Here is a 132,500-nt window from a genome sequence, read left to right on the forward strand (position 1 = left end):
AGTAACAATTCTTTTATTTCTTTTTCTCCCCCCACTTTTTTTTTCTTCTTCTTCTTTAACTTTTTCCTTGTTCTCTCTCTCTCTCTCTCTCTCTCTTTTTTGTTTTTTTTTCCTTTCTTTGTTTTAACTTCGAAGGACTTTTAAAAGAATATAATATGTACGTGCAAACGCGTAGTATACTTTAATCGCTCATCCAACCGGTACGATTTGTTAAATGTCGGCTCGCTCATGCTCGGAGATAACGATTTGAATGAACTTCGTGACAAGTACGACGGAGAAGTAAACGAATTGTATTAATGACCAAGATTTTATTGCTCGACGTTTTAAAAGGAAATGAAGAGAGAGAGCGAGAGAGAGAGAAAGAGAGAGAAAGAGATAGAAAAATTTAATTGCTTTTTCGTTAGATCAGAGCACCGTTCTTGTCTCTCATTTTTAATAAAGTCAGCTTATCCTATCTCCTTTTTTTTTTTATTCTCACTATATGAACGTAAAGTCGTTACGTTTTTGATTTACAAGACGATATAACGGAGAAGTATAAGGGGCTTTAATAATCGATTCTTTTTAAGTGTACGTCGTTTTTATATTCCGTAACAGATCGTCGTAAAAGTACATATGATAATACGGATGTAATTTACGATACGTCGTCGCCGAGCATTGACCAATAACGTCTCGCTACGTTACGGCTTTATTATTTAGCATTTTCAACGAGCGAACTCGTAAAGATCGCACGAAAAGAGAAAGAGAAAGAGAAAGAGAAAAAGAAAGAGAAAGAGAAAAAGAGAAAGAGAGAGAGAGAGAGAGAGAGAGAGAGAAAGAAACAGAGTCATAAAAATATAATCCCTTCCATTTTAGTCGATTCATAATCACGATGTGTTTAATTAAGAACAACTTGAATATCTTCGTGGAAATTCATTCATAAAATGTTAATTACCATTGGTTTACGTCTAAATCAATAATTAATTCTACTGAGCCATCTTCGATCACAATTAACCATCATCTATCATGGACGAGCATAATCGCTTTGCATATGTATAATTAACATAAGATCATCCATCAACCGTCCTCGTTGTCGATAAAAGCGGACGCGATACTACGTACGCGCTATTTCGCTCGATCAGCTCGTTCGGCTAATTGTAAATTCAATGAAGAGATTAGATACGCTCGATAAGCTTAGGCTGTCGTAGAATTTTAAACATTACCACTTCATATACATATATACATATATATAATATATATATATATATATCTATATATAAATTTTCTCTCACGGTTGTTTCCTTATCGACAAAAGAACAAATTACAATTCTATTGGTCAAAGAAATGACACTATATAATCTTTAATAGTTATCATAAGATAACATTTCATTCTAATGAGAATGCTGTTTTAATATCATTAAAAAGTTATATTTTTGTCAGATTAATCAGCCAGACAAAGTTATCGCAAAATTGATCAATTTTATCACGTATTTTTCTATCGGCATAACAAAGTTAGCTTAGTGTGATATATTTGATGATAGTTATTAATAGAAAATATCGCGCAAAGTATCATATAAATATAATACACAGAAAGACAGATAAAGAGAGAGAAGAGAGAAAGAGAGAGAGAGAGAGAGAGAGAGAGAGAGATGGAAGTTATAAGTGTCATACAGAGAGAAGAAGACTTTTTAAGAGTGGATATGCACGCGAAGAAGCTTGCTCGAAGAAAGAGACAGAGAGAGAGAGAAAGAGAGAGAAAGAGAGAGAGAGAAAGAGAATAACACTTAATCTCTTATCATCAAATTAAAAAAAAGAAAAATAATAACGACAACAAAATCGACGAAAGTTTTCTCTGTAATTTAATTATTGTTAAAAAAAAATTATTATTTTACCTTTATCATGAAAGAAAATATATATATATATATATATATATATATATATATATATATATATATATATACATATGTACATACTTTCAGATATTCCATTTTAAATTCCAACGTACATGTAAACGTACATATACGGACGTACATATATCTCTAGTATTCGCAAAAAACCAAGGCGTAAAAGGCCGATAATAAAATCGTAAAGGTGTCTCGAAGTTCGAAAGAGGAAAACGAGAAGGAAAGGTATGGACCGGTGTTGCTGTTCGTTCGATTCAAAAAGCCCGCGCGCGGTTTATTCGACTCGTAGTTGTTCACTAATGGTGCGGCGGCGGCTTTTACGCGATCGAGTCGTTAAGCGTATACCTTTCTCTTCTTTTCTCTCTTTCTCCTTCTCCTTTTCTTCATCCTCTTCTTCTTCTTTTTCTTCTTCTTCTTCTTCTTCTTCTTCTTCTTCTTCTTTTCCTTCTTCTTCTTCTTCTTCTTCTTCTTCGAACATATACTCGCGACCTCGGCCGCTCCAATTCGCCGTTAATTGGGCGACATTTTCGCCGTGCGCACCATTTTTACGCTCCTGGCCTATCTCAACGAGCCTATATCCGAAGGTAGCCGGGTATAAATTACGGCGATTACTGCGCGCGCGCTCGCGTTCTCGCTCGTTCATTCGCTCGGCCGCGGTATCCTCCACCCCGACAACCCGATTCGGCTCGCTAATTATCAGCTCTGCGTAAATTTCCTTCCATCCTTTCTGCCGGCTCTTCGAACGGATGCCGCCGATAGAGAAATAAATGTGCGGCGTTATGCGCCCGACGACGTTAATATCCCGAGTCCGATCGTTACAACTTTTACCTTTACCTCTATCGGTCGTATCACGTGACCAAAAAAAGTCATCAAGGGGAAGAAAAATCGGTGAATATAGCGCTTAGAAAATTTTCTTATTCTTTATGACGGGTGCTCATTTGTATGCGCAGAAAGAAAAAGAGTATTCCCTCTTTTTAGTCTCTTTTCTCTCTCTCTCTCTCTCTCTCTCTCTCTCTCTCTCTCTCTTTCTTTCTCTCACTCTTTCTCTTTCTCTCTTCCAACGGTAGCTAAAACATAAAACTTTTTAATACGCGAACCACCTGACGATCGCTTAAAGTCCGCTGAACCGTAAGCGTAAAAAGTTTATGTTCTGGGATGCCTCGCGTAACGCTACCAAAGATTTACGAGCTTTTATCGAAAAGGGAGCAACGCACCAGTAGCGAGCCGTTATTTATCGCTTTTCGGACGAAACTTTCCGGTGCTCTTTTTTCTTTTTCTTTTTCTTTTTTCTTCCTCCGTGACACACGCTCGTAGCGATCGTTAATAGCCATCAACGGTATGGGATTTACAACGACCTCGTGCATTCTATACCGATCCAAAATCGACGTTTCAATGGTGTTTTTGTCGATCGCAAAACGTGTCCCGTGTTAATTCCAAGTCGTTTCGTGATTCTCGAAGTTGAATGTCGCGCGATTAACGTGCCACGAACGCTCCAAGCGAATGTAACGAACGTTGAATAAAAATTCTCTCAACGTCCTTGTTTCTCTCTCTCTCTCTCTCTCTCTCTCTCTCTCTCTCTCTTTCTCTATGTCTCTTTTTCAAAGGGACTTTCTTAGGTTTGCGGTGAATAAGAAAAAGAAAAAAGACTCGAAACTGTTGGTACTTAGGGAGACAACGTTTTCTCGATTTGCACCGACGACATGTACGAACCATTGGAAATTCCTCTAGTAACGTCGATACGACCTAATGGATTTTCTGTCGGCTACCATTAGCGATACTGTCGTGCGAGTATCCAAGAACGAGCAAAAACATTCGTGACACTACGTGGCCGGTCGCGGAATCGAAACAGAACTCGAAGGATTCTGGCATAACAACGCCGTTTTTACCGATTACTTGCTATGCCACCCAACGTATGTATATAACTCGTACATACATTGTCTTTATATACACATGCATCTATATATATATATATATATATATATATATATATATACATAATTCAAATATATATATTATAAAAATAAATTTATTAGTTGATTAATCATGACGATTAGTTTCACGATATAAATCAGGATTTTATTGCTCTTTCTTTTAATTTATTTATTTTGTTTTTTTCTTTTCAAGATACACATTTTATTTAATCTTATCGAAAATATTTCAATGATATTCTTTTGTTTGAAATTGGTTAATGCTTTTAAATTGCATTAATTTTAAGCGAAGAGGTAGATACAAGACTGCACATGGATTCTCCGTCTTCGATGCACTTCCGAGGACGGTAAAAGCCCGGAGGTTGGCGAGAACAGGGGAGCAATTTGCGTAATTGCGATACCTCGCGAATTTTACCTCAGGCGTGACTCTTCGCGACTCTCTTAGCTTCTTGGCTGGGCTTTCAAAAAACATTACGGGCGAAAATATCACTTTGATCAATGGGGATCTAAACGATCTCTGCATTCCACAATCCAAGATCCTCTTTACTCTTTCGTAAGTGCAATCTTGAACATGGTAAGTAATACGAAAAATAATGTTTTTTTTCTTTTTTTTTTTTTCTAAGAGTAGTAATACGCAATAGTATAACGCAAGAGTAATGGTAATAATAATAAAATATAAAATGCTCGTATTTTACCAAATGCTTTCCGAGTACGAACATTCATTTAATTCTTTGCTCCTAACGTTTTATCTTAGGTATGCAACTATTTGTAGGATAACTAAGTCTTACATTTCAATGGATAGTCGTCTTTCTCGACAAACCAGCAACGATGGATGCACTGAATAAGGGGCACTTAAATGCGTTTCATACGTTATACGCGATTCGCCATGGATAGATATTTGCATCGTTTGATTTCCCTTGAAGAAATTTAATAGATCGATCCTCCCGTCTGTCTAGTATCTTTTATCGCTTCACGCTTGGGTGATTATAAAATCATAATAAATTCTCGTAAAACATCTTCAACTATTCGTGGACATTATCGATATGTCTTATCCTATAGTAAATTACTCCATTGGTAGCCACGATAAATTATGAAATTTATTTGGCTTGCGATCATTCATCAATCAACTAAGGAGGAGATGTACTTATAAAAGAGAAAGAAAAAAGAGAAGAAAAAAAAAAAACAAAAACGATAAGATTACGAGAGGCATCCAAAATAATCGCGTACGCAGGATTCTTCGGTGAAGCATCGAAGAAGGATAGAAGTCGAGTACACGCGCCAGGTACTTACACGTATTTGCGTATAAACGAAGAAGAGAAAAAGACGATGACACGATGGAGAAGAAGAAGAAGAAGAAGAAGAAGAAGAAGAAGAAGAAGAAGATGAATAAGACGAAGAAGAAGAAGAAGAAGAAGAAGATGAGGATGCGTCGCGGGCGCGGCTCTTCGCGTGGCGCGTCGCTCTCGTCGTTATATGCACATGTATGCGTTCGCTGAGATACGTGTGTATGTGCGTATCCATACGTGAACCCGAGATATGCGAGATCAGCAAATCTAAGATCGTGCAACTGGTGTCCAGTGGCGTGTCCAAGGCATACGTTGGCCAACGTTCGCTACTAAGAGAGAAAGAGAGAGAGAGAGAGAGAGAGAGAGAGAGAGAGAGAGAGAGAGAGAGAGAGAGAGAGAGAGAGACACTTATGTGGATGGGAACGAAGAGTGAAGGATGAAGGGGCCGAAGAAGAAGAAGAAGAAAAAGAAGAAGAAGCTGAGCCAGAGGCGAAGGAGAAGGGAGGTGGAATGCGCGGGTTCTCGAAGGAGGAGCTGTCGGCGGTGAAAAATCACGCACCCCGCTACCACTGCCATGGCCACAGCATCTGCTCTACATACCCTGGCTCTCAACCTACCTCTTCTTCTTCTTCTCCTTCTTCTTCTTCTTCTTCTTCTCCTTCTTCTTCTTCTTCTTCTTCTTCTTCTTCTTCTGCTTTTTCTTAAACTTTTATTTGAAGCATACCGTGAGAAGAGACACGACATCGTCAGTGGTACCCGCATCTCGACTATAACTCTCTCTCTCTCTCTCTCTTTCTCTCTCTTTCTTTTTCTCTTTCTCTCCCTTCCTCTCTCCCTCTCTACTTCTTTTTCTCCCACCGAGTATTACCGATATTACCTCTCCTGCTATAAGAAGGGAAAACGACGAAACGAGAACGAACGCTCTTTCAGATAGCTTCCATGATCCTTCAACGATCACCCTAGCCTCTCGTAAGCCCGTTAATGGATGTGACCATGATAAAAATGCGATATTCCCTGACAGGTTCCTTTAATTGGACGTTATCCTCTTATCTTTTATCCCCGTTTACCGCTTCCACTAACTCGATGACCAATGTACTTTGCGACACAGGGTATAAAAATATTTTTTTTGTTTTGTTTTTTTTTTTTTTGTTTTTTTTCCGTTAGAAGAACGATATAACAATGAGGTAAAACCATCAATGAGAACCTCGAAGAATCAGAGTGCGGTGTAGCAGAGCAAGATATACGTGTGCTGGCTGAGCTACCGGTCGGTCGGGTCGGGTCGCTGTTCTCCTGTGTTTCATCTCTCCCTTTTGCTCTCTTTTCCTGTCCCTTCCCTTCCCCCCTCTCGTCTTCTTCTTTTCTCTCTCCTCTTCCCTCTCCCCCTCTCCCCATCTCTCCATCTCCCCATCTACTCCCCACCCCTCTCCTTCTATCTTTCGACGGCCGCTACTACTCCCAAGAGTCGTCGTTGGACCGTTTTATTACTTTTATAAATGCCGCCGAGGCGTACCGCTGCCACCATCGCGGGCGTTTCCTTTGTTGCTGTATTACGGTCCATTGTTGACCAGCGAAAAGATGCGAACTTTCATTTGATATTGTCTAATATTATTTATATATGCATGCGGCCACGCGGGAGATCGTTCGCGAAAGCGTTGTTCCACCTTCTTACCGTACGTCTGAATAAGAAATCTGACGATAAGAGAGCCGACGACTTAACTCGGATCTCGAAACATCCTTACTTGCCATCTCCTTAAAGTCCAACTTATGATTTTGCTGAATGCGATATCATCGTAGTCGATAATATCGCTATCTGTTTTATCTAATCGATTATTTCTTCTTTTCTTCTTTTTTTTTTTTATCTGCTATTGCTTGTACAATTTGATTAAATCTAAATCTTAGTGTTTTAAGTGAAACCAATTATAAGTTTTAGATAATAATATCTAGGAGTTTCTCTCTTTCTCTCTTTTTCTTTCTTTCTGTCTCTTTATCTCTCTCTCTCTCTCTCTCTCTCTCTCTCTCTCTCTCTCTCTTTCTCTCTCTCTCTCTCTTTCTCTCTCTTTTTCTATCTTTCAAGAGACGATCATAGAGATGATCTCGTTCTTCATCGTCCTTGAACGTGTTCATTGCACCGTGTAGATGCAACCTTTTGTCGTGCATAAGCACAAAACGGTTTACAGGAGTTGCGTACTTAGGTACATAGTACATTTCTCCCCCCTTCGTTGTCGAGGACTTGCGCTCTAGTAGCTCAGCCTACCTGGAAATCAATATCAGCCGACATCCAGGTCCGCTTCTAACTGCAGCGACAACATAATGCGCAACAGTTGCGTCTCAATAAGGAAAGAAGGAGAGATGGTTGAGGTAGAAATCCATTGAGCCGTCGTACATTTGACCGATAACGACTAAAAAGTATAGTCCAGTGTTATTCTTTCTCTTTCTTTTTCTCTCTCTCTCTCTCTCTCTCCCTCTTTCTCTTTCTGTCTTTCTTTCTCGCTTTCTCTCTCTCTCTCTCTCTCTCTCTCTCTCTCTCTCTCTCTCTCTCTCTCTTTCTCTGTTGTGTATTTACGAACGATCGACAATGTGATCAAAAAATGAAAAAAAAATTCGAAGAGAAATGATCATTGACAAATTCATTAACCTCGAGTGATCAAACGCAAACGGATATCATTATGAAATGGTGCAAATTATGTCGCATATTGTACCGTTTTGAATAATGTAAAATGGAATTGTTTATTAATGGTGGAACGATATATCCGTCGAAGATAAATTTTTAACATTTCGTCAGGATGACGGAGAAACGTTTATCATTGGGCATCAATGTTAGTATCCTTCTGATTCTCACGATATTCGGTATTTTATTGTCTCTACCGTTAAAATTACTCTTGAATACGAATTACGATGCTCAAAATCATCAAAACGAGAGTGAAAACGATACCGGTATATTGTCGGCTGAGGCGAAGAACAAGGAGATATTAGAATCATTGATCGATTATCGAAAATTAAAACGGTGCAGAAGACATCGTTACGAGAATCAGATAAGATCGATCTTTTACAGCGATTACGATCAGAATTGTACGTACGTAAAAGTTCTAACGAAAGTGGAAGAAGAAGAAACGACGAATGATTCGTTTGAGCCGATCAACGAGGTGTTATTAAAGGTGAATAAGAAAGTGGAAGAGAAGGAGAAGGAAGATAAGATTGTGGAGAAAGAACAGGTGGAGAACGGTGAAGAAGAAGAGTTACAGGAATCGAAGGAAATCGTCGGTGAGAATATGAATAAAAATATAATAAAATAATTAATTTCAAAATAGATCTCGTCGAATGAAATCGATTCCAGTTGCAGGGCATATACTCGTGACGATGCTTCTCGTTTCAGCGATCGCAGCTTTGGTCGAAGTACTTCGGATTAGATTCTCTAAAGACAAGGTATTATCTTTCTCTTTATCAATCTTCATCATCTTCTTCTCTATCTACTTTTAAACATATATAACATATTACTTTTAATAATCATTAAAATCTAGCTCGTCTCACAATGTTGAAAAAAAACTTTATCTTCTTTCTTCCTCGATGTTAAAATCAGAGTAAACGTCTAAAAGGTCGCATATCTTTAACAAAAGAATAAGGATACTTCGTCGAGAGGTAACGTCGTATCAAGAAAAAGCTCCACCATTGATCTTCCGATTCAAAGGCGCTTCTTTCCAAGAGAACCAATGAAGAGTCAAAGATCGTTCGAATTGTTAGGAATGCATCGATCTTCTTTGCGTCTCTTGGGTATGAAAATATTCATTTAAATAATTAAAATCATTTTAGTTAACTGTAAAATAAAATGCGATTACCGATTCGTTTTATAGGTGAGCGACCGGCCCCGCTTATTCGACGTTCTTCCTTTCCAACGCAACAGGCTAACAATAAACGATCGGTTCCATCGGCCACTGGCACGCCAAATATACGAATGTCACGACGTCAATCGGCTGAGTCCGAGGAAGAAATCGGAGTACTTATCACCGCTCTTCATCATCGTACACGTTTGATCCGTCGCCATTAAGGTAAAGTGCATTCAAAGGAGCTACGGAATCCATGTCCATCTTATCTCGACGTATATCGATTGATGAACGTTCTTGCAAAGAGTCATCGTTTTAAAAGTTGATGCCTGATTCCATCCTAACGGAGCTTATCTTTTCGATTTATTTTAATTTCCGATACTTTAACAGGTCTTTTATGCACGACGCACAACGATCATATCCAGGACCGTTTATCAAATCCAAACTGTATACATAAATATATATATGTATATACAATATATATATATGTGTATATATATATATATATATATATATATATATATATATACGTTTTGAACATTATTAAGGCCCATCCATGGAGACGAACTTTTACGAGAAAAATATCATTGGGAAGAATCTGACTGCCGTTTGCATCTGAAACTATGTAAAATATACGTATAAAAGGAATTACTTATTTACGTCCGTACTTACTCCGAATGAAATTTTTAATTATTTTAATCTACTGATTGCGTAAGATAATTTATTATTGTGTCTATGTTAAAAAGAAAACACTTTATATTCCCTTTTCCTTTCATTCTATTTCATAGTTAATTATGGCGTTACATTTTTAGCAGATAAATTACGTATATTGCTAAAACTATTATAAACTATACTAAAACTATATTGCTAAAACATTTCGATGAAGTTTAACGCCAAGAAACGAATTGTTTACAGTTCAATTTGAAATAATGTAATCTTACTTGACGAAAGGATATAAATATGTATGTGTAAGAGGGAGCACTGAGATATAAAAAAAAAAAAAGATATATTTTCGAGAACTAACGAATTAGGAAATATTTTGGTAATATTAAGAAAAAGAAAGAGAAAGAACAATCGTTATATCCCTCCGTTAGGAGATACTTGGACCGTCTAATCCTGTGATCTTCGTTGTTCTTCATGTGATATATAAAATGTTAATTATAGTTTACGAAATATATATATATATATATATATATATATATATATATATATAATATATATATACATACACACATGAACATAAGTGTTCTATGAAAATTTTTGTTTACGCCGTACGCTTCACTGATTTTTCTGATATTTTATTTTCAGTCTTTAAGTATATCAAAGACTGATCTTAATAGTGTAAAAAGGAAAAAAAAAATTTCCAATATATCGGATAATAATAAGTCAATAATCTTATCTTAATCCCCCCTTCCGTTCCGATACACGGGATTAAGAGCACATACGATAAAAAGAAGTTAAACAACGTATATTGTGTTATCTTGAGATAATATAGAAAGGTGTAAAGTAAATATAAAAAAAAAAAAAAAGTCATGAGTTCGTTAGTGAAAACTATTTTCGCGCGTTAGATTTCAAAAGTCCCTTCTATCGGTAACTTCACATCGGTAAGAGAAAACGCGTACGTGCGTTTTTGAGCGATGACAGATGGCGCCGGTTTCAAGGCCATTTCACGTCGTCGCCGTCGTTGAGTCCGTCGTCGTCGTTGTCGTTGCCGTCGTCAGACGAAGAGAAGAAACGTAGAAAAGCGGAATCATGAATTAAAGGTATCGCGGCAAAAGATTATCGTTCGGATTATCGTGCATTGTGGTAAATAAGAGGGGAAAAAAAAAGAAGAGTAGAATGCGAAGAACGTTTAAGAACAAGACTTCGTGTTCCTCGATTATAAAATAAAAAAATAAGATTTTTTATTAGTGAGGTAAAAAGTTTCGCTTGTTGCACGCAGTTGCTTAGGCGATTAAAGGAAGGGTACCATTTACATGCGTACGTGCGTGTTATAAAAAGTGTGCTATGAGAGTGGACCGACGTCGATCGTCGAGACGTAGATTTTCCAGTCTCTTCGATGATGATTCAATGTTCCTAAATCGATCGACCTGAAGAGAAAAAAGAAAGAAAAAGAGGTGGAGCAAGGGGGGGGAGAGAGAGATCATGGACTATCCGGTTTTAAGTCACTACGACCCGTCCGTAACGGATGAGACAGCCGGTAGTGGCGGAGACGAGCAAGAACTACTTTGTGAGTTTTCTAACATCTTAAATTCTATCTGCGATTCTTTTTTATTTTTATTCGGTGTCAAGGTTAATTGAGAAAACGTTAAGAAAAAACAAAGAAAAAAAAAAGAAAAAAAAACGCGCGAAAACTGTACCGTGACAGCGAAGCTTATATACGTTATATGACCTATGTATGTATATGCGTATATATCGCTCAATATGTGAAAGCTTAGAAAAGGCGCCAAATTTTTAGCTCCATGTGACGAGATCGTTCATTTGTTCCTATCAATCCCGCCAAATATAACTTTATTTTCGTAGACTCTACGTACGACTAATTTTTTTTGTATTTTTCTTTTTTTTTTTTACAATCGTTTTTCACGTCATCAATGACACATTCGTGTATATCATGTTTGTAGTGTTTATTTAGGTTAATAGCTTACGCATAGAGTTGTGTAAAACATGGACTTTGAAGTGTATTTATTTCATATTTTTTTTTTCTTTGTAAAATTACATACAATAAGATTTCCCGTACGGTAAAATTGAAAAGATTCAATATTTCTTTCTTTTCTTTTCTTTTCTTTTCTTTTTTTTTCTTTTTTTTTTTTTTTTTTTCTTTTTAGTTTGTTTATGACTTTTAGTTTTACTTTTTAGGGGGAGATTCTAATTATGTTTTACCTGGCGATGAGTATGTACCTGCTTCGGAACAATTTGGAGATGAGTTTATAGGAGCTGAATTTCATGAAACTCGAACATTGCTCGCAGATGGTGGAGATAGGTTTGGTGTTTCTACTGCCACTTTCGATACCATCGAAGAACTTATGTGGATGGGAAATCAAGGGGTATTCAAATTTTAAATAACTTCTTAACGTTAATCAATAACAATGTTTTCAAATATATTTTAAACTTTATTTATTTTCTATTGATATGATTATATATTTTATAGGGTCACGTAACATCTTATTATGGATCTGGTGTACAAAAATATACATCCTTTCAAGTACATGCAACACAGGAGGTGCGCCAAATCCATCCTTTAGATGAGGGCATTCTGGTGCTTACTCAAAGCATATTGCGATATCAATTAAGACGTGGCATACCAATATTTACACATACGTATGTAGACATATATTTATATATAAGATAACTTTATACTTTTATGTTATAAAGATTATAAAATTATAGATCATCAAACATGGTAGATATGCAGTGTATGCTTCAAATTTCTCCAACTAGAATGTTAATGGGTGGACATCAAGAAAAATTAATTGATTTTAATCTTACTAGAGGGAAGGAAACTGGATTAGTAAGATGTTCTGATTTATTTATAAATCAAGTTTATACTGACAATTATAAATGTTTCTTATTTTTAGGTTCACGTCGGAGAAAACGGTTGTGCAATATTAAGGCAGCATAATAGACTTATATGTGCTGGTAATCCAGCAGGAAGAATTGATCTCAGGGATCCAAATACATTGTCTATAGAACATACTTTTGATACTCATAGTGGTTCCCTTAGCGATTTTGATGTTCAGGGAAATTATCTTGTTACATGTGGTTTCAGTAATAGGTAAAAATAGTAATCATTAATTGATAAATTTGTATTTTTATAAGGGATTATTTAAATGTTTTTAATTTATTTATATTTTGTAATATCTATAGTCGTCAAGGTCTAACGGTAGATCGATTTTTGATGGCGTATGACTTAAGACAAATGCGAGCTTTAAGTCCTGTTACAACGCTGGTGTATCCTCTTCTATTAAAATTTCTCCCAAGCTATTCCAGCCGACTTGCCGTTGTTTCTCCTTTAGGACAAATGCAATTGCTTGATACAATCTATGCCAATGTACAACCACCTTTGACATGTTTATATCAGGTGAATGATTATATAATTTACTTTAGATTATTATTTTATATAATTTTATATATAAAGCTTACACATGTTCATGCATGTAATTTATAGGTTGCTACTAATGGAGCGATGATACTATCATTTGACGTATCATCTACATCTCAATGTCTTTGTTTTGGAGATTCAGCAGGATCTATACATTTAATGTCTACAAATACTTCTGAACCTCAGTTTAATACATTTTCTAGGTTAGTAATTATGACATATATATATTTTATTAATTGAAATAATGAAAATATAAATAAAACATTTCTTTGATCAGACCTACAGAATTTGCTGATCCTGTTGAGTCTCTTCAACCTATTGCATTTGATGATGATCTTACACCATTCAGTACAATACCTGTGATGTATACTGAACATCCACTATTAAGTGATTGGCCAGAAGAATTGTTAAAGAAGATTTACAGGTATAGTCATATTGCTTCTAGAAAATGCTTGTTTTTATTAAATCTATTTTAAATTATGAAAATGTTAAGATTTTAGATGACAATATAATATTTAATTTAATAAACAATCCGTACTGCTTATTAATCTGCAGGAAAACTCCTTCAATTGATCCTGAAATTCTACGCACAATCAAGATGCAAGGAACAATAGGTTATGCGCCAAATCCTCAGGCTTTTCGACGCAATCAAGTGAGGAAACAATATTCTCCAAAATTTCTACAATATTCTCCTCCGTCTCTTTTTAAACTTCCTTAAAACATATATTTTTCTCTTTGCATCCTCTAAAAGATCTCTTATTTATATTCTGAATTGAATTCAGGAGTTAACAAATGTTATCTCATTTATAAGGTTTGATATGATTATACATATATATGTACATATATATATATGTATATATATATATATATATATATATATATATATATATATATATATATATTATTTACTGCCATAGATAAAATAATAATACAAACAGAATTATTTTTTTGATGCTTTTAAGTGAACTTCAATATTTACTACGTGATTGATTTTTGAAACGGTAACGTAAGTCCTTCATATGAAAGCAATATTATTCTGAATAAATATAATCAGAGTAATATATAATCTAATGATACTTTTTTCGTGTATTGCTATCCATGATATACAGCTAACTTAATTAGCTGTAAGGACAATATCGCGAAATTATGTAACTATCAAATGCCTTAAAGATTTTACTTTAATAACAATATCAGTATAGTCTTGCCATTTTAAAGCAATGTAAGGGCAATATCTCTGTGCTGTATTTGCAATGTAGAAATTGAAGCTCAATATAATTAAAATATTAATTTTTTAGAAAGAAAAAAGATATATTATTAAGACTGATAATATTTCGTGATAACTGTAGAATGTAATACTGTTAAGAAAACGTGATATTATATTTTCATAAGCTAGTCTATTATATTCTAGTAATTTCGTGTGATAATTAGTAAATTAGTGTGATAATGCATAAAATAAAGAGGTGTATTGTATACATTAAGAACATACTGTCCAAATGATGATATGGAATTGCTATTTCATTTTTGAAATAATGTTTTATTCGGTTTAAAAAGATTTATATAAATTTACGAACTACAGAATAACTAAAAAATATACTGAACACTTAATTGATCTCGTTAATGCAGATTATTATATGTTTAATTACATTTAATAATTAAAAGTAATAAACTACAATATTAAATGCCTATTACCACAGTAAAAAGAAATTATTAAATAACAAAATTGGGTTTTTTTTCAATTACTATTAAAAACAAAATTAAAAGCACAAAATAATAAGTAAATTTTTACTTATATTATAATTTCAATATAGTGCCAATTAATAATAATTGTAAATTTGTCCTAAATCAAGCAACTGAAACAGTGAAGACAAGACCGTACCAAGGGTTTTGATGAAATTGCAGGGTTATATGTAATGAAAAAAAGTATTTTAGGAGAAACTCTATAAATTAAAAAAAAAAAAAAAGGAAAGAAAAGAAATTTGATTAAGTAATTTGGAGATGGAGGATGCAAAAGAGATTCCCTAGCATGCTACAATATGCACTTTAGAAGCTGTAGATCATGATATATATCCTAAAGTTAGATTATAATCTTACGTGTCCTCAAAAAACATTCTAAATTATAAAAGATAGAGTTAAAAGAATTTAAAACATACAAGAGTTGATGAATAGTATTTCTTTATTATAACATTAACCCTTAAATTTCATCAATTAATATGACAATCCTCTATGTCTTCAAGTTAGCATAACAATACTATGTTTATAATCAAAGCGTTTACACACACTGCTTATTTTTTTGATATTTTGCGCTTAATTATAAATACTACATTTATGCATAGACTGTGCTATCTTGATATATGTATAATTGAAGTTGTATTTGAATGAAATAAAAAGTTGTAATAATATATTTATAAGCCTTGCATTAATATCGCGCTGCTTACTTGAGTCGCGCCCAAAGAATTCCGAATAGGTATTATTTATTTTTTAACAAAGTTCTGATTAATTTATGTAGAGCTTATAACAAAATTATACAACTTTTACTATAAAAAAAGAATTATCCATATATTCATTATTAGAATAAAAATAAATAATACCTCTTTTACAGATACCTTACAATTTGGAAAAACGACGTGGTGTAGTCACGAAACTTTTCGCGGCAGATTCACGAGCTAAAACAGACGACGGAACTTTTGTGGCAATACCAAAGCGTTACCGTAAAATTGAGGTGAAATATTCACGAATCGGTTATGATGAATTTGATTTCGATCAGTACAATCGGACAAATTTTTGTGGTCTTGAAGCTACACTTCCAAATAGTTATTGTAATGCGATGTTACAGGTAAGTGTGAAAAATAATTTCAAATATTTTTATTATAAGTTATATATATATATAATTTATATATATAATGTATATATATAATGTATATATATAATGTATATATATATATCCATTATATAATAATACGTCATTATAATTACAGTTACTTTATTATTGTGAACCTGTAAGAACTGCATTACTTTCACATTCATGCCAAAGAGAATTTTGCTTGTCATGCGAACTGGGATTCTTGTTTCACATGTTGGATACATCTCGTGGACTACCTTGTCAAGCAGCCAACTTCCTCAGGGCTTTTAGAACTGTCCCAGAGGCAGCAGCTTTGGGCCTTATTTTAAGTGACTTACATCCAGAAGCCAAAAGGAAAACAAGTTTAGTCAGATTAATACAGGTATTTAATCAGTATCAATATATATATATATATGTGTATATATATACATGTATATTGTACATATATATTTATCTATAATTAATTGTAATGAAAAGATTTTTACAATTTTTTAAAATCTTGTCTTAGAGTTGGAATCGATTCATTCTTCATCAAATACACTACGAAATTCTAGAAACTAGAAAACGCCAGCAAGAAGAAGAAGAAGCTGCACGTTTGAAGTCGGGACCTAAATGTGCACCGTTTGTCTATAATGAGCAAGACTTTCCTAGCATTTTACAGGATCTTGGTTCCCGGTATAAAAGTCATGATAAAGAAAGGAAGAAAAGGAGAAAGCAAGAGGAGGATGGTAAATATATGTGGATAACATCGAAAGGTAAACACAATTCATGTGTATCCTTAGCACTGGGCACTTTTTGTGTTTATTTTTCAGCCTGTATGTAATCATGTTTTATATTCTGCTTAAAATATTCAATAGAATTTTATATATAGCCATAAAATACAAAAAAAAGATATGTTAGAACTTGTGTTAGCATACAATATCAAATGAATAATTGAGAAAGAAACTTATTAAGAAATTTATAATTCATTAATAAAGAAAAAAAAAAAAAAAAAAAAGAAAATTTATCTGAAAATGAATAAATTATTTATTATAGAGTTCTAACCTGACTTTTGCTCATATTTTATGATATTCCTTCAAACTCTATTAAATATTTTAAACAGGCTTGTTCGAAGGCTGCAGGGCTATATCCGAAAGATGACAAGAGGCAACTGGAAACATACGGTATTCTACTATATTTTGTTTTATGATGTACTACTACCACAGTGGCACAAAAATTTTTATTATTTTATAGTTTCCATCTTGATAGAATTTTTAGGATCTTTTTGTACTCTTGCATTTTTTGGATATTGCATCTGAAGCTTTTTAATTAAACATATTTCAATAATATGTCTGACCCGCAATCTTATCTTAACATTGCTCTAGATGTTCAGCAATGCATTGCATTGTTTGTTCGAGTGCTTTTTATATAATTTATTTTTAATAGATCGCAATGTTACAAAAATGCACGTTTATGCCTTTTGCACAAATGTAAATGAGTAAGTTTGTAGTTTAATAAATAATATATTTATACTCTAATGATTTGTATTATTTTAAATTACAAGTTGATCAAGGTAATAAAAAATCTCCTGAGGAAAATGAAGTACGAGAGGAGGAAACGGAAATCAGTCGACTATTTGGTTCTGAACAAATGCATATACATCGTTGTCTGAAATGTGGACAAGAAGCTACTAAACATTCTATCATGTTATTATGTAATTTAGTATACCCTGAGATAGTTAATCCATGTAAGATGTTATCCTGTAATTATGTTAATTCATACATTAAGATGATATATTATATACAACTAAATTTTTGTTTCTTGTAGCAGAAGAGATTCCATTTACAAATATACTTGGACGAAGTTTAAGACCAGAAAAAATTACACCTGCGTGGTGCGACGAATGTCAGAAATTCACGCCTACTCTACAATCACGACAATTGACCAAGCTACCTCAAATATTAGCCTTAAATTGTGGCTTAGATACACAACAGGTAAAACATTATATTAACGTAACAAGATTACATAAACCATAGATTTTATTATATTATAGAATTTGGTGTAAGAATTAAATGATTTTAGGATAAAGCTTTTTGGCAAAATCAAATGGATATCGTTGTCCGCAAGGTTTTGAGCGGTAAAGAAGCTAGTCCTTCATCCAGTCCTGTTCCAATTACTGTGAAACCATGCAGATACGGTAGTAATTGTACCAGACTTGGTTGTAGATTTAGACATATTGGCCGAGATTCAGGTAGAATAAAAAGTCTAATAACGTCTAATAAAATCTATTATAATTTTATGAAAATATATTCTAATTTATTTTAATCATATTTTAAATAGAAACGTCGACATTATCACCTGTTACACCTCCCATAGCTACAACTAATTCGTCTATTTCAACGCCTCCGAGTCATTTGTACTATTCTCATTCATGGATTCCTCATAATATTGAAATTTCTATAAGTGAAAGCGGCGAAATGTCGGTTGAAAAAATTGCTTCTCCAAAGATCGACGATACTACTGCATCTAATCTATTAGAAAATGGACAAGGTAATAACAATACCCAAAGGACATCAAGTACTATAGAAATAATTCAAAATAAAAATGAAAGTGGAAGTGCAGAGATAGAAAACAAAGGGACAGTAAATATTGAAGAACAAATATCTAGTTCGACGAGTAAAGTTCAATATAGCCTTAGTGCGGTTGTGTGTTATGTGGATGATAAAAATAATGAAGAAAGAAGAAACCTTGTCGCCTTATTACGTGTTGGTCCGAGTTACCACAAACGATCAACAGGAAGTGCGGTTTCTCAATGGTATATCTTTAACGACTTTTGGTAAGTAATATTATAAATAATAAATTTGCTGTTAACATGTAAAGAAATATTTCAGAAACATATTTTTTATTACAGTATATCTCCAGTTACACCACAGGAGGCAGTTTGGTTTAATCTTGATTGGAAAGTTCCATGTGTTCTTCATTATACAGTAATTCCAGCTCCTGAACCATCGACATTCGTAAGTCCACTTACGTATGATGTCTTCGGGGAAGACAAATGCATTGCACGTAGTGGAGGAACAACTGGTATCACGTTTACACCTCTTTCATCGGATGAAATGCCCAAGAAAGGTACGTATAAATAAAATAATTAATGTTCGAACGACTTGACAAGACATTTTTTTTTTTTTTTTTTTTTTTTTTTTCTTTTAGGAGAATTAGTTGGAATTGACGCTGAATTTGTTACTTTGAATCAAGAGGAATCAGAACTTCGAAGCGATGGAAAAATGTCTACGATCAAACCGAGTCATATGTCTGTTGCGAGGATTACTTGTATACGAGGGTATATAATTAATTAAATTGAATAACAAAATGATTTATATGTTATGTATAAATGTTTTGTAGCTGTATAAGTTAAAATTTTTAGACAAGGTCCACTCGAAGGTACACCGTTTATAGATGATTACATTAGCACACAAGAACAAGTGGTTGATTATCTTACGAAATTCAGTGGAATTCAACCTGGAGATTTAGATGCCAATTTCAGTAGTAAACATCTTACAACGCTCAAATCGACATATCAAAAATTAAGATTTTTAGTGGATAATGGTATTATATTTGTTGGTCATGGATTAAAGAATGATTTTAGGTATATACGACGATATCAGTCACAACATATATCTAAATATATTTATTATCTTATTATAATTAATTATAAATTCTAATCTGTTTATCTTTCGACTTTCTTTTTTTTTCCTTTTATTATTATAATAGGGTAATTAATTTGGTCGTGCCTCCAGAGCAAATAGTAGATACAGTATGGCTGTTTCATCTACCTCATCATCGTATGGTATCGTTACGCTTTCTAACGTGGCATTTCTTAGGTAAAACCATACAATCTGAAACTCACGATTCTACGGAAGATGCACGATCAGCTCTGGAGTTATATCGTAAGTACAAAGAACTGGAAAGTTCAGGCAAATTAGCAGAGAACCTCAAAGAACTTTATACCGTTGGGACCCAATTACAATGGAAAGTTAGTATCTTATTTGTAATAATATTTAAAATTTATTACCTTCATAATTAATTCAAACCTTATTCATCATTCCAGGTACCGGATAGCTGATATGAGGTTAGTGAGTGTAATTATGAAACTGAGAACATTGAATCAGAAAACGATAATGAGGTCCAAGTGATAAATGCATTTGAGTGTATAATAGGCCAAGTAAATAGTTCAAAAATTAATTCGCCTGACAAAGTTTAAATTTAAATGATAACCCAATTTTGTTATTCTTCTTTTTATCTTTTTTTTTTGTTTTTTTTTTTGCTTTTGTTTCTTTCCTTTCTTTTCACATCTAAATCGATTATCCATCTGTCATCGATATAAAAAATTAACTTTACAGAAACGAATATGCGAGCGAATATGAACAATTTTTTAAAGATGATAAAATTAAAATTACGGGTATATAAAGTTGATATTCGTTTAAAAAAAAAAAAAAAAAAAAAATAGGTGCAAGAAAACGATCTTTGTTTAATTGTATTAAACAAAGATTAAGATTGAAAAAAATCTTTGTTTAATTTGCACCAATAAAAGGAATTTGTCATTTATCATGATTCGTTATCAATAAGGTTACGAATTCTTGTTACATCGAAATTGATTATAAAAGATCATTTTATAAATCCTTTAGATAATTAAAAATTATGAAATTTCCAGTTGATTAGAATTCAAAAAGACTGTGTCTAAATTGTTAATAATCAATAGTTAATTGTATATAATGTTCCATACCATATTAGCATATCGAAGATCAGAAATTTGTTCACGTTAATTCATATGTTCGACGTTTCTTTTAAATTGTCATTGTACTAATGTCGACAATATCGTTATCCCTGTTGATTCGGAACGAACTTTTAATGTGTATACAGAAATAGTAAATCAGTATCAGATAATACTATATCTGTGACAGAATAATATTTACACGATCGTAATTATTTCCTTTTAAATGTACCGAAAATGTACATAATACTTTTGTATCATCTTAGGGTACAATGATTAATGTATTTTTTTATAGTCTTTACTTCTTCCGATGAATTTTAGTTCTCGTAACGATCTTGGCGTCTTTATTTATTCCAGGCGATCGAAACATCGTCGGCTAATGACTCTATCTTTTTATATGAAACTTTCGAAACACAAACACATTCAGGAGATAGTGATATATTTTACAAAAATAAAAACAATTGTACTCATTATAGATTATTTTTGTATACATTTTATCAATGGAAAATATTGAAAATAAAGTCAAAATCTATTGCAATATTGTGTCCCGTTTTAACGTTAATGACATATTATAAACAAATAAATAAATAAATTTTATAACTTACATAAAATTAAATCATAATGTTTGATATGACATTGTTCTCAAGTCTTTTGTTTACAAATTAGGATAATTGAACAGAATAAATATTGACAAAATAAATGATCAAATCTAGATACTAGATCATTACAATGAAATCATTACAATGACCTAGTGTACTTCATTGCGTATACACATCTCAAATCTTTTAAATCATGTTTACATGTTCAAACTAATATTTTCTTTTAGCATAATATATTTAATTAGTCTATCTCTAATATATATATATATATTTTTTTTTTATATATTGTAGACTTTCTTTTATAAGGTAACACAAGACTTTTAATTAGATAATTAATTTGGTACAATCAGTGAATAAAGAAGAAAAGCATTTAAAATTAATATCATTATATATATATTTCTTTAACGTTACGTCTTAATTTTGTATGTACAAGTTAATTTCTGTATTTTATCGGTCGCTGATTATTTATCTCACGATCAGACACGCAGTCTGTTGCGGTAGATTATTCTGAGTACGTAAGTATAATAACATAATTAATAATTTACAAAATTATACACACATACATCTGGGACATGGCTGCAGTCCTTATATGTTCCGACGCTCTAGTATATGTTACGTGGTATACATACATACATACATACATACATACATATATATATATATGTTATATATATGTTCATATATATATATATATATATATATATATATATACATATATATATATATATATATATATATATATATATAAATTTAATAAATAATTAAAAATTTGCATACTGTCAAACCTACTTCCCAGATGTAACGAGGAACCCCCATAGGTGTCGATCACAGAAGCGAATAAGATCCGTCAGAAAGCAAATTCATCCTTTCATAAAACATTCAATGTTAATTCGACGATCGTCTAAAATACTTGATATTTATTTCTTTTTTTTTCCCTCGTTCTTTTTGTATTTTGATCATATTTGTATAATACTATTTTACAATAGAAATAAAAAAATAGAGTCAGTTGGAAATCGAACAATGAAAAAAAAAAGAAAAGTACTTTGTATTTCTTTCGCTTTTGATGACCCATGAGGTATGGCTTCAAAGTAAGTTACACGTAAAAAGAAAACATCTCCTGACTAGAAACTTGCGTGATCGAGCTGCTGCAGGAGCTGGAAGGAGTATTAAGTGGCAGTATTGCTGTATGAACAACAACGAATCTCGCATTATCATCGTTCGATGTATCAAACAGTGTATACATTTCTCGCGAGACAATCAAATCCACTAGATTCATTTTTTCCTCCTTTTAGCTGGACATCAAGACCGTTAAGGCACTTCTTCCGCCGTTTTCCAATACACGATCGAAACATGAATAGATTCGATCGGAGAGAGCAAAAAAAGTCTAATAACTCGGTACGAGTGGCAGTCCTTTTTATAAGTGTTCGTCACCTTGTTGGAAATGACCATTCCTGTTCAAGGGTTGTCTTTCCGGAGCATCGGAAGGTCTATTTCTCTTGAAGAATCCACACTGTTAACAGAGAAAATATATATTAAAGATCATAACTCATTTTATGATTATAAGGATTAACTTCTTAACCTTTTTGCCATTAGTTTGACTTACCTTATGAAGTAAATAAATGAGTAATAATAAGATTATCGCTCCGGCACAAGCCGACAAAACTACTATCCAAAGTGGAATGTCATCTGGAGAGGACGGAGCAACAGTCGGTTCGATATTCGTATAAATTTCATGGCTTTTCACTACTTGCTCAACCGGCGTACCGATGAAGGGTTGCTTGGTAACGCGTGCTATTAATTGACTTGAGACCTTAACTTTCTCCTTAAACGCAACTTTCTTCAAGGTCCTGATGTTAACGAGATATCTCGCAGCGATTGTTATCTCTTGGTCCTTCTTCAGAGGTCCAAGAACGCAACGCAATGTAACACATTTCGTGGTATTGCAAGGATTTTGACGATCAATAGTAGGATTATTTTCATCTAAAGGAAGAAAACTGCTGTCGATTTCTCGACGATGTCTATTGTGTTCTTCGAATTTTCGAAACTCTTTTACAGTCAATGCATCATTTTCTCGTCTAAATCTTGAATTTAAATGATTTGGATCTGTTTCACCAACTAAATCGAAATGATTTCTTCCATATACTTTGGTATCGACTTGTCTATCCTCCGTTCGTTTATGCTCGTCAACATGCGAACTGTATCTTGTCTCGTAATCTTTCTCCGAATTTGATCCTTCTTGTCGGGATCTGCTATAAGATTTTATACCTGGACCACCATTTAAAGTATAAGTACGTTCTTCTGTATAAGTGTAAGAACCTTGTAAAGGAAATCTGCGACCATCTTTCAACACTATATATCCTTTACCATCCTGCCCAATCAAAAGCTGACCTTCTATTCTCAAGAAACGACTATCTTGTGGCTCGGTAGATACGGAAACATAACTTTGTACTCCTCTATGATCCTGCAGCGGAAACATAGAACCATCCTGAAATTCTATATACTCCTTTCTGTCGGAGGATGTTCTAAATCGTCCCATAAATTGAACATATTGTTTTCCTTGTCTATTATATGACTGATAACCGGTCGCTTCTTTCGACAAGGATCCAAGGACTTTTTCTAATTCTTGATTAGAGCTAATATTTCGTAAACGGAATTCTATTTCGCTGCTACCAACAACATGCTCTCTATCGCCAGTTATAAATCCCGATTGTTTCTCTGTATCATGATTTTCCAAAGTATCGTCGTAAACTTTCTCGTCATCATAATCATAATCTTCTTCATTTTCTTTTTGTTGTTTCAATCGTGCTTCCTCCTCTCTACGTTCTTCCTCCTGTCGTCTTTGCGCAAGCAAACGTTCATACTCCTGTTGTTTTCTCTCACGTAACAAACGTTCTTCTTCCGCAACTCTTTCCAACGCTTCTAAACGTCTCTGTTCTTGTACCCTTCTCAAACGTGCCTCTTCTTCGATTCTTAAAGTTTCCAGTTCCTGTTGACGACGTTCTTGCTCTTGTTGTTTCAAACTTTCCTTATACTGCCTTACGTATTCGCTTTCGTCGACATGTACCACTGGAATACCCGTTGAAGAAAAGGAACCTTCTTGATTTCCATAGGCAATCCTACCAGATTCTCTCCAATGATTTTCAATATTTCTACTGTAATTTAAATTTCTATTACGTGATCCATCCAAGTTGGATAAATTCGAGTCGAAATTATTTCCTTGAACGGTCGTTTGTAATCCACTTCCTATATTCGTCGAACTACCGCTATAACCATCGGAGTCAGAGTGAAAAATAATTGCCCTGTTAACACCGGATATTCCGTCGGGTTTATTATTACTATTACTCGTCATACCGGAACTATTCTGTGTATACGTGGTGGTTAGTACACCTGGTTGTTCTCCGTTAGAAGTAAGTTGTATCCTTCTGGTTTCGCTACTAACAACATTTGTAGAAGACGATGAGGAGTGTCGTGATTTTTGAATGTCCGAACTATCGCCACTATTTACATCGCTCTCTTCCTTGTGATTCGATTTATTAATTTGTAATGTTTCAAAACCTCTTTGTACATTGATTGTTTTGCCTGAATGAGATTCGTCCAAGATTACGCCAGATGGATCTGGATAGCCTTGATGTAATGGTCTTCTTCGTTGATCAAGCTAACAAATATAAATTGAAACAAAATGAATATAATATTTGATTTAAATGAATATAATTTTAAATGATCAAACATAATTTATCAATGTTATCACCTACCTGGAGACTCAGATAATTAGCATTTGCCGTTTCACAAGCAATCGGTCCGGTCATTTCCGGTTGCTCAATCAAGTACAATAATTCTTCACCAGCAAGAGTTTGAGCAGGCCATATCAGAAGTGCTTCTGCTTCAAGTATATCCGATGGTCCTTGATTATATATAATATAATTGTGAATGACTGCTGGACCAAACTCTGATTCAGTCGTAACGTTCGTTCCAGTGTAATTGGAAGGATTGTAATAGATTTCTTTGGGTCGACTTTCACCTTCCACGAGTAATTCCGTTTCGATCCAAATCGGTAAGGACAAGTGCCAACTATTGTCATTGGTCGTTGTACCGTTTTCGGGATTGGTCGTGTTTACTTCCATATAGAATTCGTAAGACGGTGCCATACTATTAGATGTTACAGGTTGCAGGAGTACTTTGAAATTGACCAATTGTCTTTGAGGAAGAGGATTGCCGATATCGCAACGCAAAGTATTGTTGTTCGATTGTTTAGGCGCTGAACATTGTACAGGTACCTCGGTCTTGTCGATTCTCTCGATTTTGATGTAATCGATACCAGCTGGCAATTGGATATTGTAAGTCGCTTCGAACGCGTCTTCGCCATTGTTTATCACCAAAATCTCGAGTTCTAATTTCTTTCCGGATCCTAAAAGATATCGTTCGACGTTTGGTTTCACACTGAGCTGTAGATCCGGTATGCAAACGTTGTCAGGACCACAATTCTTTCTTATCGATAATGAATCCTTTTTGGACATGGTAGCACCGATAACAGGTCTTAGAGATATTCTAGGATCACGTGGACGATTATCGGGTAACTGATCGTCTTTCAAACTTATACGTAATTCTGCTTCCAACGATGTCAATTTGTCACGGATATTTGGTGTCACGTAAACCTAAACGATAATATTTTAAATAAAAATAGAACATATACGGATGATGATAAGAAAGTTAAATAGGATTAGACCAGTTTACCTGCACTGTACGACAAAGTTGTTGATTTTGTTCGAGTGTAATCGTCTTGTTTATCATGTTTTTATTCTCATGTTCAATGAAAAACAATCGTGGAGCCTTTGTTTTCTTAACGTCGACGACGTATTGAACATTGAACACGTATCTTGATGCGACACCATCGCCGTTGTATCTGAAGCATCCTCTTAATGGTAGAGAAGTAACTCTGGTACCATCCGAGAGAGTATAATTCTTATCATCTAAAGAGATCAATTTCGATTCGGTTTCAAAAGTCACGAAAGAATCCATTTTAATGACTGGACGCGCTCTGAAGAAGAATGCTGAGTTGGATTCGTAAGCACCAACGACCAAATCAGGATAATGATTCCCATCGAGATCTAAGCTACCAGCTACGGAAAATCCGAAGGTCTGAATTGGTACGTTCAATTCATCCGCATGAATAGCTTGGGAATATTTTTCTAAAACACCGTTTTTCGATCCGTGATAAATGTAAACGGCGCCGCGACCGTTTATTCCACCATAAGGAGCACCAACGACGAAATCACCATAACCATCATGATCGATATCCCCTAAAAAGGCCAGTGACAAACCGAAACGTCCGCGATTACTCTCTCCGTCTCTGAGAAAACAAGATAAAAACCTTATCGAGAAAGTTCAGCGGACACTAATTTGAAAATTTTTCGAAATTTCCGTTTTTCTTGTTGTTCTTTTGTTGTTCTTTTTTTCAAATAAAGAAATTAATCGTTTCTCCTTTAAAAATGATACTATATAATTTAATCTAATATTAGATTAATTAGATCATTAATTAGATCATATTTTCTTAAAATTCGAGACATTAGATATTATTTTATTATTTACCTGCTGTCAACCTTTCGGAACTTTTCGTGAGCTCCTCCTTGATATACAACATAGATCCTTCCGGTTTCGATATTCATTTCTGGATTGTCCGGAATAGTATACATCGGTGCACCGACTATAAGATCGTCTAAACTGTCACCATCAATGTCACCAGCTGCAACGGAATAGCCGAAGTAAGCACCCATTTGTTCACCTGTGACGTTTTGATGATTGGTCATGCTGGAGGTAAAGAGTACGACCTAGAACAACGAAGATAATAATATATATACCAGGTATTCTATTTAAAGTCAATTATCTAGATATTTCCGTCGGATTGAATGATATGAAAGTATGTTACATGACAAATAAAATACAATGATATGGACATTTCTTTTTCAAGATCATTCTTTTTAAGATAACATAGTCATCGGTACAATATAAGAAAGGTATGCTTATGTTACAACTATAATATGATAGCTCGTAAAAAAGAAAATTAACTGAAGGGGCTATCAGTTTCTTTTTATCTTGAACGAAAAAAAAGATCACGTTCGAATAGTTAAATTTCTTTTTTGTAAAGAAGAAATCGGTGAATAAGAAAAAGTTATAAAAAAGAAATTACGATTAGGCTAGGTAGCTATTTATCGTTGGTTAACAGTAAGGTCAGAGTATATCTTACCTTGCCACGAAGACCAGATCCCCTGGGTACACCAACAGCCGTGCCACTGTCTCCGTTTCCAACGAAGTCTCCCGCGGCGACAGAGTAGCCCATGTAACTGTCGTCTTCGTTCGCCGGAGCTTCCTTTGTAGACATCATTTTGGCGCGACTATTCAACGGCTGCGAAAATGCTTGCCCTGTAAAGCGAATTGTATGGTATCTTTAAGGACGAAAAATTTCAGACGATGATTAACGATCTCGTTCGAGTGGGTGGCATGTCCATGTACGTATTTCTTTCAAGATTGCATATTTAATCTAAATGACTATATTTCTCTTTCTTTAGTTAACGACAAAAGATTTTTTATTTATTTTGTAGAATATCATTGACGATTATGAAGAATCGCAATCGTGAAATATCACAAACAACGGACATGTTTGCGGGTTTACAAGCGATACACTATTATTCATATTAATATTTAGCTTTTAAGCGTAAATCGTCGGTATCGACATTATTTATAGTGTCATTATTTATACGCAGCGACATTCCAACTGTCTTGATATCTTTTAAAAGATACGACGATAGAGAAAAACTGGAGCGACGATTAGAACGATTACGAGTAGCAGGGTAGATGGATCCAATGTTACGTTGAACGGCTCTGCTTTGAGATGTGAAGCTGGAAAAAGCGGCCTGCACCTGTTAGACGTGTCCATCCTAAACTGACCTGGCAGTAATTAACGAATTAATGAGCGTTCACGAAGCTCATTTTATCGATTTTAGATTAATTATTCGTTAATGTTTTCGATTGTTGTTTGTTTTTTTTCTTTTTTTTTTTCTTATTTATTTTTCTTTTGTTATTGACAAAATAGGCACAAACAAGCGTCGTAATTAAAAAATTCAAACGAATCGTTATTATGATTAATAGATTTGAATTAGGATCCACTGCCAAGCGAGTATTAAAAGGGTAGAAGATTTTTCTTTTTCTTTTTCTTTCTTTTTTTTTGTTTTTTTTTTTTTTTGTGTATTACTCGACACATTCCTACGAAGATTTTCCTTAATGAATTTTCAGAAATAACAGCGTAGGAATCAAGCAACACGTGTTAATTTGGCATTTTTTAAAGTGGTTTGCAACAAATAGAGTCAAGAGAAAATGGGTAGCTGATTAAAAACCGATTATCACTTAGACATGTATATTGTTTTATTTATTAGAAAAAAGGGGGGAGAGAAATTTAGGCAGCTGCAAATACGCGGTACCTGCAACTTCTTCCTGAAGGAAGGACGTAGTTGCCACGAATTGGAATCTCATCGAGGTGCTGATAGAATATAGCTGACCTGAAACGTTTTATCCTTTCTAAATCACTTAAAGATATTAATTCAAATTAATAATAATCCGTCTCGTTTCTGCCGCTTCTGAATCGTCCTGTAGTAGCAGATAGCGTGAATAAATAAATTCAATCCATTTTTACATAAAACAATAATAAAAAAAAAAAAATCTATACCTACGTATTTCTAATAAAGACAACGATGAAGCACAAATTTCGTCATCCTCGTCATTGAGCAACTTAAATCGCTTAAATCTTCTTTATTTCTTTTCTTTTCTTTTTTTTTTCGTCAAAATTCAATATTTTAATTCGATAATTAATTAAAATGATAGAAAATAAATTATGCCAGATATTGTTGAAATTTTTCATATTCCTTTTAAAAATATCTTATTCGAGAAGAAAACGAAATGATGCTTCATCGATTCGTTGAACCTCAAAGATTTCTCGAATTATTTCAAAGATCGAAAAAAGAAAAAGCGAGCGTTTACCTTGCCAGTACCAACTTCCTGGTGCACCGATAAAGAGTCTTTCGCCATTCTGAAATCAATAAGAGAATTAAAATTTGTTGTTTCGATGTAATTGAAAAAGGAGAAGTGGAATTACAAAAATAAAAAAAAAAGACAAACAAGAAATAAAAAAAAATTAAAAAAAAAGAAAATAAATTAAAAAAAAAGAAAAGTGTAAGAAAAGCTCGATTCATTGACATTATGTATTGCTATTTGGTAAATACAATAGTATGTGAGACAAACAGGAAACCGAGTGCACCCACGAAACACGAATTTTTCTTTTCAATTAACAAGATAACTTCGAAGATAGTCACGTACATGTACATACTCATGTACTTACTCTGTATACGAGTCTCACAAATACGCGATAAATCGGTCGTTCACGGAACGTGTGTACGCTTTTATTCGAATGCAAGGGGGAAAAAGAGAGGAGACACGGTTATGCATGCACGCTCATATTAAATTTGTCGAGCGGAACGTACGCGAGAAATCGCAGATAAAAATGATCTTTTAACGATACTTCTTTTTATCATCAGCGTTAATTAATTTTAACCATTAATCCTTTTCATTAGCATATACGCGAAGATTAAAAAGAGAACTTTTTTAATTAAACATTGTTAAAATAAATTAAAACGTTGTTCTACATGTGTCGAATCGTAAAGTTCAATTAATTATCGACAGATAACTTTTTTTTGAAATTGAACATCAGTTACAAATTTTTTTTTCTTTTTTTTTTGGTAATAAGACGATTGGACGGAATTTTAATAAAGAAAATCGAAAAATAATTAAAACATTATCTAAAGTTTCTGATACCATGTGATTTATTAAAATGAAGATAAGGTACTTAAAAACTCACGATGGTAATGCCACTTAATCTCTCTCTCTCTCTCTCTTTCTCTCTCTCTCTCTCTCTCTCTCTCTCTCTCTCTCTCTCTCTCTCTCTCGAGTGCCACTCGAAATCGTCGACATACCTAAACCCCCGTTAATTCGTTCACGACTCGCATTTCCCATGGCGTTTAACGTACGACGACGACATACTATTTTCAAAACCGATTCTAAAAAAATAATCTATCTCGAGTTTTCGTAACTTGAACCGTTGTTAACTCGAAGTGATCCTTTAATGCTTATCACTATAATATTCAATTGATTTCGTTTGGAAATTCACATTTCTAATATATATATATATATATATATATATATATTACATTTACAATTTCATAGCGTTCAGTCGGAGTTCGTGTTCGTATGGAACCGGTTAAAGTGTATCTCTTTGTCCGTTAGCGAGATACGCGCGTTTATAGTAGCCTATAAATTATCTTACTAACACGCACGCTTCCGTGACGTTTGCGTTCACGTTGTGTAACGGTAAGAACCACGACGGAGACATCTAACGACTGTAATAAAGATTACGCATCGCATACATATTAATTAATAGCCTGCAGAGCATGAATGATCTCGTAAGAGACCAGAAACGCGTGGAAAATAGATGAGGCAGTTCCTTTTCATTCTTTTTCCCGCAAAATTACGCAATCGAAATAGTACGCATGTAGTAAGTATATAATGCAAATGCATGATCAGGCGCATGAAAACGTATGTATATGATAGAAATAGAGAAATAGAGAAGAGAATGAATAGTACGACGAATCAGTGGAGAATAATAATTATCATTTATCATTAGAGCAAATCGAAATTACGTAATGCAATTGTTTATAAATTTTTGCCTTCTTTTCTTTTCATTTGTTTTGTTTTCTTTTTCCTCGTTCAAGGATCAAAAGAGATTGTCAAAAGGGAATAAAATTCATTCGACGATCGATGAAAGATCCACTTCATCGTTATATCGAGAATAAAGATCCGGAGTCAAGGTCTTGTCTTAAATATCATTGGGATCAAAGTGTTAATCGCGGAACAATGCCGATGCACTTTCTCGGAGTGCACCTACGCTCGACACATGTAACCGGTCGCCTACTCACGAGGAGATGCGTACGAGTTTTGTAAGTTGAATGGGGGACCTATGATAGTCGTGGGTAATGGTGCCGGTAAAGATAGAAGAGAAGAAATCATTTGAAAAGGACAGTCAGAAGGATGAAAAGGAGGAATAAGTATAAACGCTTATGATCTTCTGAAAGATTATAAGTTCGATAGATAATTTAAAGAAAATGCAAAGTCACGTGCTTTGAGCATCGAATTAATTACACCTAAGTTTGATATATATAATTATTTCTTGATAGGTAATCATAGAGAATCCGTTAGAGATGAAGAATGTTAACAGAAAAGAAAAGAATATATTGTAATATATATATATATATTAGGTGGACGGGAAAGTAATGTCGCTTTCTTAAATTAAATTCAAACGAATAAATTTTTAACAATTTTTAACAATCAAATATTGATATGCGCAGAAACGACATTACTTTCCGGTCCACCTAATATAATTATAAAAATTTATATATATATATATAATTTATATAATATAATATTATATATATATATGATTATAAAAAGAGAAATTATAGAGAGGATAAACGTATCGATTTTTTTAAATAAACGCTTACAATACACAATTGCGTATTGTATAGAGAATAGAACGAATAGAAACGCGATTAACGATTGGAAAGCAATTCAAGGGAAGATAAAAGATAGGAGGACAAAAGAGGGCGCGATACTTTTAGTTTTTATTTTATTAGGAGAAAGGGTCGGGAGAGGTTGAAGAGACTCGCCTAATCCGGTCGCGGGAAATATCGTATCGGAGATAAAAGAAAAGCTTATAGGTAGACACACATACACACACACATATGTACCTATATGTAAGTAGGTATATAGTAGCGAGAAAGTGAGTGTGAGAGAGAGAGAAAGAGAGAGAGAAAGAAATAGGATAAGAAGTACCGCGTACCTGCAAGGAATCGCGAAAAGAAAACTAGCGTCTAACTTCGTTTTACTCTCCTTATCATGAGAAATGGCGGCCGTTTATAAAACAATGCAAGCAGGACCACCGGCGCGCGTAGGTGGCCTCCTTGCAAACAGTCGACGGTGAACACGGAACGCGGTGACAGAACGAAATGTCCAAGCCTTAAATGGCCACCTGAAACTCTTTTCCCTTTCCCCATCCCTTGCCCCGCCATCCTTTGCTTGCATATATCCTCTCCTTTTTCTCTACTCTATTTCTTTCTCTCTCTCTCTCTCTCTCTTTCTCTCTCCTTTCTCTTTTTGTCTCCTTTCTCTCTTTTCTCTCTTCTCTTATTCTTTCAACTTTTTTCCCTCATCCTTTTATATCCTGACTCTCAGAGCTCTCTTGGTAGGGATTTACGCGTAGACTCTAAAGGCGCACTTTAAACGTAAAGGAGACACGTTTGTCGACGCGACAAAGAGTCTTCTCTTTCAACTCGAACTCATTTTAATCGCCGTTTACCTTACGATTTAATGCTCAGATTCCCATTAATTTTCAACTTGGCTTTAACTCGATTTCGAACGAGTTGGAACGTTGTAAAAAAAAAAAAAAAAAAAAAAAAAAAAGAATAAATAAAAATAAAAAGAACTAAAACTGGAAGAGAATGAAGGAAGAAGAGGAAAAGTATCGGATACGATACGTCTCGGTGGTCGGTCAGTAAAAGACGGTCAAAGTACGAGTTAAAGTGGCGCCAGTTCGGTAGGCATTTCGGCTCCGGGACTTTATTTATCGTTCGTGTCCACAAATGTTATTATTTGTGAGACGGCGCACCGGCCGCAACGCCGGCGATTCGCACGCTCGCCAAACAATGGGAGCCTCCTCAAACTCCTCCTCGTAGAGAGGATACACAACGATGTCAAACGTGCGACCGAGTCACGTGAACGCCCAATGTCTCGATGGGCGAACACACTAAACACACATACACACACACATACATACATATATACACAATCTACACATAAACACAAATACACACCTACAATCACATAATCACACATACATATGCGTACTTACACCGATATACCTACCAACCGTGACTTCTGTACGTCTCTGCAATTTTTGTTTTGTTCCTTTGCAACAATGAAGAAAAATAAAAAAAAAAAAAGAAAAAAAAAATGAACGAAACGAAACAGTAGAAAGGTAGAAATTTCGAACAGAAAAAGGTAGAAGAATTTTCAGGGTAAACATATACATCTGTGTTGTATGAAAAATTCGAAAAATTATTCGTCATACTTCATTGAAAAAATGTTGCGAATTTTCTCTCTTTTCTTCTCCTTTTTTTATTTTATTTATTTATTTATTTATTTTTATTTATTTATTTATTTATTTATTTATTTTTTTTTTCTTCTTCTTCTTTTTTAATATAACGTATCGATATCGAGAGATTTAAATTTGGCGTTTCCTCAATCGTGGAAATAAATTAATTGTTTACATCAAATGAATTCTCTTAATGCTACGGTCGCATAAGAATTTCATTGTGGAGAAGCGCGTTCGAAGCATTAGTCGTGCAACGGTAAGCAAATACGTGCATTTGTCGCTCGGTCTCGTAAGGACACGAGAAGACACGAGAGGAAAAAGAGAATGGGAAATGAAAGAAAGAATGAGAGAAAAAGAAAGAGAGAGAGAAAGAGAGAGAGAGAGAGAGAGAGAGAGAGAGACGATGCATACGTGTACCCCCTATGGAGTAGCGTCGACTCGATGCTTATACACGGGAAAAATTTGCAACCGAGACAATGGCGGTCGGAGGCACCGGTCTGTCTACACGAAACACGACCGACACGAGTTGTATTCTGGCGCCGATCGGAAGAAGAAGGAAAGAGAGAGAAAGAGAAAGAGAGAGAAAGAGAGAGAGAGAGAGAGAGAAAGAGTGAGCATTCGAGATTGAAATATAACCGAGCGACCGAATGTGTACTCGGGAGTACTGAGTGAAATTTATGCCGACATCCCAGGCCTCGTGCTCTCTTTCTTTCTTTCTTTCTTTCTTCCTTTCTCTCTCTCTCTCTCTCTCTCTCTCTCTTTCTCTTTCTTTATTTCTTTCTTAGTAAAGCTCGAGATCACCCTCTTGGCATGCCAGTCGAGATTGAAAGTACTTAACCCTTTGCCTGAAGAATTTCTTACATTTCTTTCCCTCGGTCCTTACGCGTTTTACTATTGATACGTTTATCGTGTTAGAATCACAATGATTACCAATGCATATCGACGATCTTTTCTATATTACCAAGGTACTCTTGTAAAAACAAACAAATAAAAGGGAAAAGGAAAACAGAAGAAGAAGAAGAAGAAGAAGAAGAAGAAGAAGAGAAGGAGGAAGAAGAAATAAAAGAAGAAAAAAATAAAAAAATTAATGACATAATGAAACGATTAGGACGTAGACATAAACGTTTAACGTTTCGCAAAAGAGAAATTCCACGAGTGTTAAATCGTCGTGAGATTTACGAGCATATGCTTCTTCTTTTTCTTCCTTTTTATTTATTTATTTGTTTTCTATTTTTCCTTTTTCTTTTTTTTTTTTTAGCGGATATTTCGTGCACTTCAAACTATCGTTTGAGAAATTATCTTTCGCAGCATCTCCGCTAACAGAACACAGAAGAAAGAAAAAACGCAGACGCATGCACGCACTCACACAGGCATGCACGAAGCCTAGATATTACAAGCCTTAAACGTGCATCGCTTGAAATATACCATATCGAATGCAAGCAAAGAAAGAGAGAGAGAGAAAGAAAGAAAGAGAGATTGTACTCTCTCGAGGGCAAGAAACGTATGGCTGGACGACTTTGGCGAGCAAGAAACGATGTAAGAGTTACATCGAAGCGATCGATCGAAAAGATACACAGGCATCGATCGGTTTCTATGCATAAATGATCATTGAGATCTCGAATGATCGGATGGACGAGCGTGCAAACGACATTCGATGAATTGGTAGGACCGAGACAGAAATTCAATCGATCGAAACGTTTAACGTCGTATTAATTTTCATCGATTTTCTTTTTTAAACGAATAATTTGAGGACAGAGGAATCTGTTATACACAATTTTTCTTTTCTCTTTTCTTTTTTCTTTTTTCTTGTTTCTTTCTTCTTTTTTTGCCAAATCCAAATGATTCTGCATGGCATCGAACAGAACGATCGAACTCGAGAAAACGATCGAGATAAAGTGGACGGATCGTATCGAAGAATCGGCATCGATCGTTATCGAGCCGGTTATCGATCGATCGATCTCGAACAGATCCACTGCAAAGATAACGCGTGTAAGTTGCTTCGAGGAAAGGGGACGCGATTCCAGAAGCGAGCAGTTTAACGCGAAGATCGATGGTCGATCGTACGATCGTTGGCATCGAAAGGCCCTCTAAATCACCGCCAGTGAGATTTAGTAGTCGAGTGAGACTCGGCTCCGTCCTTTGAAACAATAGCAATTTTTCTTGCAATGTCCATTCTTCTCTTCTCTTTGCCATTTCGTCTTCGAAAGATGGAAATATATATATATATATATATATAGAGAGAGAGAGAGAGAGAGAAAGAGAGAGAGAGAGAGAGAGAGACAGAACTGTCAGAATTCCTATTCGTATTCATTTGGAACTGATCAATATATGTTCAAATATCCTAATATTTTCTTAAAAAAATTGACGTTTTATTCGTTCCTCTAAAAAAAAAAGAAAATAAATAAATAAAACAAAGAAAAAAAATAAAAAAAGAAAAAAAGGAATAACGTCACGTTTGATTGTTATTATTAATTTTTTTTTTTTTTTTCATAATAGAATCAATCTGCTTATATCATTTGTTCGTCACGCTTCTATTATTTGACTTAAATGAAATCGGCAATAAATGTCCGACCTGAAAGAAAAAAAAAGAAAACGAAAAAGGAAGATAAAAAACGAAAAAAGAAAATAAAAAATCCAAGAAGAAATAGATACTATTTCAAAAGATAGTATTTCGAAATTGAATTAGGCCTAAGATACTGGCTAAGGCACACTTGTTGCTTAAGGATGGGGATGAAGCGAGAGAGAACGTGGAATGAAGAGGGTCGATTTTCAAAGCGTGGGTAAAAGCACGGGGATTGAGCCGAAGCGAGGGCGGGGTATTAACATTGAATGCCGTTTCGCGAGAGGAGTAAAGTCGGCTACGATCTGCACGGGGGAACATGCATTAAACATCTGCCATATAGCCGGACAATTCTGAATTATACATCCGAGGAAGATAGCCGAGCAACTGAGTGCTCGCGGAATTGTCCCACTATTTCTTTGGCGGCAATCGAAGCTGTCCCGCTGCGCGAAAGCACTGTCTCTCTCTTTCTCTCTTTCTCTCATTCCCATATATATATATATATATCTTTTTCTCTTTTACTCTCTTTTCCGCGTCTCAGTTTATACGAAGCTCCGACGTCGTGTCGAGGAACTTCTTACGCGCAGAGAGATTAGATCGAAGTCGGTAGGTCACACGATCGAGAGAAAAAAAGAAAATAAACCAAATCAAAATAAAACAGAACAAAACAAAAAGAAAAAGGCAAAGAAAAGAGATAGAGATATAGATAGAGAGAAAGAAAGAGAGAGAGAGAGAGAGAGAGAGAGAGAAAGAGAAAAAGAAAGAAAGAAAGAAAAGAAGGAGAAGAATAAAGAGGAACGAAGACGAATAGTGAGGTATACAACGTAACATGGGTACAAGTGTCATGAGGATAAATCTCTCTCTCTCTCTTTTCCATAGTGTAAGTACATAGGTAACCCATTTTATTCCCGTAAAATTTAAGGAATGTATGGAATTAAAAGAAATCGAAGAAAAATTTCTTCGTAAATGTCTTTTCGATCCTGACCCGATTGGAGGGACCAAATCGAAAAGATGGGGGTTCCAGAAAAGCGAGCTTTCGACAAGACAATCGACCGTGTGTAAGAAAAAGAAAAAAAAAGAGAGAGAGAGAGAGAGCGAGAATCCTACCGATTGCTCTTTGGACCGTGGGTAAGCCACCGTACAAATAAGAATACGAATACATCGCGATGTTGCGTAGAGTAGGAATTCGCATTCCTCGCCATATTCGGTTCTAACCGACCCCCCTCGCGTCGTCCCTTAACTTTTTCCTGACGTGTTGCCCAGCATCGGGACACACCAGCATTATATTTATATACATACCCTCTTTCCAACCCTCTTTTGGGATTTATACCGTTAAAGGTTCTTTAGAGATCCGCCTCACCGATTCTCTTACCATTCTTTTCTTTTTCGTATGTTAAAAAAAAAGAAAAGAAAAGATGCGATAAAAAAAATGCAACTATTATATACCGCGTCATTGTCTTTTAATTTTCGCGGTTATACGAATATAAAATAATGAGAAGAATGAAAGAGTATTGTTCTAAAATTGTTACTTAAATTTCTTTCTTACCTTGGCCATTGCGGCACCCAAACCGGCCTGACATGAGCCTTGTCTGTGGTATCCCCAAAACCCTGAAACGGAAATGGACAATTATATAGTGAATGACCTTCTTTTTCTTCTTTCTTTTTTTGTTGTTCTTGAAACTCTTCATACTTCGTCAATTTCATAATATTCTTGGTATTTGTCATGATTCAATGGTTTCTTTTTTTTTTTTTTTTTTTTTTTTTAAAAAAAAAGATAAAAAAAGAACAGTAAATGTTTTTTTTTTTTTTTATAGACAAACAGGTTCGCTCGATCGTTATCTAGATGATCGATAAAATAATCGGGATTTCGATTGAAATACATTCAGGAAATTCTCGAAAGTTTTGAAATTCGTATTACTTATAACGGAAGTAGTACTCTGGCGCATTTCGACGGCATTTGAACACGCCGGAGGTCGAACCTCGAGTATTACGAGTTATTGACTAGGAAGTTGAACGGCATACGTTTCAAAGGCATCGTGTGCATACGCCTAAATGGGTAGGTGCACGCATCATTAACCTCGGATCGATCTTCGCTCGGCTAGTCTACGACTCATTTTCTCTATATCTTCTAGTTCGCCATGCCCACGAGAGAATTCCTTCTTCTTTGATTTAGTTCCATAGAAAAATTCCGGGCGCCAAGCAGGAAACTTCGATAACTTATCGATAGATAAGGATAAAAGATTTTAATTAATTAACCTTTTCGTTAACATTCGTTTTACGTTACATATTATTTCCGGTATACCGATATTGAAAATTTTTACATTGAAAAGAATGCGATTTCTTTGCCAATTTAATTATTGATTATTTACGAAGGTTAAAATATCTATATATATATATATATTTCCTTTACGTAACATGTTAATTATAATTCGAATGAACTATCTGGCTTTAAATTGAGAAAGAAAAAGAGAGAGAGGAAGAAAGAGAGGAAGAGAGAGAGAGAGAGAGAGAGAGAGAGAATGAAGCTTCCAGTTTCACGTGCTATCTGTCTTATCTCTCAGTCACCGACCGTACGGGAAAGCTTCCGAACTTTCAGTCGACGGTCACTACTGTTTGTCAGCGGCTATCGGAACGGCCACATAGATAAGAAGGTAAAAATACGAGAGAAGAAAAAAAAAGAAAAAAGAAAAGAAAAAGGATGAAAGTAGTAAGGAAAGTCGCCCAGGGTGGTCTTAAATTTTCTCCAAGTCACGATTACCATAACGGTTATCGCATGAAACTGAGACAATGTCAACGATAAAGTGGAAAGTTACGAGTTCGATAAGGAGGGAAAAAGATTACAAGTGGATCGTTTCTCGAATATCAAACGACAGATTTTTAACTTTGGAAGCTAAAAGAAAGAAAGAAAAAAAGAAAGAGAGAGACAAAGAGAGAGAGAGAGAGAGAGAGAGAGAGAGAGAGAAAATAAGAAAGTAAAAGAAAATAAAAAGAAAGGCATCGAATTCGCGCAGAAATAAGATGGAGCTTCTTGATACCTACATTGAGAATCTCTCGACGTAAGCGGACGTGAGAAATCTGCCTTTTGAGATCAGATCTCCCTGTTTGGATCCCTGACCTCAGCAAAGCCAAACCCCGTCGTCCACGAATACGCTTACGTCACGCACGCCACGCATGAAACGCGTACGATGCGTGTTAGGTACCTACAACGTACATCTTTTGCCGTAACCTCATTCGTAATCTTTCTCACACTTTCAAACGAAGGAACGTCGGAATCGTCTATTAATATTATGAAAAGAAATAAACGAAATCGTTAGAGAAACTCGAACGGTCAAGCTTTTCATATCTCTCGTATAACCTTATGATTTATTTTACGATATACTTATTAAGAGAAAAATAAATTTATCGATCTATTCATAAGAAAAAAGGAAGAGAAAAAATAAAAAAAAAGGAAGAGAGAGAGAGAGAGAGAGAAAGAAATATCGATTTTCAATTAAATTAAAACATTAACTTTTTAAGAGGTTCAAATAATTAACCTCATTCCATTCTCAATGATCTTTCAATTAAATATTTTAACACGAGAAATATCTACAATTATTCAAACACTTTTTTTCTATCGACATACAAGAAGATCAAACAAGATGCGATGACGAATCAGATTCGACGTAGGGCCACGTTTAATTAATTAATTAATTAATTAATTAATTAATTAATTAATTAATTAAGAAGACCGAATCTCGATAGAGCGATAGAAGTGACGATGCGTTTATTGCGGAACAGGGACGGAACTAGATATGTCGACGTTTATGAATAAAACGATACGAAGATTTACAGGGTGTCTACGAAATAATTAGTCGTATTAGTTTCAATTATTTAAAAAATAATCCTGTTGAAAGACATGCAAATCATTTCAATTTTGATCATTATCAATGGACTTAAAAGATTTTTCAAATTAATAACAAATGAGAAAAAAAACGATAAAAAAAATATATATATATAAAACATTAATTTCGCAAAGAGAATTTAATTCGATTAACGAGTAAATATCTAATAAAATTTATATTATTTACGAGTGTCTCAACATTGATTTAAATAATTTCATTTTTAATTCTGATTGATAATGAAATATTTCAATTGGAATGGTCAATCGTCAATTGAATTAAATATTGTCCAAGACCGTCGACGCAGGGTCATAGCAGTGTACACGGACTGTAAGAAATGTAGGCTCGAATGGGGGAGAATATCCGGTCTGCTCTCCGGTCGGAGGATCTCGGCCGTGCCTTTCTTCCATAGACACACACATAGACACACACACAAATGTATTTGTGTGTTTTACCACCACGCATGAACTTTTACATACGTTATGAGAGAAAGACGAAGAGAGAGAGAGAGAGAAAGAGAGAGAGAGACCGACGAACGATTGGTCACTTTGGACGAGAGCTGCCACTCACGCAATTACATCGATCGTTTCTCGTGATCCGTGATCCGACTCTGATCATTGACGCACTGGAGAAACGTGATAAAAAGTCAAGATCGATCGGTATTTTCCGGACTTTTACTCGTCACGGATAAGAAGACAGAAAGAAAGAGAAAGAGAGAGAGAGAGAAAGAGAGAGAAAAGAAAGTCCTTCCATTGCATTCGAGTTAATCGCGAATATTTGTCGACTTCTCAACTTCTTTGTTCAATAAATATTTATAAGAAATATTTAACATTTCTGTTCGAGATACTTTCCAAAATTTGATTTTGCCGACTTGATCACTTTCTTATATTTTTAAATTTTATTTAAAAATATAGAAAATGTAATAACGAATATCGAAATATTTAATATATCGATAATTAAAAAAAAGTGAATCGTAAAAGATTGTTTAGACGAAAGAATCGAAATCACAAAGTCGAGTGGTTCGGGAATCACGTTGTTCGGCGCGTCTCTTAATCGAATTACATGCGATGAATGGAGTCACTGTGATACTCTCGGATGCTGCGAACGTGTGAGAAGTCCACGCATTTGTGCATTATTATACGTACAGTTGAACGCGTATTTTATCGTATCATTTTTCTATAGAAATTCGAAGGCCATTGCTACTGTCGCTCCCATATATTTCTTTATTCTTTTATATCGGTTATCGACCTTCGTTCCTTATCTGTTTCTCTCTTTAATTGTAGAATTATTTATATCCACGTCGGTAATATAGAAACCTTTTATATGATATATATATATATATATATATATATATATATATATATATATATATATATATAACACGATCAAGAACACGTTGACATTTATTATTATGCCATTTTTTTCTTCTCTCCGTGAAATTCCTAATCTATTCATGGTAATCGTTCATTGTACATTTTATATACAAGCGTATATATATATATATATATATATACATACATGGTGTCCGAAAAGCATATATATATATATCATAGTTTCCGACAAAAAAAATGATTATGATGTGAATTTAACGTCGAAACACAGCGATAAATTGCGTTGGTGTCGCTCAACAATTTGTTTTAATGAATCGGCAAGCCGGAAAAAGAAACAACGTATAGCAACATAACCGGCAGGCAGAAATCGCCAGCTTGATCGTAATTCAAGTAGGATCAAGTGCTAATTGGCCTCGTTAGAACGGCGCTGACTTAGTACCGTTTGCGCTCTATGGCGCCTTCTAATTATCATTTTTTTCAACGTATCTATATAACACCAGCGAACGAGTGGGTGCCTTTCGTCGTGGAATGTGCTCCTCGCGTTTTGTCCTTGCTTTCTCTAATCTAACGGATACCGCGACCGACAATCTTTAAATCGACGATCTAGAAAGCATGTATACGTATGAACCTTATCGAGTTAACAAAAATAAATTAATAGTCCATTTATATACGACCGTGCGATAATTGTTCCATGTTTGACACATTTATACATGATCAAATATGATAGTCAGATTGAAATCAAACGTTGTACAAGTCTATACAACAAAATCCCATTTTTAATTGAAGACTTAGCTATAATAAATGAATCCTTAATCCGTCCTAATGGATCAATTGCTCATAAAGATTTCACTTTTCTTCTGATAAAAGAAGAATTAATAAATCATTTCTCTTTTAATACTATTAATATTAGATTCATGTAATCCGTCAATTTGACCTTATACTTAAATTTACTCAAATCATTATTTATTATTTTGTAACAAATTATCTTAACTTTGATCGATACAACGATACGAGCTTGAATTTCATAATGAAAAACATAGCATTTTAATGTATATGTCTCAACATGAGAGATACCAGTGAAAATAAGTATGAAGAGAAGGTGATAATATAGGAAGTTTTTTTTTTATCAGACTCTGAATCAAGCAAATTGATCGTAATAACTTATGTAACGTCGTTAGTCATTTATGTAACCATACTTGTCTTTATGTTTTCAAAATATCAAAATGAAAAATTAAACTGGTCAAAATATATAACAAAAACAAAATCAGAAGTATTGGAAAATTTAGATTTGATAAAATTGATTGATTGTATGGGATAAGCATTAAATATTTTAAAAAACAATACGTAATATATAAATCATAAAAATAAACAATCTAAATGCATAGAAAAATATGAAAAACATATTCAAATAAAAATAAATCTTAATGCATTACACCTTGTATATAAATAATATACAATATCTAACCAATCAGGGCGCATAAATATATATATCAATAAAATCAATTTCCATAAATCCAATGGTAATAAATTGATTATAAAATAGATCATATATATATACGATAGAAAAAAAAAATCATAATATATTTGCTTTGAGAAAACATGCGATAAAATTAAAAATAAAAATTTCTATAAAAACGATTAAAATCAGTCCATTTAATTGAATGGTATAATTTATTTCTAAGAAAGAATTATTCGTTTCAATTCTTTCGTCGATCGTTTTTATTAAAAAAAAAAAAATCAATCAATGTTCATCGATCAATCAAATCATTGTTTCTTCATTCGTATCATTTCATTTTTAATAAAAATAAATTTAATAAATTCAGCTGATAAAATTAATAACGATTCTGAGTATAGGTATCTCGATTAACGTAACTTTCGTTAATTTCAACGAATGGGTCACACGTCAGAAGTTTCACGAACAAGTGTCAAGTAAGTGAGTACCTGTATGCTGGTAAGAGTATCTGTCTATTGGTGACAGTGCTTGAAAGATAAACCGTTGAAAGGCATACGGGCGAAAGGATGTGGCTTTTCTTTCACAATAAAAACGAACAATGCTCGCGACGATGTTACGACTTTTCATTCGTAAAATAAAACGCGAAGAAAGATGCGTTATAAATTACAAAGTGTCTCCTCCATCAAGCAGATAGAACCTTTCGCTAAAATACAATTCCAAGGAAAATGTTAAAATGCTTACGGTTTCTCGTTTCTCTTCTAATCGTTCTTTCTCTTTCTCTTTCTCTTTCTCTTCCTCTATCTCTCTTTTTCTCTTTAACTTTCGGATCCAACAAATTGTTTAATTACGCGATTCACGAGCTTGGAATTTCTCGGCGATGAGATCACGCCACGAGAGCTCGCTTCAATGATCGAAATTTCGAGGTAATGCGTTTCCCCTTGTCTCCTCGTCGCAAATAAGATATTGCCTTTATGAGATAACACGGAACAGCTACTTTACTCTGCCGATAAAGAAAATCGATAACGCAAAGAAGCTATATTAGCACGATTGTTATCTCTTATTGTTAGGTTGGATCGTTGGAGTCAAGTGTTTTTCGACTCTTAAAAAAAAAAAAAAAAAAAAAAAAAAACACGGATAAATTTTGAGCCGGAAGATGACTTTTCCTTGCTCGATAATACATGAATCGTGAGATTTCGATCGGAAATGTTTAACTCGAAGAGAATAGACAGAGTTATCGACATTTTTCCTCGGCTAATTGAATTTTGTTGTACTTGAAATTATCTCGGAACAACGAGACTCGGATCTCGTAGGGTCTCACACAACGAAAGTCGATATGTCTTTTGTCATTAAAACGCGAAAGGCGGGGAGGTAAGTAAGTAAGTACCTACGGGTTGGCAGGAAGTATCCTGTTACGAGACGTATTTATGGTTGCTATAGTTTCAGAACATGACCATATGTCGCCTTGATCCTTGTGATTCTCGAAACTTTCTCCCCTTCCGTCAAGGATTTACCTTTCTTCGGATAAATTCGAGACTCCTCAAATTCCTCTTAACAGGGAAAGAGAAAAAAAAAAAAGAAAAATGAATTGGAAAAAAAGAACAGGAAAAAGAGAAAGAGCAGAACTAATAAAAAGAAGGAACAGTAGCAAAGATATGTCTGTTTCAAACAAAGACTCGCCACTTTACGACTGTTTATAACACTTGAATTTGAGTCTAAACAGACGTCATTCTTCAACATTTTTCCCTAAATCCAAGAGTTAAATCCAGGAAGGAATGGTCAGCACATGTACGATAGATCATTGAAGTATTTCGAACTAGCGTGTTGAAATACTCGAATGATTTTAATTGATTTTTGGTAATCGATATGAGGAATGGGGAGAAAAAAAGAAAACAGAAAAAAAAGAAAATAAGAAAATACTCACTCGTTCGACATGGGGAAAATTCTTGAGATTCGTTGAAATTTTTGTCGACTACCCAACAGGTACCGACTGGATCTCTTCGATTACCAGCAATGGTTTCTTTAATCGATCTCGATTCGTCAGGATCGTATCTTGGCTGTGATAGAGAAAACCATATGTATCTCGGAGCACATGCCTGTAACAAAGGAAAAACTTAATTGAATAAAGTTAAAAACCATTCATAATATCTTTCTTCATTCTTTCCTTATCCTTGAGTGTGTTTGCATTGTTAACGATGCGTTGCTCGCAATAAGACGAGCATTTTAACGAGTCCGTGTTATTTACTTCACAGTTTCGTTCATTTAATGCTAACAGCATTGAAAGTTTCACAATGAATGTTAGTAAGTATTTATTTGAACGTTAGATGCAGAAGAAAGTATACTTTAATAGATGATATCATTTAATTATGTACTTGTTGAAGGCCTTCAAGTTCGAGGATATATCTGTATACGTTACCAGTATATATTGCGTAATGTGTATAGATCATAGTCGTATTTAGAACTTATCATTACCCATACGATCAGCTACTGCATGGACGTTATTGAACCGTATCTCGCATTAAGTTTTTATCTTGAATGAAATCACGAAACGCAAGAACGCTTCTTAGCATCGTGATTAAAGAATCATGAAATAAAGAAATCGTTATATATATTAGAATGATTATAAATATATATATCGATTTCTTCATCTATATATATATATATATATATATATATATATATATACATATATATTGAATTCTTTAACTGTCCAAGCAACGTTCAAAAAATTGACCACTTTTCTCCCTCGTTACCTATTAATAACATCGATGATCATCGTGACGAATTCATCCTGTTCGACTACCATCCCTCTCGTTGTTTCTCGCTTGATAATAATCCAATCGAGTTACGTCGATCTTCTGTAGTTGACCGGCCAACAGAAGCAGCCATTGACCTCGAGAGAATAAGTAGCAGGTGAAGAGGATTGAATTATTTCCCGCTCGTGTTTCTAACGATACAACGTATAAATCGTTATAAACGAAAATAAGAAGAATAAGAAGAAAATGATGAAGAAGAGGATAATGAAAAGAAGAGATAGTAGTTCTTCGGAATCTTTCGAACGATATAGCCTTGAGCGAACACACATAACTCTCATTGTTTGCGCTTGCAACACGTTAATATTTTAATCGTTTTTCAAGGTTGGCCCGTGTAAACGAGCCTTAACGAGGCTCGAACGTCGATTTCACATGCACACACCAGGAGCAAAAGCACGCACGTGTTGCTAACTCTCTTTCTCTTTCTCTCTCTCTCTCTCTCTCTCTATCTCTCTCTCTCTCTCTCTCTCGATCTCTCTCTTTCTTCCTTTTTCTCTCATGTTCATCCTTTTGAGGAAGAATTATACGAATGCGCACCGGTTTCGTTCGATGCACGCAACACGGCCAATATTAATTGCGAGCCAATTAAGGGGCGTTACAACGAGCTTCGTCGTTATACGCACGCGATTCTCTTGTATCTGGAACACGTTGTTGCTCGTAACCGGTGAGGTCTACACCCACTACATCCCATCCATCTGCTTCTTCTTTTAATCAAGAATTACGAGGAAAGGGAATTCGATTCCATCGATTAACTTGTTTCACGCGCGAACGTTATTCGATTCTACGAACGTTACTCGATTCTACGAATGTGATCATGATAGATCCTATATGAATAAACCGGATAAGAATTAATTGAAAAGAAAAAGAGAAGAAAAAATAAATAAATAAATGAATGAAAACAAAATAGTGTAAATATTTTAAAGGATTAATCGTATTAACTCATGTGATAACAAATGACGTGTATTATGTATGAAAGTAAAAAAAAAAACCAAAGAGAGAGAGAGAAAGAGAAAGAGAGAGAAAGAGAGAAAGAGAGAAAGAGAGAGAGAAAAAGAGAGAGAGAGAGAGAAAGGGGGAAAGAGAAAGGGAATGAAAAAGAAAGGAAGAGGGAGAGAAAGATAAATAATAGAGAGAAGACTATGCGCCAAAGTAGCGTAATTTATCCATTACGCCAGTTTAGCTCAATCGTTGAAGGATTACCGCTATGATAACGTACGAAGAACCACTATGACTTGTCTCAATGCCAACTGACGGAGAGCAACAACGACCGTTAAGTACGCTCTCGCACATTTCTGCTTTCGGTTCGGCGCGACATCGAAAAGAATAATGGCGGTTGACGAAGAGCTCGCGACTATGTCGTCGAAGCCGTAAGCGGAAAGAAACGGTTATCGGTCGTTCCAAATAAAGAAACCTTTGGCGATTCCTTTCACCGGTGCCGCGACGAACGAAGGAATTCGGCCGAAGAATCGAAGAAGAAGAAGAAGAAGAAGAGGAAAAAGAAGAAACAAGGAAGGAAGGAAGGAAGGAAAAACAGACGGAAGGAAGGAAGGAAGGAAGGAAGGAAGGAAGGAAGGAGAGGAAGTCATCGAGATGAAATAGAATCCAAGAGAAGAAAGAACTCGACCGAGCGAGTCGTAGGAATTCGATTGCGAGGTTCTTATAAACACGATTCCTTCTAGTTTTCTTCGTTCGTTCGAGTATCATTCGATTTAAAAGAGAACGACGATAAGCTAGTTAGGTAGTAAATAATATCTTTAATGTGACATTATTAAATTTGTGAGAAAATAAAAATGCATATTGAATATATATTGGATATCGAAAAAGCATAGTACTTAATTTATATTACGTATTACTCAATCATCAAATGGATGAAAGAATTTGTATAAACTTATGTTCGAAAATGATATATGCTTTCATTGAAAAGATTTTATTGAAAAGATATATGCTTTTAATGCTTTTAATGATTTTTATGATTTATTATGACAGTCATAAGAAATGTTCGAAAATTTCTCCTGCAAGAATGCATTCGTCAAATTAATGATTGCCGAATTCTTAATATTCTGATATTCCAATTGTATTGGAAATAAAAGTAAATGCATTTTAAATACATTCAACAAAGTTCATCTTCTGGTTTTTATCATATTTTTATAAATCAATTCTTTTGCATGACTCCATAAATAGAAGTTCAGAGGCGTTAAGTCAAGTAATCTAGAAGACCAACAGTCAATTGGTCAATTATTAATTCGTAAAATGGAAATAAATCGTACATAACTTTAAAAGTATATTTCTTTTCAATAAAGCATTTTTGGACATAAGTTTATATGAATTTTTTTCCATTCTTTTGGACCTCAGTAATACATAGTATAAGTTTGGTCCCATGCTTTTTGGACATCCTGTATATATATATATATATATATATATATATATATGGTATGTTTAATTCATCTTGATTTTTCCTTTCACGATTGCAAAAAGTCTCTTGACAAAACGGAATTTCTCTACTGTTTTATTGATAGAAGATTTAAAATCGAATTTAGATAGAGATTAATGGAATTAAGAAAATAATGGAAAAACTTTGTCTTTTTTTTTTACGAATACGTTATTTAAACTTTTATACTGATAGAAATTTTAATTATGTCTCATTGATTAAAATTCGTATACATTATTATAAAACATGGATAAATATATGAACCATATTTTTTATGGGAGAAAATTGTACAACTGCTTTTATTATAAACAAAAATTATTTATAAAAAAAAAAAACATGTTTTACAAAAAAATGTTACACTATGTTACATTTGGAAATAAAAAAAAAAAAAAATCAGACGGCATTTGAAAAATATAGGATATGAAATTTTTCTCTATTATTTTTTTACGATTGCAAGCGCTTCTTACGAGAATGTTTCATCTTTTACTTTTCTTTTATATTAAAGAGAACGATAAACATTTATTTGCCATCCGATAATATAATAATTAAAGCGCGTTTAAATCTACGAAAGAAATATAGAAATAATGGATGGAATACGACATATCCTATTTTGTTCATTTTCTTTTTTTTTTTTTTTTTTCTTTTACGATCACTCGAGTACGATCTGTATAAACTCGAGGACCACTTGAGGTAGCTTAAAACACGGCTAATAACATGGTTCCTTTAATGTCTTCCTCGGTGGGCCACTTCACGAGCTTTCAACAGGCATCTCAATGAACGGGGATGGAGAAAAGTGTGAAGTCGTTCGTGAATTTAACGAATAAAGTGTTCCTTCTATGTATCATATGTATAGATATATACAAACATACATATAACAATTACCTATACATACAAATATATATACATATATACGTATAGAACGATTTATATAATTAAATAAATTTGAAATAATCAAATACTATGAAGATTATGCATCATGAATATATATATATATATATATATATATATAGCTATATCTCTTATCGAAAAAATAATTTTTGCAATCGCAACGTACGTTGAAAAGGAAGAACACGCACGTAGTTTGTTCACGCCATTTACGATTCTTCGTCGAACTTTACGATCGACCGATTGGACGCGGGCCAAGAAGAGAGAAAACTAAACGGCAGCTGGTCTCACATCGTCGTAAAGCTTTTCATGCTTTTGCGCCTTTATTGTTCGTTCGAACGTGTAACGCACGTGCGCGCACGCGCAGGCCTCAAAGATCCTTCAAAGTCACGGAGTATCGCGTTTAGAATAAATGACAAGACTCACTAAACACATGAGGGATCATTATGCAACTTAAAAGTTTCGAATGATTAAATAGAAACGATACGTTGAAAAATCTTTTGAAAAGATCTCATCCGTACAAGTGATAAGACAGATGTAAAAAAAAAAAAAAAAAGAAAAAAAAGGATAAAAAAAAAAAGGAAAGAAAAAAATTAAAAAATATCGGAGGAGGAGGAGGAGGAGGACGATCGTTAAAAGTTTGTAAACTTAAACGAAGTAAAGTTTTACTTCAGCGAAAAACTTAAAGTAAAACTTAAGCGAAAGTTATTTTCGGGATACGAATGAGGTCATCTCTGGTTAGTTGCACTCAACTTTGATCGTTTCGAATAGATCTCGCCTTCATGTTTTAAAGCAATTGACAGTCTTATTAAATTTGAAAGAGAAGGAAGGCCGATCTTTTCCTACATCAAAATATAAATACATGCGGATTCATACACACATCGTATATAGCTTCGACGATACGACTACCTATAATGCCGAAGGCGTCGAATCGGGTTACTTCCGTAGGACGGAAGTCATTAGAGAGTACAATGTTCGTCTCTTACAAAGCCGATGACGTTATATTCCGAAAGAGCTTTCTCTCTCTCTCTCTCTCTCTCTCTCTCTCTCTCTCTCTCACTCTTTCTCTCTCTCTCTCTCATCTTCCGTTTATACGGATTAAGAAACTTTATCTCTTGGAGTACAATGAATGTCTCGCAAAGGCTTTCTAGAAGATTAAACTAAATCCTTTTATTCAAACGTCGTGAATCATAATCCCAGTGATAACTACTTCGAGTAAGTACTTATATATATGTATCTCTCTCTCTCTTTCTCTCTCTTTCTCTCTTTCTCTGTCTCTTTCCTTTTTCCGTTAAGAGATAACTGACGGTTATAAAAATATGATGAATGATCAACACCTGGAAAGACGGTGTCCGAAAATGACCAAAAGAAATGGAACAAAAAGAAAAGAAAAGAAAAGAAAAGAAAAGAAAAGGAAAGGAAAGAAAAGAAAAGAAAGGAAAGGAAAGGAGACCCTTCTTCGTAGTAGACTCTGTCTCTCTCTCTCTCTCTCTCTCTCTCTTTCTCTCTCTCTCTCTCTCTCTCTTTCTTTTTGCCACAAAAAAATGGCCCGTAATAGTTCGCTCGTAAAACGTCCATCTCCCTTTCGTCTGTGTCTTCGAACACCTTGACATTTTATTTGCCACGAATGAAATTAATGACGCAAACGAAAATCAACGGTGAATGGGTTCCACTTCCTCGCGAGTTAATCGACGAATTACGACGTTGATAGTCGATCGGTGTGCTTGATTATTTCGTAGAAAAGTCGCTTGCATTTATCGCACGGCGAACAGTATCAAAATTTTACGACGTTGATTTTTTATGACTCCAGACTTTCGTGTGTGTGCCTGTGTATGTATCTACGTACATATCATTCTTAATTTTTTATTCCGTATTACTAATGCGAAAAAGGAGAAAAAAGAAGCAAAAAATAAGAAAGAAAAAAATGGAGATATAAAAAAGAATAAGAATAAGAATAACAATAAGAATAAGAATAAGAATAAGAATAAAAATGAGAAAGGAGTAAGTACTCTCGAGTGACAGAATAACAGAGTAGTCACAGAGTGGGATATTTACGTCATAAAGGTGGAGCCTAAGGAGTTGCTTTAGTTTCGAGGTTGACTCACCTCGTATATACTGAGTCACAACATTATTTATACATCGTACAAATACGAGCATATGATTCTTGTGGTTGTGAACACATAGAATAATAAGAGACAGTAAAAGAGAGAGAGAGAGAGAGAGAGAGAGAGTGTGTGTGTGTTTGTGTATGTGTATGAGAGAGGAAGGTTAGGAGCTCACAACTGTCAGAGAAAACAACTCGGACGATTTGTCATCCTTGAATCCTACAATTTGTTATCGGTAGATTTCATACGATTAATACTTTAATAATTATCTTTGTGAAAGAATTCGCGTATCGTTTCGTTCACGTGCTTATCATATTATTTTTTTATTACCTTTTACATAATTAATGATTCCGATTTGACCGAAAAATTTACGTGCCAAATATTAAATTTAAATACAAATATTGTCATTCGTTATTTTAGTCCTTGTAATCAATCGATTTTGTTTTGGTTTACGAACATGGACGACGAGTTTCACGGTGTTTTATCGTATTAAGGTCGCATTTCCTTGTTCCCGTGACGGAGCTGACGCCGCTAAGGAGACTCGAGAGAAAGAAAGAGAGAGAGAGCGCAAAGTGGTTCGTTCGAGAACGAACCGTCTCGGAGGAGGCCACGAAAGGCTACCGCGGAGCAAAAAGGGATCGTTTAACGGGCGTCGCAATTTGTCCCCTCGACAAAACACACGACTGGAATGCGTATTGTCTGACCGTCGGATTATCCGATCCCTTCTTCTTCTTCTTCTTCTTCTTCTTCTTCTTCTTCTTCTTCTTCTTCTTCTCATCTTCCTCCTCATCCTTCTCCTTTTCTTCCTCCTCCTACTCCTAGGACCAAGTACCTCGCTAGACGAGTTCCAGACTAGAGAGATGAGTCTGTCTCTTAGCTCCAACTAATATTTTAATAACTTTCACTAATAACATATATATATATATATATATATATATATATATAATTATATAGATACGTTAATTATAAACGTAGATAACATTAGAGGTAGTAATAGGTAACACTTTGTGAAAGATTTGATTCGATCGCTTATACTTATTAAAGTTTTTGATTAAAGATTTTAACGTAAATTTAGATATAGATGTAATAATATATCATGTACGTCGAAGAAATTATTTATAGTCTTTTTCCTTTCTTCCTTCCTTTTTTGTTTTGGATTTTTCTTTTTCTTTTCTCTTTTTGTTTTGTTTCATTCCTTTTTCCTTCGATCCTCACGCTTTTTCTTTTATCTTTCAAAGGCAAAAGATCCCATTGGAAATATACGGCATAGATAATGCATACTCGAGATTTTATATGTCCTTTGCGAGGTGTAGCCTAAGGTGACTTCTCTGAAGGAACATTGTCCTGTCGAGTATCCTCTACAATGCCATTTCCATTCTCACGAAGAGAGTGTGCCGACAAACGACAATCTCGAATCCTATCGATCCTCCTGACTCCTTCCTTCGTTGCGTTCACGCAAACTCGATGGGTCCTCGCATGCGAATTCCCAAAACGGGCGAAAGTCACAGCGTAAGGGACTACGGTGCGTGCATGCGTGTCGAAGGGGAGAAGATGGTAGACAGAAGAAGAAGAAGAAGAAGAAGAAGAAGAAGAAGAAGAGAAGAGAAAGAAGGAAAGTCTCGAGGATTTCGTACAAGGCTCTGCTTTCAAGCCGGGTCGCCGAGGTCGCGATTGTACCTTCGCTTTGATATCCCGACTCTTTCGGTTGATCTTTTTTTTAACTTTTAACTTTTTTCTTTTCTTACTTTTTCCTTACCTTCCCCCCCTCCCCCCATTCCTCCCATCCTGTACACTTCGGATAAATTTACGTCTTAAAAATCTCACGACGTACGACAAAACAATACTTAGACTTTTGAAATCATTTCGTTTGATTATTATGAATATCATTAATTGCATGTAAAAATTATTGAAAAATAATATTGCATATTTCGTAAAATAATTTATTTATCTATGACTAATAAATCTTATTTGTTTATAGAATTGTATTTATAAGTTCAAAATTTTTTAGCTCATGACCGAACTTAATAGAAATTAAATGAACGTTCAAAAAGAAAAGGAAAAAGAAAAAAAAAGAAAAGAGAAAAGTAAAAAAAAAAAATAAATAAAAAAGAAAAGAAAAAGAGAAAAAGAAAAACCAAAAAACTAGAGTGCCATGTCTTACAGGTTTCTTCGTCGAGTTTACAATTACAACATAATCTTGAATGTAGGAAAAGTATTAATAGAAAGGAGTTTCGTAAACATCAGCTTAAGATCACCATCCGAAAATACTTTTTGTTTTGTTAGAAGAGAAAGACCGTGAGCATTATTCGAACGTGCTCGGGAGCTGCTTTCTGTCGAAGTCTCGTTCGCTCGTTTGCCCTTTAGACGCGACCTTTCTCTCGGAAGCAATTAATAGAAGGTAATTATCGTGGTAGCTCGTCGTTCGTGTCCGTACGACGGTGCGAAACGCACGTTGTATGTTCGAGGAAGATGAAGAAAAAGAAGAAAAAGAAGAAGAAGAAGAAGGAAAAGAAGAAGAGGAGGAGGAGGAGGAGGAGGAGGAGGAGGAGGAGGAGGAGGAGGACAAGGAAGAGGTAGAAGACTATGTTCAGATCGAAATCTGTCATTACGGAAGAAACGGTACAACGACAATTCTCAACGATTACCTATTGCGTTTATGTACCGTTCATTCGACTACTGTTTTCTCTTTCAAGATAGTTCGACGAAAAGAACCGATAAAGATTTCAATCATCTTCTATTACATCATTTATTTTCTCTTAATGATTTTCAAGAACCCTTAAAATTCATGATATTTCATATATCATCGTTATTTCGATCATCGAAGATAACAATTAATAATTTAATCGTCACGTTAGCTTTATCCTCTTAATGTCATATATTATGAAAATACACTATTATATTCTCGAAAGGAAAAAATAAATCAAGTTTGTCGGATTCGCTATGCATCGGATAACGATTTTCGTGGTTGCATCAAGTACCATTGATAGACGTCACGTAGTCCGTGATGAGAATAGTATGTGGACGTCGAGGGTACATTGTTTTAGCGTGCTGGATCGTGCGTCTTTCAAAAGGTTTGGCATGATCGATTATGCGACTCGCGTACCTATTGTACTTCCTATCTTTAAAAGAAACGTCCGTTCTTTCCAAAGATTCTCCACTTTAATTTATTTTACCACGCGCCACGATTAACGTTTCTTGAACGATAAAAGACGATAAATGAATTATTTAATTCCGCTTGTCCTTGAAATCAAACGTTCCTCTTCGCTTTCATTCTCGAATTTTAAACTGGAAACGTCAAAATGAAATAAAAAAAAAAAAAAAAAAAAGAAAAGAAGAAAAAAATATAAGAGAATTTAAAAATAAGAGACGATTTACGGCGGGTTCGCATTCTGGAGTAAGTAGATAATTCCAGTACAATGGCGGACGGACAGAAAGGTAGACGCAAAGAATGTCGTTGCAGAGTAGTAAGCATGACGTTTTCCTGTGCATGAAAATTACGCGAGTACGGAATTGTCGGTAATTGTCTTTTTATTTATAGCCTCTTGTCAGTTTTTCTTTTCTCTCTTTATTTCTCTTTATTCCTTCTATTATCCAAACGTCCATTAAACTTTCACTTGATTCATACAGTAAAGATTCTATCATATAGCTTATACCATAATTTCCCTGTCATCGTATTTACCTCTTTCAACGATTGAACTTTATCCTTCGAGATATTCTTATGTCGTCGAAAACAATAGAGATATTCAAGATGATCAAATTAGATAGCACACCTGTATAACCTGTGTTAGGTGAGACCTTTCTTCATAGTATATAATACGAAAAAAGGATTACAATGTTTCCAACATTTTGTATGAATTTATAATTTTACGGAGATGTAGAATAGGGATTCTTTCCATCGTGTCTTATTATTTCATAATCTGTGTTTTATAATCAATGTTTTAATTATCTCGATTTTTATAATAAATTTGTTTGATTTCAAGATCAATTAATCTCCTTAATTTCTTTGAAATTCATCAAACATTTTTGATAATGCTTTTCTTTAAGCAAACAAAACAAACAAAATCGAAATAACGACGTCTTCCATTGGATCCCATTATGGAAGTAATTATCGTGCCGCCATATCAAAGGCCGTTTCATAAGCCCATCTCTCGCGCAAACTTTCGGAGAAACATAGGGCCGTTCCGCATCAGTCCCGGATTTACAAGATTTTTCGTACGCTTTTTTTTTCTAACATCTCACTGGTCCAGACTTTCAGGGAGTTCAACGGATTACAAGAAGCTTTACGTGTACATATGTATGTACTACGTACTATCCACTGTGTTGAGTTTCTGGAGAAAATGCATCAAAGTGAATAAGGGCTGCGGTACATCAGACGTACCGCCGTCTACGAATGGATGATACGTGACTCTCCGAGAAATGTAAAAATCTTTCTACATTAGCGAAGATTGCTTTTCGCAATGCTTATATCTTCTATTTAGAAAAAAAAAAAAAAAAAAAAGGAGAAAGCAAATATCACGCGTTGTGGCCGAATTTTAAAATTACAAAATATCATCTTGAGATTTCATCGACGTTTACGATTAATTTTATCAGATGATCATGATTTTATCATGATATATTCTGCCACTTTAGACTGAATTTTGCCCTCGGAGTAACAACATTGGAGGGACTTTGGCCTTTGTTTATTTTCAATTCCTAAAATAGGAATGGAGTCGACTATCGAGAGAAAGAGAGAGAGAGAAAGAGAGAAAGAAAGAGAGAGAGAGAGAGAGAGAGAGAGAAAGAGAGAGTTTATCTATTCGTTCGTATAAAATAGGATTTTTGAGAATTTTGCTAAATTTTCGCGAAACTTTTAATCGATTAACTTTCTCGGTTAGAGAGAAAATAAATATTTATGATTATTCAACTCTTGTGAACAACTCGCACGTGTTCCTTCACCAATATCCTCTCTTTCCCTTTCCCTCTTTCTCTCTCACTCATACACACACTCTCTTTCTCTCTCTCTCTTTTCCTTTTTCTTCTTCCCTCTTTCAACAACTGCGATTCCCTGTAAGGAGTTTTCCTGAGAAGCCAGAAATAAGGCCGGATTCTTCCAGTTTATTTTTCCTTGTCCTTGCGAGAAAGCTTCGCTTCCCGTCGCACAAAGTCTGGATACTTGCGTGCCGATGTGTATAGTTTTATATACCTACGTGAAATTATTTGACTTAACAAAGCCACACACATCGTTACATGTACTATCCATCCTGTCCATCGAAAATATAATCCAATATTATCTATTTTATATGCATATAATTGATTAAAAAAAAACTCGTTTAAGCATATGCACGTACTTAGTTAACGAAACGATTCAAGGATACAGTTGTATTTCATTTTGTTTTATTCCATCAAAAATTAAAACGAACTTGTCAATGCTATTCGAAATATACTCGTTATTACATTTCGTATTTCAATTCAAGATATTCATTTTCCGGATATTTCAATAATAAAATTACTCACCATAATCGGACCGCCATCTTTACTCGAAGCAGATACCGTCGCGCCAAACCATTGAAACGTTTTGTTATCGACCTGAGTCAGACTACTAGGTAGGGACGGATTTCTGGCATGGTTGTTTCCTGGAAGAAGAACGAGAGAACGTTACGTTATCGAGTAAAAATTTTCTTTGAATTTATCGTTCGTGCTAAGAAAACGTATTTAAAGAAACTAAACGATAATATACGATGACGTTGAAAAGGATCGACGAATGAAAAGGATGACGTTTCTTTAGTAACTTTTGCACCTTTAGTAGGAATTAATTCAAGTCGAAACTAACAACTTTTGTGATGTACAATTTACGGTGCACGATATTACGAATCCAAATGATTCATTCGCGTGGGTTTTAATTTCGACACAAACATTGTGTTCAACCGATAACTATAAACCGACCTCATAATTCCCAGTAGATAATTCGTATGAATACGTATACCTACTTTCGGGTGAAACATACTTCTGACATTTCTTCCTCTTATTCTGACTCTGACTCTGGCAACCATACGAAGCCGTTAACCGTATCGGTCGCAATTGGTCCTTAAAGGGAAGTTGTCAGTCAGTCTTTCAACTATACCAGTTACCATCGACACGACAAACTCGAGATATCGAAGTGAAATAATAAATGATTGATCGATCGATCGGATCGGTTTTATTAAATTTATAAATATTTCGTCTTGTCTCTTGGCTCGCGTCAAGTTAAATAATAATATTATTATCTATGAATATTTTGAAATACTTACGTACGATATAAACTTTTGTTTCTTTTACATTATTTTTTTACATTATTTACCTCTTAAAAATCATATCGTAAATTACATACGTTTAAAAAAATTTTAACGCATTATAATTATTATGGATATATATATATATATATATATATATATATATATGTGGTAAATGTTAATATAGAAATAATAATATTCTTTGGAATATTTGAAAAAAAAGGAAAATAAAAAAAAGAAACTATATATTCGAACGGTAAATTTGATCCGTCGAACAGAAGATCAATTAGCCGAGGATAGGATCTTCTGACCTTCCCGTGAAGGTTCACCAGGTGGTATCCAACAAGAAGTGTCAAACGTTCGGGTAGGCAGGGCGTTCGTAGGGCTCGCCTTACGGTTTTCTGTATTAGGCAGGGTCGACTTCTTGTCGAAGAGTACGGATTCTCGGTATCTCGAGGTTACACAGCATGTACGACGAGATAGAACTCTCTATAAAAGAGAGTTTACCTAACCCTGTTGCTGTTCCTCTTCACAAAGTTCTTCTTCGAGAAAATCATTCTACGTCCACCAGTCTTACGTCGGACTTTGAGTTAGGCGAAGAGTAAGTGACCTCGAGGAAGACTCTACTCGAGAGATCGCTTCCTCGTACGCAGACTGAATCAGATATACGATCCTGAATCGGGAAGATCGTTTGGCACTTAGACGCGTCGGAACTCGCAGGTGGATCGACCGGATTAGTTCGAATAAGGATCGATGACGATCTCGCTCGAGATCGACAGGAATCGCTGCTCTTCGAATTCTTTCCTTCGTGTTAGATACAAAATCGATATCACAATTTATATTTCTCAATTATTGTATATATATATATATGTATATTATCTCTTTAAAAATCAAGGACATTTATATTGATCTGATCTTAACATTGTAAAGATATTGATTTTAATGAAATAACAATTGTTCGTTACAAATTTGTATTTACATTACATTCATTCGATAATCTTGTATTATGTGTATACATGTCTAACGATACACAAGGATAACAATATCTGTATTTATATAGAAGGTCATTTATTGTTCGTTCTTTTTCATTAGGTCATACCATCGTCATCATTCGCGGCATACGCAACGTTCGCGATCTATTTTCGAATACGCATCTTGTTTGCATCGTCTTGACGGCACCGCAAAGTCGGATCGACTAGTCGAGCAATTCATTACTATTTTAAGATCGTTTCTTCTACGTACAACTATGCATTTCGAGTATTTTTTGATTTTTTTCTTTTTCTTTTTTTTTTTTTTTTTTTTGGAATTTAGGCTAAAACTGTTGGATTTTGTTCTCGAGCGACGCACGATCATTTTCAAAGACTGACTGAATCTTCTTGTTATCCTGACAAGATAGAGGAAATCTTTCGATCCGATCTTAATTGGATAAGAAGATCGAATCTAAGACGAAACTAATTATCGTTTATAGTGAAGTATTTTATACGAGAAACCAATTAATTTAATCTAACCTAACGAACTCTCTGATCCTTTTACGTATCAAAAATATATTTCTCAGCTTTGAGAGAAAGAGAGAAAGAGAGAGAGAGAGGGAGAGAGGAAGAGAGTGAGATAGAATGAGAGAGAGTAAAAGTTATCAAAATTGTATCATTTAAAATATTTTATATAATATATATTTAATATAAATTTTTACATAAGTATTTTTGTTTCAACATAGCATAAAAGATACGATTTAAAGGTACAATTAAAATGTATCTTAATTAAAAATGCAGTACATTCTAATTTTCTTCTTCTTTTTCTTTTTCTTTTTTTTTTTTTTAGTACACGAAAATAAATCTATTCAAATCTATTTATATAAATACATAAATGTAGAACAAATCCACATTATTGGATTATTATAAGCTATATAAATTAACGAAATAGAAAATACATTAATCGTATCTTATTTTTATCAAAATTGTTTTGCAACACGTATTAAAACAAATGTAAATCTAATTTAAAAATTTATCATTTATCTTATATATTCATCGTTATACATGCTGTTTATATATAATAATAAACAGCAAATTGATGAAATACGATTTATACGATCGATAGGCATTTAACAGCTCTCTTCTAAGAAGGAAAATAAATAAATAAATAAGAAACTCCTTATCTAAAAAAAAAAAAAAAAAAAAAAAGAAACGAAATAAAAAGAAAGAAAGAAATGAAGATAGAAGTAAAAGAGTTCTCGTAGAATCATCGAAGCGTTTCGGTAAATCGCATGTCCCGGTAGATAATCCCGCTCGTTTCGTGCTTTGTTCTGGAGGTGTTCGAGATAACTTGAAATAAGCGAACGAGCAGGTAGAACGGCCGAGGATTTCTCGAGCCGGTCGATTACTTTCGCGCCGGCAAATTATGGCTGAGATTATCGTACCGAGTTACGGCCTGCTGATCATAGAGAGATACGCTCGTTACGAGGTGTGCAAGCGTAGATACATACATCTAATTCGCACCGGACTTGATTCCTCTAATTTACATCTAGCTGTAGTACCGTGTTCATTTCAATCGTGCTTTGAGATTAAATTCTATGTTGAAACGTTTCTCTATTTACTCGACGAAGAACCGATAATAACTGAAGATCATTCTTTTCGAATCCATTTAAATCTAGCGGTCGATCATCAAGAGTTGATTATTTGGAATGTTAGAATCGAACGAAGAGATTATCTGGAACGGAAGGCCTTCGAAAAATGGAAGGGTCAACGCAGGGTAGGTGGAGTCTACTAAGAATAGAAACGTTATATAGTCAGTGTGCTGGTTATTTCGCAGTGTCTCTCTCTCTCTCTCTCTCTCTCTCTCTCTCCTTCTCTCGAGATTACGAAGCTACTTTGAAACTCAAGCGAATGAAAATGTGGGTCAGCGACTGCGAACATATAAGTAGGAATTGGAGGTAGGGAGGTCTTGTTAGCGTACCTACAAGAGTGCGTCTCTCTAAGTACCGGACAAGTGCTTACTCTGAAAGAGTCGAAAAGAAAGAAAGAAAAAAGGAAAGAAGAAGAAGAAGAAGAAAAAGAAAAAGAAAAGGAAAAAGGAACGGAACAAGAAAGATATCGAATTAAATCTCAAGACATACGTCAGACGCGAAGAGACTTAGTTAGCAACTCCCGAGTATCACTACAGTTTGCTACTTGAATTACAGACAATTCTATTGTCCGCCTTATGTCGTCACTTTTGAACGGAACAATTTCAAGATGCGCAAACCCGAGGAAGAAGAGAGTATAGATTATACTCTATGTATTATTATGTATGTATATATCGATATACACATGTATCTTTAAGTATATTCGATTCTGACGAGCAAATTATACAAAACCGGTCCTGTCGCAATCGATTCTCGAGCGTCGATCCAGAATCAACGATTTGCCATCTCGACGGCTTTAGTATCGATTTTCTTTCGAGAGATCGACGATAAAATTTCGCAAAAGACACATCTTCGACATGATAACATGTTCGTTGCTACGTTACTGTCGCCGATGATCTTACCTTTATCGTCGAAGTGGATGATGTCGCATCTGTCGTCGGCCGCGATGTCGCATCTGTAAACCGCGCCACCCCTGTACACACCCACTTGAGATGTATCTGCCTCCGGAGCTCCTACGATTGCCCTGAAACATCATAGAAATTATTTCTTACATCTTCACGTTTAATTTTTATCTAAATGACGAATCGTTAAAAAATTCGTAATGATTTTCCTTTTTTTTTTCCTTTTTCTTTAAAATCAAAATCTTGCAAAATATAGATATCATATTAGATTTTTAATATATTAATTACGAAATATATAATATTTATGCTTTTGATGAAAACGTGATAATATAATTTTGATGATGTTAAAAAAGAGATGATAAAACATGAAAATAACGAATCTCCTGACACCTTCAATTATATTAATGACGCCACCGGTCGTCGACTCGCCGTGCCAAATTGGCCATTACCTTTATTGACTGAGGGATCATCGACATGACGTTTTTCCTAATGGACACGAATCAACGGCGAGCGGTCGTTAGCCGACGATTGGAAGGAAGTCGAGGTGTAATTTATTTCTCGCGGGTTGGCCCTTCGAAATTCGAGCAGAGGCAAACCAATGGCGTTGAAAGGCAGAACATTTTTTTCCTTTTTTTTTTTTTTTTTTTTAATATGTAATATCAAGGAAGAGAGTAGATAAGACAATCGATCATGTAATTATTCGAAGAGGGTGTGTCAGAGAAAAGTATAGATTACAGTGTATATATATATAAACAGGAGAAACTTTATGATTAATCTGGTTTTAAATCGATACTCTTAATCTCTCTCCATGACATTTGTAACTTGTCTTGAGATCGATAATTCAATAAATCGATTGAATTATGGAAATCAATGTAAACGAACTAATGCATTGACCCAGATTCATAACAGGTTCTAATCGTTCTAATCGTTCTATGTCTTCTGAATGACCTCGAACGAGTATCAATGATATTTTTATCATCAATACGAAGAAAGAAGAAAACGATGATCGACCTAATTTACATAAAACGATCATTTATTCCACAAATTTTTTTACACTCGTCGTTTGTGATAGGCGATTAGAAAAAAAAAAACAAAAAAAAAACAAAAAAAAAAAGAAAACAAAAATTTCTTCGAAGAAAATTTCTTTATTTTTTTACATATCTACAAAGGTAACGTAAAAGATATTTGAAAATCTTATCGACAGACCGAACCAACCTTGGCATACTTTAGCTTCTAAGTTGCATTGCTTGAATGTAGTGCGCGTAGGTAAGGAGACCCACACGTTCGTTCACTCACTCATATGGTTGTAAAAGCGAACGCGAAATACGTGGAAAGAGGAAAGTACGATTATGCGAGAAAGTTATGTAACCGATTCATAACTTGCTCGGTGATTCGTACGCATCTTGGAAGAAGCAATGGCGGAGCAGTGTAGGCTGGTATGACCGATAACAATAAATTGAACAATAAAATATGAGGCGATGCTAATGAGTGATTAAAGATGGCACGTTAATTTTGTAAACTGCGTTTAAATTAAAATCAGCTGAATAAAGGAAGAACGAAAGGAAGGAGAAAGAAGAAAGGAGTGGGGGGGGTGGAAGAAAAAAGAGGCCGAGCTATTTTATTTTTATTTTTATCGTTTAAAAAATATACAAATTTTTGTGTATGTTAATTTGAAATCTTTTTTATTGTCTAAAAAAGAAAAGAAAAAAAAATCCTTAAAAAATTTTTTAGTTTTTTTTAGTCTTTTTTTTTTCTTTTTTTCTTTTTTTTTTTTTTTTACTTCGGACGGTACAAACGGGATCCACACGGCAAAAACTCGAAGCGATCACTGAGAGCTAATATTCAATGAACTCTACGCACGCGTCTCGTTAATAAGGCGCGTGGGTCGAACCTGACGAAGGCCTTGCTCTCGCCCACTCCATTTTTCTTCCCTTCCTTTTTTATTCTGTTTTTTTTTTTTGCATTCGTAAAGAACCACAATTACCGATATATGACGTGTACCATGAAACGTATACATGACGTATACCAGTCGCCATGAAATTCCGTATTGATTTAAATGAATAATTATTTATCAATAAAAAAGAAGGAAAAAAAGAAAAAGAAAAGCCGCTATTTCGATTTTCTGAATAAAATCGAGCGAAAAACACGTCACTTTTAAGAAACGAAAGTAAACGCGAGACATTTATTGATTTGATATTTATTCGTAAAAATGATGTCATTTGTTGAATCATGAAACAGTTGGAAAATCGATAAACATGTATTCCGTCGATAAAATTTGTAATAAGCGATTCTTAAAATATTGTATTCGAACGATTCACCAGAAATATTGCCAAATAAAGCGTATTGTCACGATATACAGCAAAAATAACATGAATCATACGAATATGTTTAGTCTGTCCTTACATTTATCCTTGAATAGACAAAAGTTCCATAAACGTATGTCCATCTCGATGTTATTACATTCCATATTGGCCTTGGTCACATACGATAACGAATTTGCAATACACCTGCATATACGATTCGCGATTTGCTTTTAAAACATTTTTTAAACGATGCGAGATATTTATATCTCTATATATACCTATATATTCCTATTATTATTATTATTATTATTATTATTATTATTATTTTTATTATTATTATTTTTATTATTATTATTATTATTATTATTATTATTATCATTATTATTATTATTATTATTATTATCATTATTATTATTAGTAATATTACTTTATGTGTACATGCATTATAAAATTATTACCGTCCAATGATAAATAACGGATGTAAAGTAAAGATAAAAAAGGAAAAAAAAAAAAGAAAACAAATAGAAAGAAATGGCGATAAACGATCACGACTTTTGATTATATTTTCTTTCTTTCTTTTTTTTTTCTTTTTTTCGAAGATTCTCACAGGCTTTCGTAATTCTCGTCTTTACGAAGGTCGAAGATCGCGAATTAGACGGCGATTTGTCGTTCGGCGTAAATCAAGCGTTATCGTGACATCGGCTATCGTATTGGGAAATAAATATCGTCGGGTCTTTTATTCGCGCGATGGCAAAACGGCAACGAGAAGTTGCCTGCTGTATTGACTTATATTGCGGCGGGTAGCTGGACAGAAGCGCATTTGTAATCCCGTATTTGGCAAAATCGGACGGCTCCATCCGACATCGTGCATGGATGCCATTCTTGGTGAATTGCTCAATGCCGAAGCACCGTTTTCCCTTAGAATATCTAGCTTTGATCTTTCTCAAGGAAAAGGAACAAGAAAGAAAAAAAAAAGAAAACAAGAAAAAGAAACGGACAGAAAAAATATAAAGAGAAAGTTGTCCTAGCTAATTTTTTAACACCATTATTACAGAACATATCGCAAAACAATATTACATTTTATGGAAATGGCAAATCAATATTACATTTTGACATCAAACATCAAGAAGTAATATTTTTATCGTAAAACAAGCTCTATATATTTGTCATCGTACATTTTACGAAATAGATATTAATAAGAAAGAATTTCCGGTAGAACGATTACATATAAAGGGCTATAAAATGGCACCGATTATAATTCAAGCTTCTACTTCCAAAACGGAAATCACGTAAGATTTTACGTCCTTACCGAAGGGAAGGCCTTTTTCGTTGGAAGCGTGGAAATTGTCACGTTCGTCTAACCCACCACGAAAAATTAAACGTTTAGTATTCATCGCCGTGAATTGTATTTCTCTGTCGCAAGTCCTTTAGCATTTCTTCGATACCTATGGATATTTCGTAATATTTAACGAATAAATAAGTACCTATATCATTGTTTTATTTATTAATGATGTTTCACTTAAACCGGAACATCTTCCTACAAGACAATATCTATGTATGTATGCGTGTATGTATTACATGCATCTATATATAAAAGATAGAAAACAAATTATACGGAATAGCTATTGAATTCGAGATTCTAAAGGCTCGTTAAATACTAATGTCTATCGATAGTAGAAGATCTCGTGGACAAGAAATAGTGATCGAAAAAAAACGGATAGACAAGATTTTTGGAGTGAAACTTTTCGATTAAACCATGGGGGTTCAGCGAACTCTCGGTGACTTTTCTCTTTCTCTTTTTTCTTTCTCTCCTTCCGAAGAACGCGTATATGGTAATGAAGCTCCCGGGTGCGTGCTAGGAAATTTAAAACCAGGTAGATACGCCTTCCGGTCCGTTGATACTACTCCATACAAGAAGTAAAACTTTATTGTTAGCTACTCCTCGAAGAGTACACGAAGGAGTCTAATGCGGATACGCTAACCTAATGCAATAAAGTATTCACCTTATCTTTGGTAAATTTTGTCGGCTCTCCAACCTCGAGAACATTTTGCATATCCCAAGCAGTATCTAGGAATTCGCCTAACTTATCGCGATATACTGTTACATGAGATAACGTTTTCGAAAGACTCGCGGACGATTCCTTTGAGAATTAGTAATGCAAATATATATATATATATATATATATATATATATAAAAAGAGAGAGAGAGAGAGAGAGAGAGGGATAGAAAGGGAGAGAGAGGGAGAGAAAGCATGAGTGGGCGATGGAAGTGAAAATATTCTAAATATTCTTCGTTTGTTATAACGGAGACGTACGTTAATGGATCGCTAAAAAGAAATGATGTCGGTTAAATTTTGTCATATGATTTTTCTCTGATAAATCTTATCATATGTACTTATAATAACCAAATGAGATATTATATATATATATATATATATATATATATATATATATATATATAGAATGATAGAATCAAGAAACGACATGAGCAATCGAATATCAAATAGGTAGCATTTTTAAGCGTCGTTAGCTTTGCAATATTCTGCATTCTTTTCTCTCTCTCTCTCTCTCTCTCTATATATATATATATATATATATATATATATATGTATGTATGTATATGTCCAACAACAAATGAACAAACAAATAAACATATATAGATATACGTATACGTATATACATAGATATAAATAAACACAGGAAAAAGCGATGTGATAAAGGAATTCAGGCCGAATTCTATTATTGTAAGTTAATGATATGTCTCTTGGTAAGGTAGTGTTGTATCTTATTAGTCTATTAGAAAATGATTTGATGGGTAAGGCGGTCAACTAGAGGAGGAGATGCAGACTCGTGCTTGTTCGCAATCGGTCGATGACGCAATGCGCGAACGGAGGCGTATATCGACGTCTCGAGTCTCTGCTACTTTATAAGGAGCACCTTCTCACGGACACGGTACACAGTAAAATCGGCTTTCACTGTATAAAGAAAATCGAATAGGTAAATGTACATTACATACATACATACATACATACATACATACATACATACATACATATATGCGAAGAGGAATCTCTGAGAAATCGTGCGTATGCTCGAAGCGTGACAGTACGAGTCCGCGTTCGCGAGTAACACGATCCCCGCGTGTTACTCCTTAACAATTTCACTATCGATGTCTCCAATCTGTCGAACCGCAAAATAGGCAAGACAGGTATCTGCTAATGTATTGCATCCATAAAATACAATGTTTGTGTCGATCGTAAGGATAGTCGACGTACCACAAATACCTACATTTTATCTTTAGCATTTTAATTTAGATTTTATTAAAGGAGAAAAAAAAAGAAAAAGAAAAAGAAAAAGAAAACAAAAAAAAAACAAAGATAAAGATATATCGACGTAAGTGCACGTCGAGTGTTTCTATAATTTTTAGGTCATGACTAAAGTGAAAATATTTTTACAGATTGAAATGAATTTATTTACTACGGCTTATATCCACATGAGAGAGCACACTCGCATTTGAAATATTCTCAAGAAGTGGATTTCTATTTTCAGTAATAATTAGGTAGTATTAGTTCTGTGTACCAGATGACATCGCTCTTATACCTGAGTATCGACAGATGACTTTCTTGGTTCACGTTAATCGTCGATTTGACTTTTCTAAATATATTCGAAAAGACAGCCGTGAAATGGTCATCGGCTACATGTGGATAAGAGTCCTTGCGAAACATTGAACAAACCGACACCATTTCGTCACGATTGTTACAGCTAACATTATTGGTACTCGTGCGAGATTAACTAAAAATCGACGATTTTCCTAAGTAGAGAAGTGGCAACTGATCTAAAAGAAATTTTATATTTTTCATATTTTCCAAAAAAAAAAAAAAAAAAAAAAAAAAAAAAAAAAAAAAATTACGAACTAGATTAATCTTAATTAGAATTTCATCGTCTATATTATGTTCGTACGTTTCTACTGAAATAACAACTGGGTCGCGATAAACGTATTAATTCGATAAATTTAGTTGGATTAATTAACAAGCCAAAGCAAATCGCAGTATCATCGCGTATCGCCATGATACAATGACCCCTGTGTCTTCTATTATCGATAATCACGATGATCTTACGTAACGTTTTAGTTATATACTGTATCTTAATTTTGTTTATTTTTGAAATATTTTTCTCTAAAGTGTATCGATTTGCAAGAGTGCATCAAGTATAAAGAAAAAGAGAAAAAGAAAGAGAGCGAGAGAGAGAGAGAGAGAGAAAGAGAGAGAGGGAAAGAGAGAGAGAGAGAGAGAGAAAAAGAGAGACAAACAGAGAAACAGACAGACAAATAGAAAGAACACTCCTCACCCATTTCTCTCTGTCTCTTTTCTTTGCCTAAAAGGAACTATAAATCTTCGGTAGAATGCTCGTAAAACGCTTTTCCGTACGTAGGTCGTCCGGTGCACGACTCGACCCTTCATTCTCCTCCACGGAAGTAGAAACATGTGTCGGGGCAAGGTCCCCGTGGTAACAATGTCATTTCTATGAAGTGACATGTAACGAACGAAACTATCCATATGGCGGACACAGTAGAGAGAGGAAGAAAAAATAAAAAAAAAAAAAAGAAAAAGAAAAATGCACGCGAGAAGTTATTTACTAACTGTAGTTTTTAAATTCGATTGAGCTGTTTCATTAAGTTTTTCAATGTCAATATAATAATATAATTGTTTTCTTTTTAAATGGGGAGAAAATTTAAAGTAAAAAAAAGAAAAGAAAAAGATAAGATAAGAGGACAAAAGAAAAGAAAAAAAAGGGACAAATTTTTGTATCATCAAAAAATGATCTCGTTTTAAATAAAGAAGATATTTAAGAAGAAAAAGAAAGAGAGAGAGAAAGAGAGAAAGAGAGAGAGAGGGAGAGATAGAAAGGTCGTTAATCGTAAATTCTATCGGGCTTATCATGCTTTGAAAGCGAGGCCGGCCGGGTGGGCTCGAGTTCTTTTCGCATCGCGTGATCATGCGCTTTAACGCGTTCTAAAGGTAAGAAAAAGACTGGCCGAAGCTTGCTAACTCTCTCATTCGTTCGGATAATGACATAAGCAAAGCTTCAGGCACGTGCCTCACGCGATCCTCATTTATTTTCCTTTGCATCATCTACCCTCCCTCCTTCATTCCTTCTCACTTCTTTCTCTTTCTCTCTTTCTCTCCCTCTCTTTCTCTCCCTCTCTTTCTCTCCCTTTCTTTCTCTCCCTCTCTTTCTCTTTCTCATTTTATTTTGGGTTAGTACATCTTATATCTTTTTTAAACCGATCATAATTGAAGAAGCAAGAGCTCTACATGATCATGATAATGATCAAACCCTCGATACTTGTTTTGTTCCTCTGACCGGAAACATCGAGGAAATTGAATCCTCGTTTCCTGTTGGGACACGCTTCGTTTATCTCATGGAAAACACGGCAAACGTTAAAAGGTTCGCTTCTTCTCTTCGTAAGCTTTTTTCTCTCGAATAAAGTGTATACCGATCGTTCAGAACAAATCAATGAACGACGAAAAAAAAAAAGAAAAAGAAAGAAGAAATTCAAAAGTCAAGAAAAATAAAAGAGAAACGTATGCAAGTAAATGCATAATAAGTAGTTCGATATGTTTGCAAGATAGAATTATTTTGTAATACAAAGAGGAGAAGATAGACAAAGAAAAAGAAAGAAAGAGAAAAGAAGAGAAAGAGAGAGAGAGAGAGAGGAGAGAGAGAGAGAGAGAGAAAAGAGAGAGAGAGAGAGTGAGGAGAGAGAAAAGAGAGAAAGAGAAAGAATTGCTTAGAAAGATAGGCGAAAGCTTTGAAAGAGAATTCCAAATGGAATATCCGTTTTAAGCGCAAAGCATTCTTATCATCATGGAAGCGAGCAGCGATAACGGAGGCATGCTTCCTAGAATATCAGTGAAAAAGTGTTAACAACAGTCTCGCTTACAAAGGAGAATCACTTTTCGCTCATTAGCGGAACGCATTATTAATACGAACGTTCTCCTCCGTGCTGTTCATGATTTTCTAATATCTTGTTTGTGGCAGACAATAAAAGGAATCAAAAAGACGACTCCGAGACAATTTCGAGGTAGTTAGCGATTCTAACAAATGATCGTTGTTTCATTATGGTTTAAAATAAATTCATTCTTTTTTTTTTGCTCACTCTCTTTCTCTCTCTCTCTCTCTTTTATTCGTTGGGAAATTTTGATTTTGACATATGCTGACCGAATAAGAAACGTTTGGTCAGCGAATCCAAGAAAAAGTGACACTCATCGTGCAACAAACGCGTCACCTCTCGATCGGTATCTCACGTCGATTCCATTTTTAGAGTTAAAGCCGTCACCTCGAGTTTCCTTTTAAAGAATAACCAGCTGTGACACGTTCGGTGAGTCAAGGGATTCGTAAGAATCGTATAACCACTAATATCACTTATCTCATCCCACTCTAAAGAGAATTCTTCCGCAAAATTTCATTCAATCGACAAAGAAAAATCGTTCATGAATTAAACGGAAATAAATAGAATTTCGTTGATATTTTCAATGAGATCAAAATAAATTTTCAACGTAACCAAATGGAAACATCAATGAAACCATAGAAATCCATAAAGTATATATATATATATATATATATATATATATATATATATCCGAATAATCTCAAAATCTTTTTTCGTTGGCTTTCGTTTCGATAATACTCCAAGTTCAGAAACGTATCTTAGATATTTCTATACCTATATACGTACATAGATACATACATATATACGAACGAATATATGCGAATGGTATAGATATCTTTTGAAAATAAAAGAAAGATCGGCGCGTGTAAGTTGGAGTGGCCGACTCTCTGAGCTAGTACTAGAAGATTAGATCGCATCCGCAAACGTAAGCAAGTATGCATGAGAGACCAACAACGGGGGGTCGGACTTTTAATTCCTCTTAACTTCCTCGAAATCCAGAATCGAAGTTTTGTGACTGAGGAGCCAGGCAGGGTCAGATTATCCAAAGAAGAATAGTTTGTATCTCTCTCTCTCTCTCTCTCTCTCTCTCTCTCTCTCTCTCTCTCTCTCTCTCTCTCTTCGTTCAACGTACACATTCGAATGAGAAGGTAGGAATAGAGTAGATCGAACAAGAAGATTATAAGAAGGTATTAAGAGTTGAGCGACACACGCGAGAACGATCAACCACCCACGTGTTCATCGTCCCAGCGATGACCTAACATCCTGTATCAGAGTGGCCCTCTCATCGTCGAACGTGCTACGTTCTTGTGACCGGTGCTCGGTGATCTCGTTAAAAGAAAATCGCGGATACTATTACACGATTCAGCTAAAGTAGAGAGGATAGATAGATAGAATTCATGAACACGTATATATATGTATACATACGTACGTACATATATATGTATGTATGTGTTTATGTACTTTATGAATAAAAAAAAGAAAAAGAAAAAGAAGAAAAAAGAAAAAAAAAATTTGGAAAGAACTTGAACCGTTCCGAGGAGGATTGAATTTCGCATTTCCGTTGCCATAAAACGTTCGACGATATCTCCCGAGGAGGTCGAGGAGCTTCGATTATAAATATCATGCAATTAAATTCTATTTCAGGTAGGTCATCAGAGTCTTCTATATTTCTCTCCTTATGCGAGATTAAAGAAGAAGACAAACGTTCGTAAAGGATCTACTATAAGAATTGGCCTAAATATAAGTGATCACGAGGTCTCTCTCTCTCTCTCTCTCTTCATCTCATTTATATGTAATCATTATACGTAATCCGAACTTCCTGCCCGTCACGAAAAGAGAATTCTCTCTCGTGTGATTTTACATTGTTCGTTATTGTAAATTTTTTTTTCCCTCAACTATTTGACGTAATTAGTTTAATAAGTAATGTATTCACTTACTCAGATATCATAGATATATACGAAATGATCGGTTAATAAATATTGAATTAATGAATTCCTGATTATGACTTTTATTAAGTAGAAATAAACAATAGAAATAAATATGTATAAAGGTGAGAGAGAAGGATCGATCGCGGCTTTATGGATAACATTTACAAGGCGCCATCGACGTAATCGTTTGGCGTTAGTCGCGTTTCACCGATCCGCCAGTATTATTTATATTCGCCGTCGCCGCGGGAGTAGAAGCCCTAGTAGAAACGTTTATTCGTGGCTCGTCGCGGGCGTGAGTCACGCGAGATTCGAGTCTTGGTGGACCGAAGCTTCTAAATGAGAAAAAGATATATAGAAAGGAAGACAGAGAGAGAGAGAGAGAGAGAGAGAGAGAGAGAGAGAATCAACCAGAGAACTCGATATGTTTAAATGGTGGTCCAAATGCGAGAAAAGAATAAAGAAAAATAAATAAATAAATAAATAAGTAAATAAAGGATAAAATAAAAACGGGAAGCTTACTTTATGAATCGAAAAAACATCGTCCACTTGCAGTGGATCGCGGATTCGTTTTAAGTCCGATCGTATGGACCAACGAGACGAAACGGAGATCTCGGGAGAGTGAGAGAGAGAGAGAGAAAGAGAAGCTAGAAAATGTAAGACGAAGACAAAATTTAAGACGAGGACTTTTTTTTATCGTTGATAAAACGTTCAATCAAGATAGAGAGAGACGTAGAGAGAAAGAGAAAGAGAAAGAGAGAGAGAGAGAAAGAGAGAAAATTTATCCGAAGATGAAAAATATTTTTTAAAAGGATTATGAAAGCGCGCTCAGACGAATATGTAACAAATCGTTTGTTGACCTTTAGTTTTGATGCTTTGAAAGCGAGCAGAAAAAAAGAAGGAAAAAAAAAAGAGAAAACGAAAAAGATCATATGATTTGGGTGTTTGAGGAACAGGGAGGCTCTTGTGCGCGCGAGTGCAACAGCACAACAGAACAGAACAAAAACGAGAAATAAGAAAGAGAAAAGAGAAAGAAAGAAAAAAAGGGGGGGGGGGGAAACAAGAAAAAAGAAAATAAAAAGTTAAAACCCCATAAGCAAGCATCGTTGATATTTAATCTTTCGTTCGCAGAAAAAAAAAGAATATTTCCACGTTTGAGAATATAACAGTGAGTCAATCGTGGCGACGCATTCGAGTCACGACGAATAGAACTTCTTTTTTTTTTCTTTTCAGAATCACGATGTTGATTCAGCGGATGGATCAAAGAAAAGAAATATTAATTACATACGTACAGGAATAATCGTGTGGATTTATATCAGTGCGGATATACGTATTTATATATTTACGTTTTCTAATTAAATCATGTTTTTATTTATTTTTCTTTTTTTTTTCTTTTTACTTTTAAATTCATTGTACAATTTTGAAGGTAGAACGTTTAAATGCACTAGATATTTTATTTTTTTTTTTTTCAATTTCTCATACAATTCGAAGATTTTAATAACATTATTCATTTAATATTTCAATGGACATTTTTCGAAAGAAATTTTCAATAATAATAATTCATTTGATTCATCGTAAATTCGATCTCATCGTGTTAATCGATTTAAAATCGAATTTTCTGTTTACTATCTTCGATCACGATAATTAAGATGATCGCTCAAATCTTTCCATTGATCGGAAAAGTTATAAAGTTGGGGAGAGGAGAGGGCAACCGCGCTCGCTCACTTGCGCATAAAAACCCGCGGGAAATTCAAACGAACGTAATAACCAATGGAATATATAGATATATATATATATGTTTCACTCACCATCCTCGTCCGTATTTGTCGCGATAGGCTGAAACGGCAAAGCCGAACATAGATTCGGCCTCGTTGCGATATATCGCGTAATGTTTTGTTTCGACGTTGAAAGCTTCAATGGTGGTAGGTGGTGAACCAACAACGATGAACAAGCCGAGGAACAAACCGAAAATTATTCTCGACGACATGTTCTTCGAGTTTCTTCGTCGAGTTCTTCTTTCAATCCAAAAAGAAAAAAAAAAAAGAAAAAAAAAAGAAGAAAAGGAAAAGAACAAAAAAAAAAAGAAGAAAAAAAAGAAGATGAAGAAAAAAGAATTCTCTTCAAAATCTAATCCTTTTCTAATACACTTTTAACAATCACTTTATCTTTTTTCTTCTCTCTCTCTCTCTCTCTCTCTCTCTCTCTATTTCTTTTTCTATCTCTAGCTTTATTATTTTGATTACTCTCATACGTATATACGTATATAGATGTATCGAGTGCGATAAGAGAAGATTAATAAAATTTAAAGAAAAAAGAAGGTATAGTAGATAATGAAAACCACGATCAATCGCGATCTATACCAATGACGATAGTAAACTGATCGTCAGGGTGCCAGTAGCAGCTGCACCACCGACGACATGTGGCTTCCACCACGAGCCACTCGACGGTCTGCTCTAAGAGAAGGACGAAAGAGTGAGAGAAGTCTGCTCGACGGACAGACTCGCACGGACAGACTGACTGGAACTCCCTTCTTTCGGTTCCTCTTTGCTTCTTCTCTATCTCTCTCTCTCTCTCTCTCTCTCTCTCTCTCTCTCTCTCTCTCTCTCGTTCCAACGAACGAATCAACTCCCACCCATTACCTCACTTCTAAAGACACTCCGTCGTTATTCAAAACATCGTGACGTATCGCAATTATACTTCTCGACACATTCTATTTACATTGATTTCAGTCAGTCGAAATCGATTCATCGAATATTCAACAGGTAAAAAAACTTAAATCTTCCTTCTTTTGTAAATATTTATTTCGTTGAAAAAATATCCCGATAGAATTTTCGATATCATTCGATATAATCGTCACGATTATATTTTCTTTCGAAAGATCCTAAATCTTCGTGAAAACTTTTGAATTATTGAAAATATTTTCATATATATCTATTTTAGAATTGATTCGAATATGATATGCAGTATCTTTAATGTCGTTTAAGATAGAGAGAGAGAAAAAATCGAAAAGAAAAAAAGAAAACAAAAGAACACAAAATATTGAAAGAGAGTTTTGAAAAGTATACTCGCCGCGCGTAGTTCCGCCATATTTACTAGTTCTAAATATTTGACACTATTGTAGAGAGCACTGTGATTGAATTAACTACTGTATCGATCCTTTACCTTTTTACCGACTGTGATATCTCTAATTTTCGTAGATAATTCGTTGAATTTGCAGCAGGTATATTATATTTACGATTCAATGTTTCTCATTTATATTAGATTTTCTATGTTTTATAGATTTTTTTTTTCTTCTTTTTTTTTTTTTTTTATAGAAATTTTAACCAACAGATGATGCGAATGGAAACTACGTTAACACATTTGTTAATATGAGATTATTATTGAAATTGGATCTTTTATTAGAATTAATATTTTTCTCATTGAAGAATAATTAATAAAATAAAAATAAATTATATAAAATAACTCCGTATAGATTATCAGCCGCTTTTTTTCTTCTTCGTGATATAATAAAATTTACGATGGTTATTTTGACTAGTGTAGTTACAGTATGGTAACAGTTCAAATACAGAAATAATATAATTGATAAAACGATCTAAACCAAATGTTATATATTCGATTGGAAAAATATTTACAGGAATATTGAATTGTTTTATTATAAATTATTATTAGATAAAATACGATTTTGGAATGTTTAATTTTTTGAGAATGTACATATTACTTGTATCGGAATAAGGGTCAAATCAAGGTCGCTTCCGATGCAGTTCAGAGAAAGCCGGAAAGACGGCGTAACTAGTAATAGCATCGTATAATTGTTTCCTCCGTTAACTGTGACGTTTAACTTGATAATACTGTTGAAATGATTATTGACTGATTATTTTGAGATTTCATGTAAACTGTTAATTGTTACTGTTTTCTTTCGTACTTATAATCATCGGAATAATTCTATTATTTATTGGATTTATGAAATCGAGAAGTACGATGAAAAAGATTCCTATAATAAGTTTGAGCTCTGCTCAACTGAAAAAAGACGATTATACGTTCTTTATACTAAGGAGTAACAGATCTACATTAAAATTCGATAGCAAGAATGAAGACATCTTTTGCGTAGTGCGCGACTCATATGCAAGTTTAATACACAAAGAGATTGAAAATGGATGCAACTTAAATGAAAATGACAATACACAAAAGAATAAATCTATTTCAACGGTAAAACAAACAGAATTATTCTTTGATACGTCCAAGAAAACAAAAGATAATGACAAATTATCAGATTCTAAATTGTCCATACGTGACGTAACATATAATCCCAGTAATGATAAAAATGATAATTATGAGAATAATCATGATTCAGTTTTCAAAGTGACATTTAATTTCGAATTATTTAAGATATATTTAGTAAGTTATATTTCATTATTTATGGGTACAAATTTATAAGGTTAAAATTAACATACAAATTTGTGATTTATGTTTCTTTCATAGGTGCGTTTTTTTGGTATAAATATATCTAAAGGTATTTCATATTTCGATAATGATGACGTATTACGTTTGGTTGAAAATGAAACTGACTTTTTAGAATTATGGCAGGTAATTTTGAATAACTTTTTCTATATTATAAAAGTAATGCAAATTTTATGGTTAGTCTAATGCAAAAGACTTAATATATAATAATGAATAAGTTAATAATAAAAAATAAATGTGATTTTAGTTTGCTAAATTTTGCTCAAAACGCAGCAAAGGAGTATTGTTGTTAGTTGATTTTATAAATAATCAGGATGATGATATAAATAAAAACAAATATAAAGTTAATGCACATTCATCTGGTGATGATCAAAAAAGTTCATTTGCAAACGATTCTATTTCATTTGAAACTTTTAATGCAAAAAAAAGTATGAGCGAAGTAAAACAAGAGAATAGAAAAGAACATTTAAATAGAATATTTGACTTAACCGGAGAAAATAATAATACATTAAATGATAAGAATGGAGCTGCTTCTATGTTTCCAAATTTAACTACAACATATTCAAAGATTCTTACAAAAAGTTTTGATAATATGAAATTAGAAAGTACAGCACCTTCAAACGTAACTACCCAGGACTCTCTCAATAACGCTCCACCGACATGGTTTGTACAGTATATGGAACAGGTAAATATAAAGATTGACATTTTTACTTTTAGTTTATATTATTTTTTATAAATTAATGCAACATATGCTTATTTTTATTCGTAGTTGAAGAAGGATATAATAACAGAAGTTTCTGATCAAATTATGCTTAATGTAATGGAAAATTTAAATAAGTGTTCTATGAGGTCACCGATTTGCACGGAATCCAAGGATACAAGTAGATGTGAAAATCAATCCCATCGTCTCAGATCAAAGTATAATCATCAAAGAAATAATTTACTTACAGATCAAAGAAGACAATATAAAAGGAAGAAAAGGGACATGCTAGTCGACAAGATTTATTCTGAACATATAGATAAACCACTTGTAAACATTGTCAAAAGCAGAAAGAAACAAGTGAAGAAATTTGAAGAAAAGCTTGAATATAGTAGTGAACCTAACGAAGACAAAGAGGAGGAAAATGTTCAGAATGAAAGCTGTAATTCGTCAAAATTAATGAGCGATATAAATAATGCTCATAAGCAAAATGATATCAGCGAAAAGCAGATTGTAAATAAACGCAATTCTTTGTCTCCAAATATTCTTACATTAGAATCTTCAAAAGAAAATTTGTATAATGAACCTAACATATTCAATGGGACAAAAGAAAATAAATTTCGAATGAATTGTTCTATTACTGAACATCAAATGTTGGATGAAAACTATTTTAAAAATACGACTTGCTGTTGTGGATCTGACATAGAGAATATTAATATAAATTCTGATCTAAGTAATAATATAGAGGTCTGTGATGATTATAATGAATTTGAATTGATTCCAATGCCAATGAAAAATAAAACCAATACAAATTGTCACATACAAAGAAGTCTATCAAAAAATCAGAACATGAAAAACATTGCCCATAAAGAAAATAATGATGATGAAATTGTTACTGATCTTTCAAGTTTTGATCTACTTCCTGAAGTACCTACACCTTTAGTCATTTGCATTAATGAAAATCATTTTACAGATAATTCGAATAATACACTTACTCCTATAATTAAAAAGGATTTAAATAATGTTAGTACTGACAAACCAGATGAAAAAGAAAATTCTAATAATGAGGATAATATTAATAAAAAAATAAATGATACACGTTTATCCAATACTTCCAAAACGTGTATGTACAATAATTCAACAGATTTAACAAATAATATTTGTTCTCTCTTTATAAAAAATACATCAAAGTCAACAGATGAGAACACAAATTTACTGCATGTAGAACCCGAACATAACAATACAAATGCCATGAAAATTGATGTAAACAGTTCTCATACTAGCTATTTGACAACAGAACCTATAAATCCAGTTTATTCAGATTTACCAATAGCACAGCACAGTTGTCAAGCCCAAACAGATATAAATGATTTAACACAGAGTTTTCACTCTCATACTACTTCGATTACAGACAATGGTGTTTATGGTATAAGTGAGACAAATATTAATAACAGTCATGATTATTCAAACCATAGTTTTTCTGATTCCAATACACCTATAGCTTCAAAAAAAAATAATATACATGAGCAAATAAAAAAAGACTTAAATAATAAATATCTAGAGAAAAATCCGACAATAGAAGAGAGTAAAAATGTTGGACATATAATTGAGGAAACTACTACCGACTCGATGCCAGGAACTGCAGAACCTATTCACATTTTACCAGAAACATTGGTAATTGGTGCTTTTCATTTTGCTTCTATTGCATATGGAACAGCTCGTGAAGCAATTGTTAGAATTCGTTCAACTTCGGTAATTGCTTATTATGTATTCTTATATCAGTATTGCTGATTTGTATAATATTAATGTTTATACGTATGCTCTTAAAAATTGTTTTAGAAAGATGATCGATTATCATATATGAGGAAGACTCCTCGGCATTAAATAAACCTACAGAAGATTTATGCATCCTCAAAAATCTTTATTATAATATTACATATAGAGATAACCATTCGCTTGTTCCAAATGAGAAACGCTAAATAGAATTGTTTACTAGGCAAGTATGCATCTTACGTATTTAATATACCATTTATTTTAGGAATTAGTATTTTAAAGCTGCTGGTAGTAAAATAATTTGTCAAAGATGTGAATCTTGTTAGATGTTAGATTTTTCATATATATATATATGTATATATATATATATATATATATATATATATATATATATATATATATATACACATATATACACATATATACACATTTCATATATATATATACACACACAGAAAAGTAATCTATAATCTTTTGCTCTGTTAAAATAATATTAAATTGTCATAATCTTATACATAGAAATAAATACATTCATCAGGAAAGTTGCCTATATGATAGAAAGGTTGGCTTCTGAATAACTTTGTCAAAAATAATTACAGAATATAGTTCATTAACATGTTAATTTACTTGTATTTGTGTAAAGAACAATAAAATTAAGAAAATATTCAATTGTTAAATATCTTACGACAGAACGACGATATTAATCACAATATAATTCTATAATAGAATATTATGTTATTCTTTATAAATTAAAATTATATTTTAATTGACCATGATTGCATCTACATTGTCATGTTGCAAAATTAACATAACGCAACAATAGATGCGTAAATTATTAAACACTAAGATTTATATTTACTAAATTTGAAATTATTTAAAAAATGACTACCATAAAGAGTAACATGGATGGATCAAATTTTAAGAAAGGAAAATAGACATTTTTCGTGAAAAATAATCGATTCTGTATAAAACAAATACAATTATAAATATTTCTAATTTATTTTCAATAACTAATTACAGACATGGAGTATTAACTTGGTAATACTCATTTGGTATGTATAAAAATTTGTAATGCGTATTTTATTCTGTTGTGGTAAATCCTAACAATTTTTTTGATCTAGCAAAAATAAATATATTACACGTAAATTCCTTTGCAATATTTCCTATAATTCAAAATTTTAATTTTTATACTTTTTTTACGTACACTTAAATCCTTTCCATATAATCGTTAATAACATCATCGCCTATGTCAATGTATTTCTTTCATTGCACATTCAACATAACGATCTTTGTTATGAAAATTTCATTATTCTTTAGGTTGATATGTTTTATCACTCAACAGAAAGTTGAAAACAGGAAGAAATTCAAATATCTTTAAGATTTATTTGTACTTTTCATTTTTCGTCGTCCTTATACGATGTATTAATAGATCCTTTTTTCTCTTCCAATACGATTTCCTCCTCATTTGTTTCGGATATTTCCGTATATTTATAGAACATTGTCATTATACCAAATAATATCATAAATATAAACATTAGACCTGCGAATAGGAGGAACTCATAAACCTGCAACATACATTTTCGATTAACAAAATCAATTATAATCATCCATTTACATAAATTAAAAACTGTAAAAGTTGTTAGCAAACATTTAGATAGCTCACCTGTCTTTCGAAGAATGATACCTCTGCGATAATAACAACAATAAGATTGCCAAAAGCTACTGTAAGTAACCAGGAAGATTGCATTAAGGATTTCATGCTGGGAGGTGATTGTGTGAATGCAAATTCCAATCCAGTTACTGAAAACATGACTTCCGCCATCGTAATGACAATGTATTGTGGTAATAGCCAAAACAAATGCATCGAATTAGGAGGCGTTACAGTATTAATTGATAATTTCATTTCATTGTTTCCCATGTCATAACCAACAATGGTGTATACTCCACCTAATTTTAATTCCACATTTTGTAATAATAGATTTTTATTTAAATAAATGTTATATGTACGTGGTTTGAGTTCATGTAATGAAGTTTTAGTGATATTTGTTCCATTTAATGTAATCTCATCGGTAGGTATCGATTCTTGATAAAATATTAAACTAGAATTATAATCTTTCTTTGATTGTGATGACAAATAAATAAGACCACGAACCAAAGGAAAACCATCCTTTGATTTTGCCACATCGTCAATGTATTGATACATTCCATCAGGAGTAATAGCCCATGATGTAGCAATTGCCTCGTTTATTATCATCTCGTCTATGAGAATAAAAATTCATTATTACTATTTTCTATTCTAACATATATTTCTAATTCCACAAATGCTATGATCTATTTACCTTTGACTTCATTATTGAGAAATTTACTCGATTGGCACTTTGTCATATTTAAAGAATACTTCAATTTAGCCGAGCCATTATTAGTTTTGATATTTATATTTTCCCAAAAATCCAGAGCTTTGATAATCCCTTTTTCACCATTAATCTGTATCGGTATCTCACAATTCATGGTATTGAAAATTCTTACTTGGCCCACTCCAATTGTAGGAAGTATTGGGTATGTTTTCTAAAATAAATATAAATAAAAACTATAAATATCGATAAAATGTTAATGTTAATACAAATAGTTATAGAAAACAAAAGAAATTTGTACTTACCTCAAGTTGTAATTCAATAATAGCAGATATAACGAAGGATAGTGCGGCCAATAAACCACCGACTGTAAGCTTCTTCAAAGGCGTATTAAGTAGACGCATTTTAGAAAATATTGGATAAATGCAAGTTTCGAAAATAGGAATAAAGATCACGACCAACAATGGATTAAATACTTGCATCTGATCGGGTTGTATCAAGAAATTACCAACTTTACTGTCCATTCTTGTCGCTTGAATCGTCCATCTTGATCCTTGTTGATCGAAAAGAGCCCAAAAGATCGGCAAAGGGAGGAACATCTTTAATACTTGCAAGGAATCTTTAATGTCCTCAACTAACTTTCGACCATATAAATCTACTGAGTGATCGAGCCAGTGATCCACCTTTTTCTTCGATTGTATCTTCTTCTTGATCGCGTACTAAAATTTTTATTCTTATTTAATTTGGCTTATCAGTCCATAATATCGCAAACATGAACGTGAAGGTATGCACTCTCGTTCGTATGGTAAAAACTTGTTGTTATTAATACATTATTATTATTACTATTAATTATTATTGTTATTATTATTATTATTATTATTATTATTATTATTATTATTATTATTATTATTATTATTATTATTATTATTATTGTTGTTGTTATTACTATTATCATTTTTTTAACATTTTAATGTGTTAGTGAATTTTCAAAGAAATGAATTATTTATTTAACTTACGCAAACGCATTTGGTGACATCAACAACGACATTGCCTTGGAGATCGACTATTTTGTACAAAGGTTTACCAAGCATAAATATCACTGTAAAACAAAAATTTACATTCAGAATAGTTGGATTTCTATAGTATTTATATATTTAAATATTATATTACCTATCGATATTGACATCAATACGGCAGGTACTAGAAAAGACAAGGAGTAGCATGTTTTATCACCAAAACAAGTCACATCGCTTCTTAATATCGGTGTAAGAAAGCTGGATATTAGGGAGCCCGAATTAATTGAGAAATAAAAAACGGAAAAGAAAGTCGAAAGTTGTTGTTCCTGTTGCGGCAATACAAATTGATCTCCACCAAATGCTGACACGCAAGGTTTTATACCACCCGAACCAACAGCTATAAGAAACAAACCCAATAATGCAAACTCCCTGCAATTTGATCGGATTAGAATTAGAAAGTATACTTTATCACAAAAGGAATAGACTGATTAGTTTATCTTGATTAAGATAAAAAATATACAATGACTCATAAAAATGATTATTACGTTCTTTCGTAGCGGTCAATTTTCTTTTTGAAACGAGCGAAGTCATTTTATTTAGACTACTTGAAAGAGCTATCAGTTTTCCGAGTCATTATAAATAATTTAATGCGCATTGTAAGTATTAACCTTGGTGGCAATCCCAGTGGCGGTGCAGCACTCAAAGCCAACAAGAGTTGTCCCACAGCATAAATTATACTAACATAGAATATCGTATGGTATTTCCCAAGTATGGAATCTGCTAAGATAGCTCCGAATAATGGAAAGAAATAAATGAACATCGTGAAGACATGATAGATCACGATCGCAGTGCTGTCAGGATAGTTCAAAACATTTAGAAGATACAATGTCAGAACCGCTGCAATTAAAGTAAATTAAGTACATATCTATCACAAAAAGAGGGAGAGGTAGAAAGAGAGAGAGAGAGAGAGAGAGAGAGAGAGAGAGAGAGAAAGAGAGAAAGAGAAAGAGAAAAAAAGATAAAGAACTTACTGCGCATTCCATAATAAGAGAATCTCTCGCAGAATTCATTACTGATGATGAAAAATACCGATTTGGGATACTTGAGTTTCTGTAATAATATAAAGAACTTAAATATTATTGAAAAAAAGAAAAGTTTCCTTCTTGATGTTTAATCTCGCATCGATTTCTTTTTTTAACCTTGATTGTTATTTTTATTGTCGCAAATGAAAGGTCACCAAAATAGAGTTAATAATCATTGGTGTGTTTAAATGTTTACGATTGTAGTTTATTGATTATGCAACTTTTCGTCGGTAATTAGTTTCGTTGCTTTCGTAAGATCGTGGGTAATCATAAGAGTATACGTAAAAGTATACATAAAACCGGATTAACGACGTAATCTCACGGTCGTTAAATTCACACAAAAATGTATTTTCTATAGACGATTTTTTCTATCACCTAGCATGACGATATTTACATCCAAAAAAATATTTTATCTTTAATCGTAATTACGATATATCGAAAAGCAAGTGTTATTACGATTGTAAATAATAAGATACTAAGTTATACGTTAACACCAAAAGAAATGAACGAAATATGTAAAAATTTTGAAAAGAATTGTCGTTCGTAAATAATTTATTTAATCTCGATAGTTTTTAATTTATAAATATCTAAAAAAAAAAAATGAGAAAAAAGTAACGTAAAGAAATAAAGAAAAAAGAGAAGAAAAAATAATAAGTAAATGTATGATGAAACACTTATTCTTAAGTGTTTCGAGGACACGTCTTCTCGTTCTTTTTTACATACATATGTATTTATAACTTCGTTGCGTGTTATCTATTTGTTGTTACAACAAATCGATTGGTCTATCACGATGAATTTAATAAAAAAGCATGAAACAATGTAATTTTTGGAAAGAAAGAGATGCTCGGAGGAAGAAATAGTGAAAGTCATTCGATAAAAATGATCGTAGCCGAAACGAAATATGTTATCGATCTTTGTTTAATTGAACAAATATATTTTCGTATAAGGTTTAAAAAAATAGGTCGGTTGATCGGTCATATAGTTACATATAAAAGATTAAAAAGAAAAGGTGATTATGATGATTTGATAAATGTTGACGATCGTACCTTTCCCGCGCTCATTTTGTCGATCTATTTATCTTGATGATCGAATTGGAATGGAATCGATGAATGCACGTTGACATAACAAATATACACGTTTACACGCACACATTTACAATGATACACAAGAAAGATTTATATAAACTCACTTAAATTCGGCTCGTTTACTTTGGATTTTATCAGTTTCGTACATATCTTATGTACTAAACATGCCACTTCTTTTTTTCTATCTCTTATATTGATAAATCGTTTGCGATCTAGCGCACGCGCGTCTCAATCTTATTTCTGTCACCCGTCTTATTTCTGTTGTGTGCGACAAAAGAGTGAAGAAAATCGGAGAGAATGTTCAACCTTCTCTCGCGCCGCGTTCTTTTTTTTTTAGAGCTCGTTCGGGGAACGACTGATTGATCGTTTTGAAATCGCTTACCGTTCTACGAACCAGGAAGTTTCCTTTATCGTTTTCTCTTTTCTTTTTTTCTTTTTTTCTTCGTTTTATGTAGAGAATAAAAAAAAAAAAAAAACAGAAAAAGAAGAAAACTAAACAGAACGAAAAGAAAGAAAAAACTTCAAACCTTCACCGATCGATCGTAATAAAATATTTCATATATCTTGTTTCAATATATCTTGTTTCAATATATCTTGTCAGATTGATTCGTTATATAAGAAATAACAGAGAAAACATGACAAGACAAAAGAAAAGAGAAAGATAAAATTATGTAATCGAAAGATAATTTTCGATTAGAGAGCATATTGTGTATAAAACTTGAACGTTATTTATTATCTTCGTACGACTAATTTTATTTATTTTTAAATTGAAATGTATATTGTCAGAAGTGTACAAATGTATTTTCTTGTGGCATTGTACGTAAAGAACAGTAATAATTTTCGATGTATCTTTTCAATTATTTAAGAACGGTCACAAATGATAGAAATATTTGGATATGCTTGGAAATAGAATACACATTTTTTTCTTTTCTTTTGTTTTTTTTTTTTTTTTTTTTAACTAAGGTAAAGTCCTCTAAATTTTTTTAAGCAAGTATACAGCGTATAAATTAACAGAGACAGGAACAATAAGCAAAAAAAAGATTACCAAATATGCCTTTTTATGATTTGTTATTAAAAGATTTTATGCAAAATAAATATATTATTTCGTTCTTCATATATTATTTTTGTTATTATTGTAGGGTATGTAAAAGAGATGAATGAACCAACGAATGATATGTATGGTGCAAATAAAGAATAATCAATACATGTCTGGTATGATAGAAGAATAAATTCTGAGAATGGATATAAGAAGAACGATAGATGAACGCGTGGCAAGAATGTGTGTTTGAACTGATGTAAGATTAGAGAATGCGAGCGAACGAATGATCTTTATTTAAGAAGAGGTAACGATTCAAAGAGTACAAATATATATATATATATATATATATATATATATATATATCTTGATTTATATTCTAATCATTTTATTTCCTTGCTGCAGATCTAAAAAATTTTCGAGAAAATAATAAACGATATCGTTATCATACTAAGTTATAACAAATCATTTAACAATACAAATTTCTGAACCGATTTTATCTTCATAAAATGAACTCAATTACGCATCTTGTGATAAAAATATCCATGTCACATTTTATAGATCTATTAATCTTATGTAATCAAAATTGATAAGTAATTTTACAATAATTTATATTTGTTTGATAGCATTTATTCGCAAAGATCTGTAAAAACGATATTATATTAACCTTATACTGTAAAAATCATACTGTATCGTGTTTAAATATCTATGGATCTTATTGGATAACGTTTCTTACGATTTTGATAATATTTACAGAATATATAAGTATTAGGCTATCTTATACATATAAGACAAATTGATTTACGAAATGCAAATATTCGTTCCTTTTTATTATTTTTCATTTATTTATTTATTTATTTATTTATTTATTTATTTATTTATTTATTTAGTTATTTATTTATTTAGTTATTTATTTTTTATAAAAATATCTTGGAAAAAGTTTATTTTGTATTTTTGATCATTTTCAAAACAAAAAGCAAGATTTTCTAACTCTAAACATATTTTCTATAACACAGTACTTTCTTAGCGTTTACTCAAAATTTCTGAATTATTTGAATGGCCTAGAAAAAACTATTCAATTTTAACAAATCTCCGAATATTTCTGTGTCTTACTTATGTGTGCGTGTATACCTGCCTTATAAGACGTGAATCGTGTCGTACGCGTACGCTTGATCTTTACAAATGATTATTGACCTGAATACTTTTCTTTGCTTGCTTGATCGATCGTTCGATTGTTACTTAGCTTTATCGCACAAAACTAGCCAAAATTTTACTGCCTCCAATTTTACGAGTGATCGTCCCTCAATGAAAATAAAAATAAATAAAATAAGGATCGGAATAATTTTATCGAAAGTATTTATTGATGAAAGTATTCATTAAGCAAACTCTTTTCGATTTCGCAAGTACGCGAAGTGAATTTTTTTATATCAACCGATTGCACTTTCTCATTTGAATATATAAAGAATTCTTACGTATCTTATATAATAAAGGGAATAATTGTGTCGATTTATACGACACAATTACGGACATATATAATAATTAAGAATATTTCACAATTTTAACGAATATCGAAAAAAACGAAATTCTTTTTTTTTAACAGTATCATAATTTTTTGATTATATTAATACTTGTAAATACTCACAGTTTCGGTTGTTTCAACATCGCTATGTTCTTCTGGATGATCTAAATAGAGACAAATGATAAATAAATAAAAAAGTTGCCAAAATGATAGATCAGCTTCATTGACCTTTTTTCAACTGTACATTAACCATTGTGAATTAATATAAATCAATGCGTGTGAGTGTCAATGTCACTAGCGATAGTTATTGTTTCTATTTAGGTCATGGTGTAATAACGTTTCAATGGCTTTTTAAATGTATCGATCAATCCATCAAAAGTATAATTAAATTTTCGGTCGATAAGCCTTTTCCTGTTTATTTTATAGATATCGTCGAATGAAATTTAAGATCATTATTTTATCAAATTTCCGAGACAGAAAGTTGATAAATTATGATTAAAGAAAATCGACGTGACAATTTGACAGTCATCAAATTGAATAATCTTTCTTAACAAGTACATAAATTCAATAAATAATTATAAGATAATGTCAATTAAAAACATATGATATATGTCTATTTATATGATTATAAATATGCAAATATTAACATATTAATATGAATACAGTGAATATATTATAATGTTATTACAAAACAATATATATATATATATTATTATTATTATCTATGTTAAAAAAGTTATGTACATACAAAAAATTGGTATACAAATATATCATTGTATTTAATTAATAAATTATAAATTATAATCTCTATAATGAAACGATACGACCAATGTAGTTTGAGAAACAGTTTTGTATGAAATGAAGAATAATATAAGATGATGGAGTAAAAAAAATACCTCGAATTTCGTTTTCCGAAAGTTTTCTTTCTTTTACCATTTTTAACGAATAAATATTTTTACAGTTTGGCCAACTCTGCTCGCTGTTCTTTTCTTGACTACGTCTTCTTCATACAACAATACGACTGAGACTAATCCTCTTTTGGATCACGATATCACTTTGTGACTATCTCATCTTATCTATTGAAATACGTCGGATAGCAATTAATTTTGACAAATGAATTTATCAGAATTGTCTTTAATGGGGGTGTTGATGTCGTAGTGATACGCATCGACATTCGAAATTGTCTAAATAAAACACGGAAATTTTGGTAAATTCGTTTAAAGAATTCGATAATAATCATAAAATGGTTAAAATCTATATTTATGTGTCAGCTGAATAATATTTATATGTTTTATCAGTTGAATGTTTTTATTTTTATATATTAGGTGGATCGGAAAGTAATGTCGTTTTCTTAAATTAAATTTAAACGAATAAATTTTTAACAAGTTTTTATTTTTAATCACAATCAAATATTGACATGTGCAGAAACGACATTACTTTCTGGTCCACCTAATATATATATATATATATATATATATATATATATATATTATATTATATATATATTATATATATCATTTATAATATAGAAAATATAATATATAATATTTTATTATATTCATATATCGCATCTTATTAATTAGAAAATTCCATAATGATATACAAATTATGTGTAAAATTTTGTTATATTTGGATTAATTAAGTTGTTATTATAGTCAAAAAAAAAATTATTAACACGCATACATTTAAAAAATATTATAATTCTTACAGAAAGTAAAACGGAATTAATAAATTTTATTTCTATAAAAAGTTATAACAAGATAACGCATTTTCCGATGATAATTGCATTAGGAGATTTCTACGGTTTTTTCTAAAAAGAAAAAAAAAATTGATATTTTTACCTTAAAAAAAAAAACATTATCTTTATTTTACGACATAACTCTGACTTTATAAAAACAATTTTTCTTTGTAATTTACGATAAGGTTGGCAGAATATATTCGAAATAGTTCACGGATGTATTTGAAGTTCTCATATCTTTATAATAATTTATTTTTCACGGATGATGATTAGAAAACTTATATCTCAAAGTGACGTATCGACAAGTTAATTGACTTGGGACATTGTTTATGTACAAATCTACGTCGGTTTTACGTGGACAACGTTAGAAATTTACGATTATCTCGTAGAAAATAGTTTGTAATATAGATAATTATTATCAAGTAATTCTCAAAAAAATATAAAAGATTTGATAAAAATAATAATATCGAGTATATAGTAATAAAATCATGTAATCTTATTTGTTATGATTATAAGTTTTTGCTGACATATATTTTTTAATGTTGATACTTTTATTATTGACAAATACTCCGTTATTTTTCATATTTTTCGTTCGGAGGTGTATCAACAAACAACGCCAAACTTTAATGTTATAATCTATTTAGAATTTCAATAATTTGTATTCAATCATCGAATATATAAATGACGATACTTTGATATTTTAAATTTTATTGTATTAAACATACTTTCAGATAGGTTTAATAATCGAATCAATAAAAAAATTATTCATTGACAGAATAATGGATTTGATAATAGTAAATTATTAAGTCTTTCTATATAAAGTAAAAAACTTTATTCTTTTCAACTTACGATTAGTCCTAATATATATTTCTTCATAAATGCTGATTTATCGGCTATATATATATATATAATATATATATATATATATATATATATATATATATATATTTAAAAACATTGTTGTTTTCTTTATTTGATAACATTATCCTTCATAAAAATGTATTAGTAGTATAGTTTAATCAGACGGATTAATTATTCAAATGCGAATTCAACCAGTTTTCAAGCTTAGCTGTATTTTTTGCTAACCATTTTATATTATTTTGTACTGTCTCCAATGCTTTCGCTCGATTCGATGCACCAGCACCGGCTTCAGGATATTTTTCGAAAAATGCTTTCATTTCGTTTAATTTGGTTTCCGTAGCAAAAGTTTTTGTAATTCCAGGTATAAGTTGTCCAAGGTATCGATCGTTTAAAGTGTATCTTTGAACTAAAAATTCCCAGTTTCCTCGGACCCAATCCCAAACGAGTGGTGTACCAACGGGATTGTTAGAAATTGCCGTCAAACAAGAGAAAAAATCTTGTGCACGAACGTAATTTTCATTCTTCGCTATAGTGATAAATCTATAAAAGAAACAAAGAAACAATATATCGAATATTTTCTCTCGTTCTCTCACTCTCTCTCTCTCTCTCTCTCTCTGTCTCTCTCTTTGTGTCTCTACAAGTAACATAAATATTGTTTATTTCAAAATTTGTATAGAAAGTTAACTAACTTGGTCAAAAGCCAACTTTCTCGTATTCCCGTTAATCCACGCATCAATTTTAATTTTTCCGACGAATCCGTTTCCTGAACGAATTTATCGAACATAAGATTCCATTCAGCTTCAGAACCAGCATAATGTAAGCCTGTAATGATATTAAATAGAAATCTTTACTTCAAATGATCAATGCTAATCGTTAATATATGTATACTTTCATAAAATACTGACCGTAATAATAAATCAATCCTCGAATATCTGGATGCGGACGTACGTCCTTTATATCGTTAATCCATTTTTTGAAGATTTCAGATGCTTCTTCTAAACATTCTATATGACCTACCGAACAAGCCAGATCTAACACTATCGAACGAAGTCTTCTGTAAATTTTAATAAAATTATTTCAATAAAGTATGCATTAAATCTTTAATTAATTGATAAGTATTTTTTAATCTTACAGCATTACATGATCTTCTGTGTTATCCACACGCCATGTTACATCGTGATACACGCTATCAACCAAATTTCTTACGTAAGACTGTAAAACAATAAAATATCAAATACGTAAATATGCAATCTAAAACATTCTTATTCTATTTTATATCCGTATATGTACATAGATATGTACATATTATTATGTACATATTATATGTAGTTATTATACAACCTTAAAAATAGTAGACAAATTTGTTGACGACAAAAATTGATCTATAGCCAATAAATTTTTAGATGCAACAGTCCAAGGAATAACATGATTTTCTCGTGGAAGATACGTGGTCATATTCATGGCGATGCCATAATCAAGTTCACCTGCAGATGCTAAACTAAATACTTCTTCCAAGAGATGAGCTCTATCTGATACAGATAATCTCTGTAAATATAAACTTTTATTCATTTTCTAGAACCATTTCCACAAAGAGTATATATACTGATACAAAGCGATATTTACCGTGTGATAGTATTTAAGCAGATGAATCAAATTTTCCCATTCCGTTGTTTCATAATTAACGCGATAATAACCAATTTGATCTTTATTAAATTTAATCCATTCGACAGGTTCTTGCAATTCTATCACCACTGAAAATTATATTAAGAAGTGTATAAGGTAACGTAAAAAATTCGTATATATACCTACAATTACTAGCATTATTATTGAACCAGATTAAATTTGGCTTTGATGATTTATTAGTAATATATGTTATAGGTATTATCCATTTATATCTGAAAAAAGAATATCATATATTTCATAAAATCATTATTAATTTAGATTATTATTATTAAAATAATTTCGCTTTGAATTTTATTAACCCGTAATCTGATTCCGTAGGATCAATTTGAGTATCTGGATCGGCTAAGAAACGTTTTTGTGTTAATACGTATTTATTTTCAGTCTTGTGAACATTTACGACCGGAAAGCCATTTTGTCTGGTCCAGGTATCCATAATCTCCGTCACATTTATTTCTGTTCCAACTTGTTCTTGTAAAATTTTAAAAAGATCATCCGTCTCTGCATTATGATAGGTGAATCTATTCAGATATGTTCTAATACCGTCGTAAAATCTATCAACACCAATAAAATTTTCCATCATACGTATAACGGATGATCCCTAGAAAAAAAAAATGTAACGACTCGTCCAATATCAATTCTAACACACAACTAGTGATCTTATGTGATTCACCTTTCTATAAGAGATTTCATCGAAAATCGATGTAATCTCATCGGGATTATTGACAGTTTGAATGATCGGATGAGTGCTCAATTTGGCATCTGTAATGAAGACCAAATGTATTTGGTCGAGAAGAAATTCTTCCATCTGAAAATCCATTTCTGTTAATATGAAATCTTCTTCTTCGATAGAATAATTATAATGTTCTTACAAAATGAATTCGATTGTAATATTTATTCGCCAAGGCAGCGCAATAATCATCGATAATCGTCAACGATCTTACGATTTTTATTATATGGATCAAAATCGTTGATAGTAATGTTTAGCTTTATACTTTCTTATTTTTGTTTATATCAATATAATTTCGTTTATTTACAATCCTATCGATACTAACCAGTCCCCAATCGGGAAGAATAGCATTCGCGCTTTTGTATTGCATGAACGAAGCAAAACCTTCATTTAACCATAGATCGTTCCACCATTTCATTGTAACTGAATAATAATAATAATAATAATAATAATAATAATAATAATAATAATAATAATAATAATAAAAGAAAAGAAAAAAGTATTTTTATAATTACAACTTATAGCAGGATCAATTTATTTTTATTATAATATTTACCTAGATTTCCAAACCACATATGTGCAAATTCGTGACTAATTACGGTGACGATATCGTGCATCTCTCGCGTAGAACTCGTTTGATTATCGTAAAGTAATCTCGCTTCTCTGTACGTTACTATACCCCAATTTTCCATCGCACCCGATACAAAATCTGGTATCGCAATCATATCTGAAAATCAATTTTTGTATATATACATATATATATATATATATATATATATATATATATATATATGTATATCTGTTATATATGATATATAAGATTTGTTTACAGTTAACAACAAAAAATAAATAAACGATTAATTAGTAATCGTTACTCACCAAGCTTAGGCAAAGGATAGTCTATACGGAATAAATTGATATAATATTCAATTATATCAACACCAATTTTAAGAGCAAATGAGCCTTTTTCCCTTTGTGCTCTGGTAGTGTATACGCTAATTGGAAATTCTCGGCCATTAAAACCTTTCGCTTTTTTTGTCACGGCTACGAAATCGCTAATTATGAAGCAACTTAAGTAAGTTGACATAGGTACACTTTTGGCAAAGACCACGGTGGTAAGTCCAGAATTTGGTTGATTAATAAGAGTACTCTGTACAATTCGTATTCGTAATTGCAATTAAAGTTGTCCGAGATAAAATATCTTACATTGAATAACAAAGTTACACTTCGTTACCTTGACGTTCATATTGGAAAGTGCATTATAGCACTCGTCTGTAGGGTGAACTAATTTAACTGAAAATTCGGCCTTGAACGAAGGCTCGTCGAAACAAGGAAACGCTCTTCTCGCGTAGGTTGGTTCAAATTTCGAAGTAGCAATGTATCTAAAGAAAATGTTCAATGTATATTCTATTAATTCCGATATATCAATATTATCGTTGAAACTTTTACCTCGTTTTATTATACTCGTCTTTATATTTGCTTGAATAGAAACCGACAATTTTGTCCGGTTGAAGTGCTCCATTAAAATCGATAGATAGATTATAAAGTCCTGAATTGATTTCGTTCTTTATAGGAACAACAAGCATCTCATATTTCGCGACCGTAAATGGAGGCAATAATTCAATTTCATAATTCTCTTCGCGATCATAAGTTTTTAATTCGATATGAGTAATATTGAGATCCTTTTGATGAAGGGCGATTTGGCCTCTTTTATCTAAGACATTTATAAGGATCGTAACTTTACCCACGAATGTACCATTGTTAAGATCGGGATATAAATAAATATCATAATGAATCGGTTTAACTTCTTTTGGTAATCTGAAAGTATAATCATCCTGGTGATCGTGGCTCATGACGGCGAACGTTTCCGGTTTACTTGGATCTGTAAAAAAATAGATCTTAATCAATTACGTTTATTATGCGAATAGTATATTAATTGATAAAAGTATTTCGTTACAATGAATAAACTTATAATCTAATATATACTTATAATTTAATAAACCAGAAAATTAATTGAGAGTCATCGAAAGTCATCTTATCTTTACGTAACGTAAAGTAAACAAAGTCCATCGGATTAATTTCAATTATAGATTTTTTGATAAATACAACTCGTGATTTAACTTTTATTATTAATAAGTTTGATTCGAAATTAATAGAATTTTAGACGAATCGAATTGTTGTATAGAATTATATCGTACGAAGTAACGATGTATTACGAATGATTATTTATTTACGATATTTCTATTGAATCAAAATAAACTTTAAGCATATTCAAATAGCGCGCTAATACGTTGATCCACGTGATTGGTGATGAATGCGGTTTTGATGGTTCTGTCAAGTTCTTTCATTATTTTGAGAACATCAAAATTTCTTACCGTATCGATAGTTGGCAGCCTCAACGTTCTGATCGAGGACAACAAGAGTACCGAGAAAAGTACAGGTAACGCTTAGAAGAAAACAAACTGCACAAGTAAAACAGAGAAAAATAGAAGCCCTGTCGCCACGTTGATGCGACTTAAGCATCGTTACTGCGCCGCTACGATTCATTGCGCCATCTGTTGATCGCATTGTTAATTTATAACTCATCGAAGTTGCATCCGTCTCAGTCGTTAACTTAACATTCTTCTTTTAAATTTATCTTTCGTATTTCATCAAAAAATCGCACTTATAATCCGTCTCCTTATCTTAGATTATTATTTATCTATTCTGAAATTTTTGTAATAAATCTTTTGTAGAAATCTTTTATCGGACAATTAAAAACGAAAGGAATGAGCGAACATTCTATTTATTTATTTTAATTTAAACGTAATTCATTCGTGTTTTTATCAATTTCTATATCAATTCAAATCATATCGATAGCAGACTTCTCACCTTTGTTAATGTAAACAGAATAATGATCGAGGATGACTCGAGTAAATATATAAAATATTCATATAGTAACATTTCATAATTTGATATTGAATATTCATTTTGTCCTAGAATAGAACTCGGATGATCGAATGAAAATTCATTTTACTCTATTTATATTCATTTTACTCTAAAATATCAACAACGAATTCTACAATTTTGTCAGACGTTTAAACAAAAATAATAATAATCGATTAAAGACGTAACCTTCCATATTTCTTATTTTTTTTCCTGTACGTTTCATTGAACATTTTTTTTAAAAATCACTTCGCTTATCTCAAAGTTTTCTTAAATCATATATATTTATTAATAAAATCGATCAATTTAACGTACTATATATTTTTGATTTCACTGAAATCCGATTTGTTTTTTACATTATCGAATATTTCGATCGTGCATATGTTCAAATCGTAACACTTTTAATTTCGAATCGATTATAAATACACTAAACTTAACACTAAATTGAATCCAATAATATTGCTATCGTTCATCGTGTTGATTTATTTACGATAAGAACCATTTATGTCAATATTGTAAAATTATACCTTATTGTATCGCGTTTATTCGTGTAGTATTCGCTCGTGCACTATTACTATCACTTTCTCTTGGTTACTACTACAAGAGATGTTTATTTGTTATTCTCGTTTCTCAGAATACTGTCTTACAGCTTACGTAGCTATGACTTATGATCTCTCTTTTATCAGAACGCAAGCGCAAATGAAAACTAGTAGTATTTAAACAGACTATTTATGATCGGATCAAATAATAAATGTTTCGTTAACATAACTTTCACTTTGCTCGACCATTGATCACGAATGTAATCATTTTATACAAATCAATATTGAATTTCACTCGTTCAAATGTATTTTTGTCATTCTCTTTTCTTTTATTATTTATTAATACGTTTATTCCAATAATATTCTATTATAACATATACGAATAAATCCGGAAGTTTTTCGCAAAAATAAAGAAATAAATAAAACAAATAAAAAATAAAAAAACCGCGCGAATAGAATTATTTCTAACGCACGTACGTTCGGGCAATTTAATTCAATACAAGGACGAACCTATGACGAAATTCGTTCCCAATTCGAGACGCGATTTGCATTTGAATTTGTTGAGCACTTAGATTCAATTAGTCTGACTAAACTTAATATAGACTTAGTACTATTATCGTCTGAAATAAATTACGTATACATTTGCGTAATACATTATCTGCTATTCTTATATATAATTTATAAATGAGATTATTTTCTGTTAAAAAATTATCGAAATGTTAAACAAAAAAATATTATCACAATAATAGATAAGTATATTGAAAATTGAATAATGAAATATATATATATATATATATATATATATATAAAATGTAAACAATAGATAGAAATATGTTCTAATAAAATAATATATTTTTAAGTATCTTATCAATCTTTATATATCATTTCAGGAAATATATATTACATAGCAATAAAATAAAATTAACACATCTAAATAAATATATTGTAAAGAAATTCTAATTGCTCCTACTATCTATCATAACATGAATATTATCACAATAATAGATAAGTATATTGAAAATTGAATAATGAAATATATATATATATATATAAAATGTAAACAATAGATAGAAATATGTTCTAATAAAATAATATATTTTTAAGTATCTTATCAATCTTTATATATCATTTCAGGAAATATATATTACATAGCAATAAAATAAAATTAACACATCTAAATAAATATATTGTAAAGAAATTCTAATTGCTCCTACTATCTATCATAAAATAATTACCCTGTTTTTTCACATGAATTACGATTAATCTAATATAATTTTATAGCACAAGCTCATAGTTTATTTTATATAATGTATTTATGACATATATATCCGAATAAATATCTCGTGTCTGATTGAAATTGCAAGAAAGTTCGAGAAGAAAAATTTGCATTATTTTGAACAATTACAAATTGCATATAAAAATCTTTTTCTTTACTCGTGACATAACTTTTCGATTTATAATGGTCACTATAGTTTTTTTCTAATGCATATTTATACTTCCTTTTTTGCACATTTATATAGCACAGTTTATAAAAATTTTATTTTCAATAAAAATCATATCTATCATAATAAAATCATAATAAAAAATAACTATTATGCTACTTTTTATACAAGAAAATAGGCATCAAATTAATTGACGATATTAATTGATTATTTCGTTATATGGTTGTCTTCATTCTTTTTTCCATTTATCAAGAAAATTCAGCGCTAAAGCTTTGTCACGAGGTATATAGGATTTTTGAAATATATGATTGAAATTGAAACTATACTACGTTTATAATGCAAACAATGTAACATAAAAAAAATCGAGTATCGATTGCTATTTTACAAATTCCGTCGCAGTTACTTTCTTTCCTTTTTATAATTATTATTCAGAGACATTACCAAAAAAAAAAAAAAAAAAAAAAAAAAATAAAAATATTAATCAGAGTTATTTAATATCATTGAATTTAAGATTTTCGAATATCCTCGGAAATCATATCGCAATCGTTCTAACTACAAACAATATTATCGTGCGCGTGCTCGCGTATTGATCTGCGATAAATTTGTAGTTCTTGTCATATCTCGTTCGATTTGCTCGCTTATGAATCATTTCGGGAAAGACTGTTTTGAGATCGTAGGCCCAATCAAGTTTCGCGAAGCTGTTGATCACTGTCCTCGTGAAGTTCACTCTGTAATTACCGAACTTTGCAGCTGTGTAATCCCACGGAATGAGATACATAATGATAATTGTGCCAACCCTCACCAAATGCTGCTATATCGACTGAATAATTGTCGGTTGAAGAAATAGAAAAGTAAAAAGAAAATAATGATAAGTATTATTTTTTTAAGAATCTTTCTACGCAATACGATAATTCCATACGATATATTACTGAAATTCAAATGATCAAACTAGGATTGCAACAGAAAAGAAAATATGTACATACCCCTCATACGATTTTATACCCCAAATACGAGCAAGAGAATCCACTAGCTAAGAAATGTTAAAGGATGTAGTATAATATATCTGGTGATATACCAAGCGAACATTAGACGTTCTTCCTAGAAAAAGCATAGTATCCACGTGGGAATGATGAAACAGAAGAATGGCATAAGAATGATACAAAATTTATAAAAATTAAAGCAAAAATATATATCAATATCCTAGTAAAAATAAAAAAATTCGAAGATATTTGATGATTAATACCTATCTTCGTTGCCAAACGATCACTGGATTTTTTTTAACATCGCTTATATCAATCGTAGTACAGCAATCGTAGTATAATCGATCGTTTTTCGTGGAAATTATTGGGAACATTTCTTATTATTTATTATATTCGTCAATACATGAAAAAGGTAATGGAGTGTCGCATAGCGAAACATGTAAATGGAAAAAAGTCGAAATTAAATGACTTACGGAATAATGACGTGTATAATTTCGATTTTAACTTGCCCAATTTTGGCGAGCTCGTTTAGTTAGTTATTGACTTTTCCTGAAAGAGATCCTGTTGAGATTTTTCCAGGAAAAAAGTCGTCGAAATTTCAAATAAGTTTTTTGCCATGAAGATAAATAATCTAAAAAAAGAATTATATCATAACTTATCAAGATTTTTAAACCATGAAATGAAATGTTTTACGATATAATAGTGATATTATAAATTTATGAACAAATCTAATTAGTTAAAGGATTAGTCGATTTTGAAGATATTAAAATACTTAAAATATTGAAATAAGAAAATATCTGAGAACAAAAAGATAAAAGACTTTCACCAATAGTACATAATTATCTAAAATAAAAATTGAGATTAGTGAAAATTTATATATGTAATTAAAATCTAAGAGCCTAAAGTCCGTTCATTTTAATGAGTTATCTTACTTTTATATATTGATATGGATAGTTTATCAATGTCTAAGTGTTTCATATCTAATTATTTTAATGATCTGTACAAAAATATCCTACTTTGGTAGTAGTTGTTAAATGTTTTTTTATGACGGATAAATACAACTTTCATTGTCAAGCTATTTTAACATTAATTTATAAGTGCTTTAATGACTTCGCCATTCGCGTATCCTTTTTTTTTCATCATATGTTTTTATTCGTCTCATTTAAAGATTTACACATCGGTTTTTTAATCGTTTCCTCACATTTATTTCCTAATAGATCTTCTTTGATGGAAAGAACCTAATTCAAAAAGTAGACACAAATGGTCACTATTTTTTAAAATAAAAAATCGATTTCGAATAAATGTCCGTTATGTTCATATATCTTCGCCAACAAATTTACAATTGCTTTATATATAAGTAATTTTATATACTTATATTATATTGTATATTACATACACGTGAGTAAATTTTTTTAAATTGACAGATTAAATATCTCAAGAAAAATATATTTTTAAAAAGAAAGTTAGAAAAATTTATTTATTCAATTTCTATTTTCTGCGATAATTAACACTTGTTTAGACAAAAAACTTAAAAGTAGGTAGAAATCTATTGGATTGTCCGGAAAGTTCGTGACGAATTTGAAGGAAAATTGAAACGTAGCATATTTACATTTTGGTATACATTTATTAAATTATGTAGGTGCCATTCTGTTTCACAATCTTTCTCCATCTTTCAGACAACTTGAAAATTCAGTCCTTCCAAAACTTTTCAGGTTTTACTGCGAAAAACTTTTCGTTATTTCTGGACGTTTTTGTTCAATTACTATCTTTAAATCGTTTAATTGAAGAAAGATTTTTCTGAATTAATCGTTTCGTTGTTTGATAAAAGCTCATAATGCAGGATTTCTTTGCAATATCATTATAAACAAAGCATGACCTTCTTCTGATGAAGATCAGCTTTTGGTGTTGCTGAAGATGGTTCATTCCGCTTTCCTCGAGACCTTTTTAGATTAACATTATTATAAATGATCCATTTTTCATCCCTCGTCACTATTTGCTTCAAAAATGGTGTGTCCTCGTTGCGTTTATAGAGCGAGTCGCAAATGGAAATGCGATCCATCAGATTTTTCTCCGTTAAATCGTGAGGAATCCATATATTAAAACGGTTTATATAGCCAAGCTTTACAAAATGGTCACATATGGTGAATTTTGATATTTTAACATTTCTGTTAATTTACATGTCGTATAGTGTAGGTTATTTTCGACCAATGTTTTAATCTGATCTTTATCTGTAGTAGAGGACCTAACTCTGATGTTCTTGATCTTCAACGTTGAAATCTTTAAACTTGACAAACCAGCTTTATACTTAGCAAACCACTTCGCCACAGTTCTTTCCGCATAGTACCTTCGCCAAAATTAGCGCATATTTTGTTTGACGTTTATGTGACATTTTTGGCTTTTCGGTAAAAGAAAAGCATTAAATGCCTATAATGCACTTTGTTTGCTTTTATATATAAAGGCGTATAAAACTAAGAAAAATTAACTTAAATTAAATTAATTTTAATCTTCGAAGGAGTCACCATCAATTTCTATATTTTTACACTACTAAAATCGTCAAGTTCAGACGATTGTAGTTGATCAATTCTGAAATTTTATAATCCCACAGAAATACGTGATGATAATTGTGCCAACCTTCACCTAATGCAACTATACTGACTTAATAGTAAAATATAAAATTTTTTTACGATATAATATAATTACGATAACATAGCAAGTTATTAGATTTTTGAACCATTCTAGAATAAGTCGATTTAGAATGCTGACAAAAATATCTTGGAGCAAGGAAATAAGAGATCGTGAACAATAGAGATAATTAAAATGTAAAATACAAATAATTAAAATGTAAAATATAAATATAGATCCATATATATATAGGTGATTAAATAACCAGAGTCTTAGGTCGTTTTATTTTTATGAGAATGTATTTTAATGTATTCAGAAGTATGCTTAATGCATACTTAAGAATTCAGACCTTGAGCGTAGATTTTAATTTTATATAGACATATATATTTAACTTTCCTTTCTTTATACAATTTCGATAAATAAGAATTTACAAAATAAAAGTAATTCTATATCTCTTAAGAAACTTTTAACTTAAATGCACATTTTCCTTACCGAAAAAAATTAATAAACTATTCTTGCTGTATAGAATAAACTAGTTAACCTGAGGTTAATCTACAAAAATATTTTCTCATCATTAACGATCATCGCGGGTAATTAAAAAATTAATATTTATAGCGTTTTAAGATATTGCTTCGACTTGTGTCTACTTTCATTGAAAAACCTATTTAAAAGAAAATTATTTATATTAATCGTAAAAATGTATACAACATAAATCAAAAGAATGAAAGTTTATTTAAGAGACACAATGTTTCAATTGTTAATGTTCAAATTACAAATTGAAATAAAATATGTTTATAAATTGTTAACAATTAAACTCACGTAAATATTTCGATTGCTGTAAAGAAATATTTGTAGAACGTCTGGGTTCAATGTATTATCCAGAAGAATGTTCAAAGTATTGAGATCAATTAGCAAAATGTTGTAATGGGCTGCATTTATAATCTTAAGGGCTAAATTCACGTAAATCTTTTAATCGATATGTGAAAGAATTTCTAGAATATCTTACGTATTGTGGTTATTGTTCAATAGAATATCCAAAGTTTAAATTACACCCACTAGAAATACATTTACAAAATATGTTTCTTTTGGTTTGAATTTAACGATTGTATCTATGTAATATTACAATATCATAATTATGGTATAGATAGATTATTTTGCTCTGATGGAAAAAGTTTGCGATTTTTAATTAAAAGTTTAGACCGTTTTGCATGGTGAATTTAAGAAAAGTAAATTGTCTTAAGTGAAAACAGTAATTGGAAATTGAAGAAAATATCAATTGATAATGTTATTTAATGATTAAGATTAGCATATTAGAATTATTATTTGGCAAAAAATAATTGATCTTAAGACAGAATATGAATTGATCTTAAGACAGAAAGAGTTAATTTGTAAACCTAATATATATATTTTATATACATAATATACATGTTCGAAAAATAATATGAAAATTCAAATGATGCACTTTATAAATTATTTTAAAAAATTATTTAAAAATATATCATTTACAATAAGTAATCATTAAGAATTATAATTGAAATTGTTCGTCTCAATTTCGAGATCATGATATAATCATGCAAAGAAGCATCAAGTTGTTAACGAATATTCAATCAATCACGATATTTTTACATTACCTTACTTCATTTTATTCATCTCATTTTTATATCAGTTTGAATAGAAATCGACGATTTAATACGATTTAAGAATTCTATTAAATTTGAAAAATAGAATATAATTTTCTTAATCTAATCTTTATTTTTATAAAAATAATAACCATCTAATATTTTGCGATCGTAAATGATGTTAGTAATTCAATTTCATAATTGTTTTCGCGATTATAAATTTACAACTCGATATAATACTATAAGTAAGTTTGAAATCCTTTTGGTGAAGGGCAATTTAATTTCTTTTGGTAATTTGAATTCACGATGGCAACTCTTAACAATTTATTTGAATTTGAAAAGAAAGATAATTTTAATCGATTATATTTATTACGATATGAAGCGTTAAAATTATTTCAAAACAACCATTGTACAACATTAGCAGGAAAACAATTAAGAATCATCCAACAGTCTTAACGCTACGAAAAATATTATCAGACTTTAAAAAAAATTCCATTACGTATATAAAAATTTTTCAACAGGTTTAGCTCCTCTCTTTTATCATTAATACGTTCCAATTTAAGATTTATCAAATTTTATACGAATCAAATAAGTATATTGTACGAAGCATTCCGATTTGTCGTTGTTTTTTTTTTTTTTTTTTAATCGAAATTTATTGAAGATATTCGACTAGCACAATAGCATTTGTTGATTTACGTGATCGATAATAAAATTGCTTTTAATCGATATTTTCAGGTCATTTCGTTGTTCGACACGAACATAAAAATGTCTTATCGTATCAAAAGCAATCTCTAAATGCTATTTTAATTGATAAGGACGAAGATAGAAACGAAGATTTCATTTATTAACAGATTAAAACAAACTGATGTGGGTTTTTCGTTAACAATACACTTTGCACATCAAGCCATAATTGTGATATAATTATTTAACTTCTTCAATTACATAGTAGTTTAATCAGATTATCACTCTCAGTAACTATGCCTGTGATCTCAAGAAGAATCAAAAACAGAATGAATGATTTCTTTTGTTCTCGGTGTTTTTGTTGCCTCTTATTTTAATTGGTTTCTATGTATGTGTTTGATGATAATAAGGCGTGTTAATTATGTATCTTACCAGAGAAGGTATAATAGTAGTAACAAAATCGTCACACTTCATAAATAATACTGCATTATTTATGAAGTGTTATTAATGCAGTATTAATTCATCGATATATTCTTTCCCCTATTTGCATTCATTGTTATTACGCTGTTACAATTTCTTGTGACAACTATTTTTTCTATATTATTATTCACCTATTCAAAAATTTTTCTACTAAATTTATTTAGAAATATTTTATCTAATCATTGATTTCCTAATCGATATCTTAACAAAATTAGACACTTGAACGAATTATATAGTTTAATTTTACAAAACTCCGATACCTTTTTTTTAACATTAATCGATTGTTTCAAACGTACAGATATTTAAATATTTACATTTTTTATTTCGAATAGAAAATATATTAATATTACTTAATCTTTAGTGTTTTTGTTTATTATAAGACAGGAATAATTATTTATATAAAGATAGCAATAACGTGCTGCAATATTGCGAAATTGGCATCTTATAGTATCATATTTACTTGTAAAATATTCTCTCGTGTGGTATTACTATCAATTTCTTTCGATAGGCAATCATATCTACTTTATATTGTCACTTCCATTAGAACTCTCTTTCAGCTTATGAACCTATAATTTATATCCTCTCTTTTCTCAATCCAAGTTCAAATTAAACAGTACTAATAATTATATTGATCATAATTCAACGTATAAAATAATGAGTCATGAACATAATTCTAACTTTATTTGAACTTCGATCACAAACATGATCATTTTGATCTTTTTTATTAAATCCATGTTAAACAACACTCGTTGAGTCTTAATTTCTTTTTGTTGTTTTTTTTCTTTTTTTTTTTTTTTATGTTTACTCGATCATCTGTTATAACATTTATGAAATTTCTGAATGTCATTCCTATGGAAATAAAACAAAATGCGCATGTAAATATATTTCTAACGCATGTTCGAGTAATATAATTCAATACAAATGAGAAAATTATGACGATATTTTTTCTCAATTTAAAAATGTTATTTGCTGAATCAAATTCTTTCAGCATTTAGATATATAAGTATTATTAAACTTAACGTAGATAGAACATTGTTGTCGTCTAGAATAATGTAAATATTCGCAAGGAACGTCTAGCTATTTTTCAGACTATTTACCGTTAGAAAATTACTGAAATGTCAAATAGAAAATATTAATATATCAGATAGGTATATCGAAAATAAGGCAGTTTTATATTTAAATAACATATAAATACTGCATAAACATGTATGCGAATAAAATAATTTATTTGAAAGTATATATCAATCATTATTAGAAGACATTTGTTACATATAACATGCTCCATTTTAATAGACATATAAAAGAAATAAAATAAACACATCCTGTTTACAACAGCTACTTCGACTTATCATAATTGCGCTGTTTTTCCTAGAATCTTCAATAACTTTAGTATAATTCTATAGCACAACAAGTAGCATATTATAAATAATGTATTCATATCGCATAACGATACCCTGTTACTATACTTACAAAGCAGATTGCTATCTGGTAAAAATTTTATATTCCATAAATATGCAATAATTCCGTGCATATTATTTTTAATTAAATACCGAAACTTAAGTTAATCAACAGTATTCGTATACATATAAATAAATGTTTTAAGGCAAAAGATTGATATCAGATTATCAATGAATTGCTAAAATTTTCTTCGAGAAGAACGATCATCAATAAATCCGATGTATGTACAGTAGTCCTGTATAATATGAAGAGTATTTTTTTTGTTATTCGGATAAATTTTTTTATCCAAAAAGAGAATTAAATTCAATACAAATTCTCCAAAGAAAATGTGTTCGGAAGACAATATGGAAATTGAAATAACATATTTTATAAATATTTACAACAACCGCGTATATCATTCATGTATCTGAGAAAACTTCGAAGAACAAAGCAATTCTCTTTCGGAAAATTAGATCGATTTAAAGAAAATTGTTTTTTTTTCCTACTCGAATAAACATTTGGTTAATTCTTCCAGGTAAAAAGTCATCCAACTAAATTCCTATCAAAAATATCATCTACGGAATTATGGGAGAATTACAATATAGCAATATGCGATTTGTGCAAATTAGAAACTAAATGTACGTAAATTAAAAATAGTTCTACTATCACCATTGCTACGTGTTTCAGATTTTTAATTGATGATTTTAACTCACTATTACATTATCTTTTACCCTTTCTTCGATATATTAAAAAATTCAACACTAAAGCTATGATACGTAATATATATGGTACTCGAAAATAAGTGATCGAAAACGAAACAAAAAAGTAACTATACTAGTACGTAAACGGTATAACATTAATAAATGCTAGAATCGACCACTCTTTTACAAGTTTTTTTTTTTTCTATTTTCATGCCGTTTTCTTTTTTTTTTTTGGTAATTATTCTTCGGCGATATTTCCAAACAATAATGACTGATTTTAATCAGATTTTTGTAATATCCTTGCGCATTGAATGTCCTCAGAAATCATATCACGATCATCCCAACCCCAAACAGTATTACTATGCGTGTGTTCGTGCTGACCTTCGGTAATTTCGTATTTTGAGCCATCTCCCGTTCGAGTTGCTCGTTTCTGTATCATTTCAATAGGGACAGTCTTGAGATCGTAAGCCCAACCAAGTTTCGCGAAACCGTCGATGATAGCTGTCGTAAAGTTCATTTTATAGTTGCCCAACTCTGCGGCTTTGTAATCCCACGGAAAGACATGATGGTAATTATGCCAACCTTCACCAAACGCAGCTATACCGACTGAATAACTGTCGGTTGGTGAGATAGAACTGCAAGAAGAAAATAATGATAAAAATTATTCTTTAAGAGATTATATATGCCTACAATGCTAATCCATTGTAATAATGGTTCATTTTTCTCATTAATACAATAATTTTCATTGATTATATTACCAAATGCAAATGGTCCAACTGATTTTAGAGAAGAAATGAAAATTTTTACATACCTGTCATATGGTTTCATACCCCATATATGAGCAGCAGAATTTACGAGCCACGTAAGGTTCAAAGATAAGGTATATCTGAAAAGAGTGAGGTACCAAGCATACATCAATTTCTCTCCCCAGAAATGCCATGGTATCCACGTGGGAATGATGAAACAGAAGAGTGGCATAAGAATGATATAAAGTCTAGAAAAATTAAAATAAAAAGATACATCAATGTCCAAATAAAAATGACAAAAATTTATTGATTAATATTTACCTTCGTTGCCAAACAACTACTGGATCTTTTTCAATGTCGCTCATATCGATCGTAGCACCTTTTTTAATAACGTCAGGATGCTTTTTTAGCATCAACCAGCCAATGTGCGAAAAGAAAAAGCCTCTCTGAGAATTATGCGGATCGGCATCGGTGTCAGTGAATTTATGATGGACTCTATGATCTCTCACCCATTCGTAAATGTGATTCTGTAATATTAACAATATTTTTCACTTAACTATCCTTTAGCAACAAATTCGAACGTTTACACATTTAACATTCTGTATCAATTTACATGCTATAAATGATAATTTGGTTAAATTTTATTTAAACAAATTTTTCATTATATAATCCAATAAAATAATTGATGTTAATAAAATATTTTATTATTTTGATAACTATTCTTTGTTTCTTTTTTTGTTTAATATTGTTCTATAATTAGTACTATTCGGATTGTTCGTAATCCTAATCGCATAGAAAAATTGTATTTCATAAAATTCCAGTTCTAGAATTTTTTCGCAATTCAATTCCGTCACTCGGTATTTTTTATTTTTCCGGAATCTTCGTTAATTGCTTAGGAAGTTGATATTTTTACTTTACACTTCGAAATCCGGAATTAAATATATAGGAGTATAAAAATATATTTTTTCAAACGTTAACTGCCACCCCCTCAATCTGCTTATCGCAAGAATGTACTAGATTAAACGATTAAACGATTAAAAGATTAAACAATTATTAACGGGATCATTAACGGGATTATTAACGTTTCTCACGGGATCAGAATTAAATGGGCGAACCTTTTGTTATTACATATATTTGTATGTGCAAGTATAAAGTACTTACTTGGAAGGCTACCGTTTGACAAATCATTAGAATTACTCTCATAGGCCATTTCGCTTTATAGGACTTATGAGCCCATAATCTATGAGCACCCGCTGTTACACCGAAGCCTGCTGCGAAACCTATAAAAAACGCTGAAAAAGAAAGAATTATCAAAATGATTAAAAATATTTATTATTTTTTTAATATATTTTATGTCTTTGATATTCGATAATAAATAAATATCGTAATGAATTTGTAATTTCTTACAGGACAGTAGAGTAAGAATTCATTATTATATCTATAATATTATCATGAGATTGATAATAACGATCGTTTGAATACCAAAGCTAATCTAAGTAAAAAAAAATCGAAATTCAACGACTTACTGTATATGACCGTGATCAATTTTGCACCGGTAAAACACATATAGAACCCGTAAAGAGCACTGATGTGGAGATAAAGAAAAGCTATCACGTTTCTCCATACAATTTTCCATTTATACTTTGACTTTGATCTTAGCGATTTCTGTGTCTCCAATTTCGGCGTGCTTGTTTTTTCTGTTGTTGACTTTTCCTGAATAAGATTCTGCTGGGACGCTTCCAAGAATAAAGATGCCGAAGTTCCGAACAAGTTTGGTGCCATAATGACGGACGGTCTGAAAAATCATAAATTTATTAATATCTTTAAACTGCATTAGAACGTTTTTTGATATAATTTGATATAATTTGATATAATGACGATATAATATTGATTTTATAAATTTTTAAACGAATATCATTCGTTATAAGATTAGTCGATTTTTATATTAAAATACTAAAGGAAAAAAGGAAAATATCTCTAAATACGAGAAAGAAAGGCATCTTGTTAAAAAGAAAAAAAAAAAGGAACTTAATGATCTATAAACGAAATTAGAACCAATAATGATCGATTAAAATACATTAACGTCTTAAAGTTTTAAGATCCGTTTATTTAAACAAACTGTACATAGAAATCCCACTCTCAAATAACATCAACAGTTAAACGCATATTTTTGAAGACATGTGAAAGCAATTTTCATTGTCAGGAAGACCTAATATTAACACGTGAATGCTTTCGATGGCTTCACCATTCCTCTCTCTATTTATGATAATTCGTTACTACTCGTTTGACTTAAAGATTTCCTTGTCGACTTTCGAATCGTCGTGCATTTCTCTCCTAACAGATCTTCATTCATGAAAAACTTCGAAGTAAGAATGTTATTTCGAAATGTAGAATGTTAATGGTCCCATTTTTAAAAATAAGAAATCGATTTCAAATAAGAATCCGTTACGTTTCTATTTATATATGTTCCCTACAAATTTACATACGTTCTATATAGATGTAAATTATTTTTACGCAATAGTCTAATAGTACAAATAATAAAGAACCATTAGATTTTAAGAAAAATCAACAAACTGTTTCGTGATCGATGTGATAATATTTTTTAATAATATTGGGTTAAGGAAACGAACCTACTCAACGAAAAAAAATTACTATGTATGCGTATATTTATATTGCACCACGCATATGTGTGTGTGTACATATATATATGTATATGTACGTTTCGACAATATGATACTCCGTTAAATAAAGACAGTTTATGTTAAGTTTGAACAATTTTGTATAGCTACATAGAAAAACAAAAAGAAAAGATTCTAACCCTTCGCTCAGTATATATAAAGATGACGAATCATTTTTTTTTTTCAAGCTTACGCAAGAATGGAATATACTTCTAACTTCGGCAATCTCACGTCTACCATTCTTCCTATTGGAAATTCTTCAACATATATATCGTCGATATGAACGCATTTTTTCACATAGTTATGTCATTTTCATATATCATTTTCCACTCGTATTAAAATTCTATTACGGCGAAATAATGGATAGTTCTAAGCCAACGTACAAGTTACTCCACGAATATCTTTCTTCATCGTTAATGGTTTAGTCGCGGATAATCAGAAACTCGTAATCCTAACGATTAACATTGCTTCAACACGAATTTATTTTTGCTAAAAAAACTTATTTCGAAAAAAAAGTGCTCGTAACGACGCACAAATGAAAGAACAAAGAAAGATAGTAGATTTTTCCAATAAATGCAAATAAGATTACGTATGTTTTTTAATTGCTGTAAGAAGAATTTTTAATACGTTTGGATTATAAATGTATATATGTCGACTGGCTCAATTTATATACATAAATATATATATGCCAATTGCCTTGAGTTAGATACATAAATGTATAGAATTTACTTAATCCTTTGACATTAAAAAAAAGAAACAAACAAAAAAATAAGAGAAAAAAAAGAGAAAGAGAGAGCATAAACAGAGCATCTTGAATATTTTCAACAAAATAGAATCAATACATTAGTGAAATAATTTAATAATTTAATAATTTAATAATGCACTGTACGGCGTCTACCGAAGACTGTTTCTGACGTCTCGGAGAGGTCAAAGTTTACAATGGCACATGAAATAAATAACATCTCCAATATGTTATTGTATATGAAATTGCTTAATTAAATTTAAATTGAGTTTATAATCATTTAAATAAATTCAAACTTATCAAATAAAAATAAGAATATCGTTGTCGAAGGATTGATTTTTGAGCTTATTTATCAATATCAAATGATATTATTATTCATTGAAATATTTTTGAAGGAACCGAAAAGAATATGTTAATAATGGGAATAATAAATAAAGATGGAGTAATGATTTCTACGTAGGGACTTGTAAATATATTTAGAAAAAGGAAAAGATAGATGTTGTTTGCGTGACAAGATAGAAGTTGAGTAACGTGATCTTGTTCACTCTGTGTTAGTAGTAAAAGTGCTTCGATTGACGTATAAACCAACGGTATATCGAAGGAGGATGGAGAAAAAAGAAAGCGAGCTGAAGGAATAGATAGAGAGGGACAAGATTATGATGGTGGTAAAAGAGTGGAGCGAGAAAGGAAGAAGGAAGTAAAAGAAGTGAAGTTTCGAGAGATGTAAACGGGTTCTCCAGAAAGGAGGCCAATGGCGCTGTTGAGGTCATTGCCAATCACCGACTGGTTACTACATGGTATCGTACATCGAAGCTACTCCATCACAAATATACTAACACTTTCTTATTGGTCGTATTTTTATTGTAATTTGTTATTTTTATTGTTGAATCATAGACAAGTCTATTTATTGGAATTAGGTTAATCGAAAGTAGACCTATATATAGATATATCTCTTTTTTTTATATAGATATATAGATCTATTTTTCTTTTTTTTTTCAAACTTTTTAATAGAGAAATCGAATTGGAAATTCCAATTTAACAACGCATTGCTATTATATCTTATTAACGATGTTCATTTTAATCAAAATTTTGATCGTAAAAATTCGAGATCTGTAAAGCATATTGATAAGGAGGTCATACGTTAAAGAAGTATTGAGACGAACGGGATGTTTCTTCGGAAAGTGGACGCATGCAATGAGTAACGATTCGAAGAGCGTGGGTACAGATGAAAGTGACCTAATTGTCGATCTCCTTGTAAGGAACTTCACATGATAGTTGGCATGCAATCCAAGTCCAAAAAAAAAAGTCAGACTTTTATTTTTAATTTAATTATTCATATTTTCTAATCCAAATAATACGATTATTCTTTTATGTTTGATAAAAGGCATTTTCGATTTTCATTATATCGGAGTTAATGAATCACATTACGATGCCGTCTAAAATACTCGACTTTGTAAATTCGCAACTATTTCTCATACTTCTCAAACGTGTCCTTTCGCGATCATTGCACAATTCTATGGTGCAAGTGCAATTACTCGAAATTGGAAACCCACACATACTCAAATGTATGTATATATATCTGTATGTGTGTGCATATAGTCATATATATTTACGTACCACGTAACTCATTTAGCGAAGTATGCCTTTTAACGATTTCATCTAAACATCGAATAGCAGCTGACGGATAGTAAAGGCTTTTTTCGACGATCATATGAGTCATCGTCATCTTCGGAACGTGAAAAAAAATGCATAGGAACGTTTTGAAAATTGATACCACAATTCGAAAAGATTAATCATTAATGAATATCCTTTCGTTATTACATTTCTACTATTGAAATAATCTCTGCTATTAAATAATTAATGCTTTCGAAAACGAAAACTTATATGAATTTTAAAGTTAAGTTGATAAAGTTTATTAAGTTCAAAGGACGATTTTCGACGACATTTTACGGCATAGAAAAAAACATTAACATCCTTTATAGCAAAATTTAAAGCAAAATTTTACGATTCTTTCGAGTGTTTAATTTTACTCCAATAAACAGAATCGTACAAGTAAGAAAGTATGTCGAGCGGAAGGATTATCTGATGTATGAAGGCACCGAACGAGAAAACCATCGGGAAAGATTCTTGAAAGAATACGGTCTTTCTGATTTCCTTCTTAAATCCGATAGTTCGATATTTGTATATAAATAACGAAACCATACAATCTATTTAAGAATTATTATTAAAGAAAAATAGTTCACTTTTTTTAATAAATATATAGATATTTTTATATATATATAAACTTTATAATATAATATATAATAAAATAAAAATATAATAACAAAAGATAAAATAATGTTTTATGTTAAAAACTAAAAAATTAATTAATATTAAAATAATTATAGTTAAAAAAGTATTAAAAAAATATACTTCGAGTGACCTACTTTTGGAATAAAACTCGTTTCTAATACAATTAATGATTCTAAATTGTATGTTATATTTCAAATACTTTAATATTTGTAAAACAACTTTATACGACTTGTATTACACTAAATTATTTCATTTTTTTTTTTATTTTCAATGTTAATTTTTATTGATTAATTTTTTCATTATATTATTCACTATTGTACGCTTTCGAAAATAACATATGTGTTGCTATTGTAAATAATGTATATTTATACTATAATATTCCTTGTTTAATAAGATAATTGTATATTTTATATGATAATTGTAATCAACTTCACTTAAACATAAACGAAAATAATATGATAAGGAATTATTATTTTGGATCCTGCAATATTTTAAGACAAAAAATTAATTTAAGTCGAAAAATATTTTCCCAAATAAATTTTTTTATTATTTAACTTTTTATTAAAAAAAATTTTTTTTTCCTTGAGAAACTTTTAAGTGTAAAACATATTTATTCTTATTGACATATATTTCGATTCCTTTTAACTTAACGTACAAGATAAAAAGATGATTAAAAATATGATATATGTTTTGATGTAAATAATGCTAAATAATTATTTATGAAAATGACGAGAACGACGAAAATAATAAAAATGTATAAATTTACACCATTTAACAGTGTAATACACATTTATACGAATGGAAAAAAGGAAAAATGAAAAGAGGTAAAAAATATCCATATATAAATTTCTACAACTATAAAAACAACATGATTAATATTAACAAACGAAAACTTCTCGTGTAAATGTGAATTAGATATGCCTGTCATTTTGATAAATACAATTGTCTAAAAAAATTGTAATTCTACATATAATACTCAATGTATATACATTTACAATGTATATATAATATAATGTATATATATTTATAATGTATATACATATACAATGTTTATCAATAATTATGAAAATATTTGAACGAATCATGTCCTCGGAATAGCCACTTGTTAATGATACAAATGAATAGGTTAAATAAAAAATATAATAAACTAAATATATGATGAAACACTTACAAAGAAATATCGATGATACAAGTATCAAGTCCTCTTGAAATTTCCGAGTAAAAAATACGAAATTGACAAATTATTATCTTTAATAAAAAAAACTCGAATTTTCAAATAACAAACTCGCGAAAATAAGCTTTCTTTAATAATAATCTGGAATAATAACGAACGATTGGAGATACAGAAAAAAAAATGAATGAAAAAGCAAAAGAGAAGACACCCAACGAGACCGACTGGTACGTACCAATGGCAAATACCGAATGATCTAAGTTAAAGGCGAGCTTGCTACAAAATGCCGACGTGCAAGAAAGTACGTCCTACTTATTGGTATTGGCCACTGGATTAAACCACTACCACTATAACGACTACGAAATTTACGGGTGGAAGAGTGAAAGATTATTCACCACTCTTTTTCTTGAATAAAATAATATGAAGGAGAAAAAAAAATAAAAGATCCAGAAACGAGTTAAAAGAACATTCACGTAAAAAAAAGAAGACTGGAGTTTAAATCAATCATTATATAAATATTTATAATAATGAAAAACTTATCATCATAAATTTATTATTGGATAAATTTTATTATTTTTTATCAGAAATATATTGATTTATTAGATTTTTGTTAAATACGAACAATATTGATGCGTATTAGTAATTTTTAATGGAATAAAAGTCAGCGTATAGAAAGTCAAAATCTATAAAAAATAAAAGTACATTGGCATGCAAACAATTTATATTAACATATGACTTACATTATGACGACTAATTACTTATATTTATTATATGCATTAAGAAACAATTTTTTTTAACAATAAAAGAATCTTTCCAAAACATACTAATATTTATATTCTTCTCGAACTCCATTGGGTTTTTTTTTTGCATCTACTTATATTATATACAAACATACAATTATATGTAAATATGAAAATAAAGTAGTAATAACATAACAAAGCTACGGAAAATCTTGTTATTATATATTAATAAAGAAACGTGCGAGCCTAAAAATTACTGAATATTGAACGATAATGATTAATTTATATCTAATTAAATTTACTCTTTGGCATAATTATTCGAAAACTTTTGATTTTGTATAAAATCTATACCTACCCTGACTTCGCTAAATTCGGCTGTACTTATGATATCAAAAGAGCCTCTCCCTTTGATTCAGAAGTGAGCAGCTCGAAGGAAAGATGACATGAAATACCAAGTTATCGAAGATCAACACGAGCACACGCACAATGATGTTGTTTGGAGGTGGAACAATCGTGATATTTTTCCTGAAGACATTCAAGACGCAAGGATTTTAAATAAGTCTAATTAAAATTTATCTTGTTTGGCTATCTCACCGAAAAATAATTGCAAATTATATGAATATTCAGAATACTAGACTACACTCAAGCGTGAATTAATCGAATACTTTACAAAAAATTGATTATATTTTATCATGATTAGAACGTATAATTAACCGATAACAGAATGTAAAATTTGATACTTCGTCATATTATGTAAATTACTGATTTTATATATAAATCGTATGTTAACGTTATGAATATACATAAAAAGTCATTAGTTGAATAAAGTAATCATATGTTAATAAATGACTATATTAAACCTTGTTAAAAAATACATTGATAACAATTTGTGCACATACATTGATAACAATTGAAAACATTTATACACACCTCAAAATAATTTCAAGATGTGCTACACCTCAGGCACTTTGAATAATTCTCATTTACATAGAATGAATAATTATGACTCCAAAAAAATACTGTATATTCTTTGAAGTTTTGAAAATAATGATCAGTAGATTTGAAAACGTATTTTTAATTCTGTCATTATAAAAACAAAATTCATGAATCATGCAATGCACGAATTATTTTAATTGAATTCAAAGTTGGTCTAGTGTGTTCTACTTTATTATAGAAGCAATAAACATTGAAAAAAAATAATAATAAAAGTGAATGTTTTGAATGTTACAATTATTCAGTCGAAGAAAATAATAATTTTCTATTAATAATACTATGTATTTATGAAGCAAGGTTTACGAAAGAAGTTATTTTTAATATTTATAACAATAATGTACGCTCTCAATAAAGTTCATACATTATGGAAGAAAGAGCCTTTCAATGGCAATTCAAATACAATATAAATGACGTACATTTTGAAATGGAACAATAGTAAAGACAAAAGATCGTCGTTAATAACAAGAATTAAATTTTTGTTAAAACTTTTTAATGAAACATTAGTCTATGTTTATATAACATTTATTTCTTATTTTTACGTAGAACAGTTTCTTTTTTCTTTCGTTAAACAGTTTGGAAGAAAAAATCTAAAGAAATAATCTGCATAAACGAAATCAGTTCCCAAAAAATATAGTTCCTATTTAAAAATATAAATAAAATATAATATCTATCTTGTTAGACAATTGTTATAACGATATGAAAATTGAAAAAATTAAACAGAATATAGAAAATATGCAAGAGTTCGTAGAACAATAATTTTAATATTTCCGTATAAAAAAAAAAAATTCTAACAATAGCATCCGTAAAAAAAAAATCTAAATAGGTTAATATATACTTTAAGTAATTCATTATCATATATAATGCATATATTTACGTAAATTTTTTAATTATGCTAATAGAGACATAAAGCTTTGTCTTTATTTCTATGAAAGTTTTACAATAAAAGGAAGTCTCACGGGATTTGTAATGATCTAAAATAAATACATAATATTATACATTATTATTATAATAATTTTCATTTAACAATAAATTATCTTACTAATGATCTTTTTAATATAAAATCAATAAGTTTTAAATTACGAAGAAAAACGTTTATGGATATTTTTATTACTTAAATATATCGATGGAATCGAAATATTTAGAAAGAATTTAGTATCGTCATTAAGATTTAATAGAAAAATGAAAATCGTAAAGAAGCTATGACCTACAAATCTATAGTTCATTAATTCTATAGTGCATTGCTTGAGTTTTTGTTTTTTCTTATTTACACACTTACAAAGAGACAATCACAAAGAGATAGATATAACTTTTTCGTTAGATGGATATTACATTTTATGACATCATTGCTCGCAGATAAACCGTTCGGGTAACACACTTTTTGACACAGAAACAAAGAGGTCGGCGACATTAAAACGAATCGTAAACGAGGTGGATGATTTAAAGATACCAAAAAATACAAGCGAACAAGAAGTGATCGTCATTTTGATCGGTGAAAAATTTATGAGCCCGCTGCTAATGTTCCACTTTATATTGACATTAAAATGTTATTACCTGATGTATATTGAGTATACAAATAAATAAGTTAATTAAATAAAACTAAATCAATTTATTATTTATATAAATTATTTATTTTGTTTGTATGTGTATGTGTATAATAAATACTGAATTAATAAACATTTTGTTGCAAAGTAGGATACCACGTTTAACATGAATAATACGATATAAGATATAATGCTAACACGATGATGTTCATTCTCTGATCATCATATATTTCAACTTTTCATCCTACTCGTGAACGTTTCTAATAAGGACAGAGTAATAAAGGGTAAGAATGTGTCGCGAAAAAAAGAAGGAAGAAGAAAAGAAAAAAAGAATATCTCAAGATTTACCTTTAAAACTTGGCCAACTCTTCAATCAGAAAGGTAATATGCGATAAATATAGTCAAGAAAAGTCACTTGGATGTGTCGAAACATAGGAGACCCTACCTTCCTTTTATCTTATTCATTTTTAGTTGTCACACGTATCTGTCTTGTCAAATATTTGTTATACGCAAACTTCTTGGATAGGACAATATTGAATTTTTGTCAGTTCGAGTTAGACTTAGTATAATTTCTTCAAGGTTTTTTCTTTTCCTTTTACTGGTAATTCTCTTTTTTGTTTTATGATAAAAAATAGAGGTATGTAAATCGAAAAACAAATCATGATCGAACTGAAATTGTTTCCATTTCAAGAAATTTCGGTCCAAGGAATGAAATATTAAAAAGACATACTTTTTCGTTTTCATTTTTAACATTTTTTGCTCCGTTTAAATGTATTAAAATTATCCTGAAATATTTGTCTATTCTTAAAGCATCATACGCGTAATTTCTAAAATATAATCAACAGAACAATTTACAAAATTTTTCCTTTCTGATAAGAATCATTAAAGTTTGTTTCTTTTATATAAATTCTAAGTTTGACATTTTTCTTAAGAATTGTCATAGAATTCTAATCATTTGCATATCTGTTAGTAAATATAGAGCATAAAAGAAAAAAGAAAGAAAGAAAGGAAGCAAAGATTATCACCTAAGTGTATGTTGAAACACTTAAAATCTGTCAAAAGTTAAAATGTATATATTTTACAACGCAATTTGTCGAATTTTATTATACAGCGAATTGACCGAATTATATTATAAATTGGAATATAATAAAATCTTTTTTCTTCAACTTTAATTAAATCATCCATGAAGTCATAGTTTGTTTGTATATGATTGTAATAGCTTTATGATCTTATAAATTATGATTTAATTCTTTTCTCTCTCTTTCTCTCTCTCTCTCTCTCTCTCTCTCTCTATTTTTTTCCTTTCTGTATCTTTTAATATTATAATTACTAATTAAGATATGAAAAAAAGACTGATCCTTTAAATAAGATTAAAAATATTGATAGAAAACCATCAAAGGAGATTAAATCCCTTGAAAATCTCTCTTTGAATAAGAATATTTTGAAAATTGTAAAAATATTTGAAATATCTGTTAGTAGAAATCGAATGATTAACGAGAAATTTGAAAAAATGTAAAGATTAAAAGAGAAAAAGGATGAAGGATTAAAAGAAATATGTTTATTAAGTGTCACATAATAAAAGAATGATTATATTATACGAAATTTAAGAAATGAAGTTGAAGAGTTTCGATATCTTGAGGCGAATAAGGTTATTAAACGGTACCGGCTAGTATAGGAAATGTTTCTTTTCACCTGTCAGGACTTATTTGTGACCCGGTATCATTGAGATATTAACAAATTTGAATAAAAAGATGCTCTACTTTTGAAAATAGTTGTACAGCATCTACATTAACACTTTTCTATTACTATAGCTATAGCCATAAATGTCCCGTTACTTGAAATTATTCTCGATCGCACAACAGCTGATTTACGTTCAATCAATTATTGTCTAGAAATCTGAATTCTTTGAATTAAAGATTTGAGGTCAATATTTCATTTATATTTATATATATGTATTTATATATATATATAAACTCATGAATGAAAATTAAAATAATAAAAGACATTTGATTACTGTCAACAAAACGACTTTACCAAAAATAATTTAATTTCAATATGAATAATTTAAATGTATTTCCAAAAAGAGAATATTAAAACTTTCTCAAGTTTTTGTTATTTTTATGAAGATTTTATAATTAGAAAAAAAAACGACAAAAAAAGAAATAATTTAGAGAGGCATAATATCATTGTAATAAATAAAATAAAATATTTATTAACCGTTAAAATATGAATAACAATAAAAATACATTAATACTATATCATACGTATATGCTATTATATGATTTCAAATGATATTTTAAAATCTTTTGTTAAATAACTAATAATTTTAAATTTGTTTGAAACTAATTATAATCATGTCGTGCTATCTACCATGTATTATTCGTTTTTATGGCAATGGAGAAGAGTTATTTGTTGTGTTACCACATGTGTCCGAGTGTTTGCTTTTTTCCTTTGATAACATTTATTGTTGACAACAAAAATTTGAAAAAACACATTCGATAACAAATAATGACTTTTACAAGATACATGTAACTAATGATCGGATCTATACCGATACTATTGATGATATTCAATCAATTTCAAGAATATACCAAAGTATATTTAAGTATGTAATATCAAATTATATGTATTTATGTAATACCAAAGTATTCAAAGTATCGATACGTATTGAAATTTTAGATACTTGATACCAAATTTCAATAGTGATACTTGAATCGATATCAAATCGAAAACTACACGTTTGATAATTCATTTACATTGATGTATCGATAAATAAACAAACGAAGAGAGCCTGTAAATTATATTCTAAAAAACAAAAGACAAATAATAAAAAACGAAGAATCACTTGCATTTAAATTTTTATAAAAATATCAAATGGTTACAAATACTTTCACAGAAGTATCAAATGAGTATCAATATTTTTTATCAATATTTTTTATCAATATTTTATCAATATTGATCGTATACCTACGATTTAGGTATTATTCGATACGGTATTATTTGATACGGTATTATTATTTGTTGGCTAATATCGATAATATTAATTTGTTATTGAATATGATTGCTATAAGGAACGTCAATAAAAAATTCTTCATTGTTGATTTGTTGAAAAAATATGGATATACATTGATATTCGATATTCACTCGATGAAATAATTCGTATTTCATTTTGTTTCGCGTGTACGGAATTATACAAAAGATAGACCGTATTTATTAATGTCATTATAATAAATACTGAAACATTACGAAAGATCAAAATGAAGGATATAATCTTTATTATTCAGCTTACTGGTAAATATTTTTGTCCATATCTGTTGTTCATTCAAATTTGAATTTCTCTCTAGACTCAGTCGAATTTATTTGCCATTTCTATATCTTTTATTATTCCTTCGAGCTTATTTTACATAGAAAAATATCAATGAGTATGTATATTAAAAGAGTTCGTATCTAACGATGTATTTTTCTTTCTCTATCTCATAACAAATAAGAAAATAAGCAACTAATCAATAATATTTTGCTATTACGATTATTTATACGACGATACTTTGTCGTAACATGAGAACAAAGGGAATTACATGTGAATAATGAAAAATGAAAATAAATAAAATATTATTTCATATTAATAAATGCAGTGTGATAACTCGAATAGTAATTTCTTTCGATTTGAAAGAAAATATATGACTTTGAATAAAATGAGTAGATCAATGTTTGCTAGACGAAATTAATTCAAAAAGAGTATATTTATAAGAGAATATAGTCATATTATTAATTTTTGTGCAACTTTATCCACTTGTCGCATATTTTGATCCATGTAAGTTTCATTTATCAATCAATTATACGTAGCCCCTCTTTATCTATGCTACGACGAAGTATCTCTTGATTGTTCGTAATGATACGTATCCTCGCAAAATACCTCCCAACTCTTTCTGTTATTCTAACGTTGCAAATAGGTCTTTATAATACAGACAAGTTAGATAATGATACTGTTTCTCGCAAACGTTTATACGTTTTAACCAAAACCACTACCTATATATTTGCCGGGTATTATTGCAAAACTCTTTAATATCATAATTATAATGAGTATCCATTTGAGAAAAAAAAACTTTAGAAATTTTTAAGAAAATTATTAATCGATTTTCGACTGATACTATTATATGAGAAAACTATACCGAAAGGATTTACAACCTTTCAAGAACAAATCTTACGGAGTTCTCTGCAATTGCTAAATATATAGCTGGATGTTATCCATATACTCATGATATCTAGAAATAGCTTAACACGATGGTTTAGCGCTGTAGTTTAGCGCTTAGAAGGGACGGAATATTCTACGCACTAACAATGACCCGATCACCAAATTAGCATGCGTGGGAAAATGGTTTCCTACCGAACACAAGTGACAACGTATGCAACTCTACCATTTCAATGAAAAAGGTTCCATTTTTAATAAAATTATTTATAGATAACCGCAAAAAATCATTTTTTTTGTACATTTAAAACCGATTATCTCCAAACCAAAATCATAAATCTCATTTAAAGTATAATTTAATTCATTACTTTTTTAATTAACTAATTTATTTAATTTAACTAATTTAATTCTTTAATTTTTGTTTTAATACATTTTATGGTTTTTTTTTTTTTTAAGGACCAGATTATTTCCTAAAAATTTGTAGAAATGTATAAAGTAATCGCAATTTCAAAGCATTTACGATCGATGTTTGTAGGAAATTTTTTTTTAGAATTAAATTTTCCTATAAAATCTTAAAGTTCGGCCAAAACCCATCATGGGACCATTATCTATATACTAAAAACAATTGTTCATGGTATTGTAAATGGTAAATTAATTGTGTATTACAATATGTCGAATGTATCAGTACTTATTTTGAGATGATTATCACAAAATGACTTTATCATAATCTTTAAATTAAAAAAAAAAAATGTTTATATCAATTTCGAAAGTCAATATTTTTTAGACACAATACTTATCAGGACTATAGCACTTTTCTCAAAATTCCGGGAAATCATCCATGAAAACATAATAAGAAATATGTTTGATGATTTGTAAAAAAAAAATGTTAATTTTCTTGAAAATAATGCGTTTAAAAATAAAGTAAAGAAAGAAAATATAATTTTGTGAAACAATTTTTACGAAAAGAGAAAATTTTTTTGAAAAAAAGAAAAAGAAGAAACGAAAACAATCATTATGTTTTCACTTTTTATTTTTCCTTGAATGTATTCTTGAATACATTCAAATATTTGAATATGTTAAAATAATTTGATTATTGTAATCAGGAAAATTTATGATGTAAATTTATTAGATGGTAAATAGCCTTATTTCTGTACACATGTGAAAAAAAGAGAAAGAGAAAGAGAGAGAGAGAGAGAGAGAGAGAGAGAGAGAAATAAAAGAACATAACTAATTAATTAGACAATAATTGATCTTAATTGTTTTCTATATTTAAATTTTGCATATTTAGTATAATAATGATTTTTGCAGAAAATCTACATGCAATATACGCACCAAAATGTCGACGAAATGTTTTTCGTCGATGTGAGAGAACACTCCCGATCGTTTTGCGAAGAATCATGAATGAAATCGTCGTTCGTTTCTTCTTTCTTTCCTATATCGTTCAAATTACTCCAAAAAAATCTTCGTGACGATGTTTTAAAGGCTGACACTTCGATGAAATTCAATCGTTATTTCGAATAATAAAGTAATATCTTTTTTTTATCAGAATTACTTAGGTTTGTTACCTATCCGTTTTACTTTCTATCTCTTTCTCTCTTCCTAAAACTCAAACGATTGATCCGAAACGCCGTTAACGCCATACACGGCCTTCTTGAGAATTAAATTTCTCGCTAATGCGACGTTCCAGGATAAGAGAAAATCAATAATAATGATGGAGTTTTAGAATTATAAGTTATATGGTGCTGTTTGCATTGTTAAAAATCTTGTTAAAAATGGGGACAAAAAAATGTAATTGATTAAAACCTCCTACATTACGTTTGTTATTAAGTGATTTTTTTTATTCAGTATCGATAATTTACCGACAAAGATAAATCGTGATATAAAACATTTATCTCGAATAATTTCTGATGTTTAATTATTTTTATCATTGATTAATAAATCTAATCGATAATCTTATCTGTAGATAAAAATATATTAAATCGTTCGATATCATTTAATTTATTAACAATCCGATATAATTTTAATGGTAATTAATCAATTATTCACGACGTGTTTACGATTAATTTTGTCAATGATTCTAAATAATACATTGTAGACAAGCTTTAAGTCATTAAATTTATTTAATTATAAAATACAAAACTTATGATTACAAAACAATATCATTGATAGTCATAATCATTCTTTGGAGTCACTTATTCATTTCATTCATCATTTTTCATTCATTCATTTCATTTATCATTATTGACAAAAGAAAAAAAAATATATAAAAATAAACATTTCTTAGGACAATAAGAAATTCAATTATTAATTATTAATCCAACAAATGATTAAATAATTAATAAATAATGGAATATTCCAATTGCGCAATCGTTAATCTTTTATTGAATGAAATGATATTCAGCATTACCATATAAATTTTCAATCAATAAGCATGACTCAAGAGATATCGAACCATTTCTATTTAATATCTTTCAATGAAAATCGCGCAAGATTATTATTTTAATTGATACACGTCAAATAAAAAATTCTGAACGATTGTTAAGAGCCAACTCAGCACATGTTCCTTGTACTCTTTAACGATGGTATAAGTAAGAAATACTGTCGGAAAAATCATGTATAAAAAACAAGAAAAAAAAAGAAAAAAGAAAAAAAGAAGAAAACGATTTTACTTCCTTATTTAACGTAAAACTTTGTGCTTCAGTAAAGAATTCAATTGTGAATCGAATGTGCACAAAAATAAAAATTGTCGGTTTATCTTAATAGAAAAGACAATAATTTCGAAAATTCGAACGCTTATGAAATAAATAATAATGTTATGTTTCCTTTCACTCGGAACGTCGTTAGGCGACATAGATAATTTTACTTTTACCATTCTTGTACCTCATGTCCCATGGGATTATTATTAATGACCATTGTGAAACGACATTCAATCAATTAATTTGCTCGTACAAAAAATAAAAATGCTTTTATGATCTCTATCTGATCAATTAATTTCTATTGGATAGTTTCGATGGGGCAGAAAGAAAGCAATCGAATCGTTTTTTATAAGATAATTTCTAGTTTCTGACCGATCGCCATCTGACACAGTTCATGGTAGCGTGATCATTCGACGGAAAATAATTCTCTTTGTACCAGTAGTTACAACACTTTGGATCATCTTAATTTTTGTTTTTTCTTTTTAACATTTTCTCCTATTTAATTTTATTAAACTGGTGATATAATCGTTATATATGGTATGCGTATAATACTTATATATATATATATATATATTATAATTAATAGTTAGAGAAAATATTATAATTAATAATTATTAAAACACGCATGCATATATACGATCGACCTTAATCTCGAAATAATAATAAGAAGTATAAAATTTTGTTTAAAAACTAACAATAAACTACAATTTATCTTAAATGTTCAGTTTATTCTTCGATTGAATTTCTAATTTTAGAACAACTCACGTTAAACGAAATTATTAAGTTGATAGGCAGCAAAAACGAACGTAGATAATTGGTTCTATATAGCTTACATATATATATATATATATACTTTTGTACAACGTAATGTGAAACCGATTTCGCTAAGAGTTTGATTTTTGTTGTCGTCATCTTCGCCAACGATTGTTAAGTACGTGTACTCGAGAAATAAGAGGTGAGAAGAAGGAGAAAAAAAGAAATGAAGACAATTTTGTTAATACTCTCGTCTCTTTTCTTTGTCTTTGTAAATAATTGCATTATACCATCGCCATTAACGTTGCAATTAATGATTGAGTATGCTAAATGGAGATCATGGGATCAAATTGTACTTTTCGATAATCTCAGTTCAAAGAGTAAGTATGACAATTTTAATCTTTGTAAATATAAATATTTTTCCATATTGCACTTTGTACTTTCTAAGAAATTTCTCTTTCCGTGAAAAAATTATTAACACGAGATATATTAATCTGCAAATTTCATATAAAATTATCGCATTTTTCTTTGATAAGGATGTATAACATTAATAAAAATATATATATGCCTAATATTAGAAATAAATTCTTAACGGTCTGTTATTGTGAAAGTAAGTCTGATATCATATACTGATATAATATAAGTATAAAAGATTAATGATTTATTTCAAATAACTGACATATAATCTGACAAGGTCAAGTAAAATTTTAAATAAATTTTAATTACTTTAAAATCTTTCTTAATAACGAGAAATATTTATTAATATCTAAAATAATAATTCTATGCCAAAATCAAATTCAATATTCTCGCACGTAGATTGTGTCCTGAAATATGCTCGACCTTTAATGACTTGCCTTGCTGAAAGAGGAATTAGCGTGTCTATTCAGTCGGCAACAAATCCAAATATACCAGTCGCACTTACGATACGACGACATAGAATTGGTTCTATTGTACTTTTAGATGGACTCAATTTGACTTCCTCGGATAATGTACTCCATGTGGTAGATATACTATATCTCGAAACAGCTGTTGGATTTATTTAATTTGCATACATCACAAATTTTCTTTCGATCTTTAGGCTTCGCAAAAATTATTGTTCAACTATTACGTATCTTGGTTTATGATCACGGCTAGAAATACGGATACCACCATCGATGCCGTTCTAAAGGATCTCAATATTGGTATTGACAGCGATGTGGTGGTTGCAACCTCTTCAAATTCGCAGGACGTTATGCGGGAATTGACGTTAAAGTATCGGAACAGGTTAGAAACTAGAAATCGTTCTATGTCGTTAAAAATAGCCAAGGTTAATTGCTTCTATGTTATTGCCACGAGTAATATTGTATACCTACATATAAATTATTCCCATTGGAATAATTTCTCTTTCTCTCTATCCCATCTCTATCACTTTTCTTCCTCTCCTAAACGTGACCACTTTCATTCTGTAATATTCCTTAATATGATCATTCAAAAATAATTAACTAAAATATGATTAATAACCTTAACGAAAATTTAAATCATTTCTGTATCAATTATATCGAATCTATGATGAAAAATTTTTTTTAAGAAAAAAGATAAAAGAGACGTATAAGTACTTTTTTTCTTTTCTTTTTTCTTCTTTTCTTTTTTTTTTTTTTTTTCTTCATATTTCAGAACGTGTTCGAACTTCCGACAATACGGCCAACTTGTCGATTTTCAAAATCTATCGGAACGACGAAATTCCGATAGAACTATGAATCTGGATTACATTACTCGGGAAAATCGGACCATGTGTTTCCATTTTTTGCACGTTTATAAGATTCGTAACTCCGACAATTCTAGTCTCGTCGTGTATTCCCTTGGGTCTTGGTGTCCAGGATTATTCTTACTAAAGAATCCAATGAGTGTGAAACTGAGAAAAGATTTCAAAGGTTGGCCAATCATATTTGGCGTTTTAAATGGTACAAACGATGGCCAGACAGACATTACCGACGAGGTCGAGGTCAATGATATCGTACCTCTTTTAGATTTTGCTAATTCTGTAACCCACGATCTAAATGCCAGGTATAAAGATTTAATCTTCGCTTATTTTTTAATTATACCTTCCTATGAAAATTCTTAATTTTATTTTTTAATATAATTTTCAATGCACAATTTTTATATAAATGATAATAAAATGAATAAATAAATAAAAATAAAACAAATATTATAATTTTTCGATAATTGTGATTTACATTATCGAATAAATTCTTATTTCCTTCATTTCGAGTATGGAATTGATTCCGCACGATAAACTTGGAACTCTGACGAATAAGGTTTGGAGCAATCTTCTCGGTGACGTAGTTGCTGGTACTGTAGATGTTGGATTAGGATACATAACTATCAATGAAGAAAGATTAGGAGATATGGCGTTCAGCCATCCTCTTATTCGATACATGTTAGTATTTAACATCTGTATTTATGTTCTTAACAATTGATAAATTTGTTCGTTTACATTAATTACAGGAGAAATGTTTATTATCATCCGTTGGAAACCGGTACCATGAGAGATATATTTCTACAGCCATTCAATGATCGATTACTTGGCTGCGTAGCTGCCACATACTTCTTAATCTTACTCTCAATGGGAACGATTATTTACGTGGCTAAAAGAACTTTACATCCTGAAGAAGAGAAGAACGTTGGACTCGGTGAAGCAGCACTTTGGTGCATGAGTATCATGTGCATGCAAGGTTTAACAACAATCTGATTAACTATTCTGATTATAAAAAATGATTAAAATGCCAATTAAGATATATCGTTTATATTATCCTACGTAGGATCACCTTGGATACCAAAAAGTCCATCGGGAAAGACTCTCTTACTTTTTAGCCTAGTATTTGCATTGGTCACTTACAATGCTTACGCTGGTTTTATAACTTCCATTCTATCTGTACAAGCCAGTGGAATAAAATCGATTACAGATCTCTTGTTTAATAATTTTAAATTAGGATACAGTATCACGGATGATGAATACATTCGGGTATGAAGTTCTTTATAAATACATGGATTTTTGACTTCTTTTCTGTTATCAAAATTCTTGTAGAACGTTAACGACAGTCACCTTCGTCAACTATATATAAAAGCTTTCAACAATCGTGAATCTCGTTTGGGAGCGACGACTGGTCTCATGAAAGCCGCTCAAGGACGTTATGGATTTTTCGTTAGCGCAACTCTGGCACGCCGTGTTTTACGTACAACGTTCATTCAAGAAAGATGTTCGTTAAAGGAACTCCCTTTACCTCAGACGTTTACTCTCGTCGCTTTACCTATGGCCAATACTTGTCCATATAAAAAGATTATCAATTTGAGGTAAATCTAATCTTAACTTTCGTAATCAGCCATCAGATTAATTTATATGTTATCATTCGCAGTAAATAAAAAAAAAAGAGCCATTTATCAAAAGAACATTAAAAAAACTATACTATACTTTATCATTGCAGTATACTGCGTATACAAGAACACGGTGTTCTTCGAAGAATAGCTGAGAAAATGTTACCAGAAATGCCAAGGTGCAAAGCACCAACGACATTTAACAGTGCAAGATTCGCCGATGTTTACTCGGCCTTTTTAATACTGATAGTTGGCCTCATTACCGCCGTTTCTATTGGAATATTTGAGAGAATTTGGAACAAAAGGAAGCAAATGCAAGATAGCATAGTACGGGGATTTCGAGAACATCACTTTATTCCTCATATGCCTCATATACACTTTCATTATCATCACCGACATCATCAACAACTTGATCATCATCCTCTTCCTCATAATACTAATCATCATTCTAATCGTCATCCTAGCCATCATGGATATCATAACGATCACTCGTTTCAACCCTATTTTATTAATGATCATTCAAATAAACCTGCGACTTCTTACTTTATAAATTATCCTAATTTTGCCTCAAAAAATAGCGAAATGATTTCGATGAATAGAAAGAAACCTAACGAATCATTGAACGTATCATCGATCATGAAAAATCGTTCGTCTGTTAAACATTCATCGTCCATACGAAAGCGATCAGCCAATAACATATCAAAAAGGGCTTTCTGGGCCTCGTTCGTCGGTACATCTCAAAAACAATCTAATGTAACGATCGACAAACGAGATATATTAGTCGAGAAAACGATTAAGACGGAGAACACGGAGGAAAATAAAAAAAACAATTCGGATGTTTTACCTTTCCGTCTCTAAACATTTTTTATTTATGTCACGTTTATCGACGTGCACTTTTTACACACAAAAACGTCATTTAAAAAATATTTTGATCATTTATATTCGATCGAAATATGTCGAAAATTAATAAATAAAAATAACTAGAGATATGTATCATAGTCCAACAAATATCCTTTGCTCTTATTATTTTTAAACAACGTTATCTTATTATGTGAATCTTTAATTAAAATTAATAATTAAAGATTCACATAATAATTTAATTAAAATTAATAATTAAAGATTCACATAATAATTTAATTAAAATTAAAATTAATAATAAATAAATAATATGAATTATAAACTTCGCTTAGTTATGTAATGATTTTGTTTTTTTTTTATTTGCTTATATAAAAATGCGCACACGATATCGATTCAAACGTAACGTGTTTATATGTCATAGTCAAATAATTATAATAAATCTTCCGTTTAAGCTAAAATGTATATAAATTTTTTTGTCTTTTTTCCATTATTATCAACTTCGTTATTTATCATTCTATTTTTAAATAATTTTATTTCCCTTTAATATCTCTCTCTCTTCTTTTTTCTTATTTACTCAATGGATAACATTTCTTAAATATTTATTTTAGATGTCAAAAGATGGCGATAAATGTAGCGCTTACATCGGTCCAAGAATTATATTTAACCATTGCCGCGATAGCCGGCATCTCAGTTTCTGTGGCGCTGTTGGATTGTTGCATTAATCCCTGGCATAGCAGAGTAAGATAGAGGGACAGACAGACACAGAGAGAGAGTAAGTTTCAATCGCAGGACATCGTTCACTTCTTCTTAAAAATTTCCATTATTCAAATTAATTTGAAAAAGAAAAATCAAAGACCATCAGAAAAATCAATGACACGTGACTTGTAACGAACAAACGGGAAAGTTCATTGACGAAAAAAGAGATTACGATTATTGGAAGGGATAAAAAAAGAAGGAGCCAGGTGAGTCTATTTTAAATAAAGTACTTCCGTATAATCTTTATATTTTTAATTATACATAAATAGATTTTTGGCACGACGCTGTTTTCATCATCATATATCACTTCTGTCCTTCCAAATTCATCTTTTTTTCTATTCATTGTTTCTCCTCTCTCTCTCTCTTTCTCTCTCACTATCTGTCTGCTTTTCGATATTAGTTACTCGATCCCGTTCGTTAGTCTCTATAGAAAACATTCGTTTCGTCGAGAAAACTCGACGAGGACGTCAATTGTCGGCTTTGAAAAATATTCTACCTCTCTCTCTCTCTCTTTTTCTCTCTCTCTTTCTCTTGCTCTCGCTCGCTTATCGTTCGATTTCAATCAATCTATACTTCCTCTTTTTCCTCCTCTTTCTCGTGCTTGTTAATCTTGGGCAATTATCATCGATGGGGATCGGTCGTTTAACCTGTCGATGAAATCGAGGATGCGATAGGATCGAAAGGGGAGAGAAAGAGAGAGAGAGAGAGAGAGAAAGGGGAAAAAAATTTATAATACGTTGTAGAAAAAAGCTTGACAAATGTAGAAACACGTCGAAGGACGCATAGAACAATAATGCCGTGTAAACCCAGTAGGTTATGTATGTATATATATATATATATATATATATACTAATATATATATATTATACTAAGTAGACACAGGACATACGAAGTCCTCTTCTATTGTAATATAATAGCACAAATTACGAACACTGTAGAGGTTAGGTCACCGAGTCGCGATTAACGAACAAGCAAATATCAACGCGTATATGCATCTGTAGGACTTAACAAGTCCTTCAATGCAAAATTCACATTTTATTACTTTTCTTTTTCTTTCTTATTTTTTTTTTCCTTTTTTTACTTTTTTCTTTTATAAATGCGTTTAAATAAATAAATAAAAGTGCCGTTCCTTTCGTTCGTAAAAAAACTTAGCAAATTGACCAATAAGACGGTACGAAACATTTTATTTAACTATATAATGAGGAGCAAATCTATGATTATCTAATGATCATTTCATATCATCGCAAAATTTTTAAATCCAATGTAAAATAACGAATAATATTCTATATTTTGTATGAAATCGGTTGTAATTCTTTTTTCATCGGCTGATTGAAATAACTCTTGGCTATTAATAATTTATCATTATATATATAATTTAACACATATATATATATAAGTACATGTCTTTTGTAAATTTGTTAAGTACATTGTCAATTGTAACAATTAGACAATGTACTTAACAAATTTACAAAAGACATGTACTTATATATATATATATATATATATATATATATATAAATATATATATAATAAAATATATATATAATAATATATATATATAAATATATATATAATAAAATATATATATAATAATATATATATAAATATATATATAATAAAATATATATATAATAATATATATATATAAATATATATATAATAAAAAAAAATATATATATATATATATATATATATATATATATATAAGGTGAAGTGAACATAAAAGTGAATCACTTATAGAAGAATTGTATATTTCCAATATATTATCATATATATAATCTCCAATAAATATATACTATTCATAGGATATTGCGTGAACTTACATATTCGAATCATATTCAGAATTCAAATTTAGCATAAGTGTTTTTTTCCATTCATCAACTTAATTTATTTACTTCATTTTATTTTTCATTTTCTTCTTTTTTTTTTCGCTTTCATTCGATTCTAAATTGTTGACAAAGAAACGTTTCGAAATTCACACCGATCAAATCTCGTATCTTATAAAAGGGTTGCCTCGTTGAAATTTTTACGATACAATTATAGAAGCCAATATCCAATCTATCAAATCTGTCTAATAATAAATTCCATTTTCTCGTTGGAATAAGAATCAAATTAAAGCATTTGAAGTCAATCGTATATTTTCTGTTTAAATACTATTTACAACAATATCTATTTCTTTACTTTTCAGATATAAAATCTAATCCGTTTTATAATCGAATTATTTTTCAAAAAACAAAAATTAGAATTCTCTCTCTCTCTCTCTATATATATATATATATATATATACCTTAAACATATAATGATTTTTTAGTGTCCTTGTTCTACATTTTAATATTTTTATATTTTTGATATCTTAGTTGATATCTTATGTATATTAATATAATGATCATTATTATCTGTCGTATCATTGTCGACTTAAATTAACTATTTATATTTGTTTATTTAATTATTATAAGAATAACTATATAAGTTATTTTATTCTATTTATTTGTAAAGAAATATACATAAACGACATTTTGGATGGATTAATTGATGACTTCATTATAAGAAGACATATGTTATATGAAAATATTATGAGATTTTTATTATATTTCTTTTTATTATATTTCGTTTCAATACATTATTGTATAATAATATACCAAAAAATATGTTAAATCATAATTTTACATACAGACAAATGATTTAAAAGTCATTTTGATTAGATTCGTTTTGATAATAATATTTACATAATGATAATAATAATGATAGTACAGCTTATTATTAGCATATTAGGAAAAAAATTAAAATTAAAATTATCGGGAATTAAAATTTTAAATTAACAACTAGCTGATAACTTTTTTCAAAGTTTTTTTTAATTTCCATAAAAATAAAACGCAATCATAGAAACGCGTTCATGTATTAGTAATATTTTCATTACGACAAATAAGCACTTAATATAAAATAATTATATCGTTTTTTCTTACGAGAGTGAAATAACGCATGTTATTCATGCACATCCGTGTACGCATAATATGTAAATTGTGTATTTTTTGCGTCCTTTTTTTTTTTAGTACGTATCATTTAGTAATGATTTTTCATCATATATGTATATGATGAAAATATTATATTAGTTGCTTCCACTTTATTTTAATATTGAGAATTAGAGAGTCAGCTAGAAAAAAAGGAACTATTTAATATTGATTAAATAACATAGAGCAAACATATGCGATTTCTATACAATAAAATCTACAATTATAATGAAATCTATATTACAAAAAATTTATACTTCCGCTCATTTTATTTATATAATATTTATATTATGAGCGCATTTTTTTTTTTAACTTTGTTAACACTGTAATCTTGACGTACACGGAAACATAATATTTATAAAGGTCATCAAAGGTAAAACATTTATATGTGACATACGGTTACATATGTAATTATTTATGTATGTATTTACGTACCTAAATATCATATTAATAAAGATTATTTTGCCTACTTTCTGATCAGATCACTGAAGACATCCCCACAAGCACGGACTTGTATAAACGTGTTGGAACGTGGTTTTTTTTTCTTTTTTCTCTTTTTTCTTATTTTTTTTTTCTTTTTTTTTTTTTTTTTTTATTTTCTTTGTATTTTTTTAAATTTTTTCTGAAACGTTTCATTTTCCAACTAATGGACACATTTATATTTCGAGTACATTTTCAATAGTCTCAGATCGTATATAAATGGTTCGGACAATTTGAACGGCGTGACGATATACATAAATGGTAGTTTAGATGATGTAACTACTTAATTGCTTATTTATCAATTACGGGTATTTAAAAAAATTTTTTATTAAATTTATATTATCGATTTTTAATGAACAGTTTTTTTTTCATTTTAGGCCACAATGACGTCACAATAATAACGTTTATCTTTATAACCAATTATATCATTATAGCTAATTGTTATAATAAATGCATAAATTAAAGTCGTACAATAAAATATTAGAAAACAAAAATATATAATAAAAGATAAATAATTAGCAAGATCTGCTAATGGATTTTGTGTTGAAACAAATAGAAAGAGGAAACGGTCGTCAAAATGTATGTGATCAAACATAAAATTTGTTAAAGTTTTAATTCGTGAATTTTTTATATAATTGAGTTCCGTCGAAACTGAAAAGTTTCGTTTTTCTCTTCTTCTTTTTTTTCTGTTTTCTTTTATTTTTTTCTTTTTTTTTCTGTTTCTTTTTTTTTTTTTTTTTTTTTTTTTGCAACGTGCGTAAAATGTATCAAAATTACAAAAGAAAAAATTTCAATTATTCTTTTAATATATACGTATTTATTCATATTGGGAACGTAGTTTTTTTCTTTTCTTTTTTTAAATCTGTTCCGATTAATTAAGTTTTAACCCAAAAATTAAAACGCTCAAATAATGTTCGATAAATGTTTGTTTTAAAATATCAACGTCGAGTAACAGTAGATGAACATATTACATATTACTTTTCCGTAAATTACTTTAGGGAAATTGTCTATAATGAATAGATAAATAAACTAATTTTGAGATCATATAGAAAGATATTTAAATTATATACAATAACATTAAAAACACTGTGGTCAAACGATCGGAATGAAGATCGAACTGAAATTTGTGAATCGAAATAATTTGTTCAAATATAGAATTAAAGAAGCAATTATAAAAAGAACACATTATAAAAGGAAGGTTTGAATTGA

General features: G+C 31.3%; 9 protein-coding genes across 30 annotated transcripts in view; 5 read left to right on the forward strand and 4 right to left on the reverse strand.

The window, feature by feature from the left end:
• The window catches only part of LOC118447629 (uncharacterized), a 69,000-nt gene extending 58,940 nt beyond the window's left edge, over window positions 1-10,060 (forward strand). For 2 of the 6 annotated variants that reach the window (XM_085658919.1, XM_035879812.2), the window contains exons 2-7: window positions 4,096-4,361; window positions 4,563-8,355; window positions 8,429-8,517; window positions 8,709-8,862; window positions 8,943-9,137; window positions 9,303-10,060. In XM_085658919.1, coding sequence (XP_085515045.1) covers window positions 7,878-8,355; window positions 8,429-8,517; window positions 8,709-8,862; window positions 8,943-9,136 — 915 coding nt within the window. In that variant the 5' untranslated portion in view covers window positions 4,096-4,361; window positions 4,563-7,877 and the 3' untranslated portion in view covers window position 9,137; window positions 9,303-10,060. Of the gene's footprint in view, window positions 1-3,496; window positions 3,791-4,095; window positions 4,362-4,562; window positions 8,356-8,428; window positions 8,518-8,708; window positions 8,863-8,942; window positions 9,138-9,302 lie in introns of all 6 variants that reach the window. The other 4 variants (XM_085658918.1, XM_035879786.2, XM_035879803.2 and 1 more) reach the window with 4 other exon arrangements.
• Window positions 10,061-10,537: 477 nt separating this feature from the next.
• PAN2 (PAN2-PAN3 deadenylation complex catalytic subunit PAN2) lies at window positions 10,538-21,138 on the forward strand. 3 transcript variants are annotated; one of them, XM_035879619.2, is made up of 22 exons: window positions 10,538-11,142; window positions 11,769-11,956; window positions 12,061-12,230; window positions 12,300-12,420; window positions 12,488-12,684; window positions 12,777-12,990; window positions 13,078-13,214; window positions 13,289-13,435; window positions 13,567-13,663; window positions 15,611-15,844; window positions 15,987-16,232; window positions 16,359-16,605; window positions 17,394-17,576; window positions 17,657-17,823; window positions 17,912-18,080; window positions 18,170-18,665; window positions 18,741-18,958; window positions 19,040-19,169; window positions 19,254-19,475; window positions 19,601-19,862; window positions 19,938-19,958; window positions 20,958-21,138. In XM_035879619.2, exons 1-21 carry the CDS (start codon window positions 11,058-11,060, stop codon window positions 19,950-19,952), a joined length of 3,945 nt encoding a protein of 1,314 aa, XP_035735512.2. In that variant the 5' UTR covers window positions 10,538-11,057; the 3' UTR covers window positions 19,953-19,958; window positions 20,958-21,138. The 3 variants fall into 3 exon arrangements, with proteins under 3 accessions (XP_035735512.2, XP_035735503.2, XP_035735521.2); XM_035879610.2 differs by having other exon boundaries at window positions 10,542-11,142; window positions 19,938-21,138; XM_035879628.2 differs by having other exon boundaries at window positions 10,546-11,142; window positions 16,359-16,578; window positions 19,938-21,138.
• Window positions 21,139-21,933: 795 nt separating this feature from the next.
• On the reverse strand, window positions 21,934-73,367 carry if (integrin subunit alpha inflated). 5 transcript variants are annotated; one of them, XM_085658923.1, is made up of 14 exons: window positions 73,206-73,351; window positions 72,654-72,857; window positions 60,664-60,785; window positions 56,390-56,508; window positions 44,590-44,761; window positions 37,553-37,614; window positions 29,228-29,276; window positions 28,672-28,749; window positions 27,441-27,616; window positions 26,786-27,024; window positions 25,931-26,546; window positions 24,952-25,851; window positions 22,803-24,854; window positions 21,934-22,709 (listed from the first exon to the last, which is right to left on the reverse strand). In XM_085658923.1, the coding sequence occupies exons 2-14, from the start codon at window positions 72,830-72,832 to the stop codon at window positions 22,614-22,616; spliced, it is 4,860 nt and encodes a 1,619-aa protein (XP_085515049.1). In that variant the 5' UTR covers window positions 72,833-72,857; window positions 73,206-73,351; the 3' UTR covers window positions 21,934-22,613. The 5 variants fall into 5 exon arrangements, with proteins under 5 accessions (XP_085515049.1, XP_035735448.2, XP_035735471.2 ...); XM_035879555.2 differs by having other exon boundaries at window positions 21,935-22,709; window positions 72,654-73,367; XM_035879578.2 differs by lacking the exon at window positions 28,672-28,749 and having other exon boundaries at window positions 21,935-22,709; window positions 72,654-73,367.
• A 1,224-nt stretch (window positions 73,368-74,591) lies between these two features.
• Window positions 74,592-78,115, forward strand: LOC118451300 (uncharacterized). The gene is made up of 5 exons (XM_035887706.2): window positions 74,592-75,240; window positions 75,325-75,429; window positions 75,551-75,988; window positions 76,073-77,755; window positions 77,843-78,115. The coding sequence occupies exons 1-5, from the start codon at window positions 74,806-74,808 to the stop codon at window positions 77,885-77,887; spliced, it is 2,706 nt and encodes a 901-aa protein (XP_035743599.2). The 5' UTR covers window positions 74,592-74,805; the 3' UTR covers window positions 77,888-78,115.
• A 636-nt stretch (window positions 78,116-78,751) lies between these two features.
• LOC118451301 (peptide transporter family 1) lies at window positions 78,752-87,006 on the reverse strand. 5 transcript variants are annotated; one of them, XR_014982447.1, is made up of 11 exons: window positions 86,762-87,006; window positions 85,989-86,029; window positions 82,175-82,253; window positions 81,812-82,040; window positions 81,298-81,572; window positions 81,144-81,226; window positions 80,433-80,846; window positions 80,116-80,341; window positions 79,440-80,035; window positions 78,981-79,341; window positions 78,752-78,893 (listed from the first exon to the last, which is right to left on the reverse strand). XR_014982447.1 is itself a non-coding variant. In XM_035887708.2 (10 exons), exons 1-10 carry the CDS (start codon window positions 86,799-86,801, stop codon window positions 79,171-79,173), a joined length of 2,154 nt encoding a protein of 717 aa, XP_035743601.1. In that variant the 5' UTR covers window positions 86,802-87,006; the 3' UTR covers window positions 78,752-79,170. The 5 variants fall into 5 exon arrangements, 4 of the variants coding, with proteins under 4 accessions (XP_035743601.1, XP_035743604.1, XP_035743603.1 ...); XM_035887708.2 differs by having other exon boundaries at window positions 78,752-79,341; XM_035887711.2 differs by lacking the exons at window positions 85,989-86,029; window positions 86,762-87,006 and adding an exon at window positions 83,415-83,585 and having other exon boundaries at window positions 78,752-79,341.
• Window positions 87,007-88,551: 1,545 nt separating this feature from the next.
• On the reverse strand, window positions 88,552-94,494 carry LOC118451299 (aminopeptidase A). 3 transcript variants are annotated; one of them, XM_035887701.2, is made up of 16 exons: window positions 94,327-94,493; window positions 93,250-93,580; window positions 92,324-92,756; window positions 92,109-92,256; window positions 91,754-92,024; window positions 91,431-91,601; window positions 91,200-91,297; window positions 90,818-90,952; window positions 90,447-90,745; window positions 90,274-90,359; window positions 90,088-90,215; window positions 89,806-90,009; window positions 89,597-89,676; window positions 89,370-89,518; window positions 89,154-89,286; window positions 88,553-89,004 (listed from the first exon to the last, which is right to left on the reverse strand). In XM_035887701.2, the coding sequence occupies exons 2-16, from the start codon at window positions 93,458-93,460 to the stop codon at window positions 88,632-88,634; spliced, it is 2,919 nt and encodes a 972-aa protein (XP_035743594.1). In that variant the 5' UTR covers window positions 93,461-93,580; window positions 94,327-94,493; the 3' UTR covers window positions 88,553-88,631. The 3 variants fall into 3 exon arrangements, with proteins under 3 accessions (XP_035743598.1, XP_035743594.1, XP_035743596.1); XM_035887703.2 differs by lacking the exon at window positions 94,327-94,493 and adding an exon at window positions 93,746-93,764; XM_035887705.2 differs by lacking the exon at window positions 93,250-93,580 and having other exon boundaries at window positions 88,552-89,004; window positions 94,327-94,494.
• Window positions 94,495-103,199: 8,705 nt separating this feature from the next.
• Window positions 103,200-132,500, reverse strand: part of LOC118446086 (acyl-CoA Delta-9 desaturase) — a 38,082-nt gene continuing 8,781 nt past the window's right edge. The window contains exons 1-7 of one of the 4 annotated variants that reach the window (XM_035876355.2): window positions 120,722-120,980; window positions 113,025-113,194; window positions 106,573-106,841; window positions 106,208-106,338; window positions 105,368-105,573; window positions 105,112-105,294; window positions 103,200-104,935 (exon numbers count right to left, since the gene is read on the reverse strand). In XM_035876355.2, coding sequence (XP_035732248.1) covers window positions 104,578-104,935; window positions 105,112-105,294; window positions 105,368-105,573; window positions 106,208-106,338; window positions 106,573-106,828 — 1,134 coding nt within the window. In that variant the 5' untranslated portion in view covers window positions 106,829-106,841; window positions 113,025-113,194; window positions 120,722-120,980 and the 3' untranslated portion in view covers window positions 103,200-104,577. Of the gene's footprint in view, window positions 104,936-105,111; window positions 105,295-105,367; window positions 105,574-106,207; window positions 106,339-106,572; window positions 106,842-111,929; window positions 112,202-113,024; window positions 113,195-120,721; window positions 120,981-132,500 lie in introns of those variants that run through there. The other 3 variants (XM_035876346.2, XM_035876336.2, XM_035876326.2) reach the window with 3 other exon arrangements.
• On the forward strand, window positions 123,065-127,188 carry LOC118446041 (uncharacterized). Its single transcript, XM_035876210.2, has 9 exons — window positions 123,065-123,218; window positions 123,655-123,839; window positions 123,917-124,101; window positions 124,492-124,881; window positions 125,087-125,254; window positions 125,323-125,549; window positions 125,637-125,839; window positions 125,903-126,168; window positions 126,300-127,188. The coding sequence occupies exons 1-9, from the start codon at window positions 123,065-123,067 to the stop codon at window positions 127,045-127,047; spliced, it is 2,526 nt and encodes an 841-aa protein (XP_035732103.1). The 3' UTR covers window positions 127,048-127,188.
• The window catches only part of LOC118446101 (acyl-CoA Delta-9 desaturase-like), an 18,802-nt gene continuing 14,021 nt past the window's right edge, over window positions 127,720-132,500 (forward strand). The window contains exon 1 of one of the 2 annotated variants that reach the window (XM_085659020.1): window positions 127,720-127,819. The gene's annotated coding sequence lies outside the window, so the exon portion shown is untranslated. Of the gene's footprint in view, window positions 128,010-132,500 lie in introns of both variants that reach the window. The other variant, XM_035876402.2, reaches the window with a different exon arrangement.

The sequence above is a fragment of the Vespa mandarinia genome, chromosome 8, assembly GCF_050613455.1.
Source record: "Vespa mandarinia isolate Hongniang chromosome 8, ASM5061345v1, whole genome shotgun sequence".
NCBI lineage: Eukaryota > Metazoa > Arthropoda > Insecta > Hymenoptera > Vespidae > Vespa > Vespa mandarinia.

What these genes read in the sequence shown, in the direction of transcription:
- PAN2 (XM_035879619.2), top strand. Translation starts at nt 11,058, where the DNA reads ATGGACTATCCGGTTTTAAGTCACTACGACCCGTCCGTAACGGATGAG. An exon ending in TGTGGATGGGAAATCAAGGG is followed by an intron (nt 11,957 to 12,060) that starts GTATTCAAATTT and finishes TATATTTTATAG; the next exon opens with GGTCACGTAACATCTTATTA. An exon ending in ATTGTAATGCGATGTTACAG is followed by an intron (nt 15,845 to 15,986) that starts GTAAGTGTGAAA and finishes TTATAATTACAG; the next exon opens with TTACTTTATTATTGTGAACC.
- if (XM_085658923.1), bottom strand. Translation starts at nt 72,832, where the DNA reads ATGTCGTCGAGAATAATTTTCGGTTTGTTCCTCGGCTTGTTCATCGTT. An exon ending in GACAAATACGGACGAGGATG is followed by an intron (nt 60,786 to 72,653) that starts GTGAGTGAAACA and finishes ATGATGTTTCAG; the next exon opens with GGCAATCGTAGGAGCTCCGG. An exon ending in AAGATGGCGGTCCGATTATG is followed by an intron (nt 44,762 to 56,389) that starts GTGAGTAATTTT and finishes CCTTTGTTACAG; the next exon opens with GCATGTGCTCCGAGATACAT.
- LOC118451300 (XM_035887706.2), top strand. Translation starts at nt 74,806, where the DNA reads ATGAAATCGAGAAGTACGATGAAAAAGATTCCTATAATAAGTTTGAGC. An exon ending in ACTTTTTAGAATTATGGCAG is followed by an intron (nt 75,430 to 75,550) that starts GTAATTTTGAAT and finishes ATGTGATTTTAG; the next exon opens with TTTGCTAAATTTTGCTCAAA. An exon ending in TTGTACAGTATATGGAACAG is followed by an intron (nt 75,989 to 76,072) that starts GTAAATATAAAG and finishes TTTTATTCGTAG; the next exon opens with TTGAAGAAGGATATAATAAC.
- LOC118451301 (XM_035887708.2), bottom strand. Translation starts at nt 86,801, where the DNA reads ATGGTAAAAGAAAGAAAACTTTCGGAAAACGAAATTCGAG. An exon ending in CCACTGGGATTGCCACCAAG is followed by an intron (nt 81,573 to 81,811) that starts GTTAATACTTAC and finishes ATCAAATTGCAG; the next exon opens with GGAGTTTGCATTATTGGGTT. An exon ending in ATTGATGTCAATATCGATAG is followed by an intron (nt 81,227 to 81,297) that starts GTAATATAATAT and finishes TTTGTTTTACAG; the next exon opens with TGATATTTATGCTTGGTAAA.
- LOC118451299 (XM_035887701.2), bottom strand. Translation starts at nt 93,460, where the DNA reads ATGAGTTATAAATTAACAATGCGATCAACAGATGGCGCAATGAATCGT. An exon ending in ACAGAAGATCATGTAATGCT is followed by an intron (nt 89,519 to 89,596) that starts GTAAGATTAAAA and finishes TAAAATTTACAG; the next exon opens with AAGACTTCGTTCGATAGTGT. An exon ending in AGGATTGATTTATTATTACG is followed by an intron (nt 89,287 to 89,369) that starts GTCAGTATTTTA and finishes ATATCATTACAG; the next exon opens with GCTTACATTATGCTGGTTCT.
- LOC118446041 (XM_035876210.2), top strand. Translation starts at nt 123,065, where the DNA reads ATGAAGACAATTTTGTTAATACTCTCGTCTCTTTTCTTTGTCTTTGTA. An exon ending in CGATAATCTCAGTTCAAAGA is followed by an intron (nt 123,219 to 123,654) that starts GTAAGTATGACA and finishes TCTCGCACGTAG; the next exon opens with ATTGTGTCCTGAAATATGCT. An exon ending in CATCCTCTTATTCGATACAT is followed by an intron (nt 125,255 to 125,322) that starts GTTAGTATTTAA and finishes CATTAATTACAG; the next exon opens with GAGAAATGTTTATTATCATC.